The following is a 144,179-nucleotide window of genomic DNA, read 5'->3' as shown; positions in this document are numbered from 1 at the left end:
TCTTCAGAGCTCATGAATGGCAGAAGGAGATTTAATGGGATCTCTATGGTCTCTAGATGAGCCTCAGATTCCTCTGGATCCTTAATAGGAAACTCCTTCATGCTTGAAGGACGTCTCAGGAGGTCTTCCTCACTAGGATTTTCGTCCTCCTCCTCCCTTGTGCATTCGGCCATTTTGATTAAATCAATGGCCTTGCACTCTCCTTTTGGATTTTCTTCTGTATTGCTTGGGAGAATACTGGGAGGAGTTTCAATAACTTTCTTACTCAGCTGGCCCACTTGTGCCTCCAAATTCCTAATGGAGGATCTTGTTTCATTCGTGAAACTAAAAGTGGCCTTTGACAGATCAGAGACTATGTTGGCTAAATTAGAATTGTTTTGTTCAGAGTTCTCTGTCTGTTGCTGAGAAGATGATGGATATGGCTTACTATTATTCAGCCTAGCACGTCCACCATTATTAAAACCTTGTTGAGGTTTTTGTTGATCCTTCCAGGAGAAATTTGGATGATTTCTCCATGATGAGTTATAGGTGTTTCCATAAGTTCCACCTAAGTAATTAACCTCTGCCATGGCAGGGTTTTCAGGATCATAAGCTTCTTCAGAAGCTGCCTCTCTATTATTGTTGGATGCATGTTGCAATCCATTCAGATTTTGAGAGATCATGTTGACCTGTTGAGTCAACACTTTGTTCTGAGCCAATATGGCATTCAGAGCATCAATTTCAAGAACTCCTTTCTTCTGAGGTATCCCAGTGTTCACGGAATTCCTCTCAGAGGTGTACATAAACTGGTTGTTTGCAACCATGTCAATGAGTTCTTGAGCCTCTTCAGGCGTTTTCTTCAGGTGAATAGATCCACCTGCAGAATGGTCCAATGACATTTTCGAAAACTCAGAGAGACCATAATAGAATATATCTAATATGGTCCATTCTGAAAACATGTCAGATGGACATCTCTTGGTCAGCTGCTTGTATCTTTCCCAAGCTTCATAGAGGGATTCACCATCTTTTTGTTTGAAGGTTTGAACATCCACTCTCAGCTTGCTCAGCTTTTGAGGAGGAAAGAATTTATCTAAGAATGCAGTGACAAGCTTATCCCATGAGTCCAGGCTATCTTTGGGTTGTGAATCCAACCATACTCTAGCTCTGTCTCTTACAGCAAAAGGGAAAAGCAAGAGTCTGTAGACTTCAGGATTAACTCCATTTGTCTTTACAGTGTCACAGATCTGCAAGAACTCAGTTAAAAACTGGTAAGGATCTTCAGATGGAAGTCCATAAAACTTGCAGTTTTGTTGCATTAAGGCAACTAGTTGAGGCTTAAGCTCAAAGTTATTGGCTCCAATGGCAGGAATGGAGATGCTTCTTCCATCAAACTTGGACGTTGGCTTTGTGAAGTCTCCAAGCATTCTTCTTGCATTATTATTATTATTTTCTTCTGCCATCTCTTTCTCTTGTTCTAAAATTTCAAGAAGGTCTCTTCTGGATTGTTGTAATTTAGCTTCTTTTAATTTTCTCTTCAGAGTCCTTTCAGGTTCTGGATCAATTTCAACAAGAGTGCCTTTATCCCTGTTCCTGCTCATATGAAAGAGAAGAAAACAAGAAAAGAAAAAGGAATCCTCTATGTCACAGTATAGAGATTCCTTTATGTCAGTAGAAAAAGAAGGGGTGGAAGAATGAAGAAGAGGTTCGGTTTTTAGATGAAGAGAGGTGAAGAGAAGTGTTAGTAATTAAATAATTAAATAGAAGAAGAAAAGAGAAGATAAATTTCGAAAATAATTTTTGAAAAAGTGGTTAGTGATTTTCGAAAATTATAATTAAAATTTAAACATGAAACAATTAATTAATTAAAAAGAATTTTGAAAAAGAGTGAGATATTTTCGAAAATAGAAGAGAGAGAAGTAGTTAGGTGGTTTTGAAAAAGGTAAGAAACAAACAACAAGTTAGTTGGTTGATTGAAAAAGATTTGAAATCAAAATTTAAAAAGATAAGAAGATAGTAAGTTAGATAAGATATTTTGAAATCAAATTTTGAAAAAGATAAAATTTTTGAAAAAGATAAGATAAAGATAAAAAGATATATTTGAAAAAGATATTTTGAAAAAGATTTAATTTTTAAAAATTACTTAACTAACAAGAAACTACAAGATAAGTTTCTAGAATTTAAAGATTGAACCTTTCTTAACAAGAAAGTAACAAACTTCAAATTTTTGAACCAATCACATTAATTGTTAGTGTAATTTTCGAAAATTTGATATAAAGATAAGAAAAAGATTTTGAAAATAATTTTGAAAAAGATTTTTGAAATTTTCGAAAATTATAAAGAAAATTGAAAAAGATATGATTTTTGAAAAAAAAGATTTTGAAAAGATAAGATTTTTAAAATTGAAATTTTGACTTGACTTGTAAGAAACAACTAATTTTAAAAATTTTTGACCAAGTCAACCCAAAATTTCGAAAATTTGGAGGGAAATAAGGAAAAGATATTTTTGATTTATTATTTTCGAAAATTATGAGAGAGAAAAACAACAAAAAGACTCAATGCATGAAATTTTTAGATCAAAAACATGAATGCATGCAAGAATGCTATGAATGTCAAGATGAACACCAAGAACACTTTGAAGATCATGATGAACATCAAGAACATAATTTTGAAAAATTTTTGATGCAAAGAAAACATGCAAGACACCAAACTTAGAAATCTTTAATGCATGGAAAATATGAATGCAAAAATGCACATGTAAAACAACAACCAACACAAAACAAGAAATCATCAAGATCAAACAAGAAGACTTATCAAGAACAACTTGAAGATCATGAAGAACACTATGAATGCATGAGATTTTCAAAAAAATGCAAGAAAAATTTTAAAAGCATGCAATTGACACCAAACTTAAAAATTGACTCAAGATTCAAACAAGAAACACAAAATATTTTTGATTTTTATGATTTTCTAATTTTTTTGTATTTTTATTAATTATTTTCGAAAATAAAGTTTGTAAAAACGAAAAATAAAAGAAAAATTTTTGAAAAAGATTTTTGAAAAGAAAAGTACCTAATCTGAGCAACAAGATGAACCGTCAGTTGTCCATACTCGAACAATCCCCGGCAACGGCGCCAAAAACTTGGTGTTGTTGCCGGATTAAAAACTTGGCACCATTGTGGGTTGGAAACAATTGTTTGAATTGTTGTTCGAAATTGATTGTTCCCCGGCAACGGCGCCAAAAACTTGGTGGACGAAATTGTGATCACTTGTTATTTGTTTATAAAGGATGTATACTCTTATGGCACTGTTTATTTTCTTCACAACTCCGTTCAACTAACCAGCAAGTGTACTGGGTCGTCCAAGTAATAACCTTACGTGAGTAAGGGTCGAATCCACAGAGATTGTTGGTATGAAGCAAGCTATGGTCACCTTGCAAATCTCAGTTAGGCGGATTGAACATTTGTAATAGTGATAATTGGATTGTTTTAATAAAAAGGAATAATAAAAGGGATAGAAATACTTATGTAGATTTATTGGTAGGAATCTCAGATAAGCGGAATGGAGGTGCTGTAGAGCTCTCGGACGCCTGCCTTCCTACTCCTTCTGCTCAATCCTTCTTACTCCTTTCCATGGCAAGCTTTGTATAGGGGTTCACTATCAGCTGTGGCTACTTTCATTCCTCTCGGGGAAATAACCTGTGCGGCTGTCACTCGCACAGCTAACCAGTCTGGAGGCATCACCCATGGTTGATAGCTACATCCCATCCTCGCAGTGAAAGCTAATGCACGCACTCTGTCACAGTGCGGCCAATCACCGGTTGGTTCCCGCTCCTACTGGAATAGAATCCCTCTTTTGCGTTTGTCACTAACGCCCAGCAGGTTAAAGTTTGAAGCACGTCACAGTCATTCATGAACGGAATCCTACTCGGAATACCACAGACAAGGTGAGACTTTTCGGATTCCCAGGATCCTACTCGGAACACCACAGACAAGGTTGGACTTTCCGGATCCAGATAAATGCCGCCATCTATCTAGCTTATACCACGAAGATTCTGTTGGGGAATCTAAGAGATACACATTCAAGCTTGTGGTGCATGTAGAACGTAAGTGGTTGTCAATCACGCGCGTTCATCAGTGAGAATAATAATGAGGGTTATCTAACTCATCATCATTCATCATGTTCTTGAGTACGAATGAATATCTTGGAATAAGAATAAGATAGAGAATTGAATAAAAGAAAATAGAACTTCATTAATCTTTGAGGTACAGCAGAGCTCCACACCCTTAATCTATGGTGTGCAGAAACTCCACCGTTGAAAATACATAAGCAAGAGGTTCAGGCATGGCCGAATGGCCAGCCCTCTCCATGATCAAGTGACCGAATGAATAAAGAGTTTAAAGTGGTCAAAAGATGTCTAATACAATAGATAAATGTCCTATATATACTAGACTAGCTACTAGGGTTTACATGAGTAAGTAATTGATGCATAAATCCACTTCCGGGGCCCACTTGGTGTGTGTTTGGGCTGAGCTTGATCAATCCACGTGTAGAGGCATTTCTTGGCGTCAAACTTCAGGTTATGACGTGTTTTGGGCGTTTGACTCCGGATCATGACGTTTTTCTGGCGTTTTACTCCAGACAGCAGCATGAACTTGGCGTTTAACGCCAAGTTACGTCATCAATCTTCGAATAAAGTATGGACTATTATATATTGCTGGAAAGCCCTGGATGTCTACTTTCCAACGCCGTTGAGAGCGTGCCAATTGGAGGTCTGTAGCTCTAGAAAATCCATTTCGAGTGCAGGGAGGTCAGATTCCAACAGCATCAGCAGTCCTTTTGTCAGCCTTCTTCAGAGTTTTGCTCAAATCCCTCAATTTCAGTCAGAATTTACCTGAAATCACAGAAAAACACACAAACTCATAGTAAAGTCCAGAAATGTGAATTTAACATAAAAACTAAGGAAAACATCCCTAAAAGTAGCTCAAACTTACTAAAAACTATATAAAAACAATGCCAAAAAGCGTATAAATTATCCGCTCATCACAAATCTAGTCTCTGATCTGTCTAAGGCCACTTTAAGTTTCATGAGTGAAACAAGGTCCTCCATCAGAAACCTGGAGGCACAAGTGGGCCAGCTGAGTAAGAAAATCGCTGAAACTCCTCCTAGTACTCTCCCAAGCAATACTGAAGAGAATCCAAAAAGAGAATGCAAGGCCATTGATATAATCAACATGGCCGAACCTAGAGAGGAAGGAGAGGACGTGAATCCCAATGAGGAATACCTCATGGGACGTCTCTCAAGCAAGAAGGAGTTCCCTATTGAGGACCCAAGGGAATCTGAGGCTCATATAGAGACCATAGAGATCCTATTAAACCTCATTCTGCCATTCATGAGCTCTGAAGACTATTCTTCCTCTGAAGAGGATGAAGATGTAACTGGAGAGCAAGTTGCTCAATATCTAGGAGCTATCATGAAGCTGAATGCCAAGTTATTTGGTAATGAGACTTGGGAAGGTGAACCTCCCTTGCTCATCAGTGAACTAGATACATGGGTTCAGCAAACCTTACCTCAAAAGAGACAAGATCTGGCAAATTCTTAATACCCTGTACCATAGGCACCATGACCTTTGAAAAGGCTCTGTGTGACCTGGGGTCAAGCATGAATCTTATGCCACTCTCTGTAATGGAGAAGCTGGGGATCATTGAGGTACAGCCTGCCATATTTTCATTACAATTGGTAGACAAGTCAGAAAGACAAGCTTATGGATTGGTAGAGGACATGTTGGTAAAGGTTGAAGGCCTTTACATCCCTGCTAATTTCATAATCTTAGGCACTAGGAAGGAGGAGGATGAATGCATCATCCTTGGAAGACCTTTCCTGGCCACAGCAGGAGCTGTGATAGATGTTAATAGAGGAGAATTAGTCCTTCAATTGAATGGGGACTATCTTATGTTTAAGGCTCAAGGATCTTCTTTTTTAACAATGGAGAGGAAGCATGAAAAGCTTCTCTCAGTACAGAGTCAAACAAAGCCCCCACAATTAAACTCTAAGTTTGGTGTTGAGAGGCCACAGCCAAACTCTAAGTTTGGGGTTGAATCCCCACATCCAAACTCTATGTTTGGTATTGGGAGTCTACAACATTGACCTGATCACCTGTGAGGCTCCATGAGAGCCCACTGTCAAGCTATTGACATTAAAAAAGTGCTTATTGGGAGGCAACCCAATTTTTATTTATCTAATTTTATTTTTATTTTTTTTGTTCTTTTATGTTTTATTAGGTTCATGATCATGTGGAGTCATGAAAAAATACTAAAATTAAAAACAGAATTAAAAACAGCAGAAGAAAAATAACACCTTGGAGGAAGGATTTACTGGCGTTTAAACGCCAGTAAGGAGCATCTGGCTGGCGTTCAACGCCAGAACAGAGCATGGATCTGGCGTTGAACGCCAAAAACAAGCATCATCCTGGTGTTTGAACGCCAGGAATATGCCCTGAGGAGAGCTGGCGCTGAACGCCAGAAACAAGCATGGAACTGGCATTCAACGCCAGAAACATGCTGCAGTTGGGCGTTGAACGCCCAACATAGGCATCACTTCGGCGTTTAAACGCCAGAATTGTATGCAAAGGCGTTTTACATGCCTAATTGGTGCAGGGATGTAAATCCTTGACACCTCAAGATCTGTGGACCCCACAGGATCATCTTAAGATCTGTGGATCCCACAGGATCCTCACCTACCTCAACTCACCCTCTCTCCTCTTCTTCACATTCATCCTCTCTTTCCCATAAACACTCTTCCCCAAAAACCCTTCACCAATCACCTCAATCTCTCTTCCTAATTACCCACCTTCGCCACCCACATCCATCCACCCTTTTCCATAAACCTTACCTACCTTCAAAAATTCAAAATCACTTTCCCACCCAACCCACCCAATATGGCCGAACCTTAACCCCTCTCCCTCCACTATAAATACCCCTCCATTCTTCTTCATTTTCACACAACACAACCCTCTCTTCTCCACCTTGGCCGAAACACAACCTCTCTCCCTCTCCTCTATATCTTCTTCTTCTTAATCTATTCTTTCTTCTCTTGCTCGAGGGCGAGCAATATTTTAAGTTTGGTGTGGTAAAATCATAGCTTTTTATTTTTCCATAACCATTAATAGCACCTAAGGCCGGAGAAACCTCTAGCAAAGGGAAAGGGAAGACAAAAGCTTCCACCTCCGAGTCATAGGAGATGGAGAGATTCATCTCCAAAGCCTATTGACGTTAGGATTTTTGCTAGTAAAGAATTTTATAAAAATAGTCACGTTGTAGATATAGTTTCTAAACCAACAAAAATCCTTTCGTGCAAATGTTTTAGTTGTCACAAGTAACAAACCCCTTTGAAATTGATAACCGAGTATTCAAACCTCGGGTCGTCTTCTCAAGGAATTGCAGGGAGGTATGTTCTTATTATTGGCTACGAAAAAGGTAAAATTGTGGGGTTTTGGAATTAAGGAAGAAGTATGACAAGTAATTTAAATGACAATTAAAATAAATAAATACTGTAAAGCAAACTTTTGGCAAGGTATGAGAAATTGGAAGTCCAGAATGAGTTATTCTTATCAATAATAATGAAAGTTGAATCTTAATTCTACTTAGTTAACCTTTGCTAAAGCAAAGGAAAGTCAAGGGACTAATTAGTTAGACCTGCGAATCCTATTTATTTCCTAAGAAAAGGTTGGGATTATTGAAGTTCAGTTCAATTAGCAAGATAACAGTTATCAATTATGTTGTGCTAAGATAACTCCTGAGTTACTGATTTCTTAACCAAGACCAAAAGGGAAGTGATGAGCGGATAATTTATATGCTTTTTGGCATTGTTTTTAGGTAATTTTTAGTAAGTTCAAGCTACTTTTAGGGATGTTTTCATTAGTTTTTATGTTAAATTCACATTTCTGGACTTTACTATGAGTTTGTGTGTTTTTCTGTGATTTTAGGTAAATTCTGGCTGAAATTGAGGGACTTGAGCAAAACTCTGATAGGAAGCTGACAAAGGACAACTGATGCTGTTGGAATCTGACCTCCCTGCACTTGAAATGAATTTTCTGGAGCTACAGAACGTCAAATGGCGCGCTCTTAACGGCTTTGGAAAGTAGACATCCAGAGCTTTCCAGAAATATATAATAGTCTATACTTTATTTGGGAATTGAAGACGTAAACTGGCGCTCAACGCCAGTTTCATGCTGCTGTCTGGAGTAAAACGCCAGAAACACGTCACGACCTGGAGTTGAACGCCCAAAACACGTTACAACTTGGCGTTCAACTCCAAAAGAAGCCTCAGCTCGTGGATAGATCAAGCTCAGCCCAAGCACACACCAAGTGGGCCCCGGAAGTGGATTTATGCATCAATTACTTACTCATGTAAACCCTAGTAGCTAGTCTAGTATAAATAGGATAATTTACTATTGTATTAGACATCTTTGGTCTCAGTTTTGTTTTATTCTTCATCTTAGGAGGCCATTGATCACGTTTTGGGGGGCTGGCCATTCGGCCATGTCTGAACCTTTCACTTATGTATTTTCAACGGTGGAGTTTCTACACACCATAGATTAAGGGTGTGGAGCTCTGCTGTACCTCAAGCTTTAATACAATTACTACTCTTTTCCTATAAATTTCATTTATTCCTGTTCTAAGATATTCGTTGCACTTCAACTTGATGAATGTGATGATCCGTGACACTCATCATCATTCTCACCTATAAACGCGCGTGACTGACAACCACTTCCGTTCTACCTTAGACCGGGCGCATATCTCTTGGATTCTTTAATCAGAATCTTCGTGGTATAAGCTAGAATTGATGGCGGCATTCATGGGAATCCGGAAAGTCTAACCTTGTCTGTGGTATTCTGAGTAAGATTCCGGGATTGAATGACTGTGACGAGCTTCAAACTCCTGAAGGCTGGGCGTTAGTGATAGACACAAAAGAATCAAGGGATTCTATTCCAACCTGATTGAGAACTGACAGATGATTAGCCGTGCTGTGACAGAGCATTTGGACCTTTTTCACTGAGAGGATGGGATGTAGCCATTGACAACGGTGATGCCCTACATACAGCTTGCCATGGAAATGAGTAAGAAGAATTGAAGGAAGAAGTAGAAAAGTAGAAAAAGAAAGGGCACAGTATCTCCATACGCTTATCTGAAATTCCCACTATTAATTTACATAAGTATTTCTATCCCTTTATTTTATTTTTCTTTTAAATATCTAATCCAATTACATTTGACTCTACCTGACTGGGATTTACAAGATGACTATAGCTTACTTCATGCCAACAATCTCTGTGGGATCGATCCTTACTCACGTAAGGTATTACTTGGATGACCCAGTACACTTGCTGGTTAAGTTGAACGGAGTTGTGTCCACACATAGTAAAGAGCTATTATCTCGAGTAAAATTTCATACAAGTACAAAGAGTACGAATCACAATTTTGTCCACCATGTTTTTGGCGCCGTTGCCGGGGATTGTTCGAGTATGGACAACTGACGGTTCATCTTGTTGCTCAGATTAGGTAATTTTCTTTTCAAAAAATTTTTCAAAAATTTTTCAAAATTTTTCTCTATTTTTCGTTTTTCCAAAAAAAAATAATTTTCGAAAGAAATAATAAAAATACAAAAAAATCATAAAATCATAAAAACCAAAAATATTTTGTGTTCTTGTTTGAGTCTTGAGTCAATTTTTAAGTTTGGTGTCAATTGCATGTTTTTAAAATTTATGCATTATTTTTTTCGAAAATTCCATGCATTCATAGCGTTCTTCATGATCTTCAAGTTGTTCTTGGTAAGTCTTCTTGTTTGATCTTGATGATTTCTTGTTTTGTATCTTTTGTTATTTTTCATATGCATTTTTCGTTTGTTAGAGTCCATGCATTAAAGATTTCTAAGTTTGGTGTCTTGCATGTTTTCTTTGCATCAAAAATTTTTGAAAAATATGTTCTTGATGTTCATCATGATCTTCAAAGTGTTCTTGGTGTTCATCTTGACATTCATAGTGTTCTTGCATGCATCATGTGTTTTGATCCAAAATTTTTAAGTTTTGGGTCATAATTGTGTTTTTCTCTCTCATAATTAAAATTTCAAAAATAAAAAAATATCTTTTCCTTATTTTTCTCATAATCTTCGAAATTTTGGGTTGACTTGGTCAAAAATTTTTAAATTAGTTGTTTCTTACAAGTCAAGTCAAAATTTCAATTTTAAAAATCTTATCTTTTTTTTTATTCTTTTTCAAATTATTTTCAAAATCTTTTTCTTATCTTTATATCAAATTTTCGAAAAGTCACTAACAATTAATGTGATTGATTCAAAAATTTAAAGTTTGTTACTTTCTTGTTAAGAAAGGTTCAATCTTTAAGTTCTAGAATCTTATCTTGTAGTTTCTTGTTAGTTAAGTAAGTAATTTTAAATTTAAAAATTAAATCTTTTTCAAACATACCTTTTCTATCTTATTTTCTTATCTTATCTTTTTATCATATCTTTTTCAAAATTTTATCTTTTTCAAAAATTTGATTTTAAAATATCTTATCTTCTTACCTTCTTATCTTTTCAAATTTAACTTTAATATCTTTTTCAACTAACTATTTGACTTTTTGTTTGTTTCTTATCTTTTTTAAAACCACCTAACTACTTTTTCCTCTCTAATTTTCGAAAATATCTCATCCCTTTTTCAAAAATTCTTTTTAATTGTTTTAAATATTAATTTTAATTATATCTTATCTAAAATTTTCAAAATTACTAACTCCTTTTCAAAAATTAATTTTCGAATTCTCCCTCTCTTCTCTTCTTCTATTTTATTATTTATTTACTAACACTTCTCTTCACCTCTCTTTATCCAAAAATCCGAACTCACTCCTCCCCCTGTGTTTGGATTCTTCACTCTTCCTTCTTCTATTCTTTTCTTCTTCTACTAACATAAAGGAATCTCTATACTGTGACATAGATGATTCCTCTTTCTTTTCTTGTTTTCTTCTCTTTCATATGAGCAGGAACAAGGAAAAAGGCACTCTTGTTGAAATTGATCCAGAACCTGAAAGGACTCTGAAGAGGAAACTAAGAGAAGCTAAATTACAACAATCCAGAAATAACCTTTCAGAAATTTTCGAACAAGAGAAGGAGATGGCAGCCGAACCCAACAACAATAATGCAAGGAGAATGCTTGGTGACTTCACAAAACCAACGTCCAAATTTGATGGAAGAAGCATCTCCATTCCTGCCATTGGAGCCAACAATTTTGAGCTTAAACCTCAACTAGTTGCTTTAATGCAACAGAACTGCAAGTTTTATGGACTTCCATCTGAAGATCCTTACCAGTTTTTAACTGAGTTCTTGCAGATTTGTGAGAGTGTTAAGACAAATGGAGTAGATCCTGAAGTCTACAGGCTCATGCTTTTCCCTTTTGCTATAAGGGACAGAGCTAGAACATGGTTGGACTCACAACCTAAAGATAGCCTGGACTCTTGGGATAAGCTGGTCACGGCTTTCTTGGATAAATTCTTTCCTCCTCAAAAGCTGAGCAAGCTTAGAGTGGATGTTCAGACCTTCAAGCAAAAGGATGATGAATCCCTCTATGAAGCTTGGGAAAGATACAAGCAGCTGACCAAAAGGTGTCCATCTGACATGTTTTCAGAATGGACCATATTAGATATATTCTATTATGGTCTATCTGAGTTTTCGAAAATGTCACTGGACCATTCTGCTGGTGGATCCATTCACCTAAAGAAAACGCATGCAGAAGCTCAAGAACTTATTGACATGGTTGCAAATAACCAATTCATGTACACTTCTGAGAGGAAGGGAGTTCTTGAAATTGATGCTCTGAATGCCATATTGGCTCAGAACAAAATGTTGACTCAGCAAGTTAACATGATTTCTCAAAGTCTGAATGGATGGCAAAATGCATCCAACAGTACTAAAGAGGCAGCTTCTGAAGAAGCTTATGATCCTGAGAACCCTGCAATAGCAGAGGTAAATTACATGGGTGAACCTTATGGAAACACCTATAACTCATCATGGAGAAATCATCCAAATTTCTCATGGAAGGATCAACAAAAGCCTCAACAAGGCTTTAACAATGGTGGAAGAAATAGGCTCAGTAATAACAAGCCTTTTCCATCATCTTCTCAGCAATAGACAGAAAATTCTGAACAGAGCCCCTCTAATTTAGCAAACTTAGTCTCTGATCTGTCAAAAGCCACTTTCAGTTTCATGAGTGAAACAAGATCCTCCATCAGAAATCTGGAGGCACAAGTGGGCCAGCTGAGTAAGAAAGTCATTGAAACTCCTCCCAGTATTCTCCCAAGCAATACAGAAGAGAATCCAAAAGGAGAGTGCAAGGCCATTGATGTGATCAATATGGCCGAATGCACAAGGGAGGAGAAGGACGAAAATCCTAGTGAGGAGGACCTCCTGGGACGTCTCTCAAGCAAGAAGGAGTTTCTTATTAAGGATTGGTGGACGAAATTGTGATACTCACAATACTGTATTCTTTATTTTATATGGAATTATTCTTGTGGCTCTTTGCTATGTGTGGACACAACTTCGTTCAACTTAACCAGTAAGTGCACTGGGTCATCCAAGTAATACCTTACGTGAGTAAGGGTCGATCCCACGGAGATTGTTGGTATGAAGCAAGCTATGGTCACCTTGTAAATCTCAGTCAGGAGGATAAAATTATGGAATTTAGAAAATCAAATATGATTAATAAAAATAAACAGAAAATAGGATAGAGATACTTATGTAAATCAATAGTGGAAATTTCAGATAGGCGTATGGAGATGCTGTGCTCCTCCTGAATATCTACTTTCTTATTGCATTCATCCAATTCTTCTTACTCCTTTCCATGGCAAGCTGTATGTAGGGCATCACCATCATCAATGGCTACTTTTAATCCTCTCGGGAAAATGGTCCTATGCGCTGTCACTGCACGGCTAATCGTCTGGAGGCATCACCCTTGGTTGATAGCTACATCCCATCCTCTTAGTGAAAATGGTCCAAATGCTCTGTCACAGCACGACTAATCATCTGTCGGTTCTCAATCAGGTTGGAATAGAATCCATTGATTCTTTTGCGTTTGTCATCACGCCCAGCCTTCAGGAGTTTGAAGCTCGTCACAGTCATTCAATACCGGAATCCTACTCGGAATACCACAGACAAGGTTAGACTTTCCGGATTCCCAGGATCCTACTCGGAATACCACAGACAAGGTTATACTTTCCGGATCCCCATGAATGCCGCCATCTATCTAGCTTATACCACAAAGATTCTGTTGGGGAATCTAAGAGATATGCGCCCGGCCTAAGGTAGAACGGAAGTGGTTGTCAATCACGCGCGTTCATAGGTGAGAATGATGATGATTGTCACGGATCATCACATTCATCAAAGTGTTGTGCAACTTATATCTTGGAATAAGAATAAGAGAGAATTGAATAAAAAGTAATAGTAATTATATTGAAACTTGAGGTACAGCAGAGCTCCACACCCTTAATCTATGGTGTGCAGAAACTCCACCGTTGAAAATACATAAGTGAAAGGTTCAGGCATGACCGAATGGCCAGCCCCCTAAACGTGCTCAATGGCCTCCTAAGATGAGGAATAAAACAAAACTGAGACCAAAGATGAAACGTGGTCAAAAGACTTCTAATACAATAGTTAAATGTTCTATTTATAATAAACTAGCTCCTAGGGTTTACATGAGTAAGTAATTGATGCATAAATCCACTTCCGGGGCCCACTTGGTGTATGCTTGGGCTGAGCTTGATCAATCCACGAGATGAGGCTTTTCTTGGAGTTGAACTCCAAGTTATGACGTGTTTTGGGCGTTCAACTCCGGATCATGACGTTTTTCTGGCGTTTAACTCCAGACAGCAGCATGTACTTGGCGTTCAACGCCAAGTTACGTCGTCAATTTCCGAATAAAGTATGGACTATTATATATTGCTGGAAAGCTATGGATGTCTACTTTCCAACGCCGTTGAGAGCGCGCTAATTGGAGTTCCGTAGCTCCAGAAAATGTATTTCGAGTGCAGGGAGGTCAGATTCCAACAACATCAGTAGTCCTTTTGTCAGCCTTTTTCAGAGTTTTGCTCAAGTCCCTTAATTTCAGCCAGAAATTACCTGAAATCACAGAAAAACACACAAACTCATAGTAAAGTCCAGAAATGTGAATTTAACATAAAAACTAATGAAAATATCCCTAAAAGTAGCTTGAACTTACTAAAAACTACCTAAAAACAATGCCAAAAAGCGTATAAATTATCCGCTCATCACAACACCAAACTTAAATTGTTGCTTGTCCCCAAGCAACTGAAAATCAAATAGGATAAAAAGAAGAGAATATACTATAAATTCCAAAATATCAATGAATATTAATTCTAATTAGATGAGCGGGACTTGTAGCTTTTTGCTTCTGAACAGTTTTGGCATCTCACTTTTTCCTTTGAAGTTCTGAATGATTGGCTTCTCTAGGAACTTAGAATTTTGGATAGTGTTATTGACTTTCCTAGTTAAACATGTTGATTCTTGAACACAGCTATTTATGAGTCTTGGCCGTGGCCCTAAGCACTTTGTTTTCCAGTATTACCACCGGATACATAAATGCCACAGACACATGACTGGGTGAACCTTTTTAGATTGTGACTCAGCTTTGCTAGAGTCCCCAGTTAGTGGTGTCCAGAGCTCTTAAGCACTCTCTTTTGCTCACGACTTTAACCACTCAGTCTCAAGCTTTTCACTTGGACCTTCATGACACAAGCACATGGTTAGGGACAGCTTGATTTAGCCGCTTAGACCTGGATTTAATTTTCTTAGGCCCTCCTATCCATTGATGCTCAAAGCCTTGGATCCTTTTTACCCTTGCCTTTTGGTTTTAAGGGCTATTGGCTTTTTCTGCTTGCTTTTTCTTTTTCTTTCTATTTTTTTTTCGCCACTTTTTTTTTCGCAAGCTTTCTTTTTCACTGCTTTTTCTTGCTTCAAGAATCAATTTCATGATTTTTCAGATCACTAATAACATTTCTCTTTGTTCATCATTCTTTCAAGAGCCAACTGTTTTAACATTCATAAACAGCAAGATCAAAAGACATATGCACTGTTCAAGCATTCATTCAGAAAACAAAAGTATTGTCACCACATCAATATAATTAAATTAAATTCAAGGATAATTTCGAAATTCATGTACTTCTTGTTCTTTTGAATTGAAACATTTTTCATTTAAGAGAGGTGGAGGATTAATGGATTTATTCATAGCTTTAAGGCATGGTTACATACTAATGATCATGAAATAGAGACACAAAACATAGATAAACACAACATTAAAAACCGAAAACAGAAAGAAATAAAGAACAAGGAATGAATCCACCTTAGTGGCGTCTTCTTCTTGAAGGACCAATGATGTTCTTAAGCTCTTCTATGTCCCTTCCTTGCCTTTGTTGCTCCTCCCTCATTGCTCTTTGATCTTCTCTTATTTCATGGAGAATGATGGAGTGCTCATGATGTTCCACCCTTAATTGTTCCACATTGTGGCTCAAATCTTCTAAGGAAGTGTTGAGTTGTTCCCAATAGTTGTTGGGAGGAAAGTGCATCCCTTGAGGCATCTCAGGGATTTCTTGATGATGAGCTTCCTCATGCATCTCTTGAGAACCGTGAAGGGTCTCTCTTGCTTGCTCCATCCTCTTCTTAGTGATGGGCTTATCCTCTTCAATGGAGATGTCTCCTTCTATGATAACTCCAGCTGAGTAACATAGATGGCAAATAAGGTGAGGAAAAGCTAGCCGTGCCATGGGTGAAGGCTTGTCGGCTATTTTGTAGATTTCATTGGAGATGACCTCATGAACTTCTACTTCCTCTCCAATCATGATGCCATGAATCATGATGGCCCGATCCACAGTAACTTCAGATCGGTTGCTAGTGGGAATGATGGAGCGTTGAATGAACTCCAACCATCCTCTAGCCACAGGCTTGAGGTCCAGTCTTCTTAGTTGGACTGGCTTGCCTTTGGAGTCTCTCTTCCATTGAGCTCCTTCCACACATATGTCCATAAGGACTTGGTCCAACCTTTGATTAAAGTTGACCCTTCTAGTGTAGGGGCGTTCATCTCCTTGCATCATGGGCAAGTGAAACGCCAACCTCACATTTTTCGGACTAAAATCTAAGTATTTCCCCCGAACCATTGTAAGATAATTCTTTGGGCTCGAGTTCATACTTTGATCATGGTTCCTAGTGATACATGCATTGGCATAGAACTCTTGAACCATTAAGATTCTGACTTGTTGCATGGGGTTGGTTAGGACTTCCCAACCTCTTCTTCGGATTTCATGTCAGATTTCCGGATACTCATTTTTCTTGAGCTTGAAAGGGACCTCAGGGATCACCTTCTTCTTTGCCACAACATCATAGAAGTGGTCTTGATGGCTCTTGGAGATGAATCTTTCCATCTCCCATGACTCGGAGGTGGAAGCTTTTGTCTTCCCTTTTCCTTTTCTAGAGAATTCTCCGGCCTTAGGTGCCATTGATGGTAATGGAAAAACAAAAAGCTTATGCTTTTACCACACCAAACTTAGAATATTGCTCGCCCTCGAGCAAGAGAAGAAAGAAGAGAAGAAGAAGAAGAAGAAGAGAATATGGAGGAGAAGGGGAGATGTAGGTTCGGCCAAGTGGGAGAAGAGGGGTTTGTGTTGTGTGAAAATGAAGTAGAATGGAAGGGTATTTATAGGGAGAGGGGGGAGTGTATGTTCGGCCATTTAGGGTGGGAATGGGTGGGAAAATGGTTTTGAATTTTTGAAGGTAGGTGGGGTTTATGGGGAAGAGTGGATGGATGTGAGTGGTGAAGGGGTGATTGGAAAGAGGAATTGAGGTGACTCGTGAAAAGTGTTGGGAAGTGTGACATGGGGAAGAGTAATCACAAAAACTAGGATTAGGAGGTAAGGTGGGAATATGGTAGGTGGGGATCCTGTGGGGTCCACAGATCCTGAGGTGTCAAGGAATTCCATCCCTGCACCAAATAGGCATGTAAATTGCCTTTGCACATCATTCTGGCATTTAAACGCCGTGTGGTGCACATTCTGGGTGTTCAACGCCCATGTAAAGCATGTTTCTGGCATTGAACGCCAGTTTCATGCTTGTTACTGGCGTTCAGCGCCAGAATGATGCTCTGTTCTGGCGTTGAACGCCGGCCAGATGCATCTTACTGGCGTTGAACACCAGCCTGTGCTTCCTCCAGGGTGCGAAATTTTTTTCTGCTGTTTTTGACTCTGTTTTTAATTTTTATGATTTTTTCGTGACTCCTCATGATCATGTACCTAATAAAACACAAAATAGCAATAATATAGAATAAAATAAAAATTAGATAAATAAAATTGGGTTGCCTCCCAACAAGCGCTTCTTTAATGTCAATAGCTTGACAGTGGCTCTCATGGAGCCACAAGGTGATCAGGTCAATGTTGTATAGTCCCAACACCAAACTTAGAGTTTGGATATGGGGTCTTAACATCAAACTTAGAGTTTGGTTGTGGCCTCACAACACCTAACTTAGAAGTTGACTGTGTGGGCTCTTCTTGACTCTGAACTGAGAGAAGCTCTTCATGCTTACTCTCTTTTGTCACAGAGGGGTGGCCATGTGCCTTAAACACAAGGTAGTCCCCATTCAATTGAAGGACTAATTCACCTCTGTTGACATCTATCACAGCTCCTGCTGTGGCTAGGAAAGGTCTTCCAAGGATGATGCAATCATCCTCTTCCTTCCTAGTGTCTAAGATTACGAAATCAGCAGGGATGTAAAGGCCTTCAACCTTTACTAACACGTCCTCTACTATTCCATAAGCTTGTCTCAATGACTTGTCTGCCAATTGTAATGAGAACAAGGCAGGTTGTACCTCAATGATCCCCAGCTTCTCCATTACAGAGAGTGAAATAAGATTTATCCCTGACCCCAGATCACACAGAGCTTTTTCAAAGGTCATGGTGCCTATGGTACAAGGTATTAAGAACTTGCCAGGATCTTGTTTCTTTTGAGGTAAAATTTGCTAAATCCAGGTATCCAGATCACTAATGAGCAAGGGAGGTTCACTTTCCCAAGTCTCATTACCAAACAACTTGGCATTCAGCTTCATGATAGCTCCTAAATATTGAGCAACTTACTCTTCGGTCACATCTTCATCCTCTTCAGAGGAAGAATAGTCTTCAGAGCTCATGAATGGCAGAAGGAGATTTAATAGAATCTCTATGGTCTCTATGTGAGCCTCAGATTCCTTTGGATCCTTAATAGGAAACTCCTTCTTGCTTGAGGGACGTCCCAGGAGGTCTTCCTCACTAGGATTTTCGTCCTCCTCCTCCCTTGTGCATTCGGCCATATTTACTATGTCAATGGCTTTGCACTCTCCTTTTGGATTCTCTTCTGTATTGCTTGGGAGAATACTGGGAGGAGTTTCAATGACTTTCTTACTCAGCTGGCCCACTTGTGCCTCCAGATTTCTAATGGAGGATCTTGTTTCACTCATGAAACTGAAAGTGGCCTTTGACAGATCAGAGACTAGATTGGCTAATTTAGAAGTATTTTGTTCAGAATTCTCTGTCTGTTGCTGAGAAGATGATGGATATGGCTTGCTATTGCTCAACCTATTGCGTCCACCATTGTTAAAGCCTTGTTGAGGCTTTTGTTGATCCTTCCATGAGAAATTTGGATGATTTCTCCATGATGAGTTATAGGTGTTTCCATAAGGTTCACCCATGTAATTAACCTCTGCCATGGCAGGGTTCTCAGGATCATAAGCTTCTTCAGAAGCTGCCTCTCTAGTACTGTTGGATGCATATTGCCATCCATTCAGATTTTGAGAGATCTTGTTGACCTGTTAAGTCAACACTTTGTTCTGAGCCAATATGGCATTCAGAGCATCAATTTCAAGAACTCCTTTCTTCTGAGGTATCCCACTATTCACGGAATTCCTCTCGGAAGTGTACATGAATTGGTTGTTTGCAACCATATCAATGAGTTCTTGAGCCTCTTCAGGCGTTTTCTTTAGGTGAATAGATCCACCTGCAGAATGGTCCAATGACATTTTCGAAAATTCAGATAGACCATAATAGAATATATCTAATATGGTCCATTCTGAAAACATGTCAGATGGACATCTTTTGGTCAGCTGCTTCTATCTTTCCCAAGCTTCATAGAGGGATTCACCATCTTTTTGTTTGAAGGTTTGAACATCCACTCTCAGCTTGCTCAGCTTTTGAGGAGGAAAGAATTTATCCAAGAAGGCAGTGACCAGCTTATCCCAGGAGTCCAGGCTATCCTTAGGTTGTAAATCCAACCATATTCTAGCTCTGTCTCTCACAGCAAAAGGGAAAAGCATGAGTCTGTAGACTTCAGGATCAACTCCATTCGTCTTTACAGTCTCACAGATCTGCAAGAACTCAGTTAAAAACTGATAAGGATCTTCAGACGGAAGTCCATAAAACTTGCAATTTTGTTGCATTAAGGCAACTAGCTGAGGCTTAAGCTCAAAATTATTGGCTCCAATGGCAGGAATGGAGATGCTTCTTCCATTAAATTTGGACGTTGGCTTTGTGAAGTCACCAAGCATTCTCCTTGCATTATTATTTTCGGCTGCCATCTCCTTCTCTTGTTCTAATATTTCTGAAAGGTTACCTTTAGAATAATGTAATTTAGCTTCTCTTAATTTCCTCTTCAAAGTCCTTTCAGGTTCTGGATCTATTTCAACAAGAGTGCCTTTTTCCCTGTTCCTGCTCATATGAAAGAGAAGAAAACAAGAAAAGAAAGAGGAATCCTCTATGTCACAGTATAGAGATTCCTTTATGTTAATAGAAGAAGAAAGGGGAGAAGAGTGAAGAAGAATGGTTCGGATTTTTTAGATGAAGAGAGGTGAAGAGAAGTGTTAGTAATTAATTAATTAATTAAATAGAATAAGAAAAGAGAGGAAGAATTTTCGAAAATAATTTTGAAAAAGGGGTTAGTATTTTCGAAAATTAAAAGATAAGATAGAATTAAAATTAAAACAATTAATTAATTAAAAAGAATTTTTGAAAAAGGGATGAGATATTTTCGAAAATTAGAGAGGGAAAAGTAGTTAAGTGGTTTTGAAAAAAGATAAGAAACAAACAAAAAGTTAGTTAGTTGATTGAAAAAGATTTGAAATCAAAATTTAAAAAGATAAGAAGATAAGAAGTTAAATAAGATATTTTGAAATCAAATTTTGAAAGAGATAAAATTTTGAAAAGGATAAGATAAAAAGATAAAATAAAATTTTAAGAAAAAGATATTTTGAAAAAGATTTAATTTTTAAAATGACTTAACTAACAAGAAACTACAAGATAAGATTCTAGAATTTAAAGATTGAACCTTTCTTAACAAGAAAGTAACAAACTTCAAATTTTTGAATCAATCACATTAATTGTTAGCATATTTTCGAAAATATGATATAAAAGATAAGAAAAAGAATTTGAAAATATTTTGAAAAATATTTTTGAAATTTTTGAAAAATAGAAAAAATGAAAAGGGTATGATTTTTGAAAAAGATTTTGAAAAGATAAGATTTTTAAAATTGAAATTTTGACTTGACTTGTGAGAAACAACTAATTTTGAAAATTTTTGACCAAGTCAACCCAAAATTTCGAAAATTTGGAGGGAAATAAGGAAAAGATATTTTTTTTGATTTTTGAATTTTTTAATTATGAGAGAGAAAAACACAAAAATACTCAATGCATGAAATTTTTAGATCAAAACAATGAATGCATGCAAAAATGCTATGAATGTCAAGATGAACACCAAGAACACTTTGAAGATCATAATGAACATCAAGAACATATTTTTGAAAAATTTTTAATGCAAAGAAAACATGCAAGACACCAAACTTAGAAATCTTTAATGCATGGACTCTAACAAACAAAAAAATGCATATGAAAAACAACAAACAACACAAAACAAGAAAACTTCAAGATCAAACAAGAGGACTTACCAAGAACAACTTGAAGATCATGAAGAACACTATGAATGCATGGATTTTTCGAAAAATGCAAGAAAAATTTTAAAGCAAGCAATTGACACCAAACTTAAAAATTAACTCAAGACTCAAACAAGAAACACAAAATATTTTTAGTTTTTATGATTTTCTAATTTTTTTGTATTTTATTAATTTTTTTCGGAAATAATGTTAGGAAAAATGAAAAATAAAAGAAAAATTTTTGAAAAAGATTTTTGAAAAGAAAATTACCTAATCTGAGCAACAAGATGAACCGTCAGTTGTCCATACTCGAACAATCCCCGGCAACGGCGCCAAAAACTTGGTGGACGAAATTGTGATACTCACAATACTGTATTCTTTATTTTATATGGAATTATTCTTGTGGCTCTTTGCTATGTGTGGACACAAACTCCGTTCAACTTAACCAGCAAGTGCACTGGGTCATCCAAGTAATACCTTACGTGAGTAAGGGTCGATCCCACGGAGATTGTTGGTATGAAGCAAGCTATGGTCACCTTGTAAATCTCAGTCAGGAGGATAAAATTATGGAATTTAGAAAATCAAATATGATTAATAAAAATAAACAGAAAATAGGATAGAGATACTTATGTAAATCAATAGTGGAAATTTCAGATAGGCGTATGGAGATGCTGTGCTCCTCTTGAATATCTACTTTCTTATTGCATTCATCCAATTCTTCTTACTCCTTTCCATGGCAAGCTGTATGTAGGGCATCACCATCATCAATGGCTACTTTTAATCCTCTCGGGAAAATGGTCCTATGCGCTGTCACTGCACGGCTAATCGTCTGGAGGCATCACCCTTGGTTGATAGCTACATCCCATCCTCTCAGTGAAAATGGTCCAAATGCTCTGTCACAGCACGGCTAATCATCTGTCGGTTCTCAATCACGTTGGAATAGAATCCATTGATTCTTTTGCGTTTGTCATCACGCCCAGCCTTCAGGAGTTTGAAGCTCATCACAGTCATTCAATACCGGAATCCTACTCGGAATACCACAGACAAGGTTAGACTTTCCGGATTCCCAGGATCCTACTCGGAATACCACAGACAAGGTTAGACTTTTCGGATCCCCATGAATGCCGCCATCTATCTAGCTTATACCACGAAGATTCTGTTGGGGAATCTAAGAGATATGCGCCCGGCCTAAGGTAGAACGGAAGTGGTTGTCAATCACGCGCGTTCATAGGTGAGTGGTGGACGAAATTGTGATCAACAATATTGGCTCTTTGGCATGTACACAAAACTATTGTGTCTCTTGTTCATTCAAAATCCTTATTATGGCACTGGTTGAATTCACAACTCCGTTCAACTAACCAGCAAGTGTACTGGGTCGTCCAAGTAATACCTTACGTGAGTAAGGGTCGAATCCACAGAGATTATTGGTTTGAAGCAATCAATATTTATTTTATTAATCTTAGTTAGGATGTCAACAAGGATTATTTGGATTAAAAGTGAAATTACTAGATTTGATTATAAAAATAAAAGAGGGAACAATGTTACTTGAGCAATAGAGTTATTTGTTTGTAAAGGATTGTGGAATATGTTGGAGTTCTGGAGATGCTTTGTCCTTTGATTTCAACTCTTCCTTGAATTCCTCTTCTCACACGCAGGTTCCTTCCATGGCAAGCTCTATGTAGGGTGTCACCGTTGTCAGTGGCTACTTCCCATCCTCGCAGTGAAAACTATGCTCACGCACTCTGTCACAGTACGGCTAATCACCGGTTGGTTCCCGCTCCTACTGGAATAGAATCCCTCTTTTGCGTCTGTCACTAACGCCCAGCAGGTTAAAGTTTGAAGCACGTCACAGTCATTCAATCCCGGAATCCTACTCGGAATACCACAGACAAGGTTTAGACTTTCCGGATTCTCATGAATGCTGCCATCAATCCGGCTTATACCACGAAGATTCTGTTGGGGAATCTAAGAGATATTCATTCAATCTGATGTAGAACGGAGGTGGTTGTTAGGCACACGTTCATGAGTTGAGGAAGGTGATGAGTGTCACGGATCATCACCTTCTCCACAGTTAGGCGCGAATAAACATCTTAGATAAGAACAAGCGTGTTTGAATGGAAAACAAAGGAATTGTATTAAATCATCGAGACGCTGCAGAGCTCCTCACCCCCAACAATGGAGTTTAGAGACTCATGCCGTCAAAAGTATGTAATTCAGATCTGAAAATGTCATGAGGTACAAGATATGTCTGTAAAAGTTGTTTAAATAGTAAACTAGTAACCTAGGTTTACAGAAAGTGAATAAACTAAGATAATTGGTGTAGAAATCCACTTCTGGGGCCCACTTGGTGTGTGCTGGGGCTGAGACTAATGCTTTCCACGTGTGGAGGCCTTTCTTGGCGTCAAACTCCAGGTTTTGACGTGTTTTGGGCGTTCAACTCCGGATCATGACGTTTTTCTGGCGTTTAACTCCAGACAGCAGCATGTACTTGGCGTTCAACGCCAAGTTACGTCGTCTATCCTTGCGCAAAGTATGGACTATTATATATTTCTGGAAAGCCCTGGATGTCTACTTTCCAACGCCGTTGAGAGCGCGCCAATTGGACTCCTGTAGCTCCAGAAAATCCATTTCGAGTGCAGGGAGGTCAGGATCCAACAGCATCAGCAGTCCTTTTTCAGCCTAAGTCAGATTTTTGCTCAGCTCCCTCAATTTCAGCCAGAAAATACCTGAAATCACAGAAAAACACACAAACTCATAGTAAAGTCCAGAAATATGATTTTTGCCTAAAAACTAATATTATTTTACTAAAAACTAACTGAAACATGCTAAAATCTACATGAAATTACCCCCAAAAAGCGTACAAAATATCCGCTCATCAGTGAGAATGATGATGATTGTCACGGATCATCACATTCATCAAAGTGTTGTGCAACGTATATCTTGGAATAAGAATAAGAGAGAATTGAATAAAAAGTAATAGTAATTGTATTGAAACTTGAGGTACAGCAGAGCTCCACACCCTTAATCTATGGTGTGCAGAAACTCCACCGTTGAAAATACATAAGTGAAAGGTTCAGGCATGGCCGAATGGCCAGCCCCCTAAATGTGCTCAATGGCCTCCTAAGATGAGGAATAAAACAAAACTGAGACCAAAGATGAAACGTGGTCAAAAGACTTCTAATACAATAGTTAAATGTTCTATTTATAATAAACTAGCTCCTAGGATTTACATGAGTAAGTAATTGATGCATAAATCCACTTTCGGGGCCCACTTGGTGTATGCTTGGGCTGAGCTTGATCAATCCACGAGCTGAGGCTTTTCTTGGAGTTGAACTCTAAGTTATGACGTGTTTTGGGCGTTCAACTCCGGATCATGACGTTTTTCTGGCGTTTAACTCCAGACAGCAGCATGTACTTGGCGTTCAACGCCATGTTACATCGTCAATTTCCGAATAAAGTATGGACTATTATATATTGCGGGAAAGCTCTGGATGTCTACTTTCCAACGCCGTTAAGAGCGCGCTAATTGGAGTTCTGTAGCTCCAGAAAATGTATTTCGAGTGCAGGGAGGTCAGATTCCAACAACATCAGCAGTCCTTTTGTCAGCCTTTTTCAGAGTTTTGCTCAAGTCCCTCAATTTCAGCCAGAAATTACCTGAAATCACAGAAAAACACTCAAACTCATAGTAAAGTCCAGAAATGTGAATTTAACATAAAAACTAATGAAAACATCCCTAAAAGTAGCTTGAACTTACTAAAAACTACCTAAAAACAATGCCAAAAAGCGTATAAATTATCCGCTCATCAAGGATCCAAAGGAATCTGAGGCTCATATAGAGACCATAGAGATTCCATCAAATCTCCTTCTGCCATTCATGAGCTCTGAAGACTATTCTTCCTCTGAAGAGGATGAAGATGTGATTGGAGAGCAAGTTGCTCAATATTTAGGAGCTATCATGAAGCTGAATGCCAAGTTGTTGGTAATGAGACTTGGGAAAGTGAACCTCCCTTGCTCATTAGTGAACTAGATACCTGGATTCAGCAAATTTTACCTCAAAAGAGACAAGATCCTGGCAAGTTCTTAATACCTTGTACCATAGGCACCATGACCTTTGAAAAAGCTCTATGTGATCTGGGGTCAGGGATAAATCTTATGCCACTCTCTGTAATGGAGAAGCTGGGGATCATTGAAGTACAACCTGCCTTGTTCTCATTACAATTGGCAGACAAGTCATTAAGACAAGCTTATGGATTGGTAGAGGACGTGTTAGTAAAGGTTGAAGGCCTTTACATCCCTACTGATTTCATAATCTTAGACACTAGGAAGGAAGAGGATGAGTGTATCATCCTTGGAAGACCTTTCCTAGCCACAGCAGGAGCTGTGATAGATGTTAACAGAGGTGAATTAGTCCTTCAGTTGAATGGGGACTACCTTGTGTTTCAGGCACATGGCCATCCCTCTGTGACAAAAGAGAGTAAGCATGAAGAGCTTTTCTCAGTACAGAGTCAAACAGAGCCCCCACAGTCAAACTCTAAGTTTGGTGTTGGGAGGCCACAACCAAACACTAAGTTTGGTGTTAAGACCCCATATCCAAACTCTAAGTTTGGTGTTGGGAGTTTTACAACATTGACCTGATCACCTTTGTGGCTCCATGAGAGCCCACTGTCAAGCTAATGACATTAAAAGAGCGCTTGTTGGGAGGCAACCCAATTTTTATTTATCTAATTTTTATTTTATTTTATTGTTATTTTGTGTTTTATTAGGTACATGATCATGTGGAGTCACGAAAAAAATATAAAAATTAAAAACAGAATCAAAAACAACAGAAGAAAAATCACACCCTAGAGGGAGGACATACTGGTGTTCAACGCCAGTAAGGAGCATCTGGCTGGAGTTCAACTCCAGAACAGAGCATGAATCTGGCGCTGAACGCCAGAAACAAGCAACATCCTGGCGTTTGAACGCCAGGAATGTGCCTTGTGGAAAGCTGGCGCTGAACGCGAGTAACAAGCATGGAACTAGCGTTCAACGCCAGAAACATGCTACACATGGGCGTTGAACGCCCAGAGTGTGCATCATCTCGGTGTTTAAACACCAATGGTATGCAAAGGCATTTTACACGCCTAATGGTATGCAAAGGACTGCTGATGCTGTTGGAATCTGACCTTCCTGCACTCGAAATGGATTTTCTGGAGCTACAGAACTCCAAATGGCGCGCTCTTAACGGCGTTGGAAAGTAGACATCCAGATCTTTCCAAAAATATATAATAGTCTATACTTTATTTGGGAATTGAAGACGTAAACTGGCGCTCAACGCCAGTTTCATGCTGCTGTCTGGAGTAAAACGCCAGAAACACGTCACGACCCGGAGTTGAACGCTCAAAACATGTTACAACTTGGCGTTCAACTCCAAAAGAAGCCTCAGCTCGTGGATAGATCAGTCTTAGCCCAAGCACACACCAAGTGGGCCCCGGAAGTGGATTTATGCATCAATTACTTTCTCATGTAAACCCTAGTAGCTAGTCTAGTATAAATAGGATAATTTACTATTGTATTAGACATCTTTGGTCTCAGTTTTGTTTTATTCTTCATCTTAGGAGGCCATTGATCACGTTTTGGGGGGCTGGCCATTCGGCCATGCCTGAACCTTTCACTTATGTATTTTCAACGGTGGAGTTTCTACACACCATAGATTAAGGGTGTGGAGCTCTGTTGTACCTCAAGCTTTAATACAATTACTACTCTTTTCCTATAAATTTCATTTATTCCTGTTCTAAGATATTGTTGTACTTCAACTTGATGAATGTGATGATCCGTGACACTCATCATCATTCTCACCTATGAACGCGCGTGATTGACAACCACTTCCGTTCTACTTTAGACCGGGCGCATATCTCTTGGATTTCTTAATCAGAATCTTCGAGGTATAAGCTAGAATTGATGGCGGCATTCATGGGAATCCGGAAAGTCTAACCTTGTCTGTGGTATTCTGAGTAGGATTCCGAGATTGAATGACTGTGACGAGCTTCAAACTCCTGAAGGTTGGGCGTTAGTGACAGACGCAAAAGAATCAAGGGATTCTATTCCAACCTGATTGAGAACCGACAGATGATTAGCCGTGCTGTGACAGAGCATTTGGACCTTTTTCACTGAGAGGATGGGATGTAGCCATTGACAACGGTGATGCCCTACATACAGCTTGCCATGGAAAGGAGTAAGAAGAATTGAAGGAAGAAGTAGAAAAGTAGAAAAAGAAAGGGCACAGTATCTCCATACGCTTATCTGAAATTCCCACTATTAATTTACATAAGTATTTCTATCCCTTTATTTTATTTATCTTTTAAATATCTAATCCAATTACATTTGACTCTACCTGACTGGGATTTACAAGATGACTATAGCTTGCTTCATACCAACAATCTCTGTGGGATCGATCCTTACTCACGTAAGGTATTACTTGGATGACCCAGTACACTTGCTGGTTAAGTTGAACGGAGTTGTGTCTACACATAGTAAAGAGCTATTATCTCGAGTAAAATTTCATACAAGTACAAAGAGTACGAATCACAATTTCGTCCACCAAGAAGGAAATTAAATCTACCGGAATAAGAAATCTTCAGATTGGGAATGATCAATAACATGAATAAAAAGAGCAATATTGAACTGAAATATCTCAAGTAACATTAAATAAGAAAATCATAACATGAATGTAGCGTAAGCCAAATAGGCAACATAACTAATACAAGCAAGCATTAATGGTATCTGAAAATAAGAGATAACTGTCAAGCAAAAGAATATTGAACCTGGTAAAAAGATAATCCTTGAAGCAAATAAAATCCTAAAACTAAATCCTAATCCTAAAGAGAGAGAGGAGAGAACCTCTCTCAAAACTAAATCTAAATCATGGAAAGTGAATTATAAAAGCATGGTGATGAATGGATGCATTCCCCCACTTTATAGCCTCTAATCTGTATTCTCTGGGCCGAAAAATGGGTCAGAAACAGCCCAGAAGTCACTTCCAGCGCTTTCTGGTCCGTACAGGTGATGCCAAGGCATCTTAGGCTAGTTTCACTAGCATTTTTCTGTTAGTTTTAGTTGTTTTATGCATTTTCTTGAGCTTAAAGTAACCAAGAATGGTTAAATGAACAACAAAGCAATGAACCATCCAAAACATTATGATTTTGATGCAAATTCCATGAGTTTTTAGTGATATTACTTGAATGCTATGAATGGATGAATTCTCATGAAATTTTGCAAGACTTTGATGCAATTGTTTGGATGATTTCAGGGAAGAGAGGCTAGGCAAGGAAGCAACAAAATCAATAAAGGAAGCTTGAAATTCAAATGGGACGTTTAAGCTCCAGTTTAAGCCTAAACTGGAGCTTAAACGCCAAAATCATGAGAAGAGAGGAAATGCTGTAACTGGCGTTTAACCTCCAGTTTGACCTTAAACTGGAAGTTAAACGCCAGAATGAGAAAGGGCACTAAGAAGCATTCCACGTTTAACCTCCAGTTTAACCTTAAACTGGAGGTTAAACGCCAGAATGATGATTTGAACCAAGGGAGCATTCCACGTTTAACCTCTAGTTTAACCTTAAACTAGAGGTTAAACGTGTTCGACACTTTTCTTTCTCACCAAGAAGCATTCCACGTTTAACCTCCAGTTTAACCTTAAACTGGAGGTTAAACGCCAGAAGCAAGAGAGGCACCAGGAGCATTCCACGTTTAACCTCCAGTTTGACCTCAAACTGGAGGTTAAACGTGTTCGACCATTTCCTTCCTCCAGGGTGTTTTCTTCATTCCACGTTTAACCTCCAGTTTGACCTCAAACTGGAGGTTAAACGTGTTCGATCCAAATTGCCTCCAGGGGTTGCTTTCTTCATTTCTAAGTTTAACCTCCAGTTTGACCTCAAACTGGAGGTTAAACGTGTTCGATCCAAATTGCCTCCAGGGGTTGCTTTCTTCATTTCCAAGTTTAACCTCCAGTTTGACCTCAAACTGGAGGTTAAACGTGTTCGACTATGTACACTCCTGGGGTGCTTTCTCCCAATTCCACGTTTAAGTTTTAGTTTGACCTTAAACTGAAACTTAAACTTCAACTTAAACACCACCATTTGAAAAGGTTTCTGGGCCAAATATATTGAAGTTTAAGTTAGCAATTGAGCACAAATACTAACTTAAACGTATTATGGTGTGAAACCCAAGTGAATATCATGGTTTATGAGATTGGGCCTGAAGAATTGATGAGTCTGGAACTTCAAATTGTTGAGTCTTGTGTCATTACTTGTTTATCACTAAGTTTGCTCAATGAATGTTACAGAATTGGATCACAGCCTCATCAGGATTATGGACCATAAGCCTAAAGCAAAAGGAAATCAAGGAAAGGCCTCAAAGCCCAAGAAACACAACAGAAGCTCAATTTAGAAAGTGTATAAATAGGATAGAATTGAAGTTAGTTAGGATCTTTTGACCTTTTGACATTTTTTACACTAGAGAACTTTGGATATTGTGTAATTGAATTCTGAGCTATGAAGCACTAAACCCCTTTCATTGGGTTAGGGAGCTCTATTGTAATTCAATGAATCAATAATAGTTTTATCTTCTTCTTCAATCTTTTCTCTTGAATTTTGTTAGAAAGCTTCTCGATCTAATTCCATTGGGTAATTGTCTTGGGAAAGAAATTACCCATAATTGGAATCCTTCGGAACCTTGGGAAAGGAATGATGGATTCATGCTAGAGAAGCTTTCTCACAGTGAATTGGATTGGGGTTTGGATGGATATTGTGACATGTAATCCTACCAAATTGTGGTCCATGAAGTTGTGTGGTATAATCAGTGATCGAGCTTCATCTCTTCTTATGAACATTTAAACCAAGGGATTGGGAATTTGTTTGTTTTTAGAGAGAATTGGTGAGCCAAGGGATTGGGATCCAATCATATAAGATTGCCAAGCAAAATTCAATGAATGCATTGGTTGAGGAAGAGATAAAATGTTTTGATTCGGAGATCTCAATATCTCCTAACACCCAATGAACTCCCCAATTCTGATCTACACTTCTCTTACATTCTGCAATTAATTTCATGCAATCACCCCCATCCCTTTAAATTTCAGCAATTTAATTTCTCGCATTTTCATTCTTGCAATTTAAGATTCCGTCATTTCCATTCCTTGCAATTTACACTTCCCGCCAAATTTACTTTATGCAATTCACATCCAATTCTTGATTCCGCTCAACTAACCAAACTTCTAATCCGAATTGCTCACTCAACCAATCCTTGTGGGATTCGACCTCACTCTATTGTGAGTTTTTACTTGACGATAACCGGTGCACTTGCCGGAAGGAATTTTGCCGCTCGTGCAATTTCCTAAATCGTAGCTATACCCAGTTTATAGCTCATCAACAGGTCGCGGCCAAGTGACGCGGAGGCGTCGCCCACGCGGCCGCGCGGGTTGAAGTTTGCAGATGCGACGTGTCTGCGTGAATCACGCATTCGCGTTGCCTAGAGTCAGAGCAACTATAGTATATTATATATCAAATCGAAGCCCCGGACATTAGCTTTCCAATGCATCTGGAACCGCGTCGTTTGAACCTCTTTAGCTAAAGTTATAGCGGTTTGAGTGCGAAGAGGTCAGGCTGGACAGCTTAGCAGTTTCTCCAACTTATTGTATTCCTTCCATTTTTGCATTCTTCCTTTCCATCCTCTGAGCCATTCTTGTCCTATAATATCTGAAAACACTTACACACATATCAAGGCATCTAATGGTAATAAGAGAGGATTAAACATAGGAAACTTAAGGCCAAAGAAGCATGTTTTCAATCAAAGCACATAATTAGGAAGGTAAATGTAAAACCATGCAAATAATATGAATAAGTGGGTAAAGAGTTGATAAAAACCACTCAATTGAGCATAAGATAAACCATAAAATAGTGGTTTATCAACCTCCCCACACTTAAACAATAGCATGTCCTCATGGTAAGCTCAAGAGAAACTATAAAGAGATGAAGAAGAATGATAGAATGTATGAGATGCAACCTATGAATGCAACTAAATGCAAAATGTTTCTACCTACTTGGTTAAAAATAAATAAGTTCTCCAAGGCAAACATAAATCAGATTTCACTAATTCAAATCATACAGTGAAAACAAGTAAGCTTGTAAGAAGATAGCTCATGAAAGCAGGGAATATAGAATCAAGCATTGAACCCTCACTGGTAGTGTATATGCGCTCAAATCTCTCAAGTGTCTAGGGTCAATCTCTCTACTATTCTCTAATCATGCTTTCTAAACTTTTGTTCCTCATCTAATCAATCAACAAATATTTAGCATACCAATGCAAACATCATAAGGTCTTTTCAGGGTTGTAATGGGGCTGAGGTAAAGGTAAGGGTATATATAAGGCTAAGTGAGCTAATTAAGTGAATCCTTTATTAGTCTAAGATCTCACCTAACATACATACTTCGTAAAGCAAAGCTTTTTTACCTATTCTCCCATATTTTTTTCACTTTTGATGTTACATGCTCATGTATTAGTTTAATTTTGTCCCATGTGCATTGCTTTATTTTGCATTTGGGAAATTCTTTTGTATCTCCTTTATTCAAATACTGAATTAATTTTTTTTAATGCACATGATAATTCAATTATTTTGATTTCACATGAGCATGCTTCCCAAAATTTTTATTTTGAATTATTTCATTCTTTTCAGCTTCCTACCCTTTGTTTTTATCATCCATGTTCCCAATAGGTTTCCCACACTTAAATAACTAAGGATTCAACTTGGAATTTTAAATTTGTTTTCCTGCTTAAGGCTAGTGTTGTGGTTTATAGAATAAGAGTGAATTAAAGACTCAAGGGGGCTAACAAGGGTGATGTAAAAGGTAGGCTAATTTTGGGATAAGTGAACTAGAATCAAACAATGGCCTCAATCATATGCAAGCATATAAATATATTAAATATTGGACATATAGAATGGAACAAAGCAAAGATTACAATTATAGAGAAGAAAACACACAAGAATAAAAATTTATGGTTAAATAATGTAACCATATAAATAAGCTCAAAATCTCACAGGTTGTGTGTTCTTTGGCTCAAAAACCATATTCCAAATACAACTTCAAAACAAGTTTAACACAAATTTTTCAATTTAAATTAGTGAAATACTATAAAAATTTCTTGAAAAAGAAAATATTTCTTCAACCAAGTGGTAAAATATGCACAAAATCAAATAAATATGCAAATGCAATAACTAGCTACAAAGAAAATTTAAACATTGGTGTTGAGACAAGAAAGTACTAACCCATGGAGATCGGTGTCGACCTCTCCACACTTAAATATTGCACCGTCCTCGGTGCATGCTAAGATGTACAAGTGGATGAGCTGCTCCAACTAATACTTTTCTCCAAAGATTGTGCAGGTGGATTTGTTTGTCTTCCCATTAAGAAGTTTTTCCTCTCCCTTCGTGGGGGCCATCCTGAAAGAAGAGGGAAAAGAGGAAAAATACCCCAAAAATAAAGATAGAAAAGAAATAAAATATGGGTGTTAATGCCAGATAATAAGGGTCTCAATTACATGGTGGTTACAACATGCAAGAGAGAAAACAGTAGAAGTACATGGCAAAGCAAGAGTGCAAAAATTGCAACAATGGGAAAGAGAGTGCAAGATAATATAAATTCATGTAAATGCAAAATTAATACAAATATCGTAAAAGAATAGCATTGACTTAAACAATATTACCCAACAGTGTAAAACAAGTCACAGAATACCAAAATAATACTAGAAAAGACACAACAGTTGAATATGAACAAGTAACACCAATGGAAAAATTAATAAATTTAGAAAAGAAAATAAAAAGATGCACAAAATTAAAATGTAATGGAAGAAAGTATGCAAATAAATTAAATAAAATAGAATGGAGGTGAAAAAGATGAGAAGTCAAAGAAAATAAGAAAGGAAGGAGAAAGAAATAAGAAAAGATAAGAAAAATAAGGATTTGGAGAAGAAAAGATAAGATATTTGGCAAATTAGGATAAGCTGTGCGGCGCAAGTGACGCGGTCGCGTGTCTTGCGCTTTAAGTTAATCGACGCGGTCGCATCGGTCACGCGGTCGCGTGACACGTTTTATGCTACTGGCGCGAGGACAGCCTCGCGCTCACACAACTCTCTGTTCAAAATCTTATTTCGCCAAATTTGGGGTGACGCGATCGCATGGGGCATGCGATCGAGTGAGTGGGCTTTAGAAGAATGTGACGCGGTCGCGTGGGTCACGTGGCCGCGTGTGTAGAATTGTGCGTTCAGCACCAATCCAGCACTACTCTAGCACAATAATTGGTTGTGCACCCTTTTATGTCGAAATCCAGGGCACGCTGTTGCGTCAGCGACGCAGTCGCGTGGGACGATTTGTGCCATTGGCACGCCTCCAGCCACGCTCTCGCGTGACTCTCTGTTCGTTTTTATTTTGTCCCCTCTCCTTGCGACGCGGACGCGTCGCTGATGCGGTCGCGTCGCTTGGCTTTTTTTTTATGCAGGTATGTATTTATGCAGTATGCAGTGCTAAATGCAAATATTATGAATAGTATCCAGGTTCAATAGAAATAAACAATATAAAATAATCAAAAACGAAATAAAAAGGAAACAGGGACGATCATGCCATGGTGGGTTGTCTCCCACCTAGCACTTTCAGTTAAAGTCCTTAAGTTGGACATTGGAGGAGCTTCCTATTATGGCGGCTTATGTTTAAATTCATCTAAAAATCTCCACCAATGCTTGGAATGCCAATAGCCTCCGGGGTCCCAAACTAGGCATGTAAAGCTTCTGAGCAGCTTCAAACAAATTTTCATGCTCCCGGAATGACGAATGTCAGGATAGGATCCATGATCCCAAGCTTTGCTTTTAAATCCGCCTCCTTTTTTATCTACATGATTCCATCCGGGCGATTTAAAAAGTAGATTCTCACCATGGTAACCAAACGTTCTCCGTGATCCATTCAATTGGGCGTGGTACCAAACCGTGCGCTTCGAGTTGAAGTGTGGAACCTTATTGAACCTTGTGCACCAGCTCTAAGTACGAGCCATTTCCCTTTTCCTCTTAAAGCCGCAAAGAGCTCTAAGCTGGCCATCTGTTTCAAGCAAACCATATTCAAGTGGAAGATTGAAGATAAAAGGCAAAGATTTTACCCACTTGTAGTTTGTGTTGGGCGGTAATGGCCTTGGGATAGGTGTTTCGAGTGGTTCTGTAAGTTCTACTCCTGTATAATCTTTTGTGAATTCTTCCATTTCAACCATATCTTGATCCGAGTCTTCAATTTCTCCCTCATCATCACTCAAGTCATATATTGGAGGTTGAGAAAAATCTACCTCAGCATCATCTTTATATTCACTCGGGAAAGATTCTTCTGTCTCAAAGAAATCACTTGCGGATGCAAGTTCGTCACTAAGAGAACAGGACTCGTGATCATCATCATCAAGGAAACCTGCATCCTGGGTTATTCCGTCCAGTTCTTCATAAGATATTTGCATTGGAGGCGGTGCAAAATCCTCCTCAGCGTCAATTGTAGCATCCTCGACGGAGTCTTCCATGACTCTGTGTTCCCATGGAGGTTCAGCATCTCCTAAATCTTCAACCAACTCTTCCTCTTCTATAATGACAGCATCCTCTACGTGTCCCAGTACGAAGTTAGGCTTTATGCTGTCCACTGGAGTCTCTTGTGTCTTCTTCACAATACATTCTTCATTAGATTCTCCACATGAAGCCATGGGGGTCTGTTGAGTAGCTGAACGTCTGGAAGATAGTTGATTTATTGCTTGCTCCAGTTGATGAAGGGTTGTATTGAATTGGTTTATTGATTCTTCGAGGAGAACCTGTGATTCTGGCTTTGATGGATATGGGCATGGTGTATGGGGAAGTGGTGGTTCTTGGGAGTAATTGGATTGGTGTTGGGGTGGATAAGGATCGTACGGTGGCGAATGGTGAAAAGAAGCTTGTGAGTGTGGTGGGTTGAGGTTGTGTTGCAAGGATGATCTCTGAGCATAGGGTGGGGCTTGTTGGTAGCTACAAGGCGGTCCACCAAATCTACCAGTTGGGCATGCATTGTAAAATGGTCTTTGTCCGTGATATCTAGGAGGATGTTGTTAACTAAAGGGTTGATCAGATCCTCGTGGCTCCATCTATCTTTGATTGCTTAGACCTTGATGCATAGTCCTGTTATAGCTTCCATTCCTTGCAACAAAATTAGAACCAAACTCAAAGCGAGAGGGGTGAGAATTCATAGTAGTTATCAGAAATAAGGGGGAAAAAGGAGAAAGCAAATAAACAAGTAAAAGAAAAAAATATAATTTTTTTTTGAAAAATATTTACAATAACCAATAATAAGGCACACGTTTGTAATTTCCCGGCAACGGCGCCATTTTGACGTTAGGATTTTTGCTAGTAAAGAATTTTATAAAAATAGTCGCGTTGTAGATATAGTTTCTAAACCAACAAAAATTCTTTCGTGCAAACGTTTTGGTTGTCACAAATAACAAACCCCTTTGAAATTGATAACCGAGTATTCAAACCTCGGGTCGTCTTCTCAAGGAATTGCAGGGAGGTATGTTCTTATTATTGGCTATGAAAAAGGTAAAATTGGGTGTTTTGGAATTAAGGAAGAAGTATGACAAGTAATTTAAATGACAATTAAAATAAATAAATACTGTAAAACAAACTTTTGGCAAGGTATGAGAAATTGGAAGTCCAGACTGAGTTATTCTTATCAATAATAATGAAAGTTGAATCTTAATTCCACTTAGTTAACCTTTGCTAAAGCAAAGGAAAGTCAAGGGACTAATTAGTTAGGCCTTCAAATCCTATTTATTTCCTAAGAAAAGGTTGGGATTATTGAAGTTCAGTTCAATTAGCAAGATAACAGTTATCAATTATGTTGAGCTAAGATAACTCCTGAGTTACTGAATTCTTAACCAAAACCAAAAGGGAAGGAAATTAAATCTACTGGAATAAGAATATCTTCAGATTGGGAATGATCAATAACATGAATAAAAAGAGCAATATTGAACTGAAATATCTCAAGTAACATTAAATAAGAAAATCATAACATGAATGTAGCATAAGCCAAATAGGCAACATAACTAATACAAGCAAGCATTAATGGTATCTGAAAATAAGAGATAACTGTCAAGCAAAAGAACATTGAACCTGGTAAAAAGATAATCCTTGAAGCAAATAAAATCGTAAAACTAAATCCTAATCCTAAAGAGAGAGAGGAGATAACCTCTCTCAAAACTAAATCTAAATCATGGAAAGTGAATTATAAAAGCATGGTGATGAATGGATGCATTCCCCCACTTTATAGCCTCTAATCTATATTCTCTGGGCCAAAAACTGGGTCAGAAACAGCCCAGAAGTCACTTCCAGCGCTTTCTGGTCCGTACAGGTCGCGGCCAAGTGACGCGGAGGCGTCGCCCACGCGGCCGCGCGAGTTGAAGTTCGCAGATGCGACGCGTCTGCGTGAATCACGCGTTCGTGTCACCTAGCGTCAGGGAAACTATGGCATATTATATATCAAATTGAAGCCCCAGACGTTAGCTTTCCAAAGTAACTAGAACCGCGTCGTTTGGACCTCTGTAGCTAAAGTTATAGCGGTTTGAGTGCGAAGAGGTCAGGCTGGACAGCTTAGCAGTTTCTCCAACTTATTGTATTCCTTCCATTTTTGCATTCTTCCTTTCCATCTTCTGAGCCATTCCTGCCCTATAATATCTAAAAATACTTAACACACATATCAAGGCATCTAATGGTAATAAGAGAGGATTAAACATAGGGAACTTAAGGCCAAAGAAGCATGTTTTCAATCAAAGCACATAATTAGGAAGGTAAATGTAAAACCATGCAAATAGTATGAATAAGTGGGTAAAGAGTTGATAAAAACCACTCAATTGAGCATAAGATAAACCATAAAATAGTGATTTATCACCCATCAAGACCACTTCTATGATGTTGTGGCCAAGAAGAAGGTGATCCCTGAGGTCCCTTTCAAACTCAAGAAAAATGAGTATCCGGAGATCCGACATGAGATCCAAAGAAGAAGTTGGGAAGTTCTGACCAACCCCATTCAATAAGTCGGAATCTTAATGGTTCAAGAGTTCTATGCCAATGCATGGATCACTAGGAACCATAATCAAAGTGTGAAACCCGAATCCAAAGAATTATCTTACAATGGTTCGGGGGAAATACTTAGATTTTCGCTCGGAAAATGTAAGGTTGGCGTTTAACTTGCGCATGATACAAGGAGATGAACGCCCCTACACAAGAAGGGTCAACTTTGATCAAAGGTTGGACCAAGTCCTTATGGACATATGTGTTGAAGGAGTTCAATGGAAAAGAGACTCCAAAGGAAAGCTGGTTCAATTAAGAAGACTGGACCTCAAGCCTGTGGCTAGAGGATGGTTGGAGTTCATCCAACGCTCCATCATCCCCACTAGCAACCGATCTGAAGTTACTGTGGATTGGGCCATCATGGTTCATAGCATCATGAATGGAGAGGAAGTAGAAGTTCATGAAGTCATCTCCCTTGAATTCTACAAAATAGCTGAAAAGCCATCTACCTTGGCAAGGCTAGCTTTTCCTCGTCTTATTTGCCATCTATGCTACTCAGCTGGAGTTATCATAGAAGGAGATGTCCTCATTGAAGAGGACAAGCCCATCACTAAGAAGAGGATGGAGCAAACAAGAGAGCACACTCATGAATCCCAAGAGACGCATGAGGAAGCTTATCACCAAGGAATCCCGGAGATGCCTCAAGGGATGCACTTTCCTCCCAACAACTATTGGGAACAACTCAACATTTCTCTAGAAGACTTGAGTTACAATATGGATCAATTAAGGGTGGACCATCAAGAACACTCCATCATTCTCCATGAAATTAGAGAAGATCAAAGAGCAATGAGGGAGGAGCAACAAAGGCAAGGAAGAGACATAGAAGAGCTCAAGGACATCATTGGTTCTTCAAGAAGAAAGCGCCACCATCACTAAGGTGGACTCATTCCTTGTTCTTATTTCTCTGTTTTTCGATTTTTAAGGTTTATGTTATCTAAGTTTGTGTCTTTATTACATGATCATTAGTATGTAGTAACTATGTCTTAAAGCTATGAATAATTCCATGAATCCTTCACCTTTCTTAAATGAAACATGTTTTTAATACAAAAGAACAAGAAGTACATGAGTTTCGAATTTATCCTTGAATTTAGTTTAATTATATTGATGTGGTGACAATACTTTTTGTTTTCTGAATGAATGCTTGAACAGTGCATATTTTTTATCTTGTTGTTTATGAATGTTAAAATTGTTGGCTCTTGAAAGAATGATGAACAAAGAGAAATGCTATTGATAATCTGAAAAATCATGAAATTGATTCTTGAAGCAAGAAAAAGCAGTGAATAGCAAAAGCTTGCGAAAAAAAAAGTGGCGAAAAAAATAATAGAAAGAAAAAGAAAAAGCAATTAGAAAAAGCCAGTAGTCCTTAAAACCAAAAGGCAAGGGTAAAAAGGATCCAAGGCTTTGAGCATCAATGGATAGGAGGGCCCAAGGAAATAAAATTCAGGCCTAAGCGGCTAAATCAAGCTGTCCCTAACCATGTGCTTGTGGCATGCAAGGTCCAAGTGAAAAGCTTGAGACTGAGTGGTTAAAGTCGTGATCCAAAGCAAAAAGAGTGTGCTTAAGAGCTCTGGACACCTCTAACTGGGGACTTTAGCAAAGCTGAGTCACAATCTGAAAAAGTTCACCCAGTCATGTGTCTGTGGCATTTATGTATCCGGTGGTAATATTGGAAAACAAAGTGCTTAGGGCCACGGCCAAGACTCATAAAAGTAGTTGTGTTCAAGAATCAACAAACTTAACTAGGAGAATCAATAACACTATCTGAAATTCTAAGTTCCTAGAGATGCCAATCATTCTAAACTTCAAAGGATAAAGTGAGATGCCAAAACTGTTCAGAAGCAAAAAGCTACAAGTCCCGCTCATCTAATTAGAACTAATATTCATTGATATTTTGGGATTTATAGTATATTCTCTTCTTTTTATCCTATTTGATTTTCAGTTGCTTGGGGACAAGCAACAATTTAAGTTTGGTGTTGTGATGAGCGGATAATTTATACGCTTTTTGGCATTATTTTTAGGTAGTTTTTAGTAGGATCTAGCTACTTTTAGGGATGTTTTCATTAGTTTTTATGCTAAATTTACATTTCTGGACTTTACTATAAGTTTGTGTGTTTTTTGTGATTTCAGGTATTTTCTGGCTGAAATTGAGAGACCTGAGCAAAACTCTGATAGAAGGCTGACAAAGGACTGATGATGCTGTTGGATTCTGACCTTCCTACACTCGAAATATATTTTCTGGAGCTACAGAACTCCAAATGGCGCTCTCTTAACGGCATTAGAAAGTAGACATCCAGTGCTTTCCAAGAATATATAATAGTCTATACTTTATTCGAGATTAGACGACGTAAACTGGCGCTCAACGCCAGTTCCATGCTGCATTCTGGAGTCAAACGCCAGAAACACATCACGAACCAGAGTTGAACGCCAAAAACACGTTACAACTTGGCGTTCAACTCTAATAGAAGCCTCAGCTCATGTAAAGCTCAAGCTCAGCCCAAGCACACACCAAGTGGGCCCCGGAAGTGGATTTCTGCATCAATTACTTATTTCTGTAGACCCTAGTAGCTAGTCTAGTATAAATAGGACCTTTTATTATTGTATTTTCATCCTGGATTGTATTTTTGATCCTGTGATTACGTTTGGGGGGCTGGCCATTCGGCCATGCTTGAACCTTCTTCACTTATGTATTTTCAACGGTGGAGTTTCTACACACCATAGATTAAGGGTGTGGAGCTCTGCTGTACCTCAAGTTTTAATGCAATTACTATTATTTTCTATTCAATTCAGCTATTCCTGTTCTAAGATATTCGTTGCACTTCAACATGATGAATGTGATGATCCGTGACACTCATCATCATTTTCACCTATGAACGCGTGACTGACAACCACTTCCGTTCTACTTTAGACCGGGCGCATATCTCTTGGATTCCTTAATCAGAATCTTCGTGGTATAAGCTAGATTGATGGCAGCATTCATGAGAATCCGAAAAGTCTAAACCTTGTCTGTGGTATTCCAAGTAGGATTCAGGGATTGAATGACTGTGACGAGCTTCAAACTCGCGATTGTTGGGCGTGATGACAAACGCAAAAGAATCAAGGGATTCTATTCCAACATGATCGAGAACCGACAGATGATTAGCCGTGCCGTGACAGAGCATTTGGACCTTTTTCACTGAGAGGATGGGATGTAGCCATTGACAACGGTGATGCCCTACATACAGCTTGCCATGGAAAGGAATAAGAAGGATTGAAGGAAGGCAGTAAGAAAGCAGAGATCCAACAGGGACAAGCATCTCCATACACTTATCTGAAATTCCCACCATTGAATTACATGAGTAACTCTATCTTTATTTTCTGTTTATTTATTATTATTATTCAAAAACTCCATAACATTTACTATCCGCCTAACTGAGATTTACAAGATGACCATAGCTTGCTTCATACCAACAATCTCCGTGGGATCGACCCTTACTCACGTAAGCTATTACTTGGACGACCTAGTGTACTTGCTGGTTAGTTCTGCGGAGTTGTGACTAAGTGTGATTCACATTTGAGAGCGCTACCAAGTTTTTGGCGCCATTGTTGATGATCACAATTTTGTGCACCACCCATCAATTTTGATCACATGCACGACCACAAGACTAACAATCTAATTATCTTATCCATTGCAACATTCGCTATGCAAAATCATCATTAATATTAGCAGCCAGTATAACTTCAAAACATAACATCATCATCAATAACGACTACATTAAATCAACAATTCAATCACCAATTACAGCTATAATTCAGCTCAATTCCATCAATTATTCACATAAAGCAACCATTTGCAGCTAATCATTTAATTTTAATGGCATTCATAATTTAAAAGCTTTATTTTTAAAACAAATCCCCTACCTCGATTAACCGAACTCGGAAATCAAATACACAAACCCATGCAACCGGAACGGCAGAGGCATAGTCTTCACTGCAGTGACCGGGGTTGTAGCAAAATAGAGGATTCATATTGGGTGGAAATTAGGAGCAATCACAGCCCATAATCAAAGTAGCAGTCTCAAACTCATCACGGCAGCTCCAGCATTGACTCTCGGTAGTAGAAGGTCGGCACATTCTCTAGTGGAAATTGACAACGGCAGTAGCTTCAAAGGGGACGGAATCGCAAACCCTAATAATCAGATCGAAAACTAGAAACAAGAACAGAAAAAACCCAAAAGCAAAACAGAACGAAAACCAAGAGCAAGAATGCTTGCCTTGGTTCATCTTCACAGTGGTGGCAAGCTCCCACGGCGGCGGCGAGGAGAACACCCACCAATGCGTCCTTCGACTCTCTCCTCTCTCTTGGCCAGTCGCAGATCTTCCCTTCTCTCTCAGCGTCGTTCTCCATTTCTCCTTCGAGCTCGACGACAATGAAACCAACGGCGGCGGCGGCAACGCATGGAAACGACGAGGATGAATGGCGTGAGCGTCTCTGTCAATCTCTCTCTTTGCGGTTCTGCTTCTCTCTCCGCGACAGTGACGGCGCCGGGAGCGGTGACACCTATCCCCGACGGCGGCAAGCCTCCCCCTCCCTTCCTTCTTCTCGAATCCCCTCTGCTCTCTCTCGGATCGCTCTCTCCCTTTCTTTTGTTTCTTTCTGTGTGTGTGTTTTTGTTTTGGTTGTGTTGTGTGTATAACTAGGGAGGGTTGGCAGGGGATGAGGCGATGAGAAGAATGAGCGTGACTCACTGAGAGGTAACCAGGTGGGAGAGTACGTGTGTGAGTTGGGTAATAGGGTTTATGGTTAGTGAAATTAGGGTTTGAAATTGGGGATTTAGGATTAAAGTAGAGTCTTAATTTGAAACCAAATTTAACCTAATATAATTAACATAAAAAACTATTTATTCTTTCAAATTACAAATTATTTGTAGTTAAACACTTTAATTTAAATTATAGATAAATAAATAAATTTTCTTTTAGTTACACACACACATATTATTACTTTAGAAGCATTTCATACCAAAATCCTATCCCTCTTACAGAACTTGCAAAGTTAAAGGCGAGGGAAACATAAATACTAAAACAATACAAAAATATCATGTAAACAGAAAAGTAATAAGCTCTTCTGAACTTCGTCGTCCATATCCTGAAAAAGAAAAGACCTTTAGGGGAGTGAGAACATCGTCTTCGCTAGTTCTCACTATAAGGTTACAGAATTGCCATAATAAGATATGTAAAATAAAACTATTTTTAAAATACAGTGACTATTGCTCGTCTTATGTGTCATTCCAAAAATCAAAGGTTCACTTTCAAAAATCTAAAAATTTCTTTTAAAGGGAACTTGGTTAACTCCTTTAAATCCCAAAACCTTTTTCCTTTCTTGTAAAATCTTAAAAGTTTTCCTAGACAGTATGAATGACCAACTTGTTCCAAGTATAGGTTCATTAAGTCTATGCTGAACTAGTTTGATTTTCCATACAAAACTAGACCTCAAAAACATACCAGCCATAACCTCAATCCCATCACATAATCAAACACGGCCTCAGGCCCAAACAACTCAATCAACATCTAATCCACCACAATCTAACCAATTTCAGTCATAATTACAAGTAAGGAGATTTAAATACAATCAAAGCAGTTACATCAAGTATAGCAATTAGCAGTTAAATATAATTATTCACATAGGCAAACCACATATACAATAAACACACCCAATCAATGTCACATAGATGCAAATGATGCATGCCTATCCTACTGGTTATGTGCTCACGCGTCGGTTATGTTGCTAGACCCGACTCAGATAAGCGGGATTAAACCACCATCCTTATTCGTAGGTTCTATAAACAAGCGGGATTAAACTACCATCCTTGCTCGGAACACACAAGCGGGATTAAACCACCGTCCTTGCCTCCACAATAAGCGGGATTAAACCACCACCCTTACTGGGCACACAAAACAATATGCAAGCAGGATCACACCACCATCCTTGCTAAACAATTTATCAATACGTGAGCGGGATAAAACCACCATCCTCACTGCAGGCGGGATAAAACCACCATCCCTGCACAATGGTTTATGCAGTGAGCAAGCGGGATTATACGACCATCCTTGCCAGGCCAGAAACCCTCATCATATTCTCAGTAAAATCCATAATCAATTAGGCTCAACTTCTTATTTCATTAATCATTCTTAGTCCACTTACTTTCAAATAACAAACGTATTAAAGAACCACTTTTTTCTCAAATCAATTTCCTTTCTCAACAAAGTCACTTTTTGCAACATATTTCCAAACGACTTCAAAACCATGCCAAATTCAAAATCTCTTCTGAAATACTCAAAATCATTCATTTTCAAACCATTCGCTCTATCACTTTAAAATCAAAAGTTATTAATTAAAATTTACGGCAAGGTATTAAGACTTTAGGAGAAAAACAACTGACCTCATTTTCATAAATTCAGTAAAGATTCTTAAAAATCATCGTTTCCTTAATTTGAGTTATTCAAATGAAGTTTCAAAACCAAATCATGTGAATTAAAAATTCCAAACCAAGTTAAAATCCAAAACCAATAACAATTTCATTCTTGAAACCAATTCTTTCAACCTTTTCCAAAAACATCACAAAACAACTTCATTAAATTAAAAATCCAATTTTCTTGTAAATTCATTACAGCTCTTCTGAATGAATTCCTTAAGTCCAATTCAAAGCGTAAACCCTTTTTATAGATAAAATCGACCTTAGGATATAATACTTTTCTTAATTGATTTACAATTGTAAAGTAATCCTTTTTCTAAATAAATTGAACTCAAGACATATGTTTTCTCAATTAAATTAAATTCGAAACATAATATTTTCTTAATAAATCAAATAATACGATTTATCAAGTTTAAACTTTCTAAATAACATTTCAAACAAAGTTTTAGATTTTATAGAAAATTCGGCAGCATCTCCCCTAAAACTTGGACTTTGCCACCTTTTTCGGGTTCCAACCAAACCAATCCTCAACTCTTTCCAATAGGTTTAAGACCAAATTAGTTTCCAACAAAACCAAATCCATACTTTTAAATATCAAAATCACTTCAGATCAAACCAATAAGAAATCTCCATTTTAACAAAATTAGACATTATTTCAATCAAGCAGACAACCATATTCATCTAAGATAAATCAGACAATGCATAAGACTTACATAATCACCAAAAAAGTATTTCGCTCGTCATAAAATTTATAACAATTCCACTTTAAAATAAATTAGTTTTATTAAAGCTCCTATCTCGACTCGTCGAAACCATAACCCAAACGCATCAACCGAACTCTTCTCTCAGCTCAAAACCAATGACAACCACAAACTCAGCCCCTAACCATTCTCACAGCAACCTCAGCAACTTAAAAGCGACATGCAATGCTCAGAACACAATCCTACGTTACCAGAACTTCAGAGTTTATAATCAAGCCTAAAAAAATACTAATGCAGGGGTTTTCGAAACATAAACACTCACTTTAATAAGAACGAAACAGTGGCAGTCGCTAAACCAGTTTGGCGGTAGCCCCGGCAGCCATCCTAAGTGACAGCAGCAAGCAAAACTCTGGCATGACAGTTGTAACAAACATGCAGCGATGACATAGCTTCCGGAAACTCAAAAAGAACAAAAACCAACTTAAAACCCTTACCGACAGTGGTTATTGGCAGGAACAGCTTTGTTCACCGGTAACAGGGGCACGCCCGGCGGCCAGAGACTCCAACAGGGCAGATCTAGCGGCGACGGGTCCTTCAGTGGGGGCAGAACGCGACTCTTCTTCCCTCTCGCACTCTGGCTCCTGACGGCGACACACTCCACGGCGACAACGCGGGTTGGAGGTGACAGTGCAAACGGCAACGGCGACGAGGCTGGCTCCACAGTGTCGCCGCTTGGGGACAGTATCTCGCGAGGATGACGTCGACGAGGCTCCTTGTGGCGGTTTCGGTCCTCCTCCCCTCGGCGGAGTGAAACGGCGATGGAGAGCCTAGTGCTGTCGGTGCAGATCTTCCTCTCTTCCTCTCATTCCTCGAGTTCCCTTCCCCATTCTCTAATTAAATATCTAAAATTACTTTAAAATATTATTTATGGTATAAAAAATACTAATTGATTCTCAATTAAATACTCTAATTGAAAATATATTACAATATAACTAATTTTCTTTAATAACAAAACCTAAAGTATTTATTTATAAAAATATTATCATATAAAAATCTTAATAATTTACAACTACTTATTTTATAATTTAAATATAGAAAATAATTCAAAAATTATAAAATTAGATAAATTTATATTTAAATAGCCAAATATCATTATTCTTTGAATTTATAAAACTTTAAATTGTAAATAGGAAAATAATCTGTAATTATAGAGTTTGGATAAAATCCTTAATTTATTTCAAATCTAATTAATCAAAATTGTCTTTAATTATTTTCAATAAAATAATTTATGAAATTAAAAATTATAAATAAATATATGATTTGAGATTAGTTTAAAATAGGACTTTTCAAAAGTTCTGGTATTACACCAATAACAAAAGAGAACTTTGATTGGCTATTGTGGAGTTTAGTAGGAGGAACGACGACGACCATTGAGTTCAAATGACTACGGAGAACAATCAGTAAGAATCTTCCTCAGGTTGTTGAAGTCAGAGAGCTCGGAGCGTACAAGGCAGTATTAGTTTTTGATACTGTGAAGAATTCAGAGGAAGCATTTACTTTAAAAATGAATAGTCTCTTACAATTCTTTCATAGTGTATGGAGTTGGGAGGAATCGAAATGCAGTGAGACTAAAAGAGTCTGGCTAAAGTGTTATAGAGTGCCCTTACATGTGTGGTCAGTGGAGACGTTCAACACGATCGGCGGTCTATGGGGATAAGTTATCAAGTGTGATGAAATAACCAAGGTTCTGAAAACTGAACCAGTCATCGAACCGCTCTAGGCACTGGTTCACTGGTTCATAGGTTCAACCGGTTTGACCGTGGTTGAACCGTAAAAACCGTTTTATAATAAAATAATAAATAAAATATAAATAAGCACATGAAAATATAATTATAGTCTAATCTAAACTTTAAAATATCATTCAAATTAAAAGTACTACATAAACCAAATGTTATAATCTTATTCAAATACAAATTCAAAGTTCAAAAGTCAACAAACAAACAACCAATCAAAAAACGTTTAGCTCAGTATGCGATTTAGAATGAGTGCAAAAAACGTTTATCTAGCTCTGCTAGCTTGATCCTCTTCTGAACTAACCTTTTGAAAAATGATGGTTTTTTTCCGTTGTGATATCTTGCAGGTTTCAATTCTTCGGAGTACAAAACAAAAGGGGAAGACTTCGGTTGATCAGTTTGGAGCACGAATAGATCTTTAAATGGATGATTATTGAGATCGCCAATTAAATTTGGTCAAAGATGAAGAATTGGAATTCATATGGCACTTACATTAAAAACTCTTACAAAGATTTTCCCTTAAAATTTTGTCACTGCTATTTATTGTACCATGTATTGGTTGGGGACTGAAACTATGTTACAATGCTGCACATGAACAGATCTTTAAGATTAGTTGAACGTCTTAGTTTTAACAGATGAAATATCCACTTTGGCACTTCTTAAATGATGCTGCCATTGGTTCTGAAATATCAATGTTTTAGAATCTTAATTCGTTTGCCATGTTTGGTTGATACTTTCTTCCATACCTAAATATTACCAGCAATCCAACTCAATAATCTCAACTCTCAAATTCGCAACAAATGAACAAACAACATCCAAATTCCAAAATCAGAGTATACAAACAACATCTCAGGTTCAAAAAATTCTTTGTTCACAAAATTATCTCTCAAAATCAGAGTATACAAAACCAGAGTTCACAATGACAAAATCATGTCACAAAATCAGAGTTCACACAATCAGATTTCACAAAATCAGAATTCACACAATCGTGTCACAAAATCAGTTCATATTTCATCACAGTTTCATCAAAGTTCATAGAGTTCACATATCACTATATCAGTTCATAACAGTTTCAGAGACTCAAACTGGAAATGAGGAAATCTATTGCTTTCTTTCAGAGCTCGAAGGACTTCAAGCTTTAGTTTCTTCAATGCTTCAACGCTTCTCTATTGCTTTCTCTGAGAGGCAGAGCTCGACAGAGGTGACATGCGAAGTGGCTGAGGGTGCGACGAAGCTGAGCTTGATAGCGGGACGGTGCTGACTGCGCGAGGTATCTGACTGCGCGACGGACCCAACGGCGCCACAGAGATGACGGCGCGACGCTGCTGATGGCGTGACGATGCTGAAGGCGCGATAGAGGTGAGTGCGTTGAGGGCTTCAGGCGTGGTGGGTCGTGGCCTCGTGGGTGTTGCTCTGTCTTCTGTGGGACGTTGGAGTGGAGTGATGAGCAGCTGGACGAAGTGCGAACTGCGAAGGGGAAAAGGGAATTAGGGTTCCCAAAACGCAAAACGGCGGCGTTTTGCTGCGAGGTTAAAAAACCGGCCGGGTCCCGGTTCGGTTCGACCGACTGGTAATTGGCCGGTTCGTCGGTTCAACGTCGGTTTTCAAATTCTGCGGTTTTTCTTGTTACCCGAACCGCTTCAGTGTCCGGTTCACGGTTTGACCAGTTCGACCGACCGGTTCGAACCGATTTTCAGAACATTGGAAATAACAGATTTCGTTTTATCATTTAGCGCTGGTCGAGTTTTAATTGATACTTGTGTATTCGAGGTGATTAATGAATGGATTCATATCACTGTAGACACCAGTGGATTTGATATTTATGTAAAGGAGGTAGGATGTGAGATATATGGAGATAAACATCTGTTGGAAGATGTAATAATTAGGCCAACGTGTGAAAGCTCTGGTTCATATGATGATGGAACGATGTTGATGGTAGTTGTTTGGGATCCGGCGGCTGAGCTAGTCGTGACATGGGCAAAGGATGACTTTGAAGAGAATGGTAGAATGGTAAAACCTGGAATTTTTTGAATGAATGCAATAAAAAAGCAATTAATTCTGAATTACAAGAAATGACCAACTGGTCCATTCAAATTAAGAGGAATAAATGGGGATGCAAATCATGGGAGATTCTAGAAGAGTGTGGAGTTTGACTCCGAAAGAACAGCCATGGAAGAATACATTGATAGGGGAAGTATGTCTAAAAAAGGGGGAAAGAATTTTGCAAGAATGGGATAATATGGGTTTGGCTTTTAAGAAGGACATGGAAAGAAAAACAAAAATGAGACCACCTCCTCTTTGGGCCGTTAAACCAATGGACCTAGGAAAGAATTAGGGGAAGTTGGGCTTGTGATAGAAGATCAGCTGTTGCAGATCTGGTTGGGGACGCTGGGCTGGGTCGGGTCGGGGACTGATCTCCTGGTTTGAAGAAGTGCGTGCGGTCTTGACTTGCGCAGCAAAGGGTGTGCCACGAGAAACAAGAGTCGTGCACATTCATAGGTAGCTTACGAGAGTTACGACGTGGCTAGGGTAGCAACCCACATGACCCAGAGCTGAGAAGAAGTGTGGCCGGTCGAGTAGGCGGGTAGCTCCAAACGATGTCCAAGCTCAGAATCAAGGTAATTTCAGTGACTGGGCGTGACGGTGAGGCCTGCGGTAGATACAAATGACCATGGGTGCCAGGATTTGTAGATGTTTGTTGCAAAGGAAGAGGACCGTGCGAATCAGGGAGACTATTTGATGCAACATCAAGAAAAGGAGACTAATGTGGCAGGGATAGGAGATAAAAATGATATTGTGGGACCTGAAACATTAGTAGCGGCTGGTGTGTAACAAAAAAATGTTAAAGGATTGGATATGGAGGATGCTGAGAACAAAACCGAAGCAGAATGTATGAACAAAAATGATTATCAGAGGTTCACATGGGAAGCACAGATGACTGAGAATAGAGAAACATGGAAGTTGGCATTGGAGTCTGGTGCAGTCTTACATGATGAAGAAGAAGACATTATCGTTATTTTGCAAGATCAAAACGAAGCAATTACGGAAAAAAGAATTGAAAATTAAGAGAAAACAAGGAGGAGCAGACCCAAAAATCATAACAAGGGGTGTAAAAAAACTTTTAAATGATTTATAGTTATTGGAATGTTAGAAAATTAGGAGGGAACGATAAGCTTAGTATGGTGAAAGAATTGAAAAAAATATAGGTTGAATATGTTAGGCTTGATTAAGACTAAGAGACAGGTAGTGACTAAATTTGATGTAGCATGAATTTGGGGTTGTGACATGGTGGGCTGGGACTATGTGGAATCAGCGGGTGCCTCTAGAGGCTTATTGTTAATGTGGGATGATATGTTGTTTAAACATTCAAATTGTTACAAAAGGGAGGGTTGGTTGTGTGTTGAAAGATTGTTGACAAAAAATAACTTTAAGTGTGCATTCTGCTTGGTGTATAGAGCGCATGTGCAAAGTGAGAAACTAGTGATGTGGGAGAAGTTGGGCTATATTGTGGGGTTATGTCAGGTTCCCTTTTGTTTCATAGGAGATTTTAATAAAATACTACAGGTGGAGGAAAGGAAACATGCAACTAGTTTACCGGCATCTGCAGAAGATTTTAAGGATTAAGTGCAAGATTTACAGCTCATATATTTACCTCTTAATGATCGGAAGTTCACATGGTTTAGAGGTCAATCTTGTAATCACATTGACAGGGTTCCAGTCAGTTTAGAGTAGCTTAAGGAGTTCCTAGATACTTGGTTGAAAGGGGGACCTAGAGGTTTATCAAATTACTGCCCGTTGATTGTAGAAGGTATAAGAGTTAGTGGGGGCCCAAGACCATTTCGAAGTTTGGATTTCTGGTTTACACATGAGATATTTTTGAGGATGGTGAAGGACAACTGGAGGAACTTGGGTGATGATCAGTTCACTAATAAGCTAAAGGCTTTGACAATACTGCTGAAAGGATGGCATAAGGACAATTTTGGGGACATGGACAATAGGATAAAGAAGTTTGAGGAAGAGATCAAGAAGCTTGATTATATAGTTAGTGCTGGTACTTGTGACGAAACGGTGGAGGCTTGACGGAAGGCTTTAGTAAGTTGTTGTGTGAAGTCATATGTTAGAAAAAAGATTTATTGGAAGCAGTGATCTCGATCTCAGCATGCTAGGGACATGGACAAGAATAATAGATACTTTCATAACCTAGCATCGGCTAGAAAGAGGAACAACAGAATTGATGCTTTGTTAATCAATGGAAAACTGGTACGGAACCAGGCCAGAATAAAGGTTGTGATTAGAGAATTTTATAAAGAGTTGTATCAGCAGGAATATGTTCTTATAATTGGGTTCTGTGATAGGTTGGTAAAGCAAATTGATGAAGATGAGGCAGCAACATTAGAAGTATTGCCATCAGCTGAGGAAATCAGAAAGGCAATTTCAGATTGTGAGTTGACTAAAACTCCAAGTAGTGATGGAAATAATATGAACTTCATTAAGAAGTGTTGGGATGAGATTGGTCAGGAGTTTACTGAGGCAGTGTTGGGATTTTTCCAAAGTGCTAAGCTACCAACGGATGCTAATGTAACATGGGTGGCGCTGGCTCCAAAATTTGTGGGAGCTAAAAAAATCAAGGATTTTTGACCGATTAATATGGTTGGTTGTGTGTATAAGGTGATATCAAAAGTGTTGGTGAGAAGAATGAGGTTAGTGATGCTAGGTTTGGCAGAGGAGACACAGTCTGCGTTTGTAAAGAAACGGAAAATACCTAATGGTGCCCTTATTGCATGTGAGACGGTCCAATGGTGAAGTTGTACAAGAAGAAGGCGATGATTATCAAGTTAGACTTTCAGAAAGCTTATGAAATGGTTAGATGGAGCTTCTTGGATATTGTGCTACAGAAGATGAGTTTTGGTCTCAGATGGAGAGCATGGGTGAAAAAATGTGTGACCACAATATCTATGTCAGTTTTAATTAATGGGTCACCATCCAAGACGTTCAAGATGGAGAGAGGTCTTAGACAAGATGATCAATTGTCTCCTTTTCTGTTTGTTCTTGTCGTTGATGTTTTGCATAGGATGGTGGGTGAGGAAGTCAGAAATGTACGCATTCTCCACTAATGATTAGGAGGGGCAACATAGAGTAGTCGCATCTCCAGTTTGTAGATGACATAATCTTATTATACGCCTAAGAAACGGAGACAATAATGAATTATAATAGGCTTCTGCGATGTTTTGAGTTGATGACTGGTCTAAGTATTAACTTTGATAAGTTAAATTTGATTTCTGTGAATTGTGAATAGGAATGGGTGACAAATATGTGTGGTTTGTTAGGGTGTGAAAAAGTTGCTTTACCTGTTAGATACCTATAGATTCCTCTAGGTACAAATCCTCGGTTGGTGAATGCTTAGAAACCAATTATAGACAAGGTGGACAACAAGCTTAGCTTATGGCAAGCTAGTACTAATAAAATTTGTACTTAATAGCTTGCCGGTCTACTACTTAAACTTGTATAAGATGCCATAGGCAGTTGCAGAGAAGTTAATTGGATTACAGAGAAGATTTTTGTAGAGTAAAGAAGATGGGAATAATGACATACCACTTGTAAAATGGGAAATGGTGCAAGCACCAAAAAATTTAGGTGGATTGAGGGTGGGGGATGTATTAATTAGGAATATGTCGTTTCTGTTCAAGTGGTGGTGGCATTTTTCAAAGGAGAATTGTCCGCTATGGAAGAAGATTGTATGTTCTTGTAATAATTTGAACCCCAATATAATATTGTCAACACAGACATTACCTTCAAGAGATGGTCCGTAAAAAGATATTTGGCAGCTGAATATTAAGGAACAACAGGTAAGAGATAAGGTGATAAGTGGGTTATCCATGGAAGTTGGAGATGGAAGACACATTCAATTTTAAGAAGATAATTGGTTACAAAATGGATTTTTGAAGGTGAATTTTTTGAGACTTTTCTCTGTTTCAAATCAACAAGGAGTTGTCATAGAGGACTGTTGGTTCTTGGATAGGTTAGAATGGGTATGAAATTTTCATTGAAGGAGAGATTTATTCCAATGGGAGTTAGAGCTTCTTAACTAACTTCATGAATGGTTAAGGCCAGTTAGACTATCAACTGGTAGAGAGGATATAGTTATATGAAAATTTGGTAGAACATGTGTTTTTTCTACTAAGTCATTTGTGTAGGTATTGTAGAAAGAGACTATCTCGGAGAATATCACGAGTTACAGCTTTACTAGTACAATATGGAGAGGACTGATTCTCCTAAGAGTTGAGTTATTTGTATGGTTTGTTCTAGTAGGCAGGGTGATGAGCGGATAATTTATACGCTTTTTGGCATTATTTTTAGGTAGTTTTTAATAGGATCTAGCTACTTTTAGGGATGTTTTCATTAGTTTTTATGCTAAATTCACATTTCTGGACTTTACTATGATTTTGTGTGTTTTTTTGTGATTTCAGGTATTTTCTGGCTGAAATTGAGGAATCTGAGCAAAACTCTGATAAAAGGCTGACAAAGGACTGCTAATGCTGTTAGAATCTGACCTCCCTACACTCGAAATAGATTTTCTAGAGCTACAGAACTTCAAATGACGCGCTCTCAATGGCGTTGGAAAGTAGATATGTAGAGCTTTCCAGTAATATATAATAGTCCATACTTTATTCGAGATTAGATGACGCAAACTGGCGCTCAATGCCAGTTCCATGTTGCATTCTGGAGTCAAACGCCAGAAACACGTCACAAACCAGAGTTAAACGCCAAAAACACGTTACAACTTGGCGTTCAACTCCAAGAGAAGCCTCTGCACGTGTAAAGCTCAAGCTCATCCCAAGCACACACCAAGTGGGCCCCGAAAGTGGATTTCTGCATTAATTACTTACTTCTGTAAACCCTAGTAGCTAGTCTAGTATAAATAGAACTTTTTACTATTGTACTGTTGTCTTTTTGACCACAGCTTTGGACGCCTAGTCCTTAGACCAAGTCCTTCTCCCTATTTTCGAATTCATATCACATTTTGGGGGCTGGCCATTCGGCCATGCCTGGACCACTATCACTTATGTATTTTCAACGGTGGAGTTTCTACACACCATAGATTAAGGGTGTGGAGCTCTGCTGTACCTCGGGTTTTGATGCAATTACTACTATTTTCTATTCAATTCAGTTTATTCATGTTCTAAGATATTCGTTGCACTTCACCATGATGAATGTGATGATCCGTGACACTCATCATCATTCTCACCTATGAACGCGTGACTGACAACCACTTCTGTTCTACCTTAGACCGAGCGCATATCTCTTGGATTCCTTAATCAGAATCTTCGTGGTATAAGCTAGAATTGATGGCGGCATTCATGAGAATCTGGAAAGTCTAAACCTTGTATGTGGTATTCCGAGTAGGATTCAGGGATTAAATGACTGTGACGAGCTTCAAACTCGCGATTGTTAGGCGTGATGACAAATGCAAAAGAATCAATGGATTCTATTCCAACATGATCGAGAACCGACAGATGATTAGCCGTGCTGTGACAGAGCATTTGGACCATTTTCACTGAGAGGATGTGATGTAGCCATTGACAACGGTGATGCCCTACATACAACTTGCCATGGAAAGGAGTAAGAAGGATTGAAGGAAGGCAGTAGGAAAGTAGACATCCAACAAGGACAAAGCATCTCCATACACTTATCTGAAATTCTCACCAATGATTTACATATGTATTTCTATCTTTATTTTTTGTTTATTTATTATTATTTTTCGAAAAATCCATAACCATTTATTATCCGCCTAACTCAGATTTATAAGATGACTATAGCTTGCTTCATACCAACAATCTCCGTGGGATCGACCCTTACTCACGTAAGGTTTATTACTTGGACGACCCAGTGCACTTGCTGGTTAGTTGTGCGAAGTTGTGAAGAAAGTGCTGAGTTAGTAGATGCGCATACCAAGTTGAATGCCATTATTAGAGATTACAATTTTGTGCACCAAGTTTTTGGCGCCGTTGTCGGGGATTGTTCGAGTTTGGACAACTGACGGTTCATCTTGTTGCTCAGATTAGGTAATCTTCTTTTTGTTTTATTTTCAAAAATTTCTCAAAAATCTTTCAAAAAAATTTCTCACCTGTTTTCGAAAATTTTTCAAAATTTTTAAGAATGGATTCTAGAGTTTCATGAAGCATGTTGAAGCCTGGCTGGCTGTAAAGCCATGTCTAAATTCTTTTAGACTGAGGTTTCAACTAATCACCACAATGCATGTAATGCCCTGCTGAAGCTTGGCTGGCCATTAGCCATGTCTAATTCCTGGACCAGAGCTTTAGACTAACATTGAAAGATTCTTGGAATTCTTCTTAAAAATTTTGAATTTATTATTTTCTTTTTCCTATATGTTTTTCAAAAAAAAATTTAGAAAATCATAAAATCAAAAATATTTTGTGTTTCTTGTTTGAATCTTGAGTCAATTTTTAAGTTTGGTGTCAATTGCATGTTTTAAAAATTTTTTTGCATTTTTTTCGAAAATTAATGCATGTGTTCTTCATGATCTTCAAGTTGTTCTTGACAAGTCTTCTTGTTTGATCTTAATGTTTTCTTGTTTTGTGTCTTTTGTTGTTTTTCATATGCATTTTTGCATTCATAATGTCTAGGCATTGAAAATTTCTAAGTTTGGTGTCTTGCATGTTTTCTTTTCTTGAAAATTTTTCAAAAATAAGTTCTTGATGTTCATCATTATCTTCAAAGTGTTATTGGTGTTTATCTTGACATTCATAGTGTTCTTGCATGCATCATGTGTTTTGATTCATAATTTTCATGTTGTGAGTCATTTTTCATATTTTTCTCTCTCATCATTAAAAATTCAAAAATAAAAAATATATCTTTTCCTTATTTTTTCTCAAAATTTCGAAAATTTGAGTTGACTTAGTCAAAATTTTTTTTAAAAACTTAGCTGTTTCGTATAAGTCAAGTCAAATTTTCAATTTTAAAAATCTTATCTTTTCAAAATCTTTTTCAAAAATCAAATGTTTTTCATTTTTTCTATTATTTTCGAAAATTTTTAAAAATTATTTTCAAAATCTTTTTCTTATCTTTATTTCAAAATTTCGAAAACTTTACTAACAATTAATGTGATTGATTCAAAAATTTGAAGTTTGTTACTTTCTTGTTAAGAAAGGTTCAATCTTTAAATTCTAGAATAATATCTTTTAGTTTCTTATTAGTCAAGTAATCAAATTTTAATTTTAAAAATCAATTCTTTTTCAAAATATCTTTTCTATCATATCTTTTTCAAAATTTTATCTTTTTCAAAAATTTGATTTTAAAATGTCTTTTCCAACTTCTTATCTTTTCAAAATTGATTTTCAAATCTTTTTCAACTAACTAATTGACTTTTTGTTTGTTTCTTATCTTTTTCAAAACCACCTAACTAGTTTTCTTTCTCTAATTTTCGAAAATTCCTCACCCCTTTTTAAAATTCTTTTTTTTAATTAATTGTTTCAAATTTTAATTCTAATTTTATTTCTTCCTTTAATTTTCGAAAATCACTAACTTATTTTTCAAAATTTATTTTCGAAAACTCCTCCCTTTCATCTTCTTCTATTTATTTATTTATTTACTAACACTTCTCTTCATCTCAAGAATCTGAACCTATCTTCACCCTTGTGTTTAAATTCTTACCTTTTCCTTCTTCTATTCCCTTTTCTTCTACTAACATAAAGGAATCTCTCTACTATGGTAAAGAGGATCCTTATTATTATTTTCTGTTCCCTTCTTTTTCATATGAGCAGGAGCAAGGACAAGAATATTCTTGTTGAAGCAGATCCTGAACTTGAAAGAACTCTGAAGAGGAAACTAAGAGAAGCTAAATTACAACAATCCAGAGACAACCTTACAGAAATTTTTGAAAAAGAAGAGGAGATGGCAGCCAAAAATAATAATGCAAAGAGGATGCTTGGTGACTATACTACACCTACTTCCAAATTTGATGGAAGAAGCATCTCAATCCCTGCCATTGGAGCAAACAATTTTGAGCTGAAACCTCAACTAGTTGCTTTACTGTAACAGAACTGCAAGTTTCATGGACTTCCATCAGAAGATCTCTACCAGTTTTTAACTGAGTTCTTGCAGATCTGTGAGACTATTAAGACTAATGGAGTAGATCCTGAAGTCTATAGGCTCATGTTTTTCCCTTTTGCTGTGAGAGATAAGGCTAGAACATGGTTGGATTCACAACCTAAAGATAGCCTGGACTCCTGGGATAAGCTGGTCGTGGCCTTCTTGGCTAAGTTCTTTCCTCTTCAAAAGCTGAGAAAGCTTAGAGTGGATTTTCAGACCTTCAAACAAAAAGATGGTGAATCCCTCTATGAAGCTTGGGTAAGATACAAGCAGATGACCAAAAGGTGTCCTTCTGACATGCTTTATGAATGGACCATTTTGGATATATTCTATTATGGTCTATCTGAATTCTCTAAGATGTCACTGGACCACTCTACAGGTGGATCCATTCACCTAAAGAAAACGCCTGCAGAAGCTCAAGAACTCATTGACATGGTTGCAAATAACCAATTCATGTATACTTCTGAGAGGAATTCCGTGAGTAATGGGATGCCTCAAAGGAAGGGAGTTTTTGAAATTGATGCTCTGAATGCCATATTAGCTCAGAACAAAATATTGACTCAGCAAGTCAACATGATTTCTCAAAGTCTGAATGGATCACAAAATGCATCCAACAGTACTAAAGAGGCATCTTCTGAAGAAGAAGCTTATGATCCTGAAATCCCTGCAATATCAGAGGTAAATTATATGGGTGAACCTTATGGAAACACCTATAATTCATCATGGAGAAATCATCCAAATTTCTCATGGAAGGATCAACAAAAGCCTCAACAAGGCTTTAATAATGGTGGAAGAAATAGACTCAGCAATAGCAGGCCTTATCCATCATCTTCTCAGTAACAGACAGAGAATTCTGAGCAGAGCACCTCTAATTTAGCAAACTTAGTCTCTAATCAGTCTAAGGCCACTTTAAGTTTCATGAGTGAAACAAGGTCCTCCATCAGAAATTTGGAGGCACAAGTGGGCCAGCTGAGTAAAAAAGTCACTGAAACTCCTCCTAGTACTCTCCCAAGCAATAATGAAGAGAATCCAAAAAGAAAGTATAAGGCCATTGACATAATTAACATGGCCAAACCTAGGGAGAAAGGGGAGGACGTGAATCCTAATGAGGAAGACCTCATGGGACGTTTCTCAAGCAAGAAGGAGCTCCCTATTGAGGACCCAAAGGGATCTGAAGGACATATAGAGACCATAGAGATCCCATTAAACCTCCTTCTACCATTCATGAGCTCTGAAGACTATTCTTCCTCTGATGAGGATAAAAATTTAACTGGAGAGCAAGTTGCTCAATATCTAGGAGACATCATGAAGCTGAATACCAAATTGTTTGGTAATGAGACTTGGGAAGGTGAACCTCCCTTGCTCATCAGTGAACTAGATACATGGGTTCAGAAAACCTTACCTCAAAAGAGACAAGATCCTGGAAAATTCTTAATACCCTGTACCATAGGCACCATGACCTTTGAAAAGGCTCTGTGTGACCTAGGGTCGAGCATAAATCTTATGCCATTCTCTGTAATGGAAAAGCTGGGGATCATTGAGGTACAGCCTGCCATATTCTCATTACAAATGGCAGACAAGTCAGTAAGACAAGCTTATGGATTGGTAGAGGACGTGTTAGTAAAGGTTAAAGGCCTTTACATCCCTGCTGATTTCATAATCTTAGACACTAGGAAGGAGGAGGACGAATGCATCATCCTTGGAAGACCCTTCCTAGCCACAGCAGGAGCTGTGATTGATGTTAACAGAGGAGAATTAGTCCTTCAATTGAATAGAGACTACCTTATGTTTAAAACCCAAGGGTGTTCCTCTGCAACCATGGAGAGGAAGCATGAAAAGCTTCTCTCAGTACAGAGTCAAACAGAGCCCCCACAATCAAACTCTAAGTTTGGTGTTGGGAGGCCACAGCCAAACTCTAAGTTTGGTGTTGATTCCCCTCATCCAAACTCTAAGCTTGGTGTTGGGAGTCTACAATATTGACCTGATCACCTGTGAGGCTCCATGAGATCCCACTGTCAAGCTAGTGACATTAAAGGAGCGCTTATTGGGAGGCAACCCAATTTTTATTTATCTAATCTTATTTTTATTTTTCCTTTATGTTTTATTAGGTTCATGATCATGTGGAGTCACAAAATAAATACTAAAAATTAAAAACAGAATAAAAAATAACAGAAGAAAAAGCACACCTTGGAGGAAGGGCTTACTGGCGTTTAAACGCCAGTAAAGAGCATCTGGCTGGCGTTCAACGCCAGAACAGAGCATGGAGCTAGCGCTGAACGCCAGAAACAAGCATGGAACTGGCGTTCAACGCCAGAAACATACTGCAAATGGACGTTGAACGCCCAAAACAAGCATGAAGCTGGCGTTCAACGCCAGAAACAAGCATCAATCTGGCGTTGAACGCCAGGATTGCATGCAGAGGGCGTTTTACACGCCTCATTGGTGTAGGGATGATAATCCTTGACACCTCAGGATCTGTGGACCCCACAGAATCATCTCAGGATCTGTGGACCCCACAGGATTCCTACCTACCTCAACTCACCCTTTCTCTCTTTTTTCACACAATTCAATAAATAGTCTTCCCCAAAACCCTTCACCAATCACTGCAATCTCTCTTTCCCATCACCTCTTCACCACTCTCATCCATCCACTCTTCCCCATAAACCCCACCTACCTTCAAAATTCAAAATCTCTTTCCCACCCAAACCTACCCTAAATGGCTGAAACTACTCCCTCTCCCTTCACTATATAAACACCTCTATTCTTCTTCATTTTCACACAACACAACCTACTCTTCTCCTCCTTGGCCGAAACACAAACGTCTCTTCCTCTCCTCCATATCTTTTTCTTCTTCATTTATTCTTTCATCTTTTGCTCGAGGGCGAGCAATATTCTAAGTTTGGTATGGTAAAATCATAACTTTTTTGTTTTTCCATAACCATTGATGGCACCTAAGGCCGGAGAAACCTCTAGAAAAGGGAAAGGGAAGACAAAAGCTTCCACCTCTGAGTCATGAGAGATGGAGAGATTCATCTCCAAAGCCCATCAAGACCACTTCTATGAAGTTGTGGCCAAGAAGAAGGTGATCCCTGAGGTCCCTTTCAAACTCAAGAAAAATGAGTACCAGGAGATCCGACATGAGATCCAAAGAAGAGGTTGGGAAGTTCTGACCAACCCCATTCAACAAGTCAGAATCTTAATGGTTCAAAAGTTCTATGCCAATGCATGGATCACTAGGAACCACGATCAAAGTGTGAACCCGAATCCAAAGAATTATCTTACAATGGTTCGGGGAAAATACTTAGATTTTAGTCCGAAAAATGTGAGGTTAGCATTCAACTTGCCCATGATGCAAGGAGAAGCACGCCCCTACACTAGAAGAGTCAACTTTGATCAAAGGTTGGACCAAGTCCTTATGGACATATGTGTGGAAGGAGCTCAATGGAAAAGAGACTCTAAATACAAGCCGGTTCAATTAAGAAGACTGGACCTCAAGCCTGTGGCTAGAGGATGGTTGGAGTTCATCCAACGCTCCATCATCCCCACTAGCAACCGATATGAAGTTACTGCGGATCAGGCCATCATGATTCATAGCATCATGAATGGAGAGGAAGTAGAAGTTCATAAAGTCATCTCCCTTGAATTCTACAAAATAGCCGAAAAGTCCTCCACCATGGCAAGGCTAGCTTTTCCTCATCTTATTTGCCATCTATGTTACTCAGCTGGAGTTATCATAGAAGGAGACATCCCCATTGAGGAGGATAAGCCCATCACTAAGAAGAGGATGGAGCAAACAAGAGAGCACACTCATGGATCCCAAGAGACGCATGAGAAAGCTCATCAACAAGAAATCTCGGTGATGCCTCAAGGGATGCACTTTCCTCCCAACAACTATTGGGAACAACTCAACACTTCTCTAGAAGATTTGAGTTACAATATGGATCAATTAAGGGTGGAACATCAAGAGCACTCCATCATCCTCCATGAAATTAGAGAAGATCAAAGAGCAATGAAGGAGGAGCAACAAAGGCAAGGAAGAGATATAGAAGAGCTCAAGGACATCATTGGTTCTTCAAGAAGAAAGTGGCACCATCACTAAGGTGGACTCACTCCTTGTTCTTAAATAAAAAATATTCCTAATTCAAAAGAACAAGAAGTACATGAGTTTCGAATTTATCCTTGAAATTAGTTTAATTATATTGATATGGTGACAATACTTTTGTTTTCTGAATGAATGCTTGAAAAGTGCATATTTTTTATCTTCTTGTTTATGAATGTTAAAATTGTTCGCTCTTGAAAGAAGGATGAACAAAGAGAAATGTTATTGATAATCTGAAAAATCATGAATTTGATTCTTGAAGCAAGAAAAAGCAGTGAATAGTTCAAAAAAAATAGAAAGAAAAAGAAAAAGCAAGCAGAAAAAGCCAATAGCCCTTAAAACCAAAAGACAAGGGTAAAAAGGATCCAAGGCTTTGATCATCAATGGATAGGAGGGCCCAAGGAAATAAATCCAGGCCTAAGCGGCTAAATCAAGCTGTCCCTAACCATGTGCTTGTGGCATGCAGGTCCAAGTGAAAAACTTGAGACTGAGTGGTTAAAGTCGTGATCCAAAGCAAAAAGAGTGTGCTTAAGAGCTCTGGACACCTCTGATTGGGGACTTTAGCAAAGCTAAGTCACAATCTGAAAAGGTTCACCCAGTTATGTGTCTGTGGCATTTATGTATCCGGTGGTAATACTGGAAAACAAAGTGCTTAGGGCCACAGCCAAGACTCATAAAAGTAGCTGTGTTCAAGAATCAACATACTTAACTAGGAAAATCAATTAACACTATCTGAATTTTGAATTCCTATAGATGCCAATCATTCTGAACTTCAAAGGAAAAAGTGAGATGCAAAAACTGTTCAGAAGAAAAAAGCTACAAGTCCCGTTCATTAAATTAAAACTAATCTTCATTGATATTTTGATATTTATAGTATATTTTCTTCATTTTATCCTATTTGATTTTCAGTTGCTTGGGGACAAGCAACAATTTAAGTTTGGTGTTGTGATGAGCGGATAATTTATACGCTTTTTGGCATTGTTTTTAGGTAGTTTTTAGTAGAATCTAGCTGCTTTTAGGGATGTTTTCATTAGTTTTTATGCTAAATTCACATTTCTGGACTTTACTATGAGTTTGTGTGTTTTTTTGTGATTTCAGGTATTTTCTGGCTGAAATTGAGGGACCTGAGCAAAACTCTGATAAAAGGCTGACAAGGGACTGCTGATGCTGTTGGAATCTGACCTCCCTGCACTCTAAATGGATTTTCTGGAGCTACAGAACTTCAAATGGCTCGCTCTCAACGGAGTTGAAAAGTAGACATCCAGAGCTTTCCAGCAATATATAATAGTTCATACTTTATTCGAGATTAGATGACGCAAACTGGCGCTCAACGCCAGTTCCATGTTGCATTCTGGAGTCAAACGCCAGAAACACGTCACGAACCAGAATTGAACGCCAAAAATACGTTGTAACTTGGCGTTCAACTCCAAGAAAAGCCTCTGCATGTGTAAAGCTCAAGCTCAGTCCAAGCACACACCAAGTGGGCCCCGGAAGTAGATTTCTGCATTACTTACTTACTTTTGTAAACCCTAATAGCTAGTCTAGTATAAATAGAACTTTTTACTATTGTACTGGTGTCTTTTTGACCACATCTTTGGACACCTAGTCCTTAGACCAGATCTTTCTCCCTATTTTCGAATTCATATTACATTTTGGGGACTGGCCATTAAGCCATGCCTGGACCACTATCACTTATGTATTTTCAACGGTGAAGTTTCTACACACCATAGAGTAAGGGTGTGGAGCTCTGCTGTACCTCGAGTTTTAATGCAATTACTACTATTTTCTATTCAATTCAGTTTATTCCTGTTCTAAGATATTCGTTGCACTTCACCATGATGAATGTGATGATCTGTGACACTCATCATCATTCTCATCTATGAATGCGTAACTGACAACCACTTCCGTTCTACCTTAGACCGAGTGCATATCTCTTGGATTCCTTAATCAGAATCTTCGTGGTATAAGCTAGAATTGATGGCGGTATTCATGAGAATCCAAAAAGTCTAAACCTTGTCTGTGGTATTCCGAGTAGGATTCAGGGATTGAATGACTGTAACGAGCTTCAAACTCACGATTGTTGGGCGTGATGACAAACGCAAAAGAATCAATGGATTCTATTCCGACATGATCAAGAACCGACAGATGATTAGCCGTGCTGTGACAGAGCATTTGGACCATTTTAACTGAGAGAATGGGATGTAGCCATTGACAACGGTGTTGCCTTACATACAGCTTGCCATGGAAAGAGTAAGAAGGATTGAAGGAAGGCAGTAGGAAAGCAGAGATCCAATAGGGACAAAGCATCTCCATACACTTATCTGAAATTCTCACCAATGATTTACATAAGTATTTCTATCTTTATTTTCTGTTTATTTATTATTATTATTCGAAAACTCCATAACCATTTATTATCCGCCTAACTGAGATTTATAAGATGACCATAGCTTGCTTCATACCAACAATCTCCGTGGGATCGACCCTTACTCACGTAAGGTTTATTACTTGGACGACCCAATGCACTTGCTGGTTAGTTGTGTGAAGTTGTGAAGAAAGTGCTGAGTTAGTAGATGCGCATACCAAGTTGAATGCCATTATTAAAGATCACAATTTCGTGCACCACAGAATTAATACTAAAGAGAGATTGAGTAGACTAGAAATGATTCATTATAGTGATTATATCTGTGTTTTGTGTAAAAATGATATAGAATTTGCGCATCATTTATTTCTTGGCTATGAGTTTCACTAGCAGGTATAGTGCGCTTGGTTGACATGTGCTGATAGAGCTTAGACTAGTCTGGAAACCGTCAAAGATTTTTTTGAAAGTTGGATTGGAATGCCTGGTAGAAAAATTGAGCAAAAGAAGTGGCTAATAAGATTTTTTGCTATTATTTGGAATATTTGGTTGGAACACAATAGTGTGGTGTTTATCCGTTTAGCGAAGTCAAAATTAGGTCATTTTTGAGTTACAGGGAATAGTGTAGTATTGATCAGTTTGGTTGTTGATGGCAATGCCAAAGATGACAACGAATTATATCCTATAGATTAACTCTATTTGTTGTTTGTTGCTCTTTCGTTTCTCCACCTAGTTGTGTTGAGCTTTCTTTGTTCCAAAAAAAAAAAAACTTTTGAAAGATAACTTTTTAAAGGATAAAGTATATTTTTTGTTCTTAAAGTTTGTCAAAAGTTTAAAAAATACTCATAAGTTTTATTTTGTTTCAATTTTGTCCCAAAAGTTTTTGATTTGTATCAAATATACCCCTGGCGGTTAATTTTCAAAAAATGTAGGACCAATTCAACAACAATTTTATAAGAACATTCAATACAAGCAAATCAAGTATAATTTTCATGCATTTTTGTTAGACTGGTTTTAAATGTTTTGAAAATTTAGCTGTCAAGGGTATATTTGATGCAAATAAAAAAATTTTGGAACGAAATTGAAACAAAAGAAAACTTAGGGATATTTTTGAAATTTTTACTAAACTTCAAGAATAAAAAATATACTTTACCCTTTATTAAAAGTTGTAACATCTGTATTTGTTAAATTAAAGTAAAAATGACTTTTAATAAGCACAAACAACAATTGTTTAGTAAAATAACTTTTAAATTTTAAAAATACTAATGTAAGAATTAAATATGAATATTAATTAATGTATGAGGTTACTTATATTAGACTTTTTAATTTTAATAATCACAAACCAACTTTAAAAAGCTTTTCCTTAGGTGCTTTTAAAAGCACTCCTAACTTTTAAAAGTCGCAAACACAAGCACATGAGTTTTTTAATTTAGTAAACATAAAATGAGGAGATTTTTTATTTAAATAAATTAAAAAAATATTTTTTTACTGAAATAAATAATTTTAAAAATTATTACGAAAATACGTCATCTAGTCTTATCTTGTTTTCACTGTAAATGAGATAAAACGAGATACATTCGTAATTATCTCGTTTACAGTGTAAACAAGATATGTGTATTTATAAATATAAATATATAAATTTTAAAAATAATAAAAATATTAATAATTTAAATTGGATCAAACTCTTAACAATAGAACGTTTCAAATAATAGAAAAGTTTTGACGGTTTTAAATAACAGGGAAGATGGACGATTTCAAAATGATAGGGGAGATATGTGGTTTTAACTAACTGATTAATGGACGTATCACATCACTTAAAACTGCCCATTTAAAATTAGCACGTTATTTTATTAGAAACTAACCTATTCAAATTTTAAATTAATTTTTTCAAATTTCATATATCTCGTGTACACTATAAACGAGATAAGACTAGATATTGTATTTTCGTAATAATTTTTAAAATTACTTATTTCAGTAAATAAAATATTTTTTTAATTTATTTTAATAAAAAATCCCAAAACGAGGTGCTTGTGCTTTTGACAAGCACTTTTTCACTACGAAGTACAGACACTTCCAACATGTGTCAATGTGTCAAACCTTATTCTTAAAATGAGTTTAGAAATAATATATATTATTAACTATTAAAACAAAAAATACTTTGTACAATTAAAAAAAGACATTAAAAATAATTAAAAAATTAATTTATATTGTATTATTAATAAAGTACTAAAATATCATTATAATTTAGCTAAAAAATATTTTATATATATACTGTGTTCCCATGTCTTATAAGAATTTGAAGTTCATGTGTCTGTGTGTCTTGTGTCATGTATTCATGTATCATAGCTTTTTCGAAAAAACTTTAACAAACTAAGTCTAAAAAATTGAATTAATAGCCAAATGATGATAAAAAAAAAATAAAATTTTTCTAATATTTCTCATACTCTAATACTCAATGTTTTAAAAATCGGATCGGATTGGTCGGTCGAACTGATTAAACCAGAAATGGGATGAAAACGGTCCGGTCTGATCCGTTATCTATAACCGGTGGAAGGAAAATCGTTTAGAAATCGCTAAATCGGCTGATTGGACCGGACCGGTAATCGGCCGGTTCTAAGAAAACAACTCCATTTTATGTTTTTAGAAAAAGAAGAAAACCAAAACGGTGGCTCGTGAACCCTCTTTTCTCCCAACACCCCCTTTCTTCTCCAACTCCTTCCTTTTAGCAAAATTCCCTAGGCTCCACCAAAGAAAGCAAATCCTAGTCTCCACCAATCTTGTCGCCGTCTGTCGGAGTGAGAGTCTGCTACTGCCGCACCAACTCTGTTCGCTCTCACCAATCGCCTGGTCGCCACCGTCTGTCGCACTCAACCGCTCTCCGTCGTGCGTTGAAGGTCAATGATCACTGTTAGTGCTTGTTCTTCGTGTTTTTTTATTGCTTGTTCAGAAATCAGTTATCGTTGTTTTTAAATGCTCACTGCTGGTGTAAGAACCGCGACTAATTAATTGTTTAATTAAATAACTAATATTGTCCAAAATAGGATCCAAAGATTTAGAATGAGAATTAGGGGATTTAAATATGATTTTTGGACTCAGTAGATTTTTCTGAGTCAGAAAATGTATTTTCGGTGAAAAACTGAGTAAAACCGCGAATCGGCAGCCGAACTGGTCGAACCGATTTAGGTCTGTCCGGTACTGTGCGAGAAAAATTAAAAACAATAGAAAACCGGGTGTTAATTTTAAAGGTTTGGCCCAAAGTTGGTCCAAACGGGCTAAAAACGCTAACGGGTTGGACTGGGCCCAAGTTGGGTCCAAGCCCAACATATATATAGGTTCATTAATGAACCCATTCAGCCTCATCAACACAAAAACACAACACACACAGCTGAGAAGAGAAGGGAGAATAAATCCCCATTGTTACTATTCACCTTCAACTTCTCAAGCACATAACTTGAGGTACAGAGCTCTGATCGCCGCACCGTTTACGGCCACGCGATCCTCGCGAAGAGCTCTACAAAACCTACCCAAGAAACTGACACAAAAATCACGAAATCCCTCTAAGTTCTTCCTTCCAAAATTTCAAATTTCTAGGGTTTTGGATTAAGTAAAAAAATTTTTGATTTTAAGTGTTTAGGTACACTCTAGCACTTGATTAATATTGGATTTGGCTTCCAAAACTGTTGGGTAAGGTAAGAGGTCTTGAACCCTTGTGAAATTTATGAATATGATGAACCCTAGGTTGATTAGTTATAATTATGTGCATATAGCTTGAATATTGGAGCTTGTTGGTGATTGTTGATGCTTGTTGGAGTTGGTTGGTGGTTTGGATTGTGGTTGGAAGCTTAACTTGTGCTCAATTTGGGTTTGTGCATATTGGAAATCGGACAAGGTATTGGTTTCAGTTTTCTCTATGTAATATATAATATTTCTGGACACTTAGGCTAGTGACCCATAGGATAGGTTTGAATTGAAATGGTTGTTGAATTGTTGAATGATGATTTATGATGAAGTATGATGAATTGATGATTTTTGAATATGTTGATGAATTATGATGTTGAAATTGATAAAGATGGTGTGAAAGATATAGATTGAGATGAAATGAGATTGATTAAGATGCTTGATATTGATAGATTTATTATTGATGAATGTGTTGGTGAAGCATTGATTATAGTGTTATATATTTGATGTTTGAGGTTGAGAATGATGAAATGTGAAGGAAAATTTGGTAGGAATGGTGGAATTTGATACAAAGGGTGAGTTATGAGATAATTTGGAGTTTGGTATAGTTTTGGTTTATTTTTGGTTGTGAAATTGGGAAATTTGAGGATTTGTGCACTTTTGGTAAAACTGAAAATTTGGTGAACTTCAATAATTCATATCTTGAGCTAACGTGTTTGAAATTCAACGAATTTTATATCAAATGAAAGAAAATGGAACAAGCTTTAAAATGGTTTAAATTTTGTGGAAATCCGAATTCGGTAGAAAAAGACATGATTGTTGAAAGTTTGGTGTTAAAATCTAAATTCTGCAATGTTGCAGAATTTTGTGATTTCTGGTTTGTGTGCTCACGCACACCCCATGAATTTTTGAACCTATATGCACGCACACACGGGAAAATGGCTACTGATGAGAGCACTAGCACGCCCTATGCGCACACCTAACCAATGAAGTTATACAACCTGTGCGCACGCACACATTGGAAGGTACATTCTGTTGAAGGCGCTAGCACGCCTTGTGCGAGCGAGCAGAATTGTGAAATTTTGCACTTGTGCGTATGCACACCCCTATGCGTATGCACACGTTTTGAAAATCTCATGGGCGTGCACACGCACACCCCTGTGCGTACGCACATGCCCTGTTTTTCAACTAAAACTTAGTTTTTAAACTATTTCACCTTCCCAACAAGCTTGTATACTTCTGTGACACCTATTTAAGACTCTTGGGCTTATTATCGGGCATTAGAACATGGGAAAAGTCCTAGGAGATTTGATTTGGTATTATTTTGAAAAGTTAGAGAACAGAGGCTTAGGTTTCTGGTGTACTGAAGATGGGTTTGGTGGAGTGAGAAAGAAGAATGGTATATGAATTGAGAAACAGATGAACTAATGAGTTCGGAATAGAAATGTTGAATTGACAGTGGTTGTGATGAGTCGAGGACTCGGAATGAAATGATGGATCCATGATACACTAAAAATATTTTCTAAAAACCACTGAATTACTGTTTTATATTAAGATTGTTGAGACGCTATGCACCCGGCAGGGACGGCGGTTAGATCCCGCCTGTTGAGGTAGCGGCGGCGGTATAAGGGCGGTGGTTCGTCCCGTTTGCGTTGAGATGTGAGGTCCGTGGCAAGAGTATCCCGCTTGCATCCCTTCGGATCAATAGAATGTGCAGGCGCAAAATCCTGGACGGTGTTCCGAGCACCATATCTCGGGGGTTTCCAATTATGATTCCGAAGGGCAACATCTCCATAGAGATGTGTCGGGTTGGCAGTTGAACCGACAATGTGATATCACCGCCAATAGGACAGGCTTTCATCATGTGCATCTTCTACTTGTTTGTATGCTTTGCCGACTTGTAATTGCTTTTCTAATTGTATAACATGCCTAGTTGCCTACTTAAATTACTTGCCATATGTGCCTATACTTGTGTTTTACTTGCATTGATATTATCTGTGTTTTCTACTAGGATTGAGGAGGTTCGGAAGGCAGTGGCGATAGGCACATAGAGGATAGGCTGGTGATGGCTGTGGTACAGCAGAGAACTGTTGGATTAGAAAATCCTTTAAGATAGACTACACCTTTTATTATGTTAAGGTTTTAAGATATTCTTTACTGTTTTAGTTATGCCTTAAGATGAATCTTATGATGGATATGAAGTTCTAGGATTGTTTCTGGCGTCTTGGGGTCTTATGTCTTACATCACTGGGCACTGTTACCATACTGAGAACTTCTGGTTCTCATACCATATTCTATTGTTATTTTTCAGATGCAGGTTGTAACCCACCTCGGTGAGTTGTCTTGATGGTGATAGAGCGGAGAATCCAGGATATATTTTGAAGTCTTTTGATTATTTTGTTTATATCCCTCACTTTTGTGTTTTACTTTTGTCTAGAGGCTTACTTTGAGAGAAAAACTTGTATAAGCTATTTTAACTGTCAGATTTCTGTATGGTCTGTATATAGCTAGCCGGCTTAAACTCCGCGAGCTATGTCTAGACCTTTATACTATTATACTCTGATATTTTGCTATATTATATCTATTTCTTGTGTGGTATGTTAGTAGCTTCATGTGTATGTTCTGTGCTTTTCAAATCCTGTTTTCGACCTATATCCTTCATCGGGCTTCTAGAATATATTATTTCTTCTATATATTATATGTATGAGCTTAAAACTGACATAACCTTTGATTAACCTTTACTTTAGGACGCGAGGTAAGGCTTAAGGTAATTAGGGTGTTACAGCTGGTGTTTTGTATTTTCATTAATTGATGATTATTGATTAAGTGATGTGTTGCTGTTTTCTTTTTTTACTTTGTGCTTGAGTTACTTGGATGCTCTATCAGTGTTTAGTGCTTGTTCTTGGTTAATTGACTTTGCTCACTACTCTAACTTATTCTGGCCCGTTCTTGATTGTTTAACTCTGTTACTCGCTTATTGATTGATGATAAATTGATACTGATAAACTGTTACTAGCTTGTTCTTGCTGGTTCTTGCTTTTTTTTCTGTTATTAAATTTTATTAAAGTTTCTTGATTTTTGTGCTCATTACCTCATTTAGTGCTTTTTTTTGTTAATCATTGTGCTGAGCTTGTTAAAATTGGGTTGAAAACTTTGTTAATCTTTGTTAAATCATGTTAATTTTTTGTGTTAACCTTGTGAAAACTATGTCAAAAACTTGATGGTGTATCTTTTGGAGTTTGATGTATAATAGGTTGTTACAAACCTTTACTATTAGCGTGATTTTTAATTTCTAGTTTTGTTCCTCTCTTTATTATCTTATAATATTAGAGTTTTTGTGATTATGAGTAGTCTGTGATACTGGTAATGAAAGTTGCTTAGAGAAATTTCAAGCTTTGAGGTTTTCTTCCAACCATGATGCTGACAACTGGGATAACTTAACAATTGGACTATTCATTTTAGAGAGAAAAAAACATCTACATAATTTTTATACATTATGATGAGCATTTGATCTGTTTATATTTGATACTTGTAAAACAGATGGAATGCTTTTTTTTATGAATACCACAAGTAAGTTTAATGTTCTTCTCACGGTCAGTTTTGCTTTGATTTCACTAAATACATGCATACACCTCAAACTTTAATATGTTTTGAGCCATAGTATTAATATGTTTTGAGTTATCTACTTGAAACTTTATTAGGAAGCAACTCAAAAGTGAGACAAGAAAAACTCCAATTGACGCGACCGCGTGACCCACGCGAACGCGTGACAGAGGCCACGCACCAGAAATTGCAGAAAAAGCTCATAGTGAATTCTGAAGCCCTTTTTGGCCCAAATCCAAGTCCAGAAGGCATAGACCAGAGGTTATGAAGTGGGAGAATGCATCCATTCAGGAGGAGTCTCCGGAACTTTAGTCACTTTCGATGATTTAGGTTTAGTTGGAGAGAGGTTCTCTCCTCTCTCTTTAGGATTAGAATTTAGATTTAGGATTTTATTTGCTTTGAGGATTATCTTTTTATCAGATTCAATATTCCTTTTTCATTACTTGCTTTTCAATTTAGTTTATGAATTCTTCTATGTTACAGATTACTCTTTCGAATCAATGTTATTTGAGGTATTTCAGTTAATATTGCTTTCTTTTGTTTATGTTATTGATTATTCCCAATCTGAAGACATTTTTATTCCAGTAGATTTAATTCCTTTTCCTTTTGGTCTTGGTTAAGAAATCAGTAACTCAGGAGTTATCTTAGCTCGACATAATTGATAACTGTTATCTTTGCTAATTGAACTGAACTTCAATAATCCCAACCTTTTCTTAGGAAATAAATAGGATTCGAAGGTCAAACTAATTAGTCCCTTGACTTTCCTTTGCTTTAGCAAAGGTTAACTAAGTGGAATTAAGATTCAACTTTCATTATTATTGATAAGAATAACTAAGTCTGGACTTCCAATTTCTCATACCTTGCCAAAGGGTTTGCTTTACAGTATTTATTTATTTTAATTGCCATTTAAATTATTTGTCATATTAATTCTTCATTCTCAACACCCAATTTACAATCTCCATAACCAATAATAAGAACATACCTCCCTGCAATTCCTTGAGAAGACGACTCGAGGTTTAAATACTCGGTTATCAATTTTAAAGGGGTTTGTTACTTGTGACAACCAAAACTTTTGTACAAAGGGATTTTTGTTGGTTTAGAAACTATATCTACAACGCGACTATTTTTATAAAATTCTTTACTAGCAAAAATCCTAATGTCAAAATGGCGCCGTTGCCGGGGACTTGCAAACGTGTGCCTTATTATTGGTTATTGTAAATATTTTTAAATATATATATATATATATATATATATATTCTTTTACTTGTTTATTTGTTTCTCCTTTTTCCCCTTATTTCTGATAACTACTATGAATTCTCACCCTTTTCGCTTTGAGTTTGGTTCTAACTTTGTTGAAGGAAATAAAAACCACAGTAGGAATATGCATCAAGGTCAGACCAATCAAGGATGGATGGAGCCAAGAGGATCTAATCAACCCTTTAGGCAACAACACCCTCCAAGATATCATGGACAACAACCATTCTACAATGCATACCTAACTGATAGATTTGGTGGACCGCCTTGTAACTACCAACAAGCCCCACCCTGTGCTCAGAGACCATCCTCTCGAGATAACTTCGAACCACCATACTCACAAGCTTCTTTTCACCATTCACTGCCATATGATCCTTATCCACCTCAACACCAATCCAATTACTCCCAAGAACTACCACTCCCTTATACACCATGTTCACATTCATCGAGCCAAGAATCACAGGTTCGATTCGAAGAATCAGTAAACCAGTTCAGTGCAACCCTTCATCAACTGGAGCAAGTAATAAATCAATTATCTTCCAGACGTTCAGACACTCAACAGACTCCCATGGCTTCATGTGGAGAATCTAATGAGGAACGCAGCACAAAGAAGACGCTAGAAGCTCCAGTGGACAGCATAGAGCATAACTTTGTACTGGAACAAATAGAAAAAGCTTTCATGGTAGAAGAAGAAGAGTTGGTTGAAGATTTAGGAGATGCCGAACCGCCACCTGAATCCAGAGTCATGGAAGACCCCGTCAAGGATGTTACAACTGACGTTAAAGGGGATGTTGCGCAGCCCCCAATACAGATATCTTTTGAGGAACTAGACGAAATTACCCAAGCTACAAGTTTCCTTGATGATGATGATCACAAGCCAAGTTCTCTTAGTAACGAACTTGCATCCGCAAGTGAATTCTTTGAGACAGAAGAATCATCCCCAAGTGAATATGAAGATGATGCTGAGGTTGACTTTTCTCAACCTCCTAATTATGACTCAAGTGATGAGGAAGATATGGAAGACTTTGACCAGGACATGGCTGGAATGGAAAATGTTTGCATAGAAGTGAAGGAATTCACTGAAGAACACAAGGGAGTAGAGCTTGCAGAACTACTAAAAACACCGATCCCAAGGCCACTACCAACCAACACAGACTTCAAGTGGGTAAAATCCTCGACTCTTATCTTTATTTTTCCACTTGAATACGGTTTACTTGAAACAGATGACCAGCTTAGAGTTCTCTGCGGCTTTAAGAGTAAAAGGGAAATGACTCGCACTCAGAGATGGTATGCAAGATTCAATGAAGTTTCGCACTTTAATTTGAGGTGCAAGGATTGGTATCAAGCTCAATTGAAAGGATCTCGGAAGCTGTTTAGTCACTGCAGTGAGAATTCAGACAACTCACCACCCGGCTGGAAAGATGTAGATCAAGACAAAGACGGGTGTAGAAGAAAAGTTTAGATCCTAGAGTCTGTTCTGATGTTCAACACCACGGGAGTCTGGAAACCTGTTTGAAACTGCTCAACGGTTTTAAGTGCCTTATTTGGGACCCCGGAGGATATTGGAATTCCAAACATTGGTGGAGATTCCTGGATCAGTACAAGCATAAGCCACCATGACAGGAAGCTCATCAAATGTCCAACTTAAGGACTTTAACTAAAAGTGCTAGGTGGGAGACAACCCACCATGGTATGATCGTCCCTTTTCAGTTTTAATTCTGATATGTTTTGTTTGTTTTTGAATTTTTCCTTAACCTGGAATCATGCATAGCATTCGTATTAAGCAATTTACAATAACCATTTTGCACTCTGCATACTGCATAATAAAAAAAAATTTTACGCACGCGACGCGGCAGCGTCGCTTGTAACGACCCAACTTCCAGAACGTCATGATCGTACTGAAAGTAAGGCGTTACCAACCTGCTTTCCTTTATTAACTATTTACTATTGAGCCTTTAGTTCGATATTGCGATCCAGTTTTAGTAAAAATACCAGAAAATTTTGTTTTAATTTATCAAATCATATAGCAAGCACCACCAAGTAATAATAATCACATAATTATTAATAATAATATCTGTCATACAAAAGATTTCAAATAAAACTCACATACAAATCGTATCCCTCTGTATAAAATAAAAATGTTAAGCAATAAGAGCGAGGGAACTTCTATGAAAGTAACTTAACTCATAAGTAAATTCTATAATCTCCCGCAGCTTCAAACTGGGTCTTCAAACCTGCGTCACTGAAAAGGTGGATGATTTTGGGGTGAGAACAAACCACACGTTCTCAGTAGGGAATGGGAACGCCGTAAAAGTAATGATTAACATGCAAATAATTAACATACTCAAGGAAACTATATTTTTATCAAACCTTTTTGAAAATACTATTCTTGGTTTTACTTTAACTAAATATTTACCTCTTTCCAAAAAAATCTAAGCTCAAAACAAATTCCAAAATATAAAACTGGTCACTTTGAACATTTTTCAACCACATAGTTAATTTTCAGTCACAACATCAATTCTTAATCATCATCATACATTCACCAACTAATAGCACTAACAAGCGATTCAATTCAACACACAAACAGGTCACAGCAAGGCAGACAGCACAATCACAGAGAAGTACAACGAGCAAACCCAATCAAATGCAAATGCACACACAAGGATGATGCATGTCTAGCCCTAGTGCAGGTAATGAGCTCATATGTCGGTTACATACCCGCTCCCGACGTTACCCAACAACCTCTGTCTGGATAAGGCTTTCCTGTTGGCAATATCCACTGCAAGCAACCTTTGTCTTACAGGGTATCCACTGCAAGCAACCTTTGTCTTGCAGGGCGAAACTTATTAGCCGATATACGCCCAACAGACTCACTGTAAGCAACCTCTGTCTTACAGGAGCAACAACATACTCACTGTAAGCAACCTCTGTCTTATAGGAGCACATTCATCTTGATACCTCTGTAAGCAACCTCTGTCTTACAGCAAAGCATTATAGCAAGGTATCCCAGGAAAGCGTTCTCAGTGGTCGTACTACCATCTATCTGACTGCCTTCAAGCAGCAGATCATCACATAATCATTCTCAGGAGTTGCCATAACGCAACAAATGAATATCTCTTGGGTTGCTTCAAGCAACAAATGACCTTTCAACAGGTCCTCTACTTTTATTCTCTTTTAAAATCATAAATACGCAAGTGGGACAAAACCCACGCCCTTGCCAATAATTTCATAAATTGAATATCTTTCCTTAAAAGAATCAGTGTAATTATCATCATAAGTTATCATTCTCATTATTCATTTCTAGTTACATATTCTTACACAATATCTCTCTCTTTCTTTATTCAATCATGTTGTACAAACCTTACGACTTCCACTTTTGCAACCTCTTAACTCAAACCAATTTTAAAACCACTTTCTAGTTTAATTTTCTTTCAAAAGACTCAAGAAAATCATTTATTTTAGATTCGCTAAATACTTTTCAAAACATCACCCTCTTACTAAAAGTAACCATATAAAACTCTTTTTCAAGTTTACTAACTTCCCAAAGACTCAAAAACCGTCTCTCTTTACCATTCAAATTCAAATATTATATATATATTCATTAAACTTCTAAAAAGTAATCCTTTATTTCAAACCCCAAGCATAACTCTCTTCATATTGAATAAATCTCAAAACATAACTTCTTTTATAAATAATTCAAACTTGAACATAAACCTTGGTAATTCAAATTCAAAATAGTATAATTCTTTTCTTACCTAAATAAAATTGTTTTCATAATAAATTCAGCCCATACATAATACTTTAATCAATAGATAAAACTTAAATAACATAACTTTCCAAATTCAAACCTTCTAAAATAACTTTTTCAAGTAAAACCTCAGATTTTACAAAATTCCGGCAGCACCTCCCCTAAAACTCGGGCTTAGCCACCCTTACGGGTTCCCTCTTTCTCAACAAATCACAGCCCTTTTTTTCAATAATTTTCAAATAGACAATTCTCAATCAATCAGATATTCGTATTTTATAATAATTAGCAAATCAATCATACTCCATAATTTCTGCTAATCCATCAATCCAATCTCACCATTTCATACTTACTTTTCACTTATCATAAAATCCTTTCATAATTAAACACAATCAACTAGTAATCCCAAAAATAAGCTTTTCATAATTTTAATTAATGCCATTTACTCTTTAGCAAAGTTACTATTTTGTTTTAAAAGTCAGACTTGAAGAGAATGATTTGGTAATCAAACTTCAATCTTTTAACAGTTCTCAATCTTAATTCTAATTAATCACGACTCAACTTTAACAATCATCAAAGCCAATTCCAATTAGTCACAAGTTAATTTCACAGCCATTCCGATACATCAGATAACCAAAAATAACAAGAAGCACTTACTCTCAATATCCAGAATACAGCCACACAACTCAACTAATTCAGTATAATCACATAGAACCAGAATTTTTCAACAATTCCATCAAAATCAGAGAAAATAATATCAATTACAACTTCAAACACTCACAACAAAGCCCAAAGACATTCACATCCATAACCTGAATTCAATAATCCAAATTTCACAATCTCAAACCAAGCTTATTTCTATCAATTAGTCTCTCATAACAACAAAACCAATTACATTCACAGCAGCAATCAAACTAAATTCATCAATTATCCATTCAACAGCTGTTCAACAATTAACTCGGCATATTTTAGTTTAATAAATTACACTAAATTAATAATTATTCACAACAGCATCTAAGTTCAATCACAGCTCAGAATATTCACAACGACTAACTAATTTCAAAAACATTTCAAGTCATTCATGTTAATTAAGAAATTCTTAACCATTGTTAACCATTTGCACTTATCCAATAACTTTCTAGGCATTCTAAATTAAAAACGTTAAATCCCCTACCTCAAAGTCGAAACTCACGGAAATCACTAAACCCAGCAGCTCCGTTGGCAGTTCTAACATCCGTTCTGCTCTCTTAGCAGCTACCATGATGATTCTGGGCAGCTCCAGTGATGGTGAAAGGTCTCAGCTTCAGCCAAGCAGCAGCAGTTTCTTCTGTCAATAGCTCCTTCCCTGGAAAGCTTCAATAGTGACAGTGGCAGCGTTCTTCTCCAAACTTGATGGTGGCAGAACAAAGCAAGAACAGTAGCAGCGATCTTAAACCCAACAAACAGCAGCGATAGTGGCATTTTCTCAGATTCCAAAAACCCAGAAGTAGAAGCAGAACTGGCGTGCCTCTCCATTCGGTCCTCCATCAATGATGTCCGGCGATGTAGCGGCTCGGCGATGGCGATGACTTCCATCAACAGCAGCAGCAGTGAAGAGATGTGGCGTTGATGACAGAAGACTTCTACTTCTTCCTCTGTTCGGGATACACGGTGGTGGCAAAAGCTTCATCAATGGCGACGCAGCAGCACGGCGACAGATCGGCGGCGCGACACGGAGGCTCCTAGTTTGCGTTCCTCTCTGCGGCCTCCACAGAGTGGCAATGAGGGCGACGGCGGTGGCGTAAAAATGGCAGCAACGCGTGGCTTGATGGTGGCGGCAGCAGCTCCTCCTTTCGGCGACGTCAGCAGCGAGGACAGACCCTTGAAGCGGCGGCGGCAGAACGTGAATCAACGATGGGGACGCGGGCTCGAGTTCTATGGACGGGACGGCACTGCAAAGAAGCTCGACAACGACGGTGGTACCAGGCTGGCGACGCTCTTCTTCCCTTCTGCCGGCGCTATCTCTTCCTTCGATCTCCTCTCTGCGCCTATGTGTGTTTGTTGCGTTGAGGGAGGGTGAGGCTGCGGCTGTGTGGTGTAGAGGAGGGGGTTAGGGTCTCTGATTGGGAATTTAGGGTTAGGGTTTCCAATTTGGGAAATTAGGGTTAGAAATTAGGGATTTTATAAAGGATTATGGATAGATATGAATAGATATTTTGATAAAATTGGAGGGTAGAGTAATTTTAAAATCAAATATACTCTCTTAAAAATATTTACGAACATTATTTATCAACATATTGCTAAGTTAAATCAATTATTTCTAATTTACATTATAAAATGAACAAGTTAATTATATTTTGTAAAGTACAATTTAAATTCAAATATCAATTTTCTAGATTAAATCATACAAATCTCTATTATTTTTTTATCTCTGAAACTTTAATTTCAATTTATAAATAATTAATTATATTAAAAATTGTACATAAATATTAATTGACTTAAACTTAAAGTATTTATAAATATCAATCTAATCATTTCTAATAAAATAATTTCTAGGAGTTCAAATTAATAACATAATTCATTTAAAATGGAATTTATTTAAATTAAGTTATACAATTCTTTCTTATTTTTCAATTACCAAAATTATAACCTCAATTATACCAAATATCTAAAAAAATTTATATAAAAATTCTAATTAATTTAAACTTCAATTATCATGAAACTCTATTTAATCACCTTTAGCAAAATAATTTTCTTAAAATAAATCACAAATAACTAATTATTTGATTTTCAAAAACTAGGGTTGTTACATCGCTGACGCGTCCGCGTCACCAGTGCGTTATGAAGAAAAGAAAGTTGAACAGAGAGTCACGCTGGAGCGTGGCTGGAGGCGTGCCAGTGGCCCAAATCGTCCCACGCAACCGCGTCGCTGACGCGTCCGCGTCACATGGGAATAATGGCTTCCCACGCGGCCGCGTGCCCTGATTTTCGACATAAAAAGGGTGCACAACAAATTATTGTGCGAGAGTGGTGCTAGATTGGTGCTGAACGCATAATTCTAACCACGCGAACACATGGCTCACGCGTCCGCGTCATTCCCTTCTAAAGTCCACTCACGCGATCGCATGCCCCACGCGATCGCGTCACCCCAAATTTGGCAAATAAAATAATTCGAACAGAGAGTTGTGCAGGTGCGAGACTGCACTCGCGCCAGAAGCATAACATGTGTCACGCGACCGCGTCGATTAACTTAAAGCGCAAGTCACGCGACCGCGTGCCCCACGCGTTCGCGTCGCCTGCGTCGCACAACTTATCCAAATAAGCAAGATATCTCATCTTTTCTTCCCCAAATCTAATCTTTTCTTTCTCTTCTTATTTCTTTCTTCCTTCTTTTCTTTTTCTTTCTTTTTTTTCTTTTAATTGGTGTTGGAAATCTATTTGGGTCATTATTTTGCTTGTGGATTGTTAAGAAATTTTTTGACAATTATATATATCATTTTTTTAAAGGGTGCTTGCATGTTCAATTTAATACTTTTCATACCTTATTTAATATGCATGCTTTATGTTTGTGAAAAAGCCCGTATGGCATCATGCACTTTTCTACATTATTCTATTCTACTATTCAATGCTTGCTTTTCACAAATTTCCTTTACTATTTTATTAATTAAATATAATTGTCAATACAAACGTTATTGTTAGTTTCTCACGACTAACAATACATTAAAGCTTTTGATGCTTGATCTATACTACTCATGCCCTTGCCGGCATGCTAATAAACATCTTGCATCCAATACTCCCCATGCCTTGCTATATTTCCATTGATGAACTGATCACATGGAATCGCGACCATGTCTTTCATTCACTATTTTTTTACTTGGCATGATTATCACTCGTACCGTCTTCCTCTTTGCTCCATCCCTTTGACTTCATGTCCCTTTCTCTTCTCCCTTTTTCAGGCTGGCCACCAGAACGGGTAAAGAGAAAGCTTCTACAATGAGCAACAGCTGAGGAACCACAACATCCACCTACATGTACATCTCAGCATGCACCGAGGACGGTGTAATCTTTAAGTGTGGGGAGGTCGATACCGATCTCCACGGGTTAGTTAGTCTCTTCTCAACACCAATTTTTGTTTTTCATTGTTGCATTTGCATGTTTGATTGCATGTTTTTTTTTTGTGCATATTTTACCACTTGGTTAAAGTAATATTTTCTTTCTCAAGAAATTTTTATAGTATTTCACTAATTTGAATAAAACTTTTTGAAAAACTTGTTTGAAGAAATATTATTTTGGAACATAGTTTAGAGCTCGAACACACAAAACCAGTGAGATTTTGAGCCTATTTGATTGGTTGCATTTTATCAACCAATATTTTATTGAGCCTTGTTTCATTGAGCTTACATACCCATATGGCCTTACCTTTTATTATCCTTTGCAAAGCTATGTTGAGCCTATTTTACCCCTTGTTCTTTACTTTAGCTCATTACTAACTCTAAGCAGAAAAACAATAATGTCCTTAATTTGAATCCTTGGTTAGCTTAGACTAGTAAAAAGTACTCATGATTTAAGTGTGGGGAAGTTGGGGTTGAAAATATTTGGTTTGAATAATTGGGTGTTGTATATTTTAGTGAAATTGTGCAAAATAATGGTTGAGCACATATTATTGCATTCAATACTTTAATCATATGCATTGAGAAAAATAAAAAGAAAAAAAAGTGAAAAAGAAAAAGAAAAGAGCAATTAATAAAAGGGGACAAAATGTCCCAAAGTAAGTGTTGGTATCAATGCATATGAGCTGTACTCAAAACTTGGAATGCATAAATATGTAGTAAACACAGTTAATGGGAAGTTTTGTATTTTAATTAAATGGATTGTCTTAAGTTAGGTGGAAAGTTTACGTTAATTAAGGATTCAGATTTTAGTCCACTTGGCCAAATACAATCCTACCTTGACCCTAACCCCATTACAACCCTTAAAAGACCTCTTGATTTGTGTATTGGTGCATTAAATTTTTGTTGATTGTTAGATGAAGAGCAGGCTATAGAAAGCAAGATTAGTAGAGAATTGAGAGAATTGACCCTAGACACTTGAGAATTAGAATGATATACACTACTAGTAAGGGTTCAGTACTTAATTCTATGTTCCCTGCTTTTATGAGCTATCTTCTTCTTGCAAGTTATTTACATTGTATTTTGTGATTTGAATTAGTGAAATCCAGTTCATATTTATTCTTGAAAGATTTATTTACTTTTTCACCAAGTAGGTAGAATCATTTTAGCATGTAGTTTGATGGTTGGATTTTTGACGATTTAGAATTCACGAATGAATTCTCATTGCAAGTATAGTTTCTAAACCAATCACTAATCCTTTCATACAAAAAGTTGTTTGTCACTAAAACAAACCCCTAAAATTTATAAACCGAAGTATTCAAACCTCGGGTTGTTCTCCCTAGGAATTACAATAAAGTGTCTTGCTATTGGTTATGAGTTATTTTTGGGGTTTTGAGAAGAAGCATGAAAGATAAATGGCAAGAAAGTAAACTAAGGCCTAAAAAGGTTTTGGCAAGGGTTGGTGGTCAAGGATCTCTATCCTAATTACTAACCACAATATGAGAATTGGCAAGGATTAATCTCATTAAATCATCCTCTAACTAGTAGTAAGGGAAAGTCAAATGAGCTATATCAATCCTAGTCCATAAGTCCTAACTCTTCACTAATTCAATTAGTGAGAACTAGAGTCAATGGATCCCAATCATCAATTACTTGGACATTAGTAACTCAAGAGTTCCTAAGTTACCTTTCCAAGCCAAGAGTATAAAATTCTACTCTAAAATCCAACCAAGCATGTCATCAAACACTTGGAAGGCACAAAAGAAAAGCATAGTAAAATTGCAAGAAAAGTAAATCTACACTACTCAATTGTAAGGAATTAAACAACAACAAATCAAATGAACACAATTATTATGAATTACCTCTAATTGAATTGAAAGAGAATAGGAGGAACAAAAGTAGATCTACAACAAAGTATAAGAACAACATAAAGGAAATTACAACAAAATAATAGAGGAAGATGAATGTAACAACAAAGAATTGAAAGGTAGAAGTAGAAGAAAGCAAAGATTAAAACCTAGATCTAAGAACTAATCCTAATCCTAATCCTAGAGAGAAGTGAGAGCTTCTCTCTCTAGAAAATAACTCTAACTACTTCTAAAACTAAACTATGACTAATGGTAACTAACTTGTGTTTCCCTCTTCATTCCTTGGGTTAAATAGCATCAGAAATGAGTTGGATTAGGCTCACAAGGCTTTAGAATTCGTTGGCCACGTTTTGCTTTAAGTGAACCAGGTGGCAGCAACGGTGCGTGCGCGTACTATGCGCGTACGCGTCACCATGCACGGTTCAACCATAGCAAATCTTATATCGTTTCAAAGCCCCGGATGTTAGCTTTCCAACCCAACTGGAACCGCATCATTTGGACCTCTCTAGCTTAGGTTATGGTCGTTTAAGTACGAAGAGGTCGGCTTGACAGCTTTCCGGTTCTTTCATTTCTTCATGAGTTCTCCAACTTTTCATGCTTTCTTTCTTCATTCCCTTGATCCAATCTTTGCCTCCTAAACCTTAAATCACTTAACAAACATATCAACGCATCTAATGGAATCAAGGTGAATTAAATTTATTTATTTTAAGACCTAAAAAGCATGTTTTCACTCTTAAGCATAATTAAAGGAGAATATACAAAACCATGCTAATTCATTGGGTAAATGTGAGAAAAGGTCTACAAAATACTCTAAATTCAATACAAGATAAACCATCATATTGGGGTTTATCAACCTCCCCACACTTAAACCTTAGCATGTCCTCATGCTAAACCAAGAATGAAATAAGGGATATGACACTTATTCAAAGCAAAGAAACTATATGCATGCAACTAAATGCAAAATGATTCTACCTGCTTGGTTAAAAAAATAAATCAATCTCCAAGACATGCACAAGTAGGGCTTAAGATCATATAACGATTCATGAGTCCTACCAATTGAAGTATAAACATGAAGTTCACATAGACTTGCAAGAAGAACGCTCGTGAAAGCCGGGAATCAAGGAATTGAGCATCGAACCCTCACCGGAAGTGTTTGCACTCTAGTCACTCGGTGTTTGGGGTTGATTCACTCAATTCTCCTCTAATCATGCTTTCCAAGATTTGTTTTTCATCTAACAATCAACAATTATTCAATGCATGCATACATGTATCATGAGGTCTTTTCTTTAGGTTGCAATGGGGCTAGGATCAAGGTAGGATCATATATGGCTAGTGGACTTAGGATTTGAATCTTTGATTAACTTAATGACCTATACAAGGTAGGATCATATATGGCTAGTGGACTTAGGATTTGAATCTTTCCCACCTAACCTATATAATGACCTATACAATTAAGTACTAATCTAACTACCCATTCCTCACTTTTTCACATACTCATGCATTCTCTTTTCATTTCACAACACATATGCATTGACTTTTATTTGAACTTTAATTTGGGGCATTTTGTCCCCTTTTTATTTCTTTCTTTTTCTTCTTTTGCTTTCTTTTTCTATATTTTTTCTTTTCCATCTTGTTTTTTTTTTCTTTTTTTTTCTTTTCTTTTTCTCATTTTTTTTATATACAAGAGCATCAATGCATAAGGTTTTACATTTGATCAATACATGAGTATGTACCTAATTCCCAACATTTACACTAATAATACAAAACTACCCTTTTATTCACCCAATGTCCCAAGGTTCCCACACTTGAATGATACTCACACACACTAGCCTAAGCCAATCAAAGATCCAAATTAAGGACATTTATTTTTTTTTCGGTTTAAGGCTTGTAATGTGCTAAATTAAGAACAAAGTGGGTTAATCGTAGGCTCAAATTTGGCTAACAAAGGAAGATAGAAGGTAAGGCCATTTGGGTAAGTGAGCTAAATGAAATGATGGCCTCAATCATATAAGTGCATGAATACATAAAATAATGGACATAAAGAATCAAACAAATCAAAGATTACAATCATAGAAAGAGAATAATGCACACAAGAAGGAAAATAAGTGGTTATAAGATGTAACCACACCATTAGGCTCAAATCTCGCTTGCTTGTGTTCTTAGCTCAAAATCCATGTTCCAAAGTACATTCTTTCAAGCAAGTTTAACAAAAAATTTTCAAATTGGTAGTGTGCCCTAAAACAATTTCTTGGGAAAGAAATCATCACTCTAACCAAGTAGTCCTAATAAGAAGAAGGTAGTAAAATATGTACGAATTCTAACTAACATGCAACCTATCATGTAAATGCAATAACTAACTAACATTGGTGTTGAAAAAGAAAATTGTTACCCATGGAGATCGGTCGACGACCTCCCCACACTTGAAGATTGCACCGTCCTCGGTGCATGCAAAGAAGAGCAATGTGGACGGGTTGCTACAATTGACGAGTTCCTCAAACGGTTGTGCGGATGACTTGTTTGTTGCCCCATTTAAAAGCTTTTCCTTTCTCCCTTCTTGGTGGCCAACCTAAAAGGAAAGAAAAAGAAAGAAAGTTAAGCCTATAACAAAGATATCAAAGCAAATAGAATATAGGCGGGGGCTAATGCCAAATAAAGGTATGATTCCCTACTACATGGTAGCTATAACATGTAGAGGAGGAAACAATAAGAGAAAATGGCATATCAATGATACTTGATGCAAGAGTAAGGTCAAAGCATGAAGAGCATGATGAGCATCAAGTTCGAACAAGAGAGAGTGGGCCATGAAAGACAATATAAGGTCATATCAATGCAAAAAGAACACAAGTGCATAAAAGATTGAGCATTGATTTGAAGAGAAACATCACCCAACAATATGAAACAAGTCAAGAGGCACCAAAGTAATGCAAGGAATCGTCAACAATTGAGTAGGAAGATGCTACACCAATATTAAAATAACTTAAAAAAACGAAAACATGCTACAGAAACTAAATGAAAACGGGAAGAGTAGAAGTATGTGAATGTGATAAGCAAAAGAAAATGGAAGGGGAGAACAAAAAAAAACTCTTTTTTTTACCGACGCGTACGCGTCATGCGTGCTTACGCGTCGATGTGCATATTGGCCTAAGGACGTGTACGCGCCAGATGCGTGCACGCATGCGTCGAGTTAGGCGAGAGGCATAATGTTGGCCAAAAAGTGGCACAACTCTCGGGTAAAAGTACCGGGGGTGCAGATTGTGCAGATTGAGTGATTTATTCAATCCTTCACCCACTTATTCATATTAATTGCATGGTTTTACTTTTCCTTCCTTATTATGTGATGTATGTGAAAAACATGTTTCCTATGCTTTAAAATTAATTATTTTAATTACCCTTTATTATCATTCGATGCCATGATTAGTGTGTTGAGTAGTTTCAGATCTTCTAAGGCAGGAATGACTCAAAGAATGGAAAGGAAACATACAAAAATGGAAGGATAACACAAAATGGAGTTTCTGAAGAAACTGGCAGCGACGCGACCGCATGGACGATGCGGCCGCATGCCAAGCACGAAGAAGCAGCGACGCGGCCGCATGACTGACGCAACCGCACACCTAAAGAAGAACACCTATGACGCGGCCGCATGACTGACACGACCGCGCGACAAGGAAAACTCCAATTGACACGACCGCATGACCCACGCGGACGCGTGACAGAGGCCACGCACCAGAAATTGCAGAAAAAGCTCATAGTGAATTCTGAAGCCATTTTTGGCCCAAATCCAAGTCCAGAAGGCATAGACCAGAGGTTATGAAGTGGGGGAATGCATCCATTCAGGAGGAGTCTCCGGAACTTTAGTCACTTTCAATGATTTAGGTTTAGTTGGAGAGAGGTTCTCTCTTCTCTCTTTAGGATTAGGATTTAGATTTAGGATTTTATTTGCTTTGAGGATTATCTTTTTATCAGGTTCAATATTCCTTTTTCATTACTTGCTTTTCAATTTAGTTTATGAATTCTTCTATGTTACAGATTACTCTTTCGAATCAATGTTATTTGAGGTATTTCAGTTAATATTGCTTTCTTTTATTTATGTTATTGATTATTCCCAATCTGAAGACATTTTTATTCCAGTAGATTTAATTCCTTTTTCTTTTGGTCTTGGTTAAGAAATCAGTAACTCAGGAGTTATCTTAGCTCGACATAATTGATAACTGTTATCTTTGCTAATTGAACTGAACTTCAATAATTCCAACCTTTTCTTAGGAAATAAATAGGATTCGAAGGTCAAACTAATTAGTCCCTTGACTTTCCTTTGCTTTAGCAAAGGTTAATTAAGTGGAATTAAGATTCAACTTTCATTATTATTGATAAGAATAACTAAGTCTGGACTTCCAATTTCTCATACCTTGCCAAAGGGTTTGCTTTACAGTATTTATTTATTTTAATTGCCATTTAAATTATTTGCCATATTAATTCTTCATTCTCAACCCCCAATTTATAATCTCCATAACCAATAATAAGAACATACCTCTCTGCAATTCCTTGAGAAGACGACCCGAGGTTTAAATATTCGGTTATCAATTTTAAAGGGGTTTGTTACTTGTGACAACCAAAACTTTTGTACGAAGGGATTTCTGTTGGTTTAGAAACTATATCTACAACGCGACTATTTTTATAAAATTCTTTACTAGCAAAAACCCTAACGTCAATGCTTCAAGAAGTATTTTTCTTAACAAGTCTCTTGAATTTTATGTTTTAGAAGCCAAAGAATTGATCCTATTTTAAGTATTTTTCTAAAGATGGTTTACACGACTCAATTTATGATTTTTCATTATCATCTGAAAACACATTTGATTGGATGCTTGGAAAACATTTAATACTATCAATGTATTAACTATTAAACAAACATGTTCTGTAATTTTATATTATAGCAATAAACATGTTCTATAATTTTTATTATGTTGATGATTTATTGATTGTTTTTTATTGTGTTGATGAGAGTTGTTCTATAATTTATTTATGGAAATGTATTGGGTACCAAGAGTCAATCTATCAACTTTTGACAACTCAATTAATAATTTTAAATTATTTTAATAAATTTGAATTTCAAAAAATGACATTAATGAGAAATTTGAATAATAAGGATTGTGTTGAGTAACCACCCACAAGGTCAATGTGATCAGTGTCCGTCTTCCTCTTATCATCGCAACATCTTCTTTCTCGCCAACAGCGCTGCTTCGCTGTCGTTGCAGCGCGCTCACATCACAACTACACAACCACCATGTAACCAGCTCCTTGGTGCGCATCCATTTTGCTCCGATAGAAGCTTTTATCGTGCAGGTTGCAGTCATCTTCCTCACCAAGTGCCGATTTGCCGCCGCTGCGGTGCGCTGCAGTTCCAACCGCAATAACCATTGTGTCGCCGGTTCATTGGTGTGCCGCCGTTTAGTGACGGTGAAACCTATTATTGCGAAAACTCGTGCGTGTTCCATCACCCAATTGCCATCGAACGCGTATCCCTCGCGAACAAAAATCTCACATCCTCTGACGGCTTCGTCGATGGAACGTATATTTGGAGAAGAAGGAACGAATGCTTCATCCATTGATGTGGGTTATGAATGTTCTTCTAATGGAGGTGTCTTTTTATGCATGTGTCTTTAGGAAGTGTCTTTTTATATACGTGTCTTCTAATGGAAGTGTCTTTTGTGGATGTATTTTTTAAACAGAGGTGTCTTTTGCGAATGTGTCTTGTACAGGAAGTGTCTTCTTATGCATGTGTCTTGTATAGGAGGTGTCTTGTATAGCAATGGTGGAACTCAAATACACTTCCAAAGACCAGTGGTTTCTCGTCGACGAAAGTGCGGGCGGTACTGATCATGTTGACGCTGGCGATGGAAACATGTCCAAGGATGGAGGAGGGAGGTCGGGAAAGGACAGCCGTCGGGATTGGGGGATGAGGCTGGACATAAACGGTGAAAGGTAGGGTTAATTATTCTTACTAGTGGTAATTGTGGATGAATTAGGTTTATTATGGGTGATTGGACATGTGTTTTTTTTTTTTAAATAAGTTCAGAAGTCCAGTTCAATAAAAATTAGCAGGAGTTGGCTGAACTTCTCTTGATTACCTAGCGAAATTATTTATTTATTATTTTATTTTAAAATGTTTTTTTTTAATTGAACCACAGTTAAACTAGTTGAACCAATAAATCAATAAACCAGTAAATAAAATAGTTCAATAATCGATCCGATTCTTAAAATCTTACTAATACTAATAAATAACTTGCTCCTTTAGCCCTTTCCAACGCGCGCATATGTTTAACTATAAGCATATTTATATTTTATAGTTAAACAATATTGTTCATAGCTAGCTATAATTGAAAGCTAAAATATATAATTCCGCAACAAATAGATGTGTGATGGAACATGCAAGAACAAAAGTCTTAATAATGTGCATATATGTTCAATTGATCTCAGCTAATTTTGGAACTATGTATGCTGATTTTTGGTGTCTGGTCTAGCTATATGCTGGTTATTGTGTTGTTATAATTAACATTGCCATAAAGCATAAATTAAATTACTAGTTCATAATAATAATAATTCTGATAGAGGGGGGGGGGGGGGGTAATAATAATTTTAATTTCTTGGAATTTATCACAATGTTGTTTTAATTTCCAGAAATGATATTGAAAGGTGGTGTGATGGTGGAGGTGGGGAGTCACGTGAGGAAGAGCAGATGGCGTAATAGATGACCCTTGAAATCCGACAGTGTGTCCGTACGAGAAACAAGGGATTTGATTGCGACAGGTGTACGGACAGAAGGCATTTGACCATACACGTGTGCGATGTCCTTTTCCCCAACTTCTCCCTACACGCCTCCCACGCGCACTTCTCTAGCTTCTTTAATTTCTTCATGGCTTCCTCATTTCCGATCCAGATTCCCGTGATTAATATTAGGAAAAGTATAAATAAATAATTTTTAATTAATTTTAAATTATTGTAATTAATAATTATTAATTTTGTTTTTTTAAATAAAATTTAAAATATTATTAATTAATGACAATTGATTATTATAAAATATTGTTTAAAAATACTTGTTAATTTATTATTGATTAGATTCTTAGTGATTATCTAACAAGATTTTTAATATTATATTCTTTCCCTATTCCACTCTACAAAGAACAGTCGTCACGAGAACATCCAAAATAATAATCAAACTATGCAGTAGCTAGGGAGTAACTGCGCTATCACTTCTTTTAATTCTGGTTTTCGAGTTAACATAATTAAGCTACCATATATAGATTTACATGTAGCTAATTAGTATGTAGCAGTTGCATTATTGGGTACTATTTACTTGTGAATCTATACCATTACCCTTTCTTTTGCTACACTTTATTACTTGCTTTGTACCTTGGAAACCAAGATAAAAAATAACTGTAATACTAGAAAAACAAAAAAAAAACAGTCATAATTTTTTTTATTTAATATTTATTAATTATTATAATAATTATTATAATAATTAATAAATATTAAATAAAATAAATTATAATTATTTTTTATTAATTTTTTTATTATCAAATATTTTTATAAAATAAACATTATTCATTAGATATTATCATCTATTCGTCAGCAGCTTTCCTGCGTTCTCTTTTATGGTAATGACCATGCCACCAAAAGGTTTGTTAAATAGTGTTTGTTTTTAAAGATAGAACACAAAAATATGGTGCTATTTTTAAAAAATGTTTAGAAATAAAGATATGAATACTGAGTATATTGTTTTCAAACAGTTTTTCATAATTTTGTATCCATTTTTTTACGAAACACAATAATAATCACAGGATTTGGAGAAGGGACACGAATTATTTTTATAATTTTTTTTTGTTTATAGATATTTTTTTATTAATTTTACTGTTATGCCATCTTATTTTTCGTAATTTGTGATGTTCTCATAAACGTACTTTTTTCTTTATATTCTTTCTCTATCTTTATGTTCTCCTTCTTTCTTTTTTTTCAGGTACTCTTTTCTTTTTATAGAATTTTTTATTAGGTTGGATAATTCATTCCTTCTTATCGTTTTTAATTACTTCAATATCATTTTAACATTGTATTATATTATTTGATTTGTAATTAAAAATAATAACAAAAATAATTAATCTTAAAATTTTTGAAAGATAAATATTATCAAAGATAAAATTGATCGTTTAAAATATTAAAAAATAATTTATAAGTTGTAATTGATTTTATATAATTTAAAAAATTAGTTTTTTGAAAAGAAAAATCAATTTTTAGATAAAAAATTTAATTTTCTAAATAAAAATAGATTTTTATGTGAAAAACTAATTTTTTTCATGTAAAAATGAATTCTTTTTTTAAAACTGATTTTTTATTTTAAATTAGTTTAGCTTATTAACCTAAACGAAATTTTTTATTAATCAAATTCAGATTTTTTTTATTAATATTAACTATATGTATTCCTACATATTAATAATAAATTTAAAAATAAAATAATTATATTTATAAATTTTATTTTAATATAAATATTATTATATTTTTTTATTAAAATTTTTAGCCCTTTCAAACATTTTTTTTCAAATTTTACTCCTATTCTTTATTAAATTAGTTTGTACTTGATGCAGAAAATTTAGAATCATATGACTATTTTAGTCATTTTATATAATATTTTAATTTTGTCCATATGTATCCAAACATAATACTGGACATTACAATAGTGTCTTGTATCCAAATACTATACACAAAGAATAATTTTTAATGTCTCTGTTCTATTATCTCTATTTCATTGTCATGTTCTGTCTTTAAAAATAATTACTACCTTAATAACGACATATATATAAATAAAAAAATAATATTTTCCTGTCATAAGATATCTGAATAATATTTTCTTTTTTTAATAAACATGTACTTCTTCTTTTATAATATTAAAATTAAATAATATTTTTCACTTAATGTGATTAAAATATCTTTCAATAATCATTATATATATATATATATATATATATATATATATATATATATATATATATGTATGTTAGGATTTGGTTGAATTAGTCTTACATTACTTATGATAGCAAATGGAGTGGGTGGCCTAGACTATAAATTTGATGCTAAGTTCTCCATATTTTTTGCACCAGTCGGAAACACTTAAATCTTGTATCTGACTTTTCTTTTCCTCTATACTCTTTGATTAGAGAGTGTTGTGAGGTGTAGTTAAATATTTGCTTTGAGAGAGTGTGAGTGTACTGGGATGCCGGTGTTAGAGAGAAAGAAGTCTATGTGTTATAACAATTTTCACATAGTGATATTCTCTGGTTGTCATTTGGCAACGGCCATGGTTTTTTCTCCAGTAATTGGAGTTTTCACGTTAAATTCTTGTGTTGTGATTGTGTCTATTTTATTTCTCTGTGAAAGGTATTTTCTCAATGGGGAATGGTGTATTATTTCCAACAATGTGGTATCAGAGCTTCGGTTCGGTGGGATTTATTCTTAGTATGCTCTGTGGTTGCAGCCTAGTCTGACCTTCCACATCAGAAAAGAATTTTATCCTGTGACTTGAGGTTGATATTTGGTTGCTGTTGTTGTTGCTAGAAGGCAGTGTGACACTGTGAGAGTGTAGTTTGGAAAGGTTTTGTCTAAGGAAACACTTGGTATTTAAGTGTGTCTATTGTGACCCACCTCTCTTTCCTGGGGACCCTTCCTAGTGCACGGTCTACAGTTGAGTTATACTATTCCATTATACGGTTGCAACAATGTCAGGATATTCAAGTGCTGTGAAGCTTGAAATAGAGAAATTTGATGGAAGAATCAATTTTGTCTTGTGGCAAATACAAGTCAAGGATGTGTTGATACAATCAGGTTTGCAAAAGGCGTTGAAGACAAGAAGTATCCTCATGGTATTGCCGCACTGCCATGGATAAGGATAAGTTGTGGCAATCGGGTCCATAATTGCACACGGGCATTGGTTGGCGTTGAGATGTAAGGTGTGTGGCAGAGTTAGGTCGATGGCCGAAGAACTTCCAGGAAAAGCCAATTTGGAAGTTGCACCATTAATTTTCAGCAAGATTTCGATCTGTACCAAGGCAAAATGTTTGGAGTGGTCTAATTCCAAGTGAGTATACTTTCATGGTGGAGTATGATAGTTCTCTGAACTATGATTGTCGGTATAGACAATGGCAGCAAAGAATTGTCGGTGTTGACAATGGAAGCTGAAAATGTGTGACTATTTCAATCAAGGTGGAGATTGTTAGGATTTGGTTTCTATTAGTCCTACATTGCTTAGGATAGCAAATAGAGTGGGTGGCCTAGGCTATAAATATGATGCTAAGTTCTCCATATTTTTTGCACCATTCGGAAACACTTAAAGCTTGTATCTGACTTTTCTTTTCATCTATACTCTTTGATTAGAGAGTATTGTGAGGTGTAGTTAAATATTTGCTTTGAGAGAGTGTGGGTGTACTGGGATGCCGGTGTTAGAGAGAAAGAAGTCTATGTGTTGTAACAATTTTCACATAGTGATATTCTCTGGTTGTCATTTGGCAACGGCCGTGGTTTTTTCTCCAGTAATTGGAATTTCTACGTTAAATTCTTGTGTTGTGATTGTGTCTATTTTATTTCTCTGTGAAAGGTATTTTCTCAAGGGGGAATGGTGTATTATTCCCAACATATATATATATATATATATATATATATATATATATATATATATATATATATTAATAATTATCTGATTGATTCAACTTATCATTATAATAACTAATAGATTAATAGCTATCCATATTTTTAAAGTTAAATATGTATAATAATAACAAATATAAGGTTAGTTAAGAGGGTAAATGTTAGTTAAGAGGGTAAATATTTAATGTTATAACCAAGAGATTTTGAGTTTGAGTATTGGAAATAGTAAAAAAATATTTTTATGTGTTATATAAAATAAAGAAAACTTCAAAAACGATAAATTTGTGCTCCAAATTCATCTCATCTCTTTTATTATATAATAACAATAATACTAATCTATTTTTGTTATTGTACTAAACTTTATTTTATATTTTATTACATAATATAAAATATTTAAAATAAATGAAATTTATTGCATTAATGACAAATATATTTGTATTATTATTATCAAATAAATAATTATTACTAATATATAATTATAATTATAATGTTTATTGAAAAATGTTTTGATCAAATAGACTAAATAGTAAATTATTTTAATGTTGCAAGAAAATTGCACATTTTAAATAGGAAATAGAGGAGTATCATTTAAATAGTTTGCAAAGAAAAAAAATTATAATTTTATTTATATAAATTAATAATTATTTCGATCTACATGCATGTGTGACGACTTAGGTTTGAATTTCATTGTTAATCACAATTTGAAATGATAATCAGAATGACATCCTTTTTAATTTCGCCCCTCAAGCTTATTCTTAACCTTAGTAGGAGTTGTCCCTATTAGTATTACCCTGGAGGATGGACTTAAATTATGGAACTAAAGTTTATTGAGGTGGGGAATTTGGAATGACCGAAAGTGAAAGCTCAACTTTATTAATTTTCAAAGGATTCCATTATCCGGTAGTGACAAATTAATAAATAGTGATGAGCTTTCATCATATATATACAGCCTTATAAATTATAATCATTATTTAAAATTGGCTTCTATTTTTTTTTGGGTGTATTAAAATAAGTATTTTATTGATCAATTTTTTCACGGCAAATATACTAGATATTCACAATTTATTAACAGAGAGTTTTTTTTTTAATATATTATGTATGGAGAGAAAAAATAGTTTTAAAGAAAAAAATTTAGATGACTCACTTTTCTTTTTTATTTTATTTTATTTATATATAAATTAATACTAACTAATTTTTTTTACATTAAAAATATTGACTCTCTAACATCATCTTTTGAAAATTAAAAACTACTATCTATGTATACTTCGTTTTTATACAATAATATGATTGAATTAAGTTGCGTGGGTTAGGTTTGGGTGAGAGCTTTGGTCGATAATATGGTGCACTTCAGCACTAGCATCAGAATGAAAGTAACTTGCCACTTGCGGAGTCCAAAAAAGTTAGGGGGCAAAAGTATTATATAATATATATGTATAAAGAATTTTAAGTAGGTCATGACTATGGTGGCTTTTAATGTGATGGTTATAGATGTCTATATATTGCCTTACCAATTTAACAGTGATACATGATATACTACATTTTGTCATTAATAATTTTAAATTTCACTTAACTAATAATTTTAAACTTCAATAGGCCACGACTATATGGTTGCTTTCAATGCTATTTTTTTTAAATCGAATAAATATAATTAATCATATGACTATAATAATATGAATACATATAATTTTATAAATTATTAATTTAAATTTTAAATTATAAATTAATACAAATTTTATAATTTAAAATTTTAATTATTTAAATAAAATTAAATTAATTAAAAAATAAAAATATATTAATGCAATTTAAATCATATTAAAATATAAATAAATTTACTGAGTTCATAAATAAACTTTACGTAAATAAATAAGTTTAATCAATGTGATAAGTAAATAAATGTGAATTTTTGTCTAATTTTTTTTAATGTAAAATACAATTTGTTGAAAATAAAAAAAAGGTTTCTAATAAAAAAGGAAAAATAATTTACTGTTGTTAAAACTAAAGAGATTATGGTAACAAGTAAACTATTTAAAAGTGATAAATAAGTCAAACAATCGTTTTTTTTTCTTCACGTGCCAGTATCTGGTGATTTATTTATCTATAGCCACCATAGTCATCAAAATTTATGGGCACCATAGACGGCATCTTTTAAGTATACTAGATATACTCATAGTTGTCAGAATTGAACCGGTAATCAATTCGGTAAAACTATTGGATCACCGGATTACTGGTTCAACTGTTGGGTTACAAGTTGAACAGATTGACTCGGTTATAATTAAATAGTTATATAAAATTTAATTTTTTATAATAATTTTTTTATATAAAATTAAGTTATTTTAATATTTCAATAATTTATTAATTAATTATATTAATAAAATATATCTTGAAAAAAGTTAATATTAATAAATATTATATAATTATCAATAATAAAATTATGGTAAGATTAATAAAAATATTTTTGTTTATCTTTTTAATTTAAAAAATATTTAACAACATTTAATATTTTTAATAATTATGTAAAATTAAAAAATAATTAATTTAATTGAGTAAATATAAAATAAAAAGTTAAATATAAAATTATTCATTAGAATAAAAAGATAAAAATATAAGGAGATTTTAAATTTTATATGAGTAAAAGAGTTAATAAGATAAAGTTGTTAATTAGGATATGTCTAATAAGTTAGTATATATTTATAAAAAGGCATATATAATTTCAAAAGTCATGTTGGCCTGGTGGTTACAAATTTCTTAACTTTTCAGGAGTGCCATGAAAATTTTTTAAGATGCATGTGCTGACATCATCCTACGAGCGGATCGTTCCGGTTCGGTCCACAGTTAAGTCCAATTTTTATTGGATTTTTTGAATTTGGCCGGTTCGCTTGTTAGTGCTGTTTGATTGTTAATTTGGATTGGTTAAGAACCCGGTTCATCAATTTTTCGATCGAACTGACCGGTCTAATTCACTTTTGATAACTATAGATATACTTTTAATAATTAATTCTAATAATTTTAATTGTTGATTTTAATTATAAAAATATATATAATATATATTAATTAAATTTAATAATTAAAATTATTAGAACATTAATATTTCGATTACATTTAAAAACTTTTTCAAAATATATTTTGTCCCTCTAAAATAATGTGGGTTCATCAAGTTTTTTTTTAAGCATTCGTTGAGTCTAAGACCCGATGTCAAACTCAGGTAGTCATCCCAATTTTTTTGTGTATATGCAAAGAGAAATGATAGAAAACTATTTAGTTAATTTTAAAATTATTTTTTAATTTTAAATCTTTAATTATATTATTAAATTATAAACCTTAAAAAAAGTTAGTTACTATTATTTAATTAAAAATTAATTTTTTATATTTTTTCTTGTTCATGTTTTAAAAAAAAAAGAAGAAAACCTTGCGAATTATTTGTGGGGCGGTCAACATTAGCGGGATTTACCATATTTACTGACCTGCTCACTTATATAAAGTGAGTTAACCAAAATAAATTAAGTACAATCACAAGAAATTGAGACTATCGTGCAATGCCAATAAAATTAATTTAGAATTTTTTTTAACTTAAATAAGTTAAATAAAAAAAACCAGAAACTATTTAAATAGAAGGATAGTTTCATTTAAGACAATTTTTAAATTTTTGTCGAAAGGAGAGAAGCTCTACTTGATTGAGTTGTAACCTCATCGCCATATTTACTGTGGTGTCTGCCGCCATATTTGCATCTCCCATAATCAAATAAAAGTTAACTCCTCAATTCGAATGCATAATATTCCTTATTTTGAGGATCAATGAATCAATAAACCCAAAATAATTTTGATGATTGGTAATAAGATTAAATGCCTCCACACAATCCGTCTCATAATATTAAAGAATACTATTGCTCTTAATCATTCCCAAACACCCTTTTTGCCAACACCCATTACAATTTCCGATAATTCAAGCAAAATCAACACTATCACCAAAATCAGGATAACTTGCATCACAATTAATCTTAAAAGTACCTATAGATGGAGGATTTTAAAAATCACTTAAAATAGAGGGGAGGGACATATGTTGTAATTCAAAAACACTCATAAACTCTTTTGTCTGAAGGCTAAGTCTTATGAGGATTAAAGATATCATTATTCCTTACTCGCTATATCCACCAAAGTCCCGAAAAGAACTTGAACGGATGCTTTCTACTATGATACAAGAACCAGTTCTTCAAATCCAAAGGATGATAAGAAATATCCAACCTGTGCCATAGAAGCTGAGCTTTCGGACAATACCGAATACAATATAAAACTAATTCCTGACTAAAAAGACATGTTGGGCACATTTTTGATGATGACATTCCTCTTCTGAAGCGAAAACTTACAGTAAGAAGAGCTTTCCTAAGACACAGTCAAGCAAAAAATTTGTACTTTTTCGGAACAAGTTGGCACCAAAGCTAAAGCCAATTCTCCTATTCTTTCCAACTAAAAAGCTACATACACAACTACAAGTAACAATTGCGTGAATAATAGATTTTGGATGTAGTCCCAAACTAATAGCAACCCACTTTCGGACTCGTTTGCACATCTGCATTGTAAGAAAAAAAATGTTATCTTTCAAATTCTGAGATAGAGGAGAATAAAGAGTCTCCAAATGTCACCTACCAATTGACCAAATATCCTGTATCCGGATATTCAAATAAGAAATGTGAACATAATCCATTTCATTAGATAATTGCCTTTTTTGGATGTATGCGTATGCATACTTGCTGGTTTCGTTACTTGTGTGTACGCACAGGATGTTGTGCATACGCACACTTGGCTGTGTGCTCCTCCTTTATTTTCTTCAATTTTTTTTCCAATTGCATGCTCCTCTTCCACTTTTATCAAGCCATTCCTACCTATTACACCTGAAATCACTCACAAAATATCAAGACATTGAATGGAATGAAAGTGAAATAAAATTGATTAAAATAAGCACAAAATAGCATGTTTTCACAATTAGGCACAATTTAGAAAGAAAACACAAAAGTATGCTATTTAGATGAATAAATATGGGTTTGTATGATGAAATCCACTCAAATTAGTCCAAAATTTATCATCAAATATGGACTCAACAATTTCCCCAGACTTAAACAATAGCATGTCCTCATGCTAATCACAATCAAATGAGAAGGATAAAAGAGCAAACAACTTATTTAATGCAAATACTTATATGCATGCAACTATGCTAAATGCTATCTACCTATATCTATACTATGGTTCCTACCTAATTTGAAAAAAATAAACAATAGAATTTCAATCAATCCAAAATATATTTATCAGGCTAAGGCAAGAGAATATAGCAATATGGCCAGTGTCCAAAGATTTGGTTTGAAATTTTCAAAATTAATTTCAACAACTTGTAAGAAAACACAAGATAAGAGAAGGAATCATAGAATTGAGCGATCGAACCCCTTACTGGTTGTGTATATACTCTAGTTGCTCAGTGTTTATGGCTTAATCACTCATTTCTCCTTTAATCATATTTTCTAGGATTTTCTAGTCATCTAACAATCAACACATACTTGATGTATGGATGCAAATATTATGAGGTCTTTGGTGGGTTGTAATGGGGTTAGGGTAAGGGTAGGATTAATATGGTTAAGTGGACTAGTAGATTGGATCTTTAATTAGTTCAAGTATCCCACCTAATCCTATATTAACCTATGTACACAAAAGAAAATAATCTAACTTCCAATTTGATGAGCGGATATTTTATATGCTTTTTAGTAGTGTTTTCATATAGTTTTTAGCATGTTTTATTCACTTTTTGTTATATTTTTATTAATTTTTATTAAAAAATTACATTTCTGGTCTTTACTATGGGTTTGTGTGTTTTTCTGTAATTTCAGGTATTTTCTGGCTGAAATTGAGGGACCTGAGCAAAAATCTGATTCAGAGGCTGAGAAAGGACTGCAGATGCTGTTGGATTCTGACCCTCCTGCACGCGAAGTGGATTTTCTAGAGCTAAAGAAGCCCAATTGGCGCGCTCTCAATTTTTTTGGAAAGTAGACATCTTGGACTCTCCAGAAATGTATAATAGTCCATACTTTTCCCGAGATTTGATGGCCCAAACTGGCGTTAAACGCCAGCCAGAAACCTTTTTCTGGCGTAAAATGCCAGAAGTGGCACCAAAACTGGAGTTAAACGCCCAAGCTGGCACCAAAGCTGGCATTTAAATCCAAGAGTGGCCTGTGCACGTGAAAGCTTCAAAGCTCAGTGCAAACACTCACCAAGTGGACCCCGGAAGTGGATTTCTGCACTATCTGCACTTAGGAACTCATTTTCTGTAAACCTAGGTTACTAGTTTAGTATAAAAACTACTTTTAGAGATTCATTTAGGGACTTATGACATTTTTACATTTCATATTGTATCTTTGACGGCATGAGTCTCTAAACCCCATAGGTAGGGGGTGAGGAGCTCTGCTGTGTTTCAATGGATTAATGCAATTACTACTGTTTTCCACCCAATTACGTTTGCTTCTATTCTAATATATTCACTCGTACTTCAATGTGATGAATGTGATGATTCGTGACACTCATCATCATTCTCAAATCCATGAACGCGTGTTTGACAACCACTTCCGTTCTATCTGAGCTTGACGTAGTTATTAGGGGGACAGCTTGAGTGCGTATCTCTTGGGTTCCTGATCCATGAGTTTGACTGCTTCTCCTGACAACAGAGCATTTGAATCCATTAGATCATAACCTTTGTGGTAAAGGCTGGAAACAATTGGCAGCATTTTTGAGATCCGGAAAGTCTAAATTTTGTCTGTGGTATTCCGAGTAGGATCTGGAAATGGATGACTGTGACGAGCTTCAAACTTGCGAATGTTGGACGCAGTGACAGTGTGCAAAAAGATAAATGTATCCTATTCCGACAGATGATTAGCCCTGTAATGAGAACCGTAGCTGGACTATTTTCACTGAGAGGACGGATGGTAGCCATTGACAACGGTGATCCACCAACACATAGCTTGCCATGGAAGGGAGCACGCATGATTGGATGAATACAATAGGAAAGCTGAGGTTCAGAAGCAACAAAGCATCTCCAAACGCTTATCTGAAATTCCCACCAATGAATTACATAAGTATCTTTATTTTATTTTATGTTTTATTTATCTTTTAATTATCAAAACCTCATAACCATTTGAATCTGCCTGACTAAGATTTACAGGATGACCATAGCTTGCTTCAAGCAAACAATATCTGTGGGATCGACCCTTACTCGCGTAAGGTTTTATTACTTGGACGACCTAGTGCACTTGCTGGTTAGTTGTGCGGAGTTGCAAAAGTGTGATTGCAATTTCGTGCACCAAGTTTTTGGCACTATTGCCGGGGATTGTTCGCTGACGGTTCACCGTGTTGCTTAGATTAGGAATAAATTATTTTTGTTGGTTTAGAGTTTTCTGTTTGAGTCTAGTTTCATGTTTTAAGTTTGGTGTCCTGTGTGTGTTTTTAGTTTCCTTCATATTTTCGAATTTTTGAGTCATTGTTTGATCTTTAGTTTTTCTTGTTTTGTGTCTTTCCTTGTTTTTCTTTTGCATTTTCGAATTATTAGTGTCCAAAGTAGAAAAATTTTTAAGTTTGGTGTCCTGTGTATTTTTGTTTTCTTAAAAATTTTCAAAATTTGTTCTTGGTGTTCATCTTGAACTCCAAAGTGTTCTTGGTGTTCATCTTGACCTTCAAAATTTTCTTGTTTGTTTTCTTTGTTTTGATCTAAAAATTGTAAGTTTGGTGTCATTTTATTGTTTTTCTCTTTTCTCATTAAATTAAAAAAATATCTTTTCCTCTAATTGCTCATAATTTTTGAAATCTTTGGGTTGACTTAGTCAAAAATTTTAAAATTAGTTGTTTCTTGTTAGTCAAGTCAAAAATTCAATTTTAAAAGATTTTTATCTTTTTAAATCTTTTTCAAAATATTTTTTTTTCAAATTTCTTTTTATATTTTTCGAAAATATTTTATAAATTTTTTCAAAATCCTTTTTCTTTTTTTAATTTTTCGAATTGCTTGTCCCACTTTCTTAATTTGATTGAAAAATTTTAAATTTGGTGTTTTCTTGTTAAGAAAATCTCAATCTTTAAAATTTTAAAATCATATCTTTTTCAAATCTTTTCTTTTATTTATTTTCTTACAAGTACTAATTTTCAAATATCTTTTTAGGACATATCTCTTTCAAGACTTCCTAACCACTTTCTCTCTCTAATTTTTGAAATTTACATTTAATTTTTCATTTATTTTATTTTATTTTTTTCTTTTAACTTCGATAATTAAAAAAAAAAGAGAAATATATAAAAATATTTATTGTTTATTTATAATTCACATCATCTCCCTTTATCCATCATGGACCTAAGTGAAAATGAACAGTTCAGAAGGACTCTGGGGTCATATGCCAACCCCACTACTGCCTCATATGGAAGTAGTATCTGTACACCCTCCATCAGAGCCAGCAGTTTTGAGTTAAATCCTCAGCTCATTATCATGGTATAGCAAAATTGCCAGTATTCCGGTCTTCCACAAGAAGAACCTACTGAGTTTCTGGCACAGTTCTTACAAATTGCTGACAAAGTACGTGATAAGGAAGTGGATCAGGATGTCTACAGATTATTGCTGTTTTCATTTGCTGTAAAAGACCAAGCTAAGAGGTGGTTAAATAACCAACCCAAGGCCAGCATAAGAACATGGAAACAGCTGTCAGACAAATTTCTGAATCAATATTTTCCTCCAAAAGGGATGACACAGCTAAGGCTGGACATCCAAGGCTTTAAACAAGAGGATAATGAATCTCTTTATAATGCCTGGGAGAGGTACAAAGAGATGCTAAGGAAATGCCCCTCTGAATTGTTTTCAGAGTGGGTGCAGTTAGACATCTACTACGGGCTTACAGAAAAGGCCCGGATATCTCTAGATGACTTAGCTGGTGGATTTATACACATGAGGAAGACAATTGAAAAGGAAAAAGGCTGATACAGTTGCTAAAATTCAGCATCTGTACTTAAGTAGTAAGTCCTCTATGAAAGAAGAGGCTAAAGCAGTAACCACTAAACTTAGTCCTTCAGAACAAGTTGCTGAACTCAATCAGCAATTACTTGCTTTAACAAAATAGTTAGCAGAATTTAAAGAGATGCTACAAGACACTTAAAATGCTGACAAGAATATGGAAGCACAATTGGATCAGACAAGACAGCGATTATCCAAACAAATAACAGAAGAGTGCCAAGCTGTTCATTTGAGGAGTGGAAAGACATTGAATGCCTCAACTCAAAGCAGCACGAAGCCAAGAAAGGAACATCTGATAGAGGATAACAAATTCACTGTCCAAAATCCCTCTGAGGATAGTAAGAGCCCAGAGAGGAATGATTCTGGCGTTCAAATGCCAGAAAAGGGTCAGAAGCTGGCGTTAAATGCCCACTCAACACCCAATTTTGGCGTTCAAATGCCAGAAAAGGGCAGTAACTTGGCATTAAATGCCCAGAAAGTACCCAGTTCTGGCGTTCAAACGCCAATGAGGGATCAGACACCTGCAAGTGCTGATAACAACCCCCTTAAGCAGGCTTCTCCAACCACTTCCGTAGGTAATAAACCTGCAGCAACTAAGGTTGAAGAATATAAAGCCAAGATGTCTTATCCTCAGAAACTTCGCCAAGCATAACAGGATAAACAATTTGCCCGCTTTGTAGACTATCTTAGGACTCTTGAGATAAAGATTCCGTTTGCAGAGTGACGATCGGATTTCTATCGGTAAGAAAATTCACAAATATAATCGCGTTGTAAGTATAGTTTCTAAACCAACAGAGATCCTTTCGTACAAAATTTTGGTTGTCACTTAAGGAAACCCAATAAAATTTATAACTGAAGTATTTAAACCTTAGGTCGTCTTCTCAAGGAATTGCAGGGAAGTATGATTTATTATTGGTTATGGAAAAAGTATATTTTTGGGTTTTTGAAATAAGGAACAAGTAATTTAAATGACGAGAAAAATAAATTAATAATTAAGAAAATCTCTTGGCAAGGTATGAGAACTGGAAATCCTATCCTAGTTATCCTTATCAGATATGATGAGAATTGGATTTTGCTCTCATTTAGTTAACCCTTACTAAATAAAGAAAAATCAAGTGGACTAATTAATTTGATCCCTCAAGTCCTAGTCAATTCCTAAGAAAAGACTAGAGTTATTGGAATTCAAATTAATGAGCAAAGAATTCCAATTTTCAATCAACAAGGAGTTTGATAACTCAAGTGTCACCAATTAGTTAACCAAGGCCAAAAGGAGAAGAAATCTAAATTATTTATATAATAAATAAAAGAAAGCAGCAATCATAATTCTGAAATACCTTAAATTATATTAAATAGAAAATCGAATTGAACATAGGAATCCATAAACCAAATTGGCAACATCAAGTAATCAACTAAGTAACAGAATAATTAAAAGTAGAAGAGAAATTAAAGTAAAGGAACATTGAACCTGGAAATTGAGAAGAAGAAATCCTAAATCCTTTAAGAGGAATCCTAATCCTAAATCCTAAGAGAGAGGAGAGAGCCTCTCTCTCTCTAAAACTACATCTAAAAACTAAAATTGTGAATTATGAATGAATGATGATGAATTGTTGTTTTGAGTCTCTGCATGTTCCCTGCCTTTATTCTGTATTTCTGGACCGAAAACTGGGCCAAAATGCGGCCCAAAATCGCTCCCAGCGCGTTCTGTTAATTCTGCAAATAACGCATTTCATGCGTATGCGTCATCTACGCGTGCGCATCATTCAGCGTTTTTTTTCTTTCCACGTTTACACATCGTCCACGCATTCACATCATTTATGCAGACTCCAATCCACGCGTTCGTGTCAGGCACGCGAACGGGTCACTGTGATTTTCTCTATTTCGCGTGGTCGCGTGAGCTATGCGTCAGCGTCGGTGTTTGCTGGTCATCTCCTTAGTTTCTTGTGTTCCTTCCATTTTTGCAAGCTTCCTCTCTATTCTCTAAGCCATTCCTGCCCTATGAAGCCTGAAACACTTAACACACGGATCACGGTATCGAATGGTATAAAAGAGAATTAAAATATACAATAAAAGGATCTCTAGGAAGCAAGTTTTCAACCATAGAACAACTTTGGGAAGGAATTGTAATATCATGCTAATCATATGAATAAGTGGGCAAGAATTTGATAATAACCACTCAATTAAACACAATATAAACCATAAAATAGTGGTTTATCAACCTCCCCACACTTAAACATTAGCATGTCCTCATGATTAGCTTAAGGAGATAAAATAAATGAGTAGGGAAAAAGTAAGACTCATGCAATGCAACCTTTGAATGTGAATGCAACTACCTGCTAAGACGTCTCTATCTACTTGGTTAAAAGCAAACAAGTTCTCCAAGACAAATACAAACCAAATTCCACTAATTCAAATTATACAGTGAAAACAAGTAAACTTGTAAGAAAATAGCTCATGAAAGCAGGGAATATAGAATCGAGCACTGAACCCTTGCTGGTAGTGTATATCACTCTAACTCTGAAGTGTCTAGGATCAATCACTCTACTCTTCTCTAATCATGCTTTCTAAACTTTGTTCTTCATCTAACCAATCAACAAATATTTAGTATACCAATGCAAACATCATGAGGTCTTTTTAGGATTGTAATGGGGCTAAGGTAAGGGTGAGGATATATGTATGGCCAAGTGAGCTATAATATGAATCTTTGACTAACCTAAGCTTTCACCTAACATACACACACACTCTATGTAATTTACTATGCTTCTATATGTCATTTACTATGCTAGTCGTGTTTTAAATGACGCCCAAAAGAATTACACAACCACAGAAAAGGAGTAGCTTGCAGTGGTTTATGCCATTGACAAGTTCAGATCTTATTTAGTAGGATCAAAAATGATTGTGTACACTGACCATGCTGCTCTAAAATAACTCCTCACAATGTAGGATTCAAAACCCATACTCATAAGATGGGTGTTGCTTCTGCAAGAGTTTGATATAGAAATAAGAGACAGAAAAGGGACAGAGAACCAAGTAGCTAACCACCTGTCCCGGATAGAACTAGTTGCAGGAGCATCCTTCCCTCCTACTGAGATCTCTGAAAACTTTCCAGATGAGCAATTGTTTGCCATTCAGGAAGCACCGTGGTTTGAGACATTGCAAACTATAAAGCTGTAAGATTCATACCCAAAGAGTACAGCAGGCAGTAAACAAAAAAATTGGTTTCTGATGTAAGGTACTACTTGTGGGATGAACCATATCTCTTTAAGAACTGTGCAGACGGAATAATCCGTAGATGTGTGCCTAAAGAAGAGGCGTAGAAGATCCTATGGCACTGCCATGGATCACAGTATGGAGGACATTTTGGAGGTGAGCGAACAGCCACAAGGGTTCTCCAATGTGGCTTCTACTGGCCTACTCTCTATAGAGACTCCCGAGAGTTTGTACGTAACTGTGACAGTTGCCAGAGAGCTGGTAATCTGCTTCACGGTTATGCCATGCCTCAGCAAAGGATCTTAGAGATTGAGTTGTTTGATGTGTGGGGCATTGACTTCATGGGACTTTTCCCACCATCATATTCAAACACTTACATTCTGGTGGCAGTAGACTATGTATCTAAATGGGTAAAAGCAATTGCAACACCCACTAATGATACTAAGACAGTGCTGAAATTCCTCCAGAAGCACATCTTCAGTAGATTTGGTGTCCCTAGAGTACTAATCAGTGATGGGGGCACTCATTTCTGCAATAAATAGCTTGACACTGCTCTGGTCCGATATGGAATTTACCACAAAGTAGCAACTCTATATCACCCACAGACAAATGGGCAAGCTGAAGTCTCAAATAGAGAACTAAAACAAATCTTGTAATAGACTATAAACACCCGTAGAAGGGATTGGGCAAGAAGTCTGGATGATGCTCTGTGGGCATACAGAGTTCATTCAAGACTCCTATAGGGACTTCTCCATACCAGCTTGTGTATGAAAAAGCCTGTCATCTGCCAGTAGAACTGGAACACAAGGCTTACTGGGCAACCAGGTTCCTAAACCTTGATGCTAAGGTAGCTGGAGAGAAGAGATTACTACAGTTGAATGAGCTAAAGGAGTTTAAACTCAATGCTTTCGAAAATGCTAAAATTTACAAGGAGAAAGCAAAAAGGTGGCATGATAGAAAGTTGTCATATAGAGTCTTTGATCCAGGACAGAAGGTTCTGCTATTTAACTCTAGGCTCAGATTGTTCCCTGGGAAACTGAAATCCCAGTGGAAGGGACCATATGTGATTACAAGTGTGTCACCATATGGATATTGATGAGCGGATAATTTATACGCTTTTTGGTATTATTTTTAGTATGTTTTTAGTATGTTTTAGTTAGTTTTTATTATATTTTTATTAGTTTTTAGTTAAAATTCACTTTTCTGGACTTTACTATGAGTTTGTATGTTTTTCTGTGATTTCAGGAATTTTCTGGCTGAAATTGAGGGACCTGAGCAAAAATTTGATTCAGAGGCTGAAAAGGACTGCAGATGCTGTTGGATTCTGACCTCCCTGCACTCGAAGTGGATTTGCTGGAGCTACAGACGCCTAATTGGCACGCTCTCCATGGCGTTGGAAAGTAGACATCCTGGGCTTTTTAGAAATGTATAATAGTCCATACTTTGCCCAAACTGGCATAAAAGCAGGCGTTTAACTCCAAGAGAAGTCTCTACACGAAAATGCTTCAATGCTCAGCCCAAGCACACACCAAGTGGGCCCGAAAGTGGATTTTTATGTCACTTACTCATTTCTGTAAACCCTAGGCTACTAGTTCTCTACAAATAGGACCTTTTGCTATTGTATTTTCATCTTTGGATCTTAGATCATCTTTAGATCTTTGAATCTTTTGATCACGTTTTGGGAGGCTGGCCATTCGGCCATGCCTAGACCTTGTTCTTATGTATTTTCAACGGTGGAGTTTCTACACACCATAGATTAAGGTGTGGAGCTCTGCTGTACCTCGAGTATTAATGCAATTACTATTGTTCTTCTATTCAATTCAGCTTGTTCTTATTCCAAGATATTCATTCGCACTCAAGAACTTGATGAATGTGATGATTATGTGATGCTCATCATCGTTCTCACTTATGAACGCGTGCCTGACAACCACCTCCGTTCTACAAGCAAACAAGGCTTGAATGTTTATCTCTTGGATTCCTTAATCGGAATCTTCGTGGTATAAGCTAGAATTGATGGCGGCATTCAAGAGAATCCAGAAGGTCTAAACCTTGTCTGTGGTATTCTGAGTAGGATTCAATGATTGAATGACTGTGACGAGCTTCAAACTCCTGAAGGCTGGGCGTTAGTGACAGACGCAAAAGAATCAATGGATTCTATTCCAACCTGATTGAGAACCGACAGATGATTAGCCGTGCCGTGACAGGGTGCGTTGAACATTTTCACTGAGAGGACGGGACTGTAGCCACTGACAACGGTGATGCCCAACATACAACTTGCCATGGAAAGGAGTAAGAAGGATTGGATGAGGACAGTAGGAAAGCAGAGAGACGGAAGGGACAAAGCATCTCCATATGCTTATCTGAAATTCCCATCAATGAATTACATAAGTACCTCTATCTTTATTCTATGCGTTATTCATACATCATCTATAACCATTTAAATCTGCCTGACTGAGATTTACAAGATGACCATAGCTTGCTTCATACCAACAATCTCCGTGGGATCGACCCTTACTCGCGTAAGGTTTATTACTTGGACGACCCAGTGCACTTGCTGGTTAGTTGTGCGAAGTTGTAAAATTATGTTTATACCATGGTATTGAGCACCAAGTTTTTGGAGCCATTACTAGGGACTGTTTGAGTTGTGAAAAGTAGAGATCACAATTTCGTGCACCAGATATGTAGAGCATCAAGATATTGACTCTAACAAAAAGTTCATTGTTAATGGGCAGAGAGTCAAACATTATCTTGAAGGTGATGTTGAGCAAGAATGCTGAAAGCTGAGACTAGATTAAAGCTCAGTAAAGTCCAGCTAAAGACAGTAAAGAAGCGCTTGTTGGGAGGCAACCCAGCCATCAGCATAAATTAGATGTTTATAACAATTATATGAGTCATCTTATTTTGTTATTCATGTTTGTCAATACATTTCAGTAAATAATTCAAAAAAATGAAGGTTCAGAACATAAAGCAGAGGAATCACAGAGAAAAAGAGCTTACTAGCGTAAAAATGCCTGTAACGATAGCATTCTGGGCGTTAAACGCCAGAATGGGCAGCATTCTGGGCGTTTAATGCCAGAATGAGCAACGTCCTGGGCGTTCCAAAAAACACCCAGTGATAAAGGACTTTTGGCATTTAACGCCTAGCCAGGGTTAAACACCCAAATTGGCCAGCAGATAGGCGTTAAAGCCAGAATGGATACCATTCTGAGCGTTTAACGCCAGAACAGCAGGGGGAGGGGAATTTCGTTCCCAATTCAATTTTTTTTCTAATTTTCTTGTTTTAATTCATAATTTTCTGCATAAAAACATTACGAATATTCATCTTTCAATCCCCATTTCAAAAATTATTAATCTTATAAATTTTTCTTAATTCCTTTTCAATTCTTTTTCAAAAACATTTTTAAATCTCATTTATCTTTCCAATCTCTTTCCAAATCTTTTTAAGTCATCCATATTATCTTTTATTTTTTAGATGCATCAACAAAAATTTAGATTTTAATTCCTCATATCTTGTTCATATCTTTCAAATTTTTAAATCTATCTTTTTTATATCATGTTTATCTTTTATCAATCATATCTTTTTATTTTTTTTCTAAAATTGCGAGCCCAGTCCCCCTTCCCTTTTAAAAGCATGTTCGGCCTCCCCCTTGAGCCAACTTTCGAATCCTTCTCTCCCTCTATTCCTTTTATTTCTTTTCTTTTGCTTGAGAACAAGCAAAGCTCTAAGTTTGGTGTATTTTTCCGTGATCATTGACCAAGATCGTGGCCCCTAAAGGAAAATAAATCACTCCAAGAGGAAAGAAAGAAAACAATCCAAAACCACAATGGATACATGAGAGGTTCTGCACCAAAGAACATGCAGACCATTTCTTCAAAATTGTGGGAAGAAGATCAGTGATCCCGGAAGTTAAATTCGATATGAAAAAAGACGAATATCCGGAGATCCAAGAACGGATTCGAAAAAAGGCTGGGAAGTCCAAGCTGATCCTGAGGCACTTGTGGGAAGAAACATGGTCCACAAATTTTATGCAAATCTATGGCTGACAGATAAGCAAAGATCAGAGGGAACTGCCTTCCACACCTTTCGGACTATGGTTAGAGGGAAGATTATTTACTTCCACCTTGATAAAGTGAGAGAAGTCCTTAAACTTTCTCAACTACAAGATGATCCAGAATCTTTTAATAGGAGAATGGCTAAAGATAAAAAGTTAGATAAAGTTCTAGAGAATATATGCCTCCCTGGAACTAAGTGGATAACCAACACAAAAGGTGTCCCAAACCAACTGAAGAGAGGAGATCTCAGACCAGTTGCTAGGGGCTGGCTGGATTTCATTGGGTGTTCTATTCTTCTCACCAGTAACCACTCTGAAGTCACTGTCAAGAGGGCAGTGATGATTCACTGTATTATGCTGGAAAAAGAGGTGGAGGTTCATCAGCTAATTCCTTGTGAAATTTACACATTTGCACACAAGAAATCCATTGAAGCCAAGTTGGCTTACCCAAGCTTGATCAGTCTGTTATGTAAAGATGCTGGGGTAAAGATAGGTGTAGATAAGTATATCCCAATTGAACGCCCAATCACCAAAAAGGTAATGGATGGACCTCAAGTTCAAGACAACCTCAGCAAGAGGAAGGCGCATGAACTCCTTCCAGAAATTCCTCAATTTGACTATTGGGCCTGCTTAGAAGCATCTGTCACCAAGCTGCAAGAAGCTATAGATCAACTCAAAGAAGAGCAGCAGAATCAGAACAGTATGCTTTGCAAATTGCTCAAGGAACAAGAGCAGCAAGGGCTTGAGCTACAGGAGCTGAAGCGCCAGAGGCTATCCCTTGAAGTGCCAGGCGTCCCACAGATTGAAGGAGCACCTACCTCCCAAAATCAAGGTTGTTGAGTCCTAACTCTGTGATAACTTCTGTTATTAGGGACCTATATTAAGAATTGCATGAGCATTAGTATTAGGATTGCATGATCATTAGTATTAGAATTGCATGAGCTTATTAATTTTTCTTTATCAATTTGGGTATAATTTAATTTTCTTATCATCATCAAACATGAATAAATAGTAGATTTTTTTAGAAGAGCAAGGGTGCAAATATCTCGACTATATAATAAGAAAAATTCAAATTATTTATATCTGGTGGCATTGCTTTAGCTCTCTGAATGAATGCATAAACAATGCATAATTTTTTTACTGAAATTTAAGTAATGTTTGGCTTTTGAAAGAAGGAGGTAAACAGAGAAATGTTATTGATAATCTGAAAAATCATAAAATTGATTCTTGAAGCAAGAAAAAAAACAAATCAGAAAAAGCCAATAACCCTTTAAACCAAAAGACAAGGGTAAAAATGATCCAAGGCTTTGAGCATTAATGGATAGGAGGGCCCAAATGAATAAAATCATGGCCTAAGCGGCTGAATCAAGCTGTCCCTAATCATGTGCTTGTGTCATGAAGGTCCAAGTGAGAAGCTTGAGATTGAGTGGTTAAAGTCGTGATCCAAAGCAAAAAGAGTGTACTTAAGAACTCTGGGCACCTCTAACTGGGGACTCTAGCAAAGCTGAGTCACAATCTGAAAAGGTTCACGCAGTTAGGTGTCTGTGGCATTTATATATCTGTTGGTAATATTGGAAAACAAGATGCTCAGGGTCACGGCCAAGACTCAAAAAGTAGCTGTGTTCAAGAATTAACATACTAAACTAGGAGAATCAATAACACTATCTGCATGCTGAGTTCTGAAAGAAGCCAATCATTCTGAGTTTCAGGGGATAAAATGAGATGCCAAAACTATTCAGAAGCAAAAAGCTATAAGCCCCGCTCATCTAATTTGAATTTGAGCTTCATTGAAGACTCTGAGACTTTATTGTACCACGATATTCTTTTCATCCTATTTTATTTGTCTAGTTACTTGGGTACAAGCAACAGTTTAAGTTTGGTGTTGTGATGAACGGATATTTTATACGCTTTTTGGTAGTGTTTTCTTAGCATGTTTTATTCACTTTTTGTTATATTTTTATTAATTTTTATTCAAAAATCACATTTCTGGACTTCACTATGGGTTTGTGTGTTTTTCTATAATTTCAGATATTTTCTGGCTGAAATTGAGAGACCTGAGCAAAAATCTGATTTAGAGGTTGAGAAAAGACTGCAGATGCTGTTGGATTCTGACCCTCTTGCACGCGAAGTGAACTTTTTAGAGCTACAGAAGCCCAATTGGCGCGCTCTTAATTGCGTTGGAAAGTAGACATCTTGGCTTTCCAGTAATGTATAATAGTCCATACTTTTCCCGAGATTTGATGGCCCAAACTGGCGTTAAACGCCAGCCAGAAACCCATTTCTGGCGTAAAACGCCAGAATTGGCACCAAAACTGGAGTTAAACGCCCAAATTGGCACCAAAGCTGGCATTTAACTCCAAGAGTGGCCTGTGCAAGTGAAAGCTTCAACGCTTAGCCCAAACACTCACCAAGTGGACCCCGGAAGTGGATTTCTGCACTATCTGCACTTAGGAACTCATTTTCTGTAAACCTAGGTTACTAGTTTAGTATAAAAACTACTTTTAGAGATTCATTCAGGGACTTATGAAAGTTTTACATTTCATATTATATCTTTGACGGCATGAGTCTCTAAACTCCATAGGTGGGGGTGAGGAGCTCTGCTGTGTTTCAATGGATTAATGCAATTACTATTGTTTTTCATCCAATTATGTTTGCTTCTATTCTAAGATATTCACTCGTACTTCAATGTGATGAATGTGATGATTCGTGACACTCATCATCATTCTCAAATCCATGAACGCGTGCTTGACAACCACTTCAGTTCTATCTGAGCTCAATGTAGTCATTGGGCGGCAGCTTGAGTGCGTATCTCTTGGGCTCCTGATCCACGAGTTCGACTGCTTTTCCTGACAACAGAGCATTCGAATCCGTTAGATCATAACCTTCATGGTAAAGGCTGGAAACAATTGGCAGCATTCCTGAGATACGAAAAGTCTAAACCTTGTCTGTGGTATTTCGAGTAAGATCTGGGAAGGGATGACTGTGACGAGCTTTAAACTCGCGAATGTTGGGCGTAGTGACAGTGTGCAAAAGGATAAATGTATCCTATTCTGACATAAGTGAGAACTGACAGATGATTAGCCCTGCGGTGAGAATCGTAGTTGGACCATTTTCACTAAGAGGACGGATGGTAGCCGTTGACAACGCTGATCCACCAACACATAACTTAACATAGAAGGAGCCATGCGTGTTTGGAGAAGAAGACAGTAGGAAAGCAGAAATTCAGAGGGCCGAGCATCTCCGAAATCCCAACCTGTTCTCCATTACTGAATAACAAGTATCATCTACTTCATGTTCTTTTACTTTTTGCAAACAAAAATCCTTTTATTATTAAACTCCTAACTAAGAGTTACAGGATAATCACAGCTTGCTTCAAGCCAGCAATCTCCGTGAGATCGACCCTTACTCACGTAAGGTATTACTTGGACGACCCAGTGCACTTGCTGGTATTTCGTGCACCACCATTCATCTCTTTTTTTACACTCACTCATGCATTTTCTTTCTAATTCACACACATATGCATTCTTTATTTAGCATTATCATTATCATTATCATTATCATTTCTTTTGTTTTCTTTTTCTCTTTTTTTCAAAAGTATATATGCCAAAATTTCTCTTTTCTTTTATCACCAAAGAGAGATGCATATGTTTTGAGTAATAGATGCATGAGTGTTTACCCATTTTTCTAAATTTTCACAATGAATACCCATAATAAACTCATTACCAAAGTTTCTCCACAAATTCCCCCCACACTTGAGTAACACACACTTCTCAACCTAAGCTAATCAAAGATACAATTCATGGACAAAAATATTTTTTCACTTAGGGCAAATGATGTGCTTAATATTAGAACAAAAGGAGAATTAAAAGGCTCAAAAGTGGGTTACAAAGGTAAATGTAAGGGTTGGCCATATGGGTTCACAAAAATGGCCTCAATCATACTAAATGCATTCAAAACATCAAATATAGGACATAAATATTCAAGCAAATCTAAGATCACAATCATAAAGGAGTATAGCACACAAGAATAAAATTTGTGGTTGAAAATGTGCAAACACACAATTGAAGCTCAAATCTCACTTGGTGTTTTGTTCTAGCTCTTTTCTATGTTTCATAAAAATACTTCAAGCAAGTTGAAAAATAAGTTTTCAAATCTAATCAATGGAATGCCCTAAAAGAGATTTCTTGAAAATTCCTTTGTTGTTTTCTACCAAACTTATTTCTTATTCTAGGCAACATGCAAACACTTACTACTATAAAACTATAAGCAAACTAAGGTATATATATGTATATAAAAGCAAACTAAGAAAAGTGAAACGCAATGAAATATTCACAACTATTTAAAAAAGACATAATAACTAAGAACTAGAAATTAATGCAAAGTGTTCGGAAAGAAAGATTTACGCCCCAAAGTTGCGGATCCTCCCCCACACTTAAACATTGCATGGTCCTCCGTGCATGCACATAATCTGGGGGTGAAGAGATGTGAGGCTCCACCTTCAGCTGGTGGGCACTGGGGCTCGGGTTGTTGTAGAAAACAAATAAACAAGAATTGAGGAAGTGGTCTTAAAAATGTGATATGATAAAAGACAATGTGTTCATTCTAAGACAATGTGTTCCTCAATTAATTAGCCTAGGTTGCAAATAAAGAATAAGCAAGAGATAAGGCACAAACAAACCTAGGTAACCGCAACTAAAGTGAATAGAATATATGAGATATTGGATATTGAAATTGTGCAAGTAAAAATGCAAAATTGACATAGAAGCACAATAAACAATAACCAATCCAATAATGAAAAGAAAACTCCTTATTCATCTTGAAACATAGTGAAATAGCCATATGGTAAAGGTACTTGTTGCAAAAAGTGACAAGTTTGATAGGAATCAAGTTGATTCACTCAAACAAATGCAAAGCATTAATAAGAAACAAGTATCGGTCATGTGATGAATTTGATATAAAGGTCATGATGAACAAGTAATTCAATTCAATTCACTAAAGTAAAAGTGCACAATTCATGATTAAGTTACAACAAGGATATAGTCTAATGCATATGGGAGCTACAACATATGAATCAAACTCAAAATGCATTGAGGCAATTAAACAAAGACTTGATGCTTAGTGCACATATTCATAAAAAGTTAAACCAAAATTTTAAAACAAGAAGCAACCCAATCAACATCAAGCAAACACTTGCATCTTATTTAATTAACAAATAACTAAACCAAAACTAATATAATTACTAAAATAAAAATGAGAAGCAATAAAGACTAATTAAAACAAGTAGAAAAACATGGAAAAAGCAAGAGAAGAGAGGGATGAAGAGGGTGGAAAGTGTGTTAGGGCTTAATTCAAAGAGCAACCAAAATTTTTCCCAAAACAACACTTGTGCGTACGCAAAAACACGTGTGTGTACGCACACTATGTGTAAAATGGAAGGTATGCGCATGCACAGACATGTGCGAACGCTTCCAGTAGAGAGGGAATTAAGAAGTGTTCGTGCACACAGAAGACTCTTTTTTTTAAGAAAAAGAATCATGTGTGTGTGTGCACAAAAAGTGTGCATATGCACAAAGAGCAAAAATGGTAGAGATGCGCATGTACAGAGGGGTGCTAGCGCTCCCTATAAACCCCATAAAATTGGCGAATAATTAGTCAATAAATTAAATTTTAATAAAGGAAAATTAAAAATATAAATCTAATATCAAAATAGGATAGAGCTCTTCAAAACGAGAATTTTGACACCAATTTCGAAAAATCAGCCAAATCCGGTCGAATCGGATCCGAACCGGGCCGTGGGCCCAACTAATAATCAAATTAAATGGGCTGAAGTTAATTCTCTCCCCTAGCATCATGCAAAAATGGTGGAAACAATGGAAAAGGGGGAAGAACAAAGGTGAGACTCCAAACCCTCACCAAAATTATTAAATCCACATAACTTCTCGCTCAGAGCTCCGATCGTCGCATTGTTTGCGGCCACACGTCCGTGGCGTCGAGCTCTACAAAGCCCATAACATTGAAAGGTAAGGAAGCTACGTTTTCTTCGTCAATTTTGTCATTTCCAGTTCTGAATTTATTGGGCTTTGGTGTTGAGATTTTGTATAATTTCAGTGTTTAGGATCGAATTAACTTGGTGGACTTGTCGAGTCTTGTCCTAATTTTTCATTGGTAAGGTGAGAATCCTAGAAACCTAACTAATTCATTGATTAAGTGTTTTGGGTATTGAATTTTGGGTATATATGTGTTATATATATGTTAGGTGTGTATGTATGTATGATATGAAGTCCTTGGAGCCGTTAGAAGCTTGATTGAGATCTTGGTTAGTGATAGAGATGATTTTCGGTGTTGAGGGTTTGCCTTTGCCTAAGTGGGTTGTCTCGGGAAATACGCAAAAATTGGCCAAGGTATGGTTTAGGTTTCGCGTATTTAATATATAATGTTCTGCGAAAACTTAGGCTAGATGACCATAGGATAAGAATGAATGTATGAGAGTGTAAATTGCTTAGTGCCTTGTTGATAACTATGAACCAAGTTGAGTATGGATTTGTTATTTAATATTGAGAATGGAAATTTGAATGTTAAATGATGATTTAATGATGGTTGATAAAATGAGATTAATGAATGTGTATAGGTGATGAATTTTTGAAGGTCTTCATGATAAAGTTATGGAATTATGCATGGGAATTATTTAGAATTGAGGTATGATGGATAATGGAAGGATGTAGAGTTGTGTTGTGGTGGTATTGCATATGCTGTAACTAATTCTATGATGATCGAAATTGCGTGGAACCAAGTCCTGGTTAAACTTCGTAATATTTGGAACTGAACTAGAGAATTTGGGATCTTTTTGTTAAAGATATGATTTATGGTGAATTTTCAAATTGTAGTCGGAGAATCTGATTTTACTGCAGAATTTTTAGAACAACAGTAACTTGTTGGCTTCGCTGCGAATGTTTCAAAATAAATTTTGAAATGGAACCAATTTTAAATAAAGCTTTAGTCCTATTATTTTAACGTCATAAAATTTCAAAATGGTTGGACTTGTGGTTTTAAAGATATGGGTTTTTGAAATACGATGCATTATGCAATAAAAGCCATATTCTGTTTTCTTAGATCAGCAACTTTGAGAGTTTATAACTTCTGATTATGGATGGATATTCATATTCAACCAATTGGAGGTGAAAATTAATTATGTTTAGCAGTTGTTATTTAAATTTCAGGGCTGTCCATGTTTTAATGAGTGAGTTATGGGACTTGGAAGAGGACATGTTCATTGGATTTTAAAACAGAACTCTGCAGAAAGTTACTCAAATTCCAAGTTACATAACTCCTTTATTAAAAAAGGTTTTGACCTGAAACTGATTGGAAACAAAACATGGATATGTTAAGTTGAACAGTATTAATTTTAAAGGCTATTGGATTTAATTTGAATTTTATATAGAATTTTAGATATCATATGCTGCTGCTGTTTTCTGGTTTCCAAGCACTGTATAGTAGTCAATGTTTCTCCTCTGTTCCTGAGGCTAGTTAAATTAGAAAATTATGATTTTTGATTTTTTAGAAAGCTTATTCCGAGCTGAACGTCTAGACATAAGATTTGCCCAATTTAAAGTTTATTTGTTATATTAAAAATAGAAAAGAAAATAGAGTGTCGAGGATGTTTTAGTGATAGTCATGGGTCCAAAAAGTCAAAGATTAATCTTCGTGTTATGTGATTGATTTTATGTTAGAATTGGTTTGATTTTAAAATTATTTGATAGTAAAAAGGTTGAGAAGAGTTTGATAAATAGTTTGGTCGGGACCCGGAAAGGGTAAACGTGATGAATTATAAGAGAATGATGTGAAAGCTAAATGAATACATGTTGCTATGGCTATAAAGAACGAATGTAAGGAAATGATGATGATAAATGATGAGATTTGGAAATGACTGTGTATGGCCGAAATGGTCGATATGGCAAGTTGAGGATGGAATTTTCCTCTCTTGTCATGATGCAGATGTGGGAAAGGTGGAAAGGCACTCTCCTTCGTATTGTTTCTCCCATATTCTTCTCTAGTTGCAAGGTGGAAAGGTACACTCCTTCGATGTGGAAAGGCACTCTCCTTCGTGAAACCTCCAGGAGAAGGTGAAAAGGCACTCTCCTTCGTTTATGATCCTCTTGGAGATGCGTAACCTAGAGACCAATGTCTGGGTTAGATACCAGATGTGTCGGGTTCTGGCAAAGTAACCGACACGTGAGCTCACGCCCAGTAGGATAGACATTCATCATATGCATATGTGTGCTTTGTTTGCTATGCCTTAATTGGGAATGCCTAACTGATTATATTCTGCTAATTGTTGTAATTGTTACTTGAACTACTTATTTTCTACCTGTGCTTGTATTGTCTATTAATTTTTCTATGCGAATCATTGGAGATGTAGGTACGGAGAAAATATGGACAGGTTAAAGTTTAAGCTAGGTTTAGAATTTCCTAGAAGACCACCCTTTTTATGATTTTTGTTTAGTAATTTAAGCTTTATAATTTGAGAGTCCGCGTTCTAGGATTGCCTTTGGCATTCCCATGACCTTATATATTATGTGCGTGGCACCTTTACCATGCTGAGAACCTCCGGTTCTCATCCCATACTATGTTGTTATTTTTTCAGATGCAGGACGAGCGGCACCTCGGTAGGCGTCTGAAGTTTCTGCGGTGAAGTGGTTTACTTTGGGATCCCCTTTTGTTACTTTGATGTATATATATGTATAGTGTTCCGAGGGTTACCTAAAATTGTAGGTCGATCTCGGACGAGATCTGCGATGGTGGTCGGTGCTGTCGTGTTCAACTTGTTGGACTTGGTGGTGCTGCTGAACCTTCGTCACCGGAGGGTGGTGGTACCTGCAAGAGACTCGGATGCTTAAGTTAGCACGTGCTTTAGGTAGGTTTTTAGTAGAATTAGAGTATGAGTTATACCTGGGTGCTCTAGTGTATTTATAGTAGTGTGGGGTGCCCTTTGAGATAAGATAAGTTAGTTATCTTATCTTACATTTTTAAGGGAACCGCCTTATCTTTCTAGGCTTTGCCGCCTTCAGAATGGGCTGTGTCTCTTCGTTTGGGCCTGATTGGGTCTCTTATGGAAATTTGGCCAAACTCTTTTAAAGGAGAGGTCGGAGCGACCCAACCTGAAGAGGTCGGTCGCTTCGTCTTTAATCATCCCAGGTCACATAGCTTGACCCAGGGTATGAACAGTGCCCCTGCTTGAGCTCGACTTTTCTAAGGTCATGTCCGTAGATTTCGACCCTTTGAGGAAGTTGAGCTCGAGCATCTTCGCCTTGGGTTATAACTCCTACTGGGACTTGAATGCTGAGCATTTTCTTTCTTTTTCCTCTTTAACTGCAACGCGTGTTTGCGCTTTTCTTGGGAACGTGCGAGGGTTTTTAAAGCCCATTAACTCCTTTTTGCTGTTTCCCTATTCTCTTTTCATTTTGAATTTCACAAAAGACTTTGCTTTCAGTTTCTCCTCCTCTGTTCTCTCCGTTACCTACTGAGGTGTCTCGTCTGATCACGCTTTGAAGCCATCTTATCTTTCGAGAGTCTCCGTTCGTTGCTCCTGTTCGCGCGACCCTCACTGTCTCCTCTGTAGGTTGGTTTTTCTTCTTTTTTACTTTTGGAAAATGTTCTTTTCAGCATGCTTTTCACTTTGTCGTGTATTTTTGTAACCTTTTGACTTTTGCCTAAGTCTTTTTCCCTGAAATGTTTGAGTCTTTCTGCGGAAGATTACATCTTTGTGGCTGATCGTGTGCTGTGACTTTCCTATTGTTGCTCGTCCTTGCTAAAATACGTGCTTTCTGGTGATCTTGCTTAGGGTTTTTGTTGTCGCTATTTCTGTCTCTTTTCATGTTTGTATCCCCCTGATCAAAGTTCTGGCTTTTGCGGATTTGTTGGTAGATTGTAGCTTTGAGAAACTGTTTGTAGCTTTGATGATAAAACTGTTGATAGGAAAGGTTGTAATTTTGATGATATTTGTTGGTAATGATAATTTTCTTGCTGTTTTGTATGAAGTGTTGTTGCCAGAGAAGAGAGATGTTTTAGGGCATAGATTGTCGATTTCCTTTTCCGGGCTCTTGCCTTGCTACTGCCTCTAAAGGGTGCCCCTGGGCTTTAGTGTGAGTCCTGGGGTTTCCCTTTTACTGCCATATCTCTCATTTGACTTTTTGCTATTATTTGTCCAAGTTGTTTTCATTTTTGCCTGAGTTGTTTGGTAGTAACCTAATTTTTCTTTTTCTTACTATAGGAATAGTTGACCTATGTCCTCTCGCAAAAATATTGTTGAGATGTCTACTAAGATCCCAGATGGCATGTCTGACTGGCTGGACTCTATTGTTTTGATGTGTGTTACTGTGGCTGACCCCGAGTACTGTGTGCGGCTTAGGAGGCATCATAGGATTTGTAGTAATAGGGACCAGGAGAAAAACTATGAATTGGTATCACCTGACCCTGAGGAGAGGGTTAGCTTTCCTCCTTTGACTCAAGGGGAGCGGCCCTTTTTCTATGGTTATGACTACTTCTTTAGTCAATTGAATATCACCATTCCTTTTACCCATTTTGAGACCGAGCTATTGTGGTCCTGCAATGTTGCTCCTTCTCAGCTCCACCCGAACTCATGGGGTTTCATCAAAATCTTCCAATTGTTGTGCCAAGAATTGGATATCTGACCTACCCAAACTCTCTTCCTTTATCTTTTTGTATTGACAAAGCCTAGGGTAGCTAAGAAGAAGGTTTCCTAGATTTCTTTTCGAGCTACCCAAGAAAAGAAAGTTTTCTCCATGTATGATGAGTCCTTTAGGGACTTTAAGAACTATTATTTCAAGGTCCAGGCTGTTGAGGGTGTACATCCTTTCTTTTTGGATGAGAACAATGAGCCCGCCTTCCCTTTATGCTGGCAAAAGAATGTAGTAGTTTCGAGGTACTCTTGGGAAAGTCTGGATGACGTCAAGCAGGCCTTTGTGCATGTGTTAGAGGAAAATTGGGGTGAACCTCCCCATCTTGACATGAAAAAGTTTTTAGGAGATCCTTCCCTTCTTCGAGCTGAATTGGGTAGTTTCTGACTTCTTTTTAGTTTTTCTTTGTTTGTTTGTTTGTCAATCTACTCCTTTATTTTCTTTGCAACTTGACTTTGCTGCTTTCCTTTTTCAGAAATGGTGAAGTCTACAGATTGCATGAAGGCCTATCGCCAAGCCAAAAAGGCGACTGATGCTCAAAACATTTCGGCGAAGGGTTCTGGAGAGGGATCGTCTCAAGTTCCTCTAAAAAAACCGACCTCAGACACTTCTGGTCCGAGGAAGGTTATTCCCATTCCATAGGTTCGCGTGGTTTCGCTTGACTCTCTCTAGCCAACCTCTGGTGCTACCTCTTCTCCTACTGCTGGCCCTTCTCCAGAAAAGTAAAAGACTGTTAATCTTTATGACTTGAATGCCCCTGATTTTAATGTCGTAGGGTTTATGGATAACCAGATTGCTCCTTATGGCCAACTTTCCATGGATGATGTGTCCATCCTTCATCATTTGGACTTCATCACCAGCAAAAGTATTCGAATGGCCCATATGGATGCGGCTTTGTTCCGTACAGTCCAAGATTCTCCAGTCCATGCAACGAAAGCCTTTATGAAAGATCCCAATTCCAAATTTAATAGGATCATGGGCCTTAAGGACGAGCTTGACGCTAAGGTAGCTAAGCTGGAGATCAACCTGGAGAAGGAGAAATCCCGAGCTACGACTGCAGAGGCTGCCGCAAACCTTGCTAAGGAGTCGAAGGCAAAATACAAGGAGAGCTATACTCGTACTTATGGTGAGTTGCTGGAGACCAGAGAGAGTCTTGAGTCTGCCCACGCTGATTATGCTGAGCTCTAGGGCCATCTGGTTTGTAGGGTGACCGATGCCTATGAGAACTTGAAAGGCTAGGTCCGAGTTCCTACCCCCGAGCTCGACCTGACTCTTTTTAGTTTGGACAATGTTGTGGAATATGGTAAGATCGTTCCTGCCTCGGATGATGATGAAGAGGAAGGTCATCCCCCTATGCCGCCAGACAAAGCTTCTGCCGCCGCGACTTCTTCCATCCCTGGAGGTGAGGTTGGCTATCCCGAGTCTGACCCTGACGTCCAAATTCTAAATCGACATGATGGGACTGTCGATGCGACCCTTTGAAGACCATTCCCCCCTCTACGACTCAGGATGTTGCTGTTAAGGAGACTTTAGACCCTTTGTGATTTTCTTGTGTATGTGTACAACCTGGTCTGTGGGCTTTTTGAACTCTAGTTTTTGTAACTCTTATATTGTTGGTTCTTTTGTTGACATTTAGTTGCTTCTATGCAACTTTATCTTGAAACACAAAGTACCCTTAAACTTTGAGGCTGCCGCTTAGGTGGCCTTTTTGAGTCGTTAAATGTTGTTATTTTGCTGGATGTGTTGCTCATGCTTTTACACCATTTGTAGATCTTTGTAGAGTGTTGGTCTTATCCGACCTCTTCACTTTCTGCTTGGTCGAGGTGATCCTTGGAGCTAACTTGTCCGACAACTTTTTTATTGTTCTCGTAGAACCTTTTTAGTTAGTCTGAACAATTTTGATAGCCTTGTCGTGAAGTTGTGGCTTTTTGGGCGAAGCTGTGTGCCTTTTAGCGCACACTTTTTGTTGGTCGGACTTCTCTTGTTGATCCTTCTTAAGTTATTTTTAGTAATCCATTTTTAATCAGACCTCGTCAGGCCTCTTTTTATGGATTACTTTTGATAACTTTGTTGCTTTGACTGATTTGTTCCGACTTCGTCTTGTCGGTCTTTCTTAAGTTATTTTTAGTAATCCATTTTTAATCAGACCTCGTCAGGCCTCTTTTTATGGATTATTTTTTTATAACTTTGTAGCTTTGATTGATTTAGTCCAAATTCTTCTTGTCGGTTGGTGCACGAAATTGTGTAGCCAATATTAATGGACTATTTAACACAGCTTCGCACAACTAACCAGCAAGTGCACTGGGTCATCCAAGTAATACCTTACGTGAGTAAGGGTCGATCCCACGGATTTTATTATTCTTAGTCAGGATATTAATTAAAATTATCAGTTGGAATTATTAGAAAAATAAAAGAGTGTGAAATAGTTACTTGTTGTGCAGTAATGGAGAATATGTTGGAGTTTTGGAGATGCTTTGTCCTCTGAATTTCTGCAATGTAATATTCAACTCAATTGTTTGTAAAGTTCCATCCATGGCAAGATGTATGTAGGGTGTCACCATTGTCAGTGGCTACCTCCCATCCTCTCAGTGAAAACGGTCCAGATGCTCTGTCACAGCACGGCTAATCAGTTGTTGGTTCTCGATCATGTTGGAATAGGATCCATTGATACTTTTGCGTTTGTCATCACGCCCAGCAATCGCGAGTTTGAAGCTCGTCACAGCCATTCAATCCTTGAATCCTACTAGGAATACCACAGACAAGGTTTAGACTTTCTGGATCCTCAAGAGTGGCCGCCATCAATTCTAGCTTATACCACGAAGATTCTGATTAAGGAATCTAAGAGAAGCTCATTCAGTCTGATGTAGAACGAGGGTGTTTGTCAGGCACACGTTCACAGATTGAGGAAGGTGATGAGTGTCACGGATCATCACCTCCTTCACAATTAAGCACGAATGAACATCTTAGATAGAAACACACACACGTTTGAATGGAGAAATAGAAACAATTGCATTAATTCATTGAGACGCTGCAGAGCTCCTCACCCCCAACAATGGAGTTTAGAGACTCATGCCGTCAAAGTGTATAAAATTCAGATCTGAAAATGTCATGAGATACAAAATAAGTCTCTAAAAGTTGTTTAAATAGTAAACTAGTAACCTAGGTTTACAGAAAATGAGTAAACTAAGATAATTGGTACAGAAATCCACTTCTGGGGCCCACTTGGTGTGTGCTGGGGCTGAGACTAAAGCTTCTCACGTGCTTGGGCTGTTTCTGGAGTTGAACACCAGGTTGTAACGTGTTTTGGGCGCTGAACTCCAACTTGTAACCTGTTTCTGGCGCTGGACGCCAGACAGCAGCATGAAACTGGCGTTGAACGCCAGTTTACGTCGTCTAGATTTGCGCAAAGTATGTACTATTATATATTGGTGGAAAGCCCGGGATGTCTACTTTCCAACCCAATTGAGAGCGCATCAATTGGACTCCTGTAGCTCCAAAAAATCCATTCCGAGTGCAGAGAGGTCAGGATCCAACAGCATCACCAGTCCTTTTTCAGCCTAACTCAGATTTTTGCTCAGCTCCCTCAATTTCAGCCAGAAAATACCTGAAATCACAGAAAAACACACAAACTCATAGTAAAGTCCAGAAATATAATTTTTGCCTAAAAACTAATAATATTATACTAAAAACTAATTAAAACATACTAAAATCTACATGAAATTACCCCCAAAAAGCGTATAAAATATCCGCTCATCACAACACCAAACTTAAACTGTTGCTTGTCCTCAAGCAACTAGATAAATAAAATAGGATGAAAAGAAATTAAGAAGTAATAATATCTCAGAGTTTTTAAATGGAGCTCAGATTCTTATTAGATGAGTGGGGCTTGTAGCTTTTTGTTTTTGAACAGTTTTGGCATCTCCCTTTATCCTTTGAAATTCAGAATGATTGGTATCCATAGGAACTCAGAATTCAGATAGTATTATTAATTCTCCTAGTGTAGTATGTTGATTCTTGAACACAATTACTTTATGAGTCTTGGTCGTGGCCCTAAGCACTTTGTTTTCCAGTATTACCACCGGATACATAAATGCCACAGACACATGACTGGGTGAACCTTTTCAGATTGTGACTCAGCTTTGCTAAAGTCCCCAGTTAGAGGTGTTCAGAGCTCTTAAGCACACTCTTTTTGCTTTGGATCACGACTTGGACCTGCATGCCACAAGCACATGGTTAGGGACAGCTTGATTTAGCCGCTTAGGCCTGGAACTACTTCCTTGGGCCCTCCTATCCACTGATGCTCAAAGCCTTGGATCCTTTTCACCCTTTCCTTTTGGTTTCAAGGGCTATTGGCTTTTGTTCCTTTTCTTGATCCAATGATTCCTTGTAATTTTTTTTTCACTGCTTTTTCTTGCTTCAAGAATCAAATTCATGATTTTTCAGATCATCAATAATATTTTTCGTGTTCCTCATTCTTTCAGGAGCCAACATTTGTAAAATTCAGGATAAAATATGCACTGTTCAAGCATTCATTCAGAGAACAAAAAGTATTGCCACAACATATAATTAATTATAAATTTTTTTATTATTAAGAACTCGAAAAATATAAATTACTTCTTTATTCTAAAAATCTACTATTTTATTCATGTCTGATGATGATGAGAAAAATAAGTTATAACTTAATTGGAAATAAAACCAGAATAGATATGCTAATTATTACTACTACTACTGAATAACTTCTAAGGTAAATTTCTATAATAACACTATCACAGAGTTAAAGCTAAAATTAGAACTCAACAACCTGTGTTTTGAGAAGTGGATGTTCCTCTGATCTGTGGGGTGCTTGGTCCTTCAAGGATTAATTTCTGGCGCTTCAGCTCCCTTAAATCACGCCCTTGCTCTTCTTGTTCCCTAAGCAGTTTGCAAAGCATGCTACTTTGATTGTTCTGTTCTTCCTTTATTTGGTTCATAGCTTCTTGCAATTTGGAAATAGATGCCTCAAGATGTTCCCAATATTCGAATTGAGGAAGTTCTGGGAGGAATTCTTGTGCCCTCCTCTTGATTGGATCATCCTGCAGCTGTTGTCTTTCCATTGATATTTTAGTGATTGGCCTCTCAACTGAGATATACTCAGTTATTCCCATATTCACTCTGGCATCTCTGCAGAGCATAGAAATTAAGCTTGGATAGGCCAATCTGGCATCCTTGGAGTTCTTGTTTGCTATTTTGTATAGTTCACACGAGATCAGTTGATGGACTTCTACTTCTTTTCCCAACATGATGCAGTGAATCATCACTGCTCTTTTAACAGTAACTTCAGAACGGTTGCTGGTGGGCAAAATAGAACGCCCAATGAAGTCCAGCCAGCCTCTGGCAGCTGGTTTGAGATCTTCTCTTTTGAGTTAATTTGGGATGCCAGTGGTGCTGGTGGTCCACCTGGCTTCAGGGATGCATATATCCTCTAGAATCTTGTCCATGCCTTTGTTTACCCTCATCATTCTCCAATTAAAGGAGTCTGGCTAACTTGGCATCAAGGTTCAGGAATCTGGTTGCCCAGTAGGCCTTGTGTTCCAGTTCCACTGGCAAGTGACATGCCTTTCCATACACAAGCTGGTATGGAGAGGTCCCTATAGGGGTCTTGAATGCTGTTCTGTATGCCCATAGAGCATCATCCAAGCTTCTTGCCCAATCCCTTCTACGGTTAATTACAGTCCGTTCCAGGATTCTTTTGAGTTCTCTATTTGAGACTTCAGCTTGCCCATTAGTCTGTGGGTGATATGGAGTAGCCACCCTGTGGCTAACTCTGTAACGAACCAAAGCAGAATAGAGCTGTTTAATGCAGAAATGAGTGCCCCCATCACTGATTAGTACTCTAGGGGTGCCAAATCTGCTGAAGATGTGTTTTTGGAGGAATTTTAACACTATTTTAGTGTCATTAGTAGGTGTTGCAATAGCTTTCACCCATTTGGATACATAATCCACTGCCACCAGAATGTAAGTGTTTGAGTATGATGGTGGGAAAGGTCCAATGAAGTCAATACCCCATACATCAAACAACTCAATCTCCAAGATCCATTGCTGAGGCATGGCATAACTGTGAGGCAAATTACCAGATCTTTGGCAACTATCACAATTAAGTACAAACACTCGGGAATCTTTATAGAGAGTAGGCTAGTAGAAGCCACATTGGAGGACTCTTGTGGCTGTTCGCTCACTTCCAAAATGTCCTCCATACTGGGATCCATGGCAATGCCATAGAATCTTCTGCGCTTCTTCTTTAGGCACACATCTATGGATTACTCCGTCTGCACATCTCTTAAAGAGATATGGCTCATCCCAAAGATAATACTTTGCATCCGTGATCAACTTCTTTGATTGCTGCCTACTGTATTCTTTGGGTATAAATCTCACTGCCTTGTAGTTTGCAATGTCTGTAAACCATGGCACTTCCTGGATGGCAAAGAGTTGCTCATCCGGAAAGTTTTCAGAGATCTCAGTAAGAGGGAGGGATGCTCCTTCTACTGGTTCTATTCGGGACAGGTGATCTGCTACCTGATTCTCTGTCCCTTTTCTGTCTCTTATTTCTATATCAAACTCTTGCAGAAGTAACACCCATCTTATGAGTCTGGGTTTTGAATCCTGCTTTGTGAGTAGATATTTAAGAGCAGCATGGTCAGTGTACACAATCACTTTTGATCCTACTAAATAGGATCTAAACTTGTCAATGGTGTAAACCACTGCAAGTAGCTCTTTTTCTGTGGTTGTGTAGTTCTTCTGTGCGTCATTTAGAACACGACTGGCATAGTAAATAACGTGCAGGAGCTTGTCATGCCTTTGTCCCAACACTGCACCAATGGCATGGTCACTGGCATCACACATTAGTTCAAATGGCAATGTCCAGTTTGGTGCAGAGATTATTGGTGCTGTGACTAATTTAGCTTTCAGAGTCTCAAATGCCTACAGACACTCTTTATCAAAGATAAATGGCGTGTCAGCAGCTAGCAGGTTGCTCAGAGGTTTGGCGATTTTTGAAAAATCCTTTATAAACCTCCTATAGAATCCTGCATGCCCCAGAAAGCTTCTGATTGCCTTAACATTGGCAGGTGGTGGTAATTTTTCAATTACCTCTACCTTAGCTTGATCCACCTCTATTCCCTTGTTCGAAATTTTGTGCCCAAGGACAATTCCTTCAGTCACCATAAAGTGACACTTCTCCCAGTTTAAAACCAGGTTAGTCTCTTGGCATCTCTTTAGAACAAGTGCTAGATGGTCAAGACAGGAGCTGAATGAGTCTCCAAATACTGAAAAGTCATCCATGAAGACTTCCAGAAATTTTTCCACCATATCAGAGAAAATTGAGAGCATGCACCTCTGAAAGGTTGCAGGTGCATTGCATAGGCCAAATGGCATCCTTCTGTATGCAAATACTCCAGATGGACATGTGAATGCCGTTTTCTCTTGATCCTGAAGATCTACTGCAATTTGATTATAACCTGAATATCCATCCAGGAAGCAGTAGTATTCATGACCTGCTAGTCTTTCTAGCATCTGGTCTATGAATGGTAAAGGAAAATGATCCTTTCTGGTGGCTGTATTGAGCCTTCTATAATCAATACACATACGCCACCCTGTAACTGTTCTTGTTGGAACCAGTTCATTTTTCTCATTATGAACCACTGTCATGCCTCCCTTCTTAGGGACGACTTGGACAGGGCTTACCCAGGGGCTGTCAGAAATAGGATAAATAATCCCAGCCTCTAGTAATTTAGTGACCTCCTTCTGTACCACTTCCTTCGTGGCTGGATTCAGCCGCCTTTGTGGTTGAACCACTGGCTTGGCGTCACCCTCCAATAAGTTCTTGTGCATGCATCTGGCTGGGCTAATGCCCTTAAGATCACTGATGGACCACCCAAGAGCTGTCTTGTGTGTCCTTAGCACTTGAATTAGTGCTTCCTCTTCCTGTGGCTTTAAGGTAGAGCTTATGATTACAGGAAAGGTATCATCTTCTCCCATAAATGCATATTTTAGGGATGGTGGTAATGGTTTGAGCTCGGGTTTGGGAGGTTTCTCCTCTTTCTGAGGGATTTTCAGAGGTTCTATTATTCTCTCTGATTCCTCCAAATCAGGCTGAACATCTTTAAAGATGTCCTCTAGCTCTAATTCGAGACTCTCAGCCATATTGACCTCTCTTACCAGAGAATCAATGATATCAACACTCATGCAGTCATTTGGGGTGTCTGGATGTTGCATGGCTTTGACAACATTCAACTTGAACTCCTCCTCATTGACTCTCAGGCTTACTTCCCCTTTTTGGACGTCAATGAGGGTTCGGCCAGTTGCTAGGAAAGGTCTTCCTAGAATGAGAGTTGCACTCTTGTGTTCCTCCATTTCCAGCACCACAAAGTCAGTAGGAAAGGCAAATGGCCCAACCTTGACAATCATGTCTTCAATCACGCCTGATGGGTATTTAATGGAGCCATCAGCAAGTTGAAGACATATCCGGGTTAGTTTGACTTCTTCAGTCAAACCAAGCTTTGTGATAATAGATGCAGGTATTAAGTTGATACTTGCCCCAAGATCACATAGAGCTTGCTTAGTACAAGTACCCTCTAATGTGCATGGTATCATAAAGCTTCCGGGATCCTTAAGCTTCTCAGGTAAGCTTTCCAGGATAACTGCACTGCATTCTTCAGTGAGGTAAACTTTTTTAGTTTTCCTCCAATCCTTCTTATGACTTAAGATCTCTTTCATGAACTTGGCATAAGAGGGTATTTGCTCAAGTGCTTCTATAAACAGAATCTTTATTTCAAGAGTCCTGAGATAGTCTGCAAAGTGGGCAAATTGCTTATCTTGTTCCGCTTGGCGGAGTTTTTGAGGATAAGGCATTTTGGCTTTGTATTCCTCAACCTTAGTTGCTGCAGGTTTATTACCTGTAGAAGTGGGTTGGGAAGCCTTTTTAGAAGGGTTGTTATCAGCACTTGTATGTGACTGATCCCCCACTGGCGTTTGAATGCCAGGGGTGGAAGCTGGAGTGGCGTTAGACACTAACTCCTTATCTGTTACTGGCGTCTGAACGCCAGAACTGTGCTCCCTTTGGGTGTTCAACGCCGGATTCATGCTTGTTTCTGGCGTTGAACGCCTGGAATGAGCATGGTCTGGGTGTTCAGCGCCAGCATTATTCCTCTCTGGGCTCTGATTGTCCTCAGAGGGATTTTGAGTAGCCATTTGTTCATTTCTTGGCTTCCTGCTGCTTTGAAGTGAGGTATTTAATATTTTCCCACTTCTTAATTGAACTGCTTGGCATTCTTCTGTTATTTGGTTTGACAGTTGCTTTTCTGTTTGCTTTAACTGTACTTCCATATTCCTGTTAGCCATTCTTGTTTCCTGTAGTATTTCCTTGAATTCAGCTAGCTGCTGAGTTAGAAAGTCTAATTGCTGATTGAATTCATTAGCCTGATCTACAGGACTGAGTTCAGCAGTTACTGTTTTAGCTTCTTCTTTCATGGAAGATTCACTGCTTAGGTACAGATGCTGATTTCTGGCAACTGTATCAATAAGCTCTTGAGCTTCTTCAATTGTTTTTCTCATATGTATAGATCCACCAGTTGAGTGATCTAGAGAAATCTGAGCTTTTTCTGTAAGCCCATAGTAGAAGATGTCTAATTGCACCCACTCTGAAAATATCTCAGAGGGACATTTTCTTAGCATCTCTCTGTATCTCTCCCAGGCATCATAAAGGGATTCATTATCTCCTTGTTTGAAGCCTTGGATGCTTAGCCTTAGCTGTGTCATCCGTTTTGGAGGAAAATAGTGATTCAGGAATTTTTCTGACAGCTGTTTCCATGTCTTTATGCTGTTCTTAGGTTGGTTATTTAACCACCTCTTAGCTTGATCTTTTACAGCAAATAGAAACAGTAATAATCTGTAGACATCCTGATCTACTTCCTTATCATGTACTGTATCAGCAATTTGTAAAAATTGTGCCAGAAACTCTGTAGGTTCTTCATGTGGAAGACCGAAATACTGGCAGCTTTGCTGCACCATGATAATGAGCTGAGGATTCAACTGAAAGCTACTAACTCCAATGGAGGGTATACAGATACTACTCCCATATGAAGCAGTAGTGGGGTTAGCATATGACCCCAGAGTCCTCCTGGACTGTTCATTTCCACTTAGTTCCATGATGGAGCAAGGGAGATGGTATAGATGTTGATATTGTCTATTTTATTTAATTTATTATATAAAGAAAATTGATTTTCGAAATAATAAAATAAAATAAAATAAAAATTGAAATAAAAATAAAATAAATAAAGAAAGAAAATTAAAAATAAAAAATTTGAAAACTTTTATGAAGATTTTCGAAAATTTGAGGAGAGAGAAAGTGGTTAGGATATTTTTGAAAAAGATATTTTTTTTTGAATTTTGAATTTTATGATGAAAGAGAAAAACACACAAAAGACACAAGACTTAAAATTTTTAGATCTAATGCTCCTTATTTTCGAAAATTTTGGAGGAAAAACACCAAGGAACACCAAACTTAAAAATTTTAAGATCAAAACAGAAGAAAGACTCAAGAACACCTTGAAGATTCACAAGAACACCAAGAGCAAAAGAAAGAACACCAAACTTAAAATTTTTAGAAAACCAAGATAAATTTTCGAAAATTAAAGAAAGATCAACAAGAAAACACCAAACTTAAAGTTTGGCACAAGATTAAATCAAGAAAAATTATTTTTGAAAAAAAAAGATTTAAAAAAAAAGAAGATGCCCAATTGTCAAGAACATAGACCAACGCTCTAGCCAATTGGGAGTAAATGTAACACTTGTTCTAAATAGGTATATTCCCTTTGGAAGATTAATGCTTTAAAAAGAACACAAGTGAAACAAGAAAAGTCACAGAACAAGAAAAATTAAAGATCAAACAAGAAAAATAAACAAGAACAACTTGAAGATCAAGGAAGAACAAAGAACACTAATACGAAAATTTTAAAGAAAAATATAAAATATGCAATTGACACCAAACTTATAACAAGACACTAGACTCAAAGAAAAATTAAAAATTAATAAAGAAAAATAATATTTTTGAAAATAAAATAAAAGACTCTGACCCAATTGCCAAAATCTTCCTAATCTAAGAAATAAAATAAACCTTTAGTTGTTCAAACTCGAACAATCCCCGGCAACGGCGCCAAAAACTTGGTGCACGAAATTGTGTAGCCAATATTAATGGACTATTTAACACAGCTTCGCACAACTAACCAGCAAGTGCACTGGGTCATCCAAATAATACCTTACGTGAGTAAGGGTCGATCCCACGGAGATTATTGGTTTGAAGCAAGCTATGTTTATTTTATTATTCTTAGTCAGGATATTAATTAAAATTATCAGTTGGAATTATTAGAAAAATAAAAGAGTGTGAAATAGTTACTTGTTGTGCAGTAATAGAGAATATGTTAGAGTTTTGAAGATGCTTTGTCCTCTGAATTTCTGCAATGTAATATTCAACTCAATTGTTTGTAAAGTTCCATCCATGGCAAGCTGTATGTAGGGTGTCACCATTGTCAGTGGCTACCTCCCATCCTCTCAGTGAAAACGGTCCAGATGCTCTGTCACAGCACGGCTAATCAGCTGTTGGTTCTCGATCATGTTGGAATAGGATCCATTGATCCTTTTGCGTTTGTCATCACGCCCAGCAATCGCGAGTTTGAAGCTCGTCACAGCCATTCAATCCTTGAATCCTACTCGGAATACCACAGAAAAGGTTTAGACTTTCCGGATCCTCAAGAGTGGCTGCCATCAATTCTAGCTTATACCACGAAGATTCTGATTAAGGAATCTAAGAGAAGCTCATTCAGTCTGATGTAGAATGAGGGTGTTTGTCAGGCACACGTTCATAGATTGAGGAAGGTGATGAGTGTCACGGATCATCACCTCCTTCACAATTAAGCACGAATGAACATCTTAGATAGGAACACACACACGTTTGAATGGAGAAATAGAAACAATTGCATTAATTCATCGAGACGCTGCAGAGCTCCTCACCTCCAACAATGGAGTTTAGAGACTCATGCCGTCAAAGTGTATAAAATTCAGATCTGAAAATGTCATGAGATACAAAATAAGTCTCTAAAAGTTGTTTAAATAGTAAACTAGTAACCTAGGTTTACAGAAAATGAGTAAACTAAGATAATTGGTACAGAAATCCACTTCTGGGGCCCACTTGGTGTGTGCTGGGGCTGAGACTAAAGCTTCTCACGTGCTTGGGCTGTTTTTGGAGTTGAATGCCAGGTTGTAACGTGTTTTGGGAGCTGAACTCCAACTTGTAACCTGTTTCTAGCGCTGGACACCAGACAGCAGCATGAAACTGGCGTTGAACGCCAGTTTACGTCATCTATCTTCGTGTAAAGTATAGACTATTATATATTGCTGGAAAGCCCTAGATGTCTACTTTCCAACCCAATTGAGATCGTATCAATTAGACTCTTGTAGCTCAAAAAAATCCATTCTGAGTGTAGAGAGGTCAGGATCCAACAGCATCAGCAGTCCTTTTTCAGCCTAACTCAGATTTTTGCTCAGCTCCCTCAATTTCAGCCAGAAAATACCTGAAATCACAGAAAAATACACAAACTCATAGTAAAGTCCAGAAATATGATTTTTGCCTAAAAACTAATAATATTCTACTAAAAACTAATTAAAAAATACTAAAATCTACATGAAATTACCCCCAAAAAGCGTATAAAATATCCGTTCATCATCGGTCCTTCTTAAGTTATTTTTAATAATCTATTTTTAATCAGACCTTGTCAAGCCTCTTTTTATGGATTGCTTTTTATAACTTCTTGCATTAATCTATTTTTATCATTTTCATCTTGCCGATTTCTTTGTACTCGGGTGGTGAATTTGGTTTTCACCTTGCCAAGCTTGTTGTAATCGGGCGATGAATTCTTGCGCTCATATTAATGCGTCTTGGTAGAAAACTTTTTAAAAAATCTGAAAAACTTTATTGAAATAGAAAATAAGCATATAGACAAGAACATATACATGTGAGTGCCTGCCCTTCTAAGTCGGGCAATTTTGTAGATCTTGGCTTGGCACCTCATTAAAAAACCTTTTCTGGAAAATGAGTGCACCTTGGCCTAAGATCTTTATTACCTTCTAACTATAGTACCTTCTTAGGTTGCAGACATGCAATGACCTTGGTAGCTCTCGCCCGTCGAGGTCGGACACCTTGTAGTAGCCTTTTTCCAGTACCTCTACAACTCGGTAAGGTCATTTCCAGTTAGCTGCTAGCTTTCCTTCTCCTGGTCGACCTGCTCTGATGTCATTTCGGATTAGGATGAGATCATTGTTGGCAAAACATTGCTGGACTACTTTTTGATTGTATCTTGAGGCTATTCGACATTTCAATGCTTCCTCTCTAATCTGAGCTCTTTCTCAGACTTCTGGAAGTAGGTCGAGTTATTCCCTTTGAATTTAGGAGTTGGCCTCTTCGTTATAGAGGATCATTCTGAGGGATCCTTCTTCGATCTCTACTGGGATCATTGCCTCCATTCCGTAAGCCAGTCAGAAGGGTGATTCTTCTGTGGTAGAGAGTGGAGTTGTCCGATATGCCCATAGGACTTGTGGGAGCTCTTCAACCCAAGCTCCCTTTGCACCCTGTAGTCTCTGTTTTAGCCTAGCTAGTATGACTTTTTTGGCAGCCTCTGCCTGTCTGTTGGCTTGTGGGTGTTCTACAGATATGAATTGGTGCTTTATTTTTAAGTTGGCTACTAAGTTCCTAAAACCGGTGTCAGTGAATTGGGTGCCATTATCTGTGGTGATGGAGTAAGGGACCCCGAATCTTGTAATAATGTTCCTGTACAAAAATTTTCGACTTCTTTGAGTGGTGACATTAGCTAGGGGCTCTGCCTCAATTCATTTTGTGAAATAGTCTACCCTACAATGAGAAATTTGACTTGCCCCGATCCTTGAGGAAAGGGTCCAATGAGGTTGAGCCCCCATTTTACGAACGGCCAGGGTGAAGTCACACTGATGAGCTCTTCTGGTTGAGCAATGTGGAAGTTAGCATGTTTCTGACATGTGGACATGTCTTGACGAACTCTGTTACTTCCTTTTGTAAGGTTGGCCAGAAGAATCCAGCTCGAATCACTTTTTTTGAGAGAACTCGTGCCCCGAGATAGTTCCCACACATACCACTGTGTATTTCCTCTAGAACTTCCTTTGTGTTGGAGGTCGGCACACATTTTAGGAAGGGTGTAAAAATTTCTCTCCTATATAGGATGTTGCCTACTATGGTGTAGTATTGTGCTTCTCGTACTAGCTTTTTTGCCTCCTTCGTGTATGCGGGGAGTGTCTCTGACTTGAGATAGTTGATTATGGGGGTCATCCATTCTTGATCCTGACCTGATATGGTTAGGACTTTTTCCTCCTCAGAGATTGATGGGTTTTGTAGTGTTTCTTGAATGAGGCTTCTATTGTTGCCCTCTGGTTTGGTGCTGGCTAGTTTTGATAGTGCGTAAGCTCGAGCATTCTGTTCCCGAGGTATATGTTGGCCCTCATATTCCCCAAATTATCCGAGTTGTTCTCTGGTTTTGTCTAGGTATTTTTTCATGGTAGGGTCCTTAGCTTGGTAGCTCCCTTCTATTTGCGAGGTAACTACTTGTGAATCGCTGAAGATGGTAAGGTTTTGAACTCCTACCTCCTTAGCCAGCCTCAAACCAGCTAGTAATGCCTCGCATTCAGCCTGATTATTTGAAGCAGGGAACTCGAGCTTTAAAGAGAGTTTGATTTGGGTTCCCTGATCGCTTTCTATTATCACACCTGCGCCACTTCCGGTTTTGTTTGAAGAGCCGTCCACGCAGAGATTCCATTTTGTAGGAATTCCCAGGGTGTCAGTGTACTCGGTAATAAAGTCAGCCAGATACTGTGATTTGATGGCTGTCCAGGCTTCATATTGAAGGTCAAATTTGGATAACTCGATTGCCCACTGTAGGATTCTTCCAGCTAAATCTGTCTTCTGTAGGATGCCTTTTATTGGCTGGTTAGTCCGAACCTTGATAGCGTGAGTTTGAAAATACGGGCGAAGTCATCGAGAAGTAAGTATGAGTACGTAGGCAAACTTTTCTATCTTTTGATAGTTTAGTTCGGCCCCTTGTAGAGCTTTGCTAATGAAGTAGATGGGTTGTTGTCCGCTTTCGTCTTCTCTTACTAGTGCTGAGGCTATTGTCTGACTTCCTACTACGAGGTATAATATGAGTGTTTTTCCTTCCCGTGGTCGGGTAAGAATGGGTGGTTGCCCCAAGAATTTTTTGAAGTCTTGGAAGGCTTGCTCGCACTCCGCTGTCCACTCAAACCTCTTTCCCTTCCTTAATGTGGCGTAAAATGGGAGGGATCTTATGAATGATTCGGCTAGAAACCTGGACAGGGCTGCCAGTCTTCTGTTGAGCTGTTGTACCTCGTTGACGCAGGTCAGACTTTTCATGTTGAGTATGGCCCATCATTTATCTTGGTTTGCCTAAATTTCCCTTTGTGTGAGCATGAAGCCCAAGAATTTGCCAGCTTCAACCGCAAAGGTGCACTTTGCGGGATTAAGTCGCATACCATGCTTTCTTATGGTGTCGAACACTTTGGTGAGGTCGGACAGTAATGATTCCTCACTTGGTGTTTTTACCAGCATATCGTCTACATAAACCTCAATTAGTTTCCCAATATGGCTGGCGAAGACTTTGTTCATCAATCTTTGGTAGGTAGCTCCTGTGTTTTTGAGCCCGAATGGCATGGCGATATAGTAGTAATTCACCTTTGGAGTTAGGACTGAAGTCTTTTCTTGGTTCGGTGGATACATCGGGATTTGATTGTAACCCGAATAAGCATCCATGAAGGAGAGGTATTTGTATCCGGAAGAGGCATCTACTAGAGTATCCATACTTGGGAGTGGGTAGGGATCTTTTGGACAGGCTTTATTGAGGTCGGTATAGTCAGTGCACATCCGCCACTTCCTATTTGACATTTTTGCCAAGACAACATTGGCTAGCCATAGTGGGTACTTGACATCTCTTATGAATCCTGCCTCCAGTAAGGCTTGTACCTGCTCCTCCACAGCTTGGGACCTTTCCGGTCCAAGCTTCCTATGCTTCTACTGCATGGGTCGAGATCCTAGGTATACTGCCAGTTTGTGGCACATTAGTTTGGGGTCTATGCCCGGCATGTCTGTGGCCTTCCATGCAAAGAGGTCGGAATTATCCTTTTGGAACTATATCAGAAGTTCCTTTAAGTCTCTCTTTAGGGTTGCCTCGATATTTATTGTCTTGTCCCGGGCATCGCCGATCTGGACTTCTTCAGTTTCACCTTCAGGTTGTGGACGAAGATCCTCACGAACTCAAACTCCCCCGAGTTCGATAGTGTTGATTTCTTCTCCTTTGGAGTTGCCTTTAAGATTCAGACTTTCATTGTAACAGCGCCGTGCAATCTTCAGGTCACCTTTTATGGTGGCGATCCCTTCTGGAGTTAGGAACTTCATACACAGGTGTGGGGTGGAGACCACTGCGGTGAGCTGATTCAGTGTTGTCCATCCTATTAGGGCATTGGAAGCTGAGCTCACGTCGGCTACGATGTAGTCTATGTTTAATGTCCTTGACTGAGTTCCTTTCCCAAAGGTGGTGTGTAGCGAGATGTATCCTTGTGGTTGGAATGGAGTGTCTCCCAATCCGAACAAGCTGTTCGGGTATGCTCTAAGCTCTTTATCATGTAAGCTGAGTTTGTCGAAGGCAGATTTAAACAAGATATCCACGGAGCTTCCTTGTTCTACCAGCGTACGGTGGAAATTAGCATTAGCCAACATAATAGTAATGACGAGATAAGCCTCAATATAGTCCCTGAAGTTGCACTCGAGCCTTATAGTAGTCCCTGAACTTAAAAGTTCCTCAAAGTGATCCTCAAAGTTGCACTCCAGGACTCAAAGTTGTCCTTCCGGCGATTTCTGGACACCTGGCGCAACCGAAAAGCTGAGCTGGTAGCCTTCGTGTCATGTGGGCCTTACAATAGCTAGCTGATGTAGCAGAGTAAACTCTCTCGCATCAATTTGGTCCCTCAGTTGAAGTTAAAACCATAACCCCCCAATTTGAAGGCAACAGTGCTCACTCTATTCTCTTCTCCTCGGTTCTGTGTTCTTGTCTTATCCATCTTTGAAGCCCGACGGTTATGGCAAGCACGAGCAATGCAGCTGAGAGCTTGAACAACCCACGATCATTTGGAAGCATCATGAGAAGAATGAACAGAAACAGAGAAGCTCGTTTGCTAGAATGGTGTGCCTACGGGTCGAGACTGATGATGCGGTGGTCAGGGACGGATTCTAATCCAGGGAGACCGTTCCTGGGTTGCACAAACTACAATGTAAGTATTATTGTTGTTGATTGCTGTATTTATGGATATAAATTTTGCTAATTGAATTTTCTTGGATGTGCAGACTATGGGTAAGAAATGGTGTGGATTCTTTTTATGGGTTGATAAAGTTTTGGAAGATGTCATGCCATGTGATGAGAGAACAAGACATTCAGTTGATACTGAGGAATGGAAGATGAAGATTGCTTGGAAATTTGGTAAATTAGAAGCTGAATTAGGGTTCTAAAAATGGGGGGAATTTTGATGTTTGTGTTCATGGTGCTGATTGTAGTTGGTGTTCTTGTATTAAAGCTGGATAGACAGCAGGGTCAACTATATCTAGCAAAAACCAAATGACATGCATGTTATATGCATATGTTGTTCATGTACTTATTCCTGTCTTTCTGTTTGAAAGAAATGCAAATTAAAGTGTTTGATTATATGCATACTTCTGTTCCTGGACTTTTTTTCAATGAAATGGAAATGGACAGGATTTGAATTACTCTTAAGTCTATAACAAAGGATAAAATATAAACAAAAGGCTGACAAAACTCAATTCAATAAAGTCATAATTCATAATTGTAATGTTTGATTAAAAAAAGGCATTATAGAGCCAAAACACCAAGTATATCAAAGTTGTTAACATATTGACCTGATAAAATTCAAATACTAAAATCTCCAACACTAGGACAACGTTTAAGGCATTGTAAACAACTTCAGCAAAATAGATACAAAAAACAACCTTCTTTCCCTAAACATAATCATCCTAATCTTCATTGTTTGTGTCTGGGTGCCTTGAATCCAGGGTTGGGCACAAACTTCATGAAGTTTGCAAGCCTTGTAGTAGTCCCCTGTGTTGCACCTTGCATAGGGTTAGGTGGGGGATTCCTTGCTGTATGACTACTTCCTGTTGGGGTAGAGCAGGTGGGGTGGTTGCTGGTGGATTGCTACTCCCTGAAGCTGTTTTTTCATAATGCTTGGCTAACTTTCTTTTTAGAGGGAGCTTTGACGGCCTAACAGGTGAGGGTATAACCTATCAGCGAAAACATGAAAGATAGTTAGTAAACTAGGTAAGGATGTGAATATGATAAATTTAAAATCATATAAGTTTGTGAACCTGTTGAGAGTCATCATGTGCTTCTAAGGGTGGTTCACTTTGGTCAAGATTGATTTCGGTTGGGGATTGTGGGACAGGGACAGTAGAGTTGGCCTGACCTTCACCACCAATAGCAACAGTGGGCTGTGCAGCGGCAGCCTCTGCAGCTGCAGCAGTGATGAGCGGATAATTTATACGCTTTTTGGCATTGTTTTTAGGTAGTTTTTAGTAAGTTCATGCTACTTTTAGGGATGTTTTCATTAGTTTTTATGTTAAATTCACATTTCTGGACTTTACTATAAGTTTGTGTGTTTTTCTATGATTTCAGGTAAATTCTGGCTGAAATCGAGGGACTTGAGCAAAACTCTGCTAGGAGGCTGACAAAGGACTGCTGATGCTGTTGGAATCTGACCTCCCTGCACTCGAAATGGATTTTCTGGAGCTACAGAACCTCAAATGGCGCGCTCTCAACGGCGTTGGAAAGTAAACATCCAGAGCTTTCCAGCAATATATAATAGTCCATACTTTAGTTGGGAATTGACGACGTCAATTGGCGCTCAACGCCAATTCCATGTTGCTGTCTGGAGTAAAACGCCAGAAACACGTCACGACCCGGAGTTGAACGCCCAAAACACGTTACAACTTGGCGTTCAACTCCAAAAGAAGCCTCAGCTCGTGGATAGATCAAGATCAGCCCAAACATACACCAAGTGGGCCCTGGAAGTGGATTTATGCATCAATTACTTATTCCTGTAAACCCTAGTAGCTAGTTTATTATAAATAGGACTTTTTACTAGTGTATTAGACATCTCTGGACGCCTAGTCCTTAGACCTTCATGGAAGCTGGCCATTCAACCATGCCTGAACCTTTCACTTATGTATTTTCAACGATGGAGTTTCTACACACCATAGATTAAGGGTGTGGAGCTCTGCTGTACCTCAAGTTTCAATGCAATTACTATTATTTTCTATTCAATTCTCTTTATTCCTATTCTAAGATATTCGTTGCACTTCAACTTGATGAATGTGATGATCCGTGACACTCATCATCATTCTCACCTATGAACGCACGTGACTGACAACCACTTCCGTTCTACCTTAGGCCGGGCGCATATCTCTTGGATTCCTTAAACAGAATCTTCGTGGTATAAGCTAGAATTGATGGCGGCATTCATGGGAATTCGGAAAGTCTAACCTTGTCTGTGGTATTCCGAGTAGGATTCTGGGATTGAATGACTGTGACGAGCTTCAAACTCCTGAAGGCTGGGCGTTAGTGACAGACGCAAAAGAATCAAGGGATTCTATTCCAACCTGATTGAGAACTGACAGATGATTAGCCGTGCTGTGACAGAGCATTTTGACCCATTTCACTGAGAGGATGGGATGTAGCCATTGACAACGGTGATGCCCTACATACAGCTTGCCATGGAAAGGAGTAAGAAGGATTAGATGAAAGCAGTAGGAAAGCAGAGATTCAAAAGGAACACAGCATCTCTATATGCCTATCTGAAATTCCCACCATGGAAATACATGAGTAACTTTATCTTTATTTTATGTTTATTATTTACTATTAATTTTCGAAAATCCATAATCAATTACTGTTCCGAGGGTTACCTGAAACTGTAGGTCGATCTTGGATGAGATCGTTTGTGTTGGTCGGAACCGACGTGTCCGGCAGGTGGGTATCGGCCGGAGCTGGCGTGTCCGACTTGTTGGACTTGGTGGTGGTGCTGATCCTTCGTCCCCGGAGGGTGGGGGGTACCTGCAAGAGACTTCGATGCTTAAGTTAGCAAGGGTATTAAGCAGGTATTGAGTAGAATCAGAGTATGAGTTATACCTGGGTGCTCCAGTGTATTTATAATGGTGAGATGTGGCCTCCTGCGGATAAGATAAGTTAGTTATCTTATCTTATCTTTATCTTATCTTTAAGTGAGGTCATCTTTAAGGGAACCGCCTTTATCTCTATGGGCTTGGGCTGCCCTTAGATTTGGGGCACGTTCCTCTATTTGGGCCCTTTGTTTGGGCTTTCCTGTGACTTGGCCGAGCTCTTTTGAGGAGAGGTCGGGTTGTCCTGACCTGAAGAGGTCGGTCGCTTTGTCTGTCGAACATCTCGGGTCAGACAGCTCGACCCAGGGAATGAACAGTGCCCCTGCTTGAGCTCGGTCTTTCTGTTGAGGTCGAGTTTTTGACTTCGGTCCTTTCATGATGAAGCCGAACTCAAGCATTTTGTCGATTTCTTCTTTTTGTAGAATCTTTTGAATGTAGAACGTTTTCCTCTAAAGGCGCGTGTTTTTATATCAGCGCTTTGCTTTGGGAACGTGAAAGGGTTTAGTACCTTCATTAATTGGTATTAATTGCCCCGTTTTCTCCTGGCTTTTATTTTGAATCTCTCAATCAAAAAACGGTTTCTCTTCTTCACTTCTTCTTCGTAACTCCTCCCTTTACTTTCTCATTTTCTGTTTCTTGCCCAGAGTTTGTAGTTTCTTCGTCTGTTTTGCTACTACGTTTTTCGGAAGAGGGCTGATTCCACATTTTCTCCTTCTGTCTTTGCATTCTTCCACTTTCGAGGGGGTGGCTTTGTTGCTTCTGCTCTTCAGCTTTCTTCGAGGTTCTCTTCTATTCTCCAGGTTAGTCCCATTTCGTGTTTCCTCGTTTATTTCTGATTTTGCGATGGAGTTTTCCTTTTGATCTTCCTTTTGGAGAAAGTTTGGATCTTTCTGTTTTTATCGTGCTTGACTTGTTGCATGCTATGGTTTTTTCTCTTTTTCGATGCGAATCTTTTTGTTTTGCTTGAATCTTTTTCTTTTGCATGTTGCCGCTGTTTTCTGTTTGTGCCTTGGATGATGATTTTTGCTTGATTTTGAAAAGCTTGTGCCTTTGCTGTTTTTCCTTTGGTCTTTTTGGTGTTCTGATGAACTGTAGCAGTAGTGTTGGTAAACTGTAGGAGCAATGCTTTTCCTGATGAACTGTAGAAGGGTGGATTTTTTCGTTTTTTGCTTCCTTCGCTTTCTTTTCTGGATTTTATTCTGATGAGTGCCGAGATGTAGATTGTAGAAATGATTTTGAGGACCCTTCTTGTTTACTGCCTCCAAGGGATGCTCCAAGACTTCTTCTCTTGAGTCTTGGGGTTTTTCCCTTTTTGGTTAATCCGTCCGTTTGAGATGTTTTGACCCATGTCCGAGATGTTTTTAAGTAATCCACTCTTCTTTTCTTTTTGTAGGATTTAGTTGGCCTCATGTCTTCCCGAAATAACGTTGTAGAGATGCCTTCCCAGGTTCCTGCGGGTATGGCCGATTGGGTGGACTCCATGGTTCTCCTGTGTGTCTCGCTGGCTGATTCATAGTGTCTGTAGCAATTCTGGTGATGAGAAGAACTATGAACTTGTCCCTCCTTCTTCTGACGAGAGAGTCTGTTTTTCAACTCGGGTTGTGGATGGTCGCCCTTTCTTTTATGTTTATGACTTTTTCTTTGGTCTGCTGGGTATTACTCTTCCTTTTACTCAATTTGAAATCGACCTGTTATGGTCTTGTAATATTGCCCCCTCTCAACTTCACCCTAATTCGTGGGGTTTTATAAAGATTTTTCAATTGTTGTGCAATGGTTTTGGTATCCCTGCTTCCCAATCTCTCTTTTTCTATCTGTTTGTCTTGACTAAGCCCGGAGTGGTAAAAAAGAAGGCAGCTTGGGTCTCCTTTTGCTCTACCCAAGGAAAGAAGGTCTTTTCCATGTTTGACGAGTCATTCCGTGATTTTAAAAACTACTTTTTCAAGGTCTGAGCTGTTGAAGGAGCTCGGCCCTTTTTTCTGGACGAAAATGATGAGCCTGCCTTTCCCCTGGAATGGCAAAAAGATGTGAGGGTCTCCAGGTATTCTTGGGACATGTTGGATGAGGCTGAGCGGGACTTTGTGACTGTTTTGGAAGAGCGCTGGGGTCAGCCTCCTGGTGGACGAAATTGTGATACTCACAATATTGTATTCTTTATTTTATATGGAATTATTCTTGTGGCTCTCTGCTATGTGTGGACACAACTCCGTTCAACTTAACCAGCAAGTGCACTGGGTAGTCCAAGTAATACCTTACGTGAGTAAGGGTCGATCCCACGGAGATTATTGGTTTGAAGCAAGCTATGTTTATTTTATTAATCTTAGTCAGGATACCAATAAGGTTATTTGGTTTTAATTGTAAGAAGTCAAAGTATTTGGAATAAGGAATTGTTACTTTATTAATGGAGAATATGTTGGGGTTTTGGAGATGCCTTGTCCTCTGAACTTCAACTCTTCCTTGAAATCCTTTTCCCACACGCAAGGTTCCTTCCATGGCAAGCTCTATGTAGGGTGTCAATGGCTACTTCCCATCCTCTCAGTGAAAATGGTCCAAATGCTCTGTCACAGCACGGCTAATCATCTGTCGGTTCTCAATCATGTTGGAATAGAATCCATTGATTCTTTTGCGTCTGTCACTAACACCCAGCCTTCAGGAGTTTGAAGCTCGTCACAGTCATTCAATCCCAAAATCCTACTCGGAATACCATAGACAAGGTTTAGACTTTCCGGATTCTCATGAATGCAGCCATCAATCCGGCTTATACCACAAAGATTATGATTAAGGAATCTAAGAGATGCTCATTCAATCTGATGTAGAACGGAGGTGGTTGTCAGGCACACGTTCATGGATTGAGGAAGGTGATGAGTGTCACGGATCATCACCTTCTCCATAATTAAGTGCGAATGAACATCTTAGATAAGAACAAGCGTGTTTGAATGGAAAACAAAAGTAATTGCATTAATTCATCGAGACGCTGCAGAGCTCCTCACCCCCAACAATGGAGTTTAGAGACTCATGCTGCCAAAGAGTGTATAATTCAGATCTGAAAATGTCATCAGGTACAAAATAAGTCTCTAAAAGTTGTTTAAATAGTAAACTAGTAACCTAGGTTTACAGAAAATGAGTAAACTAAGATAATTGGTGCATAAATCCACTTCTGGGGCCCACTTGGTGTGTGCTGGGGCTGAGACTAAAGCTATCCATGAGCTGAGGCTTTTCTTGGAGTTGAACTCCAAGTTATAACGTGTTTTGGGCGTTCAACTCCGGATCATGACGTGTTTCTGGCGTTTAACTCCAGACAGCAGCATGTACTTGGCGTTCAACGCCAAGTTACGTCGTCTATCTTCGCGAAAAGTATGGACTATTATATATTGCTGGAAAGCCCTGGATGTCTACTTTCCAACGCCATTGAGAGCGCGCCAATTGGACTCCTGTAGCTCCAGAAAATCTATTTCGAGTGCAGGGAGGTCAGAATCCAACAGCATCAGCAGTTCTTTTTCAGCCTAACTCAGATTTTTGCTCAGCTCCCTCAATTTCAGTCAGAAAATACCTGAAATCACAGAAAAATACACAAACTCATAGTAAAGTCCAGAAATATGATTTTTGCCTAAAAACTAATAATATTCTACTAAAAACCAATTAAAACATGCTAGAATCTACATGAAATTACCCCCAAAAAGCGTATAAAATATCCGCTCATCACCTCCCCATCTTGATAAAAAGAAATTTCTAACCAATCCTTCTCTTCTTCAAACTGAACTGGGTATCTTGTGTTTTCTTTGCTATCTGTTTATGTTTACTTGTAGCTGTATTTCCGACTTGTTCGATTTGTAGCTTGACTTCTGTTTTATTTGCAGAGGCAATGAAGAATAACGAATCCATGAAGGCTTTTAAGAGGGCGCAGAAGGCAACTGTTGCCAGGAATATTGCCGCCAAGGCGGCTGGGGAGGGGTCCTCCCAAGTGCGCGAGAAGCCATCAGTGCCGAGTTCCCCCATAGTGAAGAAAGCGATTCCGATACCTCGGGTCCGCTTGGTGGATCCTCATCCTGCTTCTGCCGTTCCATTTGCTGCCCCTCCAAGTAAGAAGCAAAAGACGGTTGAACCCTTCGACCTTAATGCCCCTGACTTCAATGCCATCGAGTTCATAGATCAACAAATTGGGCCCTATGGTACCCTTTCGATGGACGATGTGTCCATCCTCCATCATTTGGAATTTATGGCCCAGAATCACGTGCAGATGGCGTTTATGGCGGCCGCGATACACCGGACTGCTCAAAGTCTCCCTCTTCATGCCACCAAGGCATTTATGGAGGAGGCAAAGCAAAAGTTTGACCGGATGAAGGGGCTGAAGGAGGAGCTCGAATTAAAGGTGACCAAGTTAGAAAAGGATCTAGAGAATGAGAAGGCGAGTTCCCTTTCATTGGCGGCTTCTTTGAGGTTGGCCGAGGACACAGCTCTGATGCATAAAGATAGTTATGTTACAACTTATCGGGAGGTGATGCGTCTGAGGGGGGAGTTGGACAGTGCTCGGGAGGATTATTATGAGCTCAAAGGTCATCTTGTCGGCAGCGTGACTGCTGCTTACGAGAACTTGAAGGAGCAAGTTCGGGTCATTGCTCCTGAGGCCGATCTCACCCTTTTCAGTTTAGATAATATTGTCAGAGATGGCAAGATTGTCCCTGATGATGAGGGTGATGATGATGCTGATCCTCCTCCTGTGTCCTCTGCCAAAGTGTCGACTACTTCTGCTCCTCCGGTTGCACCTGATTCGGATTGCCAAGTTCTGAACCGGGAGGATGGAACTATAGATGCCGTGCCTATTCAGACTCGTCCTCCTTCTCCTTGTCCTGATACTGCCAAAGATGCTCCTGATGTTTGCTGATCTTTTTCTGGATTCTCATGTTAGTTGGCCCGGCTTGTGGGCTCTTAAAACTTTTTATTTATTTGCTGACGTTTTCTGGTTGTTTTGTCTGGCAACCTTTTGAAAAACAAAAGTAGCTCGTTATTCTTTTTTGATGGCCTCCGAGGCTTTAAAACTTTGTAGATCATATCAAGGTTTTTGATATTTTCTTCTGTTTTCTGAGAATGTTGGACCTTGCAATTTTGACCTTTTTGGATTTCCTCGTGCTTATCGTTTGTAGCTTGGATCCTCTGTAATTGTGTGGATCCGACTTGTTTTCTTGTTTTTGTAGGTATTTTTGGTGTTTCTCCAACTGATTTCTTTGTGTTGATTCCCTTTATTTCTGTAATCCTCTTTCCTGGACCTTCGTTAGGTCTCTTTCAGGGATTACTTTTGTTCGTAGGAGTCCGACTTCATTTAGGTCGGTTGGTGGACGAAATTGTGATCACATTATATGTTTCTTGGATTTTG

The sequence above is a fragment of the Arachis stenosperma genome, chromosome 3 (assembly GCF_014773155.1).
Source record: "Arachis stenosperma cultivar V10309 chromosome 3, arast.V10309.gnm1.PFL2, whole genome shotgun sequence".
NCBI lineage: Eukaryota > Viridiplantae > Streptophyta > Magnoliopsida > Fabales > Fabaceae > Arachis > Arachis stenosperma.
This window is presented reverse-complemented; position numbering follows the sequence as displayed.